Here is a 144,179-nt window from a genome sequence, read left to right as displayed (position 1 = left end):
GCTCTTGTAGTTAAGCCAGAAAATCGACTTTTATGTTTTCACTCAAAAAACCGAAAATGGACTTCTATGTTTTCACTCAAAAAATCGAATTTTACTATGAAATAAAAGTGATCACAGATTTCCATTGTTTTTGCTCTAGCTCTTATAGTTTAGCCAGAATATGGACTTCTATGTTTTCACTCAAAAAATCGAATTTTACTATGAAATAAAAGTGATCACATATTTTCATTGTTTTTGCTCTAGCTCTTATAGTTTAGCCAGAAAATGGACTTTTATGTTTTCACTCAAAAAATCGAATTTTACTATGAAATAAAAGTGATCACAGATTTCCTTTGTTTTTGCTCTAGCTCTTATAGTTAAGCCAGAAAATCGACTTTTATGTTTTCACTCAAAAAACCGAATTTTAGTAGGAAGTAAAAGTGATCACAGATTTCCATTGTTTTTCCTCTAGCTCTTATAGTTTAGCCAGAAAATGGACTTTTATGTTTTCACTCAAAAAATTGAATTTTACTATGAAATAAAAGTGATCACAGATTTCCATTGTTTTTGCTCTAGCTCTTATAGTTTAGCCAGAAAATGGACTTTTATGTTTTCACTAAAAAACCGAATTTTAGTAGGAAATAAAAGTGATCACAGATATCCATTTTTTTTGCTCTAGCTCTTATAGTTTAGCCAGAAAATGGACTTTTATGTTTTCACTAAAAAAATCGAGTTTTGGTAGGGAATAAAAGTGATCACAGATTTCCATTGTTTTTGCTCTAGCTCTTATAGTTTAGCCAGAAAATGGACTTCTATGTTTTCACTCAAAAAATCGAATTTTACTATGAAATAAAAGTGATCACAGATTTTCATTGTTTTTGCTCTAGCTCTTATAGTTTAGCCAGAAAATGGACTTTTATGTTTTCACTCAAAAATTCGAATTTTACTATGAAATAAAAGTGATCACAGATTTTCATTGTATTTGCTCTAGCTCTTATAGTTTAGCCAGAAAATGGACTTTTATGTTTTCACGCAAAAAACCGAATTTTGGTAAGAAATAAAAGTGATTACAGTTTTTCATTTCCATTTTCAGAAAATGGACTTTTATGTTTTCATTAAAAAAATCGAATTTTAGTATGAAATAAAAGTGATCATAGATTTTCCTTGTTATTGCTCTAGCTCTTATAATTCAGCCAGAAAATGGACTTTTATGTTTTCACTCAAAAAATCGGGTTTTAATATGAAATAAAATTGATTGCAGATTTTCATTGTTTTTGCTCTAGCTCTTATAGTTTCTCCAGAAAATGGACTTTTATGTTTTCACTCAAAAAATTGAATTTTTGGTAGAAAAGTGATCACAGATTTTCATTATTTTTGCTCTAGCTCTTATAGTTTAGCCAGAAAATGGACTTTTGTGTTTTCACACAAAAAATCGAATTTTGGTAGGAAGTAAAAGTGATCACAGATTTTCATTGTTTTTGATCTAGCTCTTGTAGTTATGGCAGAAAATGGACTTTTATGTTTTCACTCAAAAAATCGATTTTGGTAGGGAATAAAAGTGATCACAGATTTTCATTGTTTTTGCTCTAGCTCTTATAGTTAAGCCAGAAAATGGACTTTTATGTTTTCACTCAAAAACCCGAATTTTAGTAGGAAATAAAAGTGATCACAGATTTCCATTGTTTTTGCTCTAGCTCTTATAGTTTAGCCAGAAAATGTACTTTTATGTTTTCACTAATTATTTCGTAGGAAATAAAAGTGATCACAGATTTTCATTGTTTTTGCTCTAGCTCTTATAGTTAAGCCAGAAAATGGACTTTTATGTTTTCACTCAAAAAATTGAATTTTAGTAGGAAATAAAAGTGATCACAGATTTTCATTGTTTTTGCTCTAGCTCTTATAGTTAAGCCAGAAATGGACTTTTATGTTTTCACTCAAATACCCGAATTTTAGTGGGAAATCAAATTTATTACAGATTTTTATTGTTTTTGCTCTAGCTCTTATAGTTTAGCCAGAAAATGGACTTTTATGTTTTCACTAGAGACTGATAATAACGTGTCCACTTTATTGCTGTAATCACCATTTATAATTGTGTTTTTGCTCTTTATCACTGAGAGAAACCTTTATGTCAGATTTTTTTGATAAGTGGTTGAGGGAATCATTTTTGGAAAGGTCTGCTTATGATTTTTATTTTTAAAAGCAAGACTTTTAATAACTGTTATTCTGAGTGATTTATTTAAAAAAAAAACAAAAATAAATCACAATTCATTCACTTTGGTTATGTGGCCCAGTTATTTTCAGTCTCTGGTATACACACATAAATATGTATGAATTCCTACAACTATTTTGCTATTTCAAACTTCATCTGTCTGTCTGTCTGCTCTCCATATTAGTATGAACAATTATCTAACATAATTTTTGTAACAAATAAAGTAAAATAAAATTTAAATATGTAACATTTTTTGTTCTTACTGTTTACATTTCGCTAAGCTACAAATGTATATATACATATGTCATTAAGGTGGTCCCAAAATTGAAAATGTTGATTTTCCCGCTGAAGATGAAAATCTAGTGTTTGTTATTTCTCATAATTGATTCCAGTTCAAAAACATTGAGATACGGTATCTTAGAATTAACCAAGCTTATATAATCAATGAGAATACCTTATTTTTCCCCCTACAAACGGGTCCACTCTAATGTTCATACATATTATTATGCAGTCAAATTCCCAACAGCGGTGTTTGTACATGTATGTATGTGTATATGTACTAAAGCTTTGCTGCATATGTATTTAGTACTTTTGTACCCTTTTCAAATTCATTGTTGTATGAAAATGTAAATTAATTTAAAACCACATGAAAAGTTATTATATTTTTAGAATAATATTTAACAGCTGCAAATTTGCATTTTTTTTTTTTTTTTTTTTTTTTGTTCACATCTTTTTATTTGCGTTTCAATACTAACAAAAAAAAGTAAAGTTCATAGACAAACATAAATTTTTAAATATGATGTTTAGGGTATTTTTTGAGTTTTGTTTAAAGGTTAATTAGCAATGTTTTCAACTATTTATTTTAAACTCAAGAAAGACCTTTTTTAATTTGAAAAAATATGTATACTTTTCTGAATTGATTATAGGTTGCTGTGAAATTCTATCTTATTTATAACACGAACCATATTAAAATGTTTTATCAAACAATTTTCTTTCTTAATTAAGATATAAAATAATAAGTTATTCTCTTTACTTTTTTTTAGGTAAGATCACAAAAAATTGACAAACTGAATCTACTTAAAGAAGGTAAATTAAACTGCATATCAAAGACCATAATATACCCTATATCAATCAGATTCATTAAAATCGGACGAAGTTTAGAGATATTACATACTAATACACCCTCACAGTCTGCTGGATAATGTGGAATATGTACATAACTATCTATACATATATTTAGTATGTATTTAATACTCTATATTAACAGAGTGTTCCAAGGAACAGCCTTTTTAAGAATTTCATGTAGTAATACCTCTCAATCACACAAGAAAAGTAAAAAAAAAATTCGAAACATTCCTCAGTTCCCTAACATAATTTATGAAAAAAATATTTCCAATTGTTTTGAAATGAGTCTCAAAAATATCTTAACTTTTAACTTATTATGGAAAAAATAATTATAAAATTTTTTAGAGTAGTTTTGGACCACAAAATGAATTTTAATGGGTTTGAAAGGCATATTATTTTTCCTTTAATCGAATTAGATTTTTATTCAATTTTTAATTATTTTTCTCGCAATAAACTTAAAATCACGGAATTTTTTAAACCTATTTTAAAATAATTGCAGAAAAGTTTTTTTTAAATATTGTACTGAGATCAGGATTTTCAAGGGCCTCTGTTTGAACTGAGGGCCTATTAAATTCTAAGTCGATCTAGCAATGTATGTTCGTCTGCCCGTCCGTCTGTCTGTCTGTCTGTCAAAAGCACGATAGAGGCCGAACGGAACGGTAAAGGGTTGAAATTTTCCACACATATTATAAAAATAGGAATATAGCGATGAAATTCGACATATAAGGTTCCCTTTTCGAAAATGATTTTAACGCTCATATTGGTTCATAATTGACTCTACCCCCCTAAGGGCCTCTTTAGAAAATGATTTTAACGCTCATTACCAGCATAAAAATTCCAGTAGATCTATGAAATTCAACTAAACAAGTTTTATGGGAAATGAAATCTTCCTACCAACTTTGATGAAGATAAATCTATAACTGATCCTAATCCCCATATTTTTACTCTCATTAGTTACTTAAAAATACGACTTAGGTGATGAAATTCTAAATAAACAACTTCTTTACGAAACATAATTTATGTACAAAAGTTTATGAAGATCGGTCTAATAAGGTCCATTTCAGAAATTGACTTTAACGCTCAATAATGGCTCAAAAGTTCGTACAAATTACAAATGTTTTGTAGAAACTATAAATTTTTTAACTGAATTTGATGAGGATCGGTCGATAACTGATCCAACCCTCCATTTTCGGTTTCCTAAGAAAATTACTTTAAACCTCTTAACTGAATTAAAGATACGAGTACCGCGATGAAATTCTAAACATATAATTATGTCTAAACCGATGACTGCCCTCCATATAATCCCTTTAACAGTTTATGGTTATAAAAATTTGACAAAAACTATTTGTTTTTAGAAAATAATATTTTTAATTCGGCCCTCTTCCAAATATTACTCTGATGTTCATATTATCGATGTTCATATATTGACATATGATGACAAAATTCAACATAGATCTAATAAATTAGAAAATGTTTCGATAATAACAAAAGTATTGTTTCGTAAATATCGAAGTTTATTTATATGGAAGCATTCCCTTTCGGCAATGATTTGATGGGGGGTATACAAGATTCGGCATGCCCGAATGTAACACTCTTACTTGTTTAATCTTAATACCTTCTAGTTTTGTATTTTAAGTACACTTTTTAAAACCCATACATATGGTACATATTAAAGAATATGCACAAAAATTTATTTAAGTCCGATCACTGCGGTCAATGGCTGTTTGTTTATCTATTGTATTTGGTGTGTACGTTCATTACGGTTGCATGGCTTTTCAAAGAGAACAGCATTTATGTTCTCAAATGTAATACACTGTACATATATGTATCTGTATGGTATCACAAACCTGTTTATAACCCATGAATCTAACTACAATATGACTCTGTATAAATTTTTCATGTAAAATTTAATAAAACAATAACAGCGTCAAAACAGCTAGATAAAATTGCAGACAAAATCATGAATACGAAAACACTTGACTGTTTAAAAACACATTTTTATATATGTACATTAGGGTGGCCCCGTTTGTATGGAGTAAAAATATGGCATCCTGGCGTCAATATTTTTTCATATTTCTTCCGAAGGAAGGGTGTGAAATATTGGTATCATTAGAAAGGTCCTTGGGAGACGCTTTAAATTCAATTTGCGTAACAGCAAAAGTAGTCTAAATTTTCAAATTTTTCGGGAAATTTTCAGACTGTTTGCATTTTAACACAAATGAATTTAATATAATTTGTTGAAATTAATACATAATAATCCTCAATAAAATCTATGGAAACGGTTAGAAAACTTACAAATTTTCTAAAAAAAAACGACCATTTGTAATAATTTTCATATGATACCAAATTTGCATATGGTTTATTTGTACAAAAATATGAAAAAATCAGAAAAACCTTAAAAAAGGACCTTTTTATTCTTTGATCCAGCTCACCAAATATTGACGTCAGGATAGAAATTTTGAGAATTGGTATCTTAGAATAAACTAAATTTTAATTTTCTCTAGGAATATCAGCAACTTTAATTATTGGGCAAACCTAATGTACATAAATAAATACAAAAGTAGAAAATTTTTAAACACCTGACTGTTAGTAAAATCTATATAAAAATCACACAATTATAATTTTATTACTAAAACAAATAATCGAAAGGATAGAGAAAGACAGACTAAGTTCCCAACAGTTTCATAAAAGTATAGGAAAAAGTATATAGAGAGAGTGAATAGACAAGTTAACAAATTCTGCCACTTTTTTTACATTAATTTTTCTGTTATATATACAATTTTTTTTATTTTGCAATCATGTCAAATTGTCATATCGTATTTCCACGCTAACAAGGTGTTCAATATGTTGCTTCTTCAATTGCTTACAGTTGTAGTTCAAAAAAAGTTATAAAAGAAGACATAAATGTGGCAATTATCAGTAACTTTGTAAATATTTGTTGTAAGTGTTTCTAGATATAGTTTTCAGTTTTTTTTTTTAACTGCAGTAAAACTGAAAAAATCATTTTGAATCGTTTAAAATCGTTATTTTCCAACAATTACATATAAAATGGAATTGCATTTAATAAGGCAGGTAGTTAATGGCATGAGTAGAACGACAAGTGTTTTTAATAGAAATTTTATTTAAAAGAAATGCTATTTTTATAGTTTTTTGGCATTTTTGTTATTATACTTTTTATGTGAATATAATATTAAGATTTTATTCTGTTTTATAAATGTTTGCTATAGTTGCTTTAAACTATCAAAATAATAAAATTTTGATATCTAATATAGTGGAATGTTTGTGTAAGTATTACTTCAGCCATTTTGACTTTAAATAACTAAAGCAATTTAAAAATTTTAAGAATCTTATGTAGGAAAATCTCTCAAGTGATGTGTATTAATATACTGAACACGAGAAAAGTAAACAATTACTATACCCTACACCACTATAGTGGGGAGGGTATTATACGTTTGTGCTGATGTTTGTAACACACAAAAATATTGATCCTACACCCACCTTAAATTATACCGATCGATTCAGAATCACTTTTTGAGTAGATTAAGACATGTCCATCCGTCCGTCTGTCCGGCTGGCTGGCTGGCTGTCCATGTAAACCTTGTGCGCAAGGTACAGGCCGCAATTTTCAAGATAATTTGATGAAATTTGGACCAAACATGTTTTTTGGACGAAGCCTATTGAAAATGGTTGAAATCGGTCCATTATTTCACCTTACCCCCATACAACCGTACCTCTCGATTTGAGCTTTTAATGCCATTATTACGTCAAATATATTATTATCTCTCTAAAAATTGGCACAAATATGTTTTATATAAATATAAATGACACTACATATTTTCGTAATGATCGGCCCTTATTTGACCCTAGCCCCCATACAAACCCCCCTTCAAAAAATGTCTTAAACGTCTAAAATTGACTTGTAACCATTTGTATCGCAATGAAACTCAACATAACTAACTGTTATTTAAAAATATATCCTTTTCCCAAATTGAATGAGTATCGGCCCATGTTTGACCTATACTCCTATATAATTATTTATTTATATTTAGAAAATTAGTTTTTTTTTATCAATAAATTGCTTAAATACCTTGGAATTAAGGTAAATTCAACATAAAAGTTTCTTTATGAAAAATAAAATTTTTTAAAATATACTCATGGTGTAGGGTATTATATGGTCGGCCATGACCGACTATACTTTGCTACTTGTTTTTTTTTTTTTGTTTTTGGAACTGAGGACCAGTTTATCTGCCAGCGATTGAAAATTTAGACTTCAGTAAAATTTGTAAATAATAAATCGCATAAATTACATAATTTTGAGCTGATAACAAGAAAAATAATTTACAATTTTTTGAATTTTTTCCACTAAATAATTTTTAGTGTGTTCGTGTGTCGATTCTTATTATTTCCTCTCCTGCTGAAAGAAACGCTTTATATTTTGTACATGTAGTTTAGATTTAAAAATTAAAAAATCTCCAAAATTTCATTTAGATTTCCAGCATATTTTCACTAATTTGTGGGAAAACAATTTACGGCATAACATTTTTATTTTAAACATAAAAACTCATTGACACGTTAATAAGAAATTGAAATGCATAATGTATAAAAAAATAACGTATAATGATTACTAAACAAGTGCCATACAGGATCATACATATTTTATATTCTCCAAAAAGGAACAAAAATCTATTTAAAAAAACACTTAATGGTAAATATGAACCAAAAGCATGTACTTAGTTTTGCAATTAAAAATGTAACTAAATTAAAAAATATTTATTTTTTCAGCAAGTTAAGTTATAAAACTGTTTAGTCTATATACTACATGTATAGATGAAATTGTTATTGCTATTGCTACATAATATGATTTTTTTTTAATTTTAAGTGAAGGTTTTAGCAGTAGAACCTTCTGAAAAAATGGCATATTGAATATGTAATGAAATACTTAATTTTCTCAGTATGACTGTGTATTCATTATATGACTTACATACATACATAATGAAGAAAAAAATATAGGAAACGACAACAAGAAATCATTTTACTTAATGCTAAGTAACAAATGTCTATCCAAGTAAATAATATTTCCTTTGCACACAGACAGATTAAAATGTATGTATATTACGAAGAAACATTTAATAGTTGTTGCACAAAAAAAAAATAGGATACACTAAAGGTTGTTTATGGAGACGTTATGTATACACTGTAATTCCTAACTAAGAAGTTTTATTTAAGAACTTTGAGGCTTTAAGATTCTTCAAAAATGATTTAGCTTTTCTTTGAATATAATCAAATTTCTGGAAAACTAATTAATTATGTAAGTAATTTAGGAACCAGATATAGAAATTATATTGGTTAGTTATATGAAAATAATTTCTTTTATATTTTTTTCTAAATTTATCTGCAGGGTGCTTCTTACACTCAAAATACCTACCTTCAAGAGAAAAATTTATTTCACTTTTTATCCAGCAAGATGTAGAAATTTATGCAAGCATATGAGCATAATAAGAGTATGAACAATTTTAATAGTTACAAGTAATTTAAGTGTTTGTTTTCGCATGCATTGGTTTTTATTTTTTTCCAAGGATTCATATTTTTATATTTTCACGTGCATGTGAGCAATCTTGTCATGATTTCAAAATAATTCGTAAATTCAAACATACAACGTACATAGTTAAGATAAGATTTAAGGAAATTTATAAATTTAAGTTACACTTTAATAAAAACAAGTTAGTCGATGGAGGCCAAAGAAGTAAAGTTAGAGGACTGAACATTTTCCTAAATATTATTTATTGTGAAGGTTTGTTTGGTACTGAAAATGAACAATATTGATTCACGATTTCACCCAGCCCCCTAACAGGTGACCCATGGAAATCAACTTAAAAGAGTCAACAATAAATAATTTGGCATCAATCGCGATATAATTTGCCACAAGTTAGTTTTATGCATCCAGAAGTTATACTATTATATATGGCGGACATCGGACCATAATTGACCATATCTTCTATATATGACTCCTTCAGACCTATAGAAGCAAAACTCTCTCTCTCTCTTTTAAGGATCGGTCCGTACTTGAATCTGAAAGACCCATTAAAAAATTAATTTAACCTTATAATTCATAACTGACCCTACACCCCATAAAAGGTCCCTCTCAGAAAACGACTTTTCGGATCAAAACTGACTTTAAAATCAAATAAAAGCATTTCTAATAGAATTATTGAAGATTTGGACACCGACGATATGTGGTATTTTCAGAAAACACCGTCCGACACTCAAAATAAGACACGAACTAGAGATTAAATGAAGCAAAAACTGCTTCCACAGTTTTTTTATTTCGGGATCCTGTTGTTGATCCTTAAAAATTTCTGTCAAAATCAAAAAAAAAAAAACAATATTGAAAACCAAATTGATATTTAAAAATAGAAATTTTAAAAGTCATCTTTTTATCCTGACAGCATAAAAAATAATACAAAATATTTCCAAACTCTTCTTGTTCTCTCGACATAAAATTTGGCATTGTTTGTTTAGTAGAATTTTTTAAAATATTTTTGAAAAATGTACCTTTTAATATTTTGAAGTCCTTTAAAAAGGACACACGAAATAAAAAACTAAAAACGCATTTTTTCTTCATTAAATTTATAGTTTCATACGGTTGGTGTCTAAGAAATTTTTTCTCTTTTTGTCGGACGGTGAAATACATTTCAGCAAACATACAGACAGACATCAATTAAAAGATTTGTATGTTTTGAGCTCAATTACCTATCACTGCGTAAATTTAACCATATACGGACACCACTATGTGATAAAAGACCAAAATATAAAGTCCCGAGTCTCTCAGTTGTCCCAAATCACGCACTTTTTTATGAAGATTTTAATCGAAATCTCAAAAAACTTAAAAAAAAAAATTAACCTTTTTTCGCCAGTTTAGATCCATAGATAGCAAATCGTTCAGAATTCAAGGAAACCATCCTACCCAGCAGTCCGCAGATTATTACAAATTAAAACGCATCTGATTGTATACTAATATGTCAATAGGAAAATTTTGTGAAGAGCATACAACTAGCATCCGATTCAGATCAGCATTATTCTATTGTAAAATTATTGTAACATTTATTTCATCTCGTTTTTTTACTACTTTTTTTTCATTTATTTTACCCATCTGAACTTCGCTTACAATGTCGGTAAGATTGGACTAATCTGAAAAAGGTGTTAGTAGCATAAAATTAACATTCGACTCAATTATTATTAAATGTGATGTGGCTTAAGTGGTTAGCGCTTTGATCACGAAACATGAAATATGAGTGTCCCTTGGTTCGATCCCCAGCCGCTGCTTGGAAAATTTTTGTTTTTTCGTTATTGTTTTTTCGTTTCATGTGTACTCATCCGACCTTCGCTTACAATGTCGGTAGAATTGGACCCATCGCACGGCCTCGGCCATCGCTGTGTAAATGTAAGTTGGAATTGAATACAGACTTTGGATTAGTCGCATCTACATTGTCTTTGGTCTCGGATAGTAGATGTATGTGGAAAGAATTCCGCTGGGTACATAAATGCACCTAAGATCTCAATAAACAACTCACGCCATTACTCACCGACCGCAGCAAAGAACAGACAAAGCGGTAAGCTCAGCACACAATATAAAAGCTAGGGTTTACGTGTTAAAAAAACTATTTCAAATGCTTCTCTAAATTAGGCGTATACTTAATATTTGTAATATCAATAAATATTTAACACGTATACGCGCAGGTGTCGTTAACATAACCAGTGCAATTTCATAATGTAAAACTCTCCACTTGGAATGAAAATGACTTTTTTTAAATTTAAGGAAATGTAAAACTTTACCTCAGAAAGTTTATTTTACTCTCTCTCTCTCTGCAGGATATGAGCCTGAGAAAATGATCACTTTTTGTAATAATGACACTAAAGCGCCAAATCTTTGGGGCCTATAAAAAAGTACATGACTTTGGACAAAACTGAGAGATACGGCTCTTTTTTGACTTTCATCACGTATTGGGTCCGTTTATGACTTTATCATTACACACAGTGTATTTTGACTACCGGTAATAAACGCTTGACTTTAGTTTTCCAATATAAACCAAAATTAAAAATAAAAATATAATATAAAAATATTTTTCATAAGAAAAAAAAATCCAAAAAAATACTTCACCAACTAAATACCCACAAACATCTGTAATACAAAATAATGTTTAAAGTGTTTTAATAAAATATGCTAAACTCTCTTTGGAAAAAACTTAAATAAAAAAGTTTTTTCTTTAACAATAATAAGAAGGAATCATTTCAAATCGTTTATGAGCCATCATAACAATTGCAATCCAACAGTATGAAAAAAAAATGTTTCAATGTTTGTATTTAATACATTCAATGATGACAAAAAAAGTAACAACGACAACAAAACAATTTATGAATGAATGTCCTTAAGAAAAAATTTGTTTAGTTTTTTTCATTGTTGTTGCTCTACTACAGATAAGTAACTAAAATTGTTTCTCATACTTTTGTTTGTTGGTGTAAGCGTAAATATAATCAAATATACTAAAGCATACAGGCAAGGGCAAAAAAATTACATATTAGAAAGCATAAATACGTATAGACAATGGTGTGGAAAAAATGATTCGAAATAACAACATTTTAAAATCATTTAAATAATTTAAAAAATTCGAAATATATTTGTCTAAAAGAAAAATCAAGTTAAAAATATATTTTCATAAATGATATTAAAAACTTCTTAAATATATCTAGGTTGCTATATTAACCATCACATCTGTATATTAATAAAAGTTAGTAACAATTCTTATTCTCTTTTTGTTGTATGAGTGCTGTAACCTTATCAGTTTGGGTCACGTGATTTTGGTATATTTTGTGGTTTTTTTTTTAACACAAATACAAAAAATGAAGAGAACGTAAAGCAAAAACTTATTTTTGACCAGAATTCTGTTATTGTGTCATTGTTGTTCTGAAGTTAAGAAATGAGAGGGATAAAATCTGAACAATACAGAGCATTTACTAAATAGTTAGTATATATATTTTTTCCTTCATATACATACATATAGAAAAATTATATCCCAGGATAACGAAAAACTTATTATTTTTATTATTGTTGTTTTGTGTATTCGAGTATTTACGAGTATTTGTACTTTTTAAAGCCAAACACACAAGACAAGAAAAAAAGTTTCTTAAATATTTTCAATTTTTTTTTTTTCATTTTAGGTTATTACGGTTATTTAGTTAAGTTAGAATGGCTGGCAAACAAAGTAAAAGAACTACAACAATTTACATTTAAAATATTTAACTTAAATGATTTTCTAACATTTACAGGGATTTTTGTTGTAAATCAGTTATGGACATTTTACACCCAAAACGTAAGTTGGGAAAAAAAGAAATTTTAAATATTTTCAAAAAGTTTTATTGTTGTAAGTTTGATAAAAGTTTCTTTTATTTTTGTACTTTTTGCATAAATAATATTTAAAGTATTTTCAAAGAAATAGCATAAGAACTATTTTCCATTATTATATTACTAAAATGTTTAAGTTTTTTTTTTTCAATTTAAAAATCAATATTCCTAAAGTGGTAAGGGCAGAAATGGAAATTAAATTTGTTTTATTCACTTAACTTACTTGAGAGATCTAAAATTTCAAATGTTACGAAAATTGCTTTTAAAGAATCGCATTTATCACATATGTTTTTATATAAATGGAGGCTGTCGAAATAAAACTTTTCGGCAAATCATCCCTAACGGAAAGAATCTATGGTTGTGCAGGTTTCCCGAAACATTTGCCATTACAACATCCTGCTTTAAAATATTAGAACAAATCGTCCTGACATCAAATAATTTAAAAAAATAATAATTAAAATGTTTATAAGAACTGCTGTGAATTTCAGTTTTGCTTGTAAAGTGTATTATTTTTCACTTTTCATTCAACTTACAAATATCCTCTAATCCCTTGTATAAATATATTTTTTTTAAAGAGATTATCCAAAATTTTGGAAAAGTTTTAGGTTCACGAATTGCCTAATTTTCCTCGAAAATTCTTGTCTTGACTGAAAATATTCAAAATAAATGTATGTGTACTAATAGTACTTCGGATTATACTTATATATGAAGGTTAAGTTTTAGTTAGTTATTAGTTAGTTATGTTAAGTTAGTTAGTTATTAGTTAGTTAGTTAGTTAGTTAGTTAGTGAGTTTAGTTAGTTAGTTAGTGTATTTAGTTAGTTAGTTAGTTAGTGTAGTTGTTAGTTAGTTAGTTAGTTTGTTAGTTAGTTAGTTAGTTAGTTCGTTAGTGTAGTTTAGTTTCTTCTTCGTTCGTTCGTTAGTTCGTTCGTTCGTTAGTTAGTTCGTTCGTTCGTTTTTGTTCGTTAGTTAGTTCGTTAGTTCGTTCGTTGTTCGTTCGTTCGTTCGTTCGTTCGTTCGTTCGTTCGTTCGTTTTTTCGTTCGTTCGTTCGTTGTTCGTTCGTTCGTTAGTTCGTTCTTTCGTTCGTTCGTTCGTTCTTCGTTCGTTCGTTCTTCGTTCGTTCGTTCGTTCTTCGTTCGTTCGTTGTTAGTTCGTTCGTTCGTTCGTTTCGTTTCGTTCGTTCGTTCGTTCGTTCGTTCGTTCGTTCGTTCGTTTTCGTTCGTTCGTTAGTTCGTTCGTTCGTTCGTTTCGTTCGTTGTTCGTTCGTTCTTCGTTCGTTCGTTCGTTCGTTCGTTCGTTGTTCGTTTTCGTTCGTTCGTTCGTTGTTCGTCTCGTTGTTCGTTTTTCGTTCGTTCGTTCGTTCGTTCGTTAGTTCGTTCGTTTCGTTCGTTCGTTCGTTTCGTTTTCGTTCGTTCTTCGTCGTTCGTTCGTTCGTTCGTTCGTTCGTTTCGTTCGTTCGTTTCGTTTCGTTCGTTCGTTCGTTCGTTCGTTCGTTCGTTCGTTCGTTCGTTCTTTCGTTCGTTCGTTCCGTTCGTTCGTTCGTTCGTTTCGTTCGTTCGTTCGTTCGTTCGTTCGTTCGTTGTTCGTTCGTTTCGTTCGTTCGTTCGTTCGTTCGTTCGTTTCGTTCGTTCTTCGTTCTTTCGTTCGTTCGTTCGTTCGTTCGTTCGTTCGTTCGTTCGTTGTTTCGTTCGGTCGTTCGTTCGTTCGTTCGTTCGTTCGTTCGTTCGGTCGTTCGTTCGTTCGTTCGTTCGTTTCGTTCGTTCGTTGTTCGTTCGTTCGTTCGTTCTTTCGTTCGTTCTTCGTTCGTTCGTTCGTTCGTATTCGTTCGTTCGTTCGTTCGTTCTTCGTTCGTTCGTTCGTTCGTTCGTTCGTTCGTTCGTTCGTTTTCGTTTCTTTCGGTCGTTCGTTCGTTTCGTTCGTTCCGTCTTCGTTCGTTCTTCGTTCGTTCAGTTTCTTCGTTCGTTCGTTCGTTCGTTCGTTCGTTCGTTCGTTTTCGTTCGTTCGTTCGTTCGTTCGTTCGTTAGTTCGTTCGTTTCGTTTCGTTCGTTTCGTTCGTTCGTTTCGTTCTTCGTTCGTTCGTTCGTTCGTTCGTTCTTCGTTCGTTAGTTCGTTCGTTCGTTCGTTTCGTCGTTCGTTCGTTCGTTCGTTCGTTAGTTCGTTTCGTTCGTTCGTTCGTTCGTTCGTTCGTTCGTTCGTTCGTTCGTTAGTTCGTTCGTTCGTTCGTTCGTTCGTTTCGTTCGTTCGTTCGTTCGTTCGTTCGTTTCGTTAGTTCGTTTCGTTCGTTCGTTCGTTAGTTCGTTCGTTCGTTCGTTCTTAGTTCGTTCTTCCGTCGCTTCGTTCGTTCATTCATCGACTCTCCGATGTGATGGCGTGCATCGGTTTCAGCACAGCTCTTTCTTTTAGAAAAGTATATGATCTGCGTTAAAAATTGTTCGGTCTGTGTTATACATGTTAGATTTAAACACAGAAGCTATTCTGTGAAGTATGCCTTGATTTAAACTAGAGTTTACCAATAATACCCTTACAGGAAACAAAAAATAGTTTTGTGGGAATCTTCCTACTGACTTGCATAAGCATCTGGCCATACTTGAACCTACCTCATATATCAGGTCTTCTTCTTAAAACATAATACATACTGTCAAAATACCAGTATATGTATAGCATTCAAAAGTCATTTGTCAATCCTGTACTTTCTAAAAATAACACTTCTTTTTGAAAATAAGATTATTCTCAATAAATCATTGAAACATTTTGGTATTGTGATACAATTGGACCAAAATTGTTTGTTTTAGTCTTCCTTTTAAATTACTTATGGCTCGGATCATGATCCAAACTCCCATCAAAGGCCATATTCCCAAAATCACAGCAATGTGAATATTACTACCGATACACGATTACAAAATCCAACATATTATTAACTATGTATCTATAAATAAGTAAATCATGTTAACACAAGCTTTGATGGTGGGTATATATCACTCTAACTTGTTCTGATATTTTTGTATACTACAGCAAGGACAAATTGCTGAAAAATACAACAAAAAAAAAACAACTACATTGCTAATGATAATATAAAATCTGAGAATCAAAAACCATATTATTAATGATGATATTGTTATGCAAAATTGATATGCGACATTAATACATATAGACCAACTACATACAAACTTATAAAATCTATAAAAGACAACAGGCGTAGCATTCACGCACATACTTGTACATTATATGAAATGGGTGCACTGATGGTGTTGACAGTCGTGATGATGACAAACAGGAGACATTAATTGACAAGAAATGACGCCATGTCGGGAACATTGTCAACATGGAGTATTTAGTGCGTGTGAGGTATGTGTGTGCTAACGTAGCTGCATAATAAAATCATTAAATATTACAAATTATCTATTCGATTTTTATTTCAATCACAATGTTTTCTTTGTCTTGTACAAGTAATATTTATTTCTAGATAGCATAACTTAAAAAAAAACATCTTACATAACTATTTAAACTGTCAAATATGATATATAATTTCATGTTATTAAAGACATTTACTTTCTCCATATATAACTTCGTCATTCCGTGTGTAACACCAAGAAATATTCATCTGAGACCCAACAAAGTATGTATATTCTGGGTCCTTATCGAATTCTGAGTCGATTTAGCTATGTCCGTCTGTCTGTGTAAAACACGCTCACGATAAAACGAAGCAATAGAGTTTAACCAAATTCACCCAAAATGTTCTTCATTTTCCTAAGTTGTTTGGTATTGAAAATGGTTCACACCGGGAAAAGTTATGAATCAAAATTTAAAACAACCTCGAAAAAAATAAGTATTTTTTACACATTCTGATGTAATTTTCTCGAAAACTATGCAAGATAATTCCATGAAAATCACCATACATTCGTTTCTACACAAGAGCTTGATCCTTGCTGATAATTTTCGGAATCGCTCCACAATTTCATATACCTCCCACACAAAAGTACATATTCCCGGAAAATGGGTTTTTTGTTAATAACTTCTATCGCAATGTCGATATCTTCACAAAATTTTATAAATTAAAATCTTATGTCAATAGAATTCATTCAGAGAAAAAATTTTCTGGGTCGGTCCATAATTGAACATAGCTCCCATACAAGGTCCCCTCCCGAAAATCACTTAAACGCGCATAACTCATTACTAAATTAAGATATCCATATAAAATTTGGTACAAGTATTACCCATATGCACAGAAATATTACTGTGAATGTTTTTCCTGATCGGTCCTTAATGGGACATAGCTCCCACACAAGGTCCCCTTCCGAAAATCACTTAAACGCGTATAACTCATTACTTAAATAAGATATCCATATCAAATTTGGTACAAGTATTGCCCATATGCATAGAAATATTACTGTGAAAGTTTTTTCCGATCGGTTCATAATTGGTCATAGCTCCCATACAGGGCCCCTTCCCGAAAATCACATAAACGCGCATAATTCATTACCAAATTAATATATCCATATAAAATTTGGTACAAGTATTACCCATATGCACAGAAATGTTAATGTGAAAGTCTTTTCCGATCGGTCCATAATTGGTCATAGCTCCCATACAAGGTCCCCTCCCGAAAATCACTTAAACGCACATAACTCATTACAAAATTAAAATATCCTTATAAAATTTGGTACAAGTATTGCTCATATGCACAAAAATATTACTGTGAAAGTTTTTTTTGGATCAGTCCATATTACTGAGCAATTTTTTTCCGATCGGTCCATAGCTGGTCATAGCTCCCATGCAAGGTCCCCTCCCGAAAATCACTTAAACGCATATAACTCATTACTAAATTAAGATATCCATATAAAGTTTGGCAGAAGTATTGCTCATATACAGATAAATATTACTGTGAAATTGTTTTCCTATCGGTCCATAATTTATCATAGCTGCTATACAAGGTCCCTTTCAGAAAAACACTTAAAGGCACATAACTCATTTTACGATCGGTCCATGTTTGGTCAAAGCTCTTATACTAGGTCCCCTTCAGAAAAGAAAATGGCGTTTGTAATGTTCAATAAATCTTGGAATTGTAATAGATTTAAGTTGTTTAAATATTTTTCTATTTAAGACATGAGAAAACTTATTTCTACAAATATTTGATCAATTAGAAAAGTATTAACATAAAAGTAGCTGGTGGAGGGTATTTAAGATTCTGCTCAGCCGAATATAGCACTCTAACTTGTTATATATTGAGTTAGCTTAATGAAATCTGTCTGTCCAGAATGTGAATTGAACATATATAAATATATATGTTGCTACTTTTTTGTTCAGTACTGTACTATATATCTGTTTGTTGTTTATGAGCAAGTGTTTTGAAAATGATTGGAGGGTAATAAAACTATTTATAATGTATCAATAAAAACGATTTATTAAATGAAATATTTTATCATAAACCATGTTTTATATTTCACTTCACTTTATGGTTGAGACAAATTATTGATTTTGTGTGTGTGTTTATTTTTTTTACTATGTAATTTTTTACGCTTTTTCCATTTTTGTTCCATGAAAGGACATTTTCATTTTTATAATAAATTTTTTCCATAATGTTTTACAATTTGTTTAATGGTCATTTAAAAGTTTAGTAGTGAGCTTCTATTTTTCTCTATTATATTTTATTTTTTTTTTCAATTCATTTAAAACAGAAAAAAATAAAAAAACTTTTAAATGAGTTTTTATTAAATTTTATGCGGGAAAAAAGCTGTGCATAAAAAAATGCATTCATTTTATATGTGCCAGTGGAAAAAAACTATTAACCCAATAAATTTATTTTAGATTATCATGGGTTTATAGATAAAAAGGCTGAAAAAAATAGATACGTAAACTCTGATTAAATTGTAGTGAAATTAAATTTAAATGTATTAGTTTGCAGATTAAGTTCATTTTTTAAATAATTTTATTGTTGAAATACCGTGCATGCGATAAGTTAACTTTCATGAAAATAATTATATATACAAATATACATATTTACATATGTACTTACATACATATCCATACAAAAATATTTAGTTACTCGAAGTTGAACAACTAGAGAAAGTCACACTTCTAAAAAAATCGTAATAGAAATATGTATGTATGTATTTACAACACACTGTACACTTTAGTATTCCATATAATTTTTTCCTGCCACAAACACAAACATGGTTTAGTCTCAATATAAAATTTATTTGAAAGCACTTGTCAATTTATTTAATTCTTTCCCTTTTTTGGAGTACATGACATTTTACATATACATATGTATATGTTTTATTGTCTAACATCATTTAATAATAATAATACTCAGCGGGAAGGCTTTTTTAAACTAAAATAAAAAAAAATTAATCAAATTTTTATATCATATTGGGATTAAGTAATTTTTTCCTAAAATTTTTTATGAATAATGTTTTTCTTTTTTAATTTTAATTATATTGATCTTTTTGCCTAAAATTAAACAATTTGTCAAAAAACTATTTATTTGAAGAATACATTAATTTTATTAAAATCACCTGTTAGGCTTAACCTACATTATAATAAGCTCTTTTATTTTGCAAAATGTTATCTGGTTATTATTTTTAAATATGTATATTAAAATAATATATATAAATACTTTAAATAGGAAGCTATCACAAAAGAAATATTACAGAATTGATACGTCACTTTACTGAAACAATCAAGTTTGGCTTAACCCTTTTTTGGCTAACTAACTGAACGAAACTGAACTAGAACTGAACTAGAACTGAACTAGAACTGAACTAGAACTGAACTAGAACTGAACTAGAACTGAACTAGAACTGAACTAGAACTGAACTAGACTGAACTGAACTGAACTAGAACTGAAACTGAACTAGAACTGAACTAGAACTGAACTAGAACTGAACTAGAACTGAACTAGAACTGAACTAGAACTGAACTAGAACTGAACTAGAACTGAACTAGAACTGAACTAGAACTGAACTAGAACTGAACTAGAACTGAACTAGAACTGAACTAGAACTGAACTAAACTGAACTAGAACTGAACTAGAACTGAACTAGAACTGAACTAGAACTGAACTAGAACTGAACTAGAACTGAACTAGAACTGAACTAGAACTGAACTAGAACTGAACTAGAACTGAACTAGAACTGAACTAGAACTGAACTAGAACTGAACTAGAACTGAACTAGAACTGAACTAGAACTGAACTAGAACTGAACTAGAACTGAACTAGAACTGAACTAGAACTGAACTAGAACTGAACTAGAACTGAACTAGAACTGAACTAGAACTGAACTAGAACTGAACTAAACTGAACTAGAACTGAACTAGAACTGAACTAGAACTGAACTAGAACTGAACTAGAACTGAACTAGAACTGAACTAGAACTGAACTAGAACTGAACTAGAACTGAACTAGAACTGAACTAGAACTGAACTAGAACTGAACTAGAACTGAACTAGAACTGAACTAGAACTGAACTAGAACTGAACTAGAACTGAACTAGAACTGAACTAGAACTGAACTAGAACTGAACTAGAACTGAACTAGAACTGAACTAGAACTGAACTAGAACTGAACTAGAACTGAACTAGAACTGAACTAGAACTGAACTAGAACTGAACTAGAACTGAACTAGAACTGAACTAGAACTGAACTAGAACTGAACGAACTGAACTAGAACTGAACTAAAACTGAACTAGAACTGAACTAGAACTGAACTAGAACTGAACTAGAACTGAACTAGAACTGAACTAGAACTGAACTAGAACTGAACTAGAACTGAACTAGAACTGAACTAGAACTGAACTAGAACTGAACTAGAACTGAACTAGAACTGAACTAGAACTGAACTAGAACTGAACTGAACTAGAACTGAATAGAACTGTGAACTAGAAACTGAACTAGAACTGAACTGAACTGAACTAGACTGAAACTAGGAACTGAAATGAACTAGAACGAAGAACTGAAACTAGAACTGAACTAGAACTGAAACTAGAACTGACTAGAACTGAACTAGAACTGAACTAGAAACTGAACATAGAACCTGAACTAGAACTGAACTAGAACTGAACTAGAACTGAACTAGAACTGAACTAGAAACTGAACTAGAACTGCACTAGAACGACCTAGAACTAGAACTAACTGAACTAGAACGGAACAGATACCTGAACCTAGACATGAACTAGAACTGAACTAGAACTGAACTAGAATGAACTAGAAACTGAACTAGAAACTGAACCTAGAACTGAACTAGAACTGAAATAGGAACTGAAATAGACTGAAACTAGAAACTAGAACTTGTTCATTGTATTGTTCTTTTTTAAACTGGAACAATTCACTGATACGGAATTAAAAACAAACCCATATGGTAATAATAATAACAAAAATTCAAACAAACTTATAGAAAAGCCATCATTTAAAAGTTACGATGTCTAGCTGGGATCATAAAACAAATAAATCTAAAATAAATAAACAGGCCAACATAAATTTTAAATTAGAAAAAGACAAATTTTAATGGTCTCCTGTTCAAATAATAAAAAGTAAGGCAAGCATAAATACTTTTCAGTAGGGAAAACATAAAATGAAATGAAACCAAGTTAAATACAAAATAATACAAATTTAACCTTTAGAAAAAGCAACTACGTCAATAACAACAACCACCATGCCGGCAATGGAAAATTGCTTAATAAAGTATGTGTCCATTGTTGATTTACAATATAATTTAGATACAAATACTTATTTTCGTTGTTAAATTTTTTTTATGACTTTATAGCTTTACCGTTAGTTGCATTGTTATTTTATTACATAATCGTGATAAGTACATCCAAAGTCCTGGGGTCTACGCGCATTTATTATTACAGTTTATACAGACATTTACAACCACCACTCTTATTCGCACATTCACTCACGACTGACCTTTTGAAACCTACTTTTGTCAATGTCCATTTTCAACTTGAAAATGCCATTACGTCTGTATACTAGTATTCTGTTTAAGCGTCTGCGGGTGTAATTTTATTAGAAGGAGGAGGTGTTGGAATGTAATATACATTTCTATTAATGCAAGTAACAATTGTATGCGTGCTGTAAATTATTGTAAGTTTGTATGTCTATAGCTCTGTAAGCATTGTATCCCACACTTTGCCGGTCTTTGACCAGGTTTTATCACTTTAAATTGAGGTCATTTAAATTTGTCAATTTACTTGAAGTCTTAATGAACAAGGCTATGTAGCAAAAATGTTTATATTAAAGGATGTGACTGAAAATTATAAAAATGTTAGGTTGGGCGATAAATATTTTTAAATTGTAGAATAAGTATATTTGCGACTATCAACCGATATTAATAACTGTTTGTGTAGGAATTTAAACATGACCTTAACAGATTTATTAATATAACAAACCACTAACAAAGCGTGTTGCTAACAAGTTGTGTAACAAACTTTAAAATAATCTTCATACAATACGTAAAGTATTATTTTACATACTTTAGTCCTACTCAAAAGTAAATTTTAAATCAAAAACAAAACACATATCAAATTCATTTATGTATTCATTTACTTATTGAATTTTCCTTAAATTTATCAAATAATGTTATTTTATTTTGATTGTTAGTCTTAAATAAAATCATGTTTATTATTTCCCTCTCAACTTTAGTGGCCTTTTAAGCTTCAAGAAAAAGGATTTAACTTTACAAGAACAAAATATGACCCTTAAATAACACAAGAAGCATAAATGTTAAACTACTCCCATGTCTTCAACTTAGACACTACAAAATCCTTTAGCTTTAAATGCCATGTTTTGTAACATAATGCGGTTTTTGGGGGAATAAAAAAAAACAATAAAACAACAGGTAATCACTACAAGGCTTAATGTCCATTTAAAGAATAAAAAGGTCCAACCGAAAGAAACATAATAAAAAGCCTTGGAAAATAAATGATGATATGATGGAATAAATTTGTTTCACAAGTGTTTACATACACGTTACATATTTTTCTTTAGTTTAAATAAAAATTATTTAGAGTAAAAGGAAAAATTAAATAAAAAATATGCTAAAAAACAAAAGAAAGAAAGGTTTTACAGGAAGAGGAAACAAAACAAGAGGGATGTCCAACTTGCATATGTATTTTTGTATATATGTGTGTATAGTACACCACTGATATGTACGTATGAATGTGTATTTTTTAAATATATAAATAGATGTGTATTTAAGAGCAGTAGATGAATGATGGTTGATATTTGTAATAATATTTTTTCTGCCTTTGGTTTTTGGACTTTGGCCAAAATGTTAAAATTGTACACGTACGTGGCAAACCGCAAAAGTAGTTAAACAAATACAAATAAATTTAAACATATACACAAACAATTTAAATATATATATAGAATAACAATAAACAACTGCATCATATACATACATACGATGCACACTTTCACATCAACATATCAAAACAATATGGTTACCGACATATAAATATACAGACTTACAACTAATATAGTAAAAGATATGATATATAAATAACTTTCAGGTACAGTGGGTATAAAAATATATAAAACTAACTCTAAAGGATACTGTTTTTGGTTCTATTTAATTTACAATTTTGTTAAGCTTTTTAAAATATTTTATAATGTGTCCTAACTTTGTCACAGCAAATAAATAACGTATGAGCATTACGTTATTTATAATAAATATTAATCATACACCAACTATTAAACATTTTATTATACTTATTCCACATACACTTTTGACTTACTATATTGCACGATACCCGTTTTACACAATACCCTACACCACCATAGAGGGGCGGGTATTATGCATTTGTGCTGGTATTTGTAACACTTTAAGTATACGAATCGACTCAGAAATAATCTGAGTCCTTCTATTGATAATAAGTTAATTCGATCCAAAAATAAGGGAGATATGATACACTACGATGAATGGTATATAAGATACGGTCCAGCAGAATGAATGTCGAAGTGCTTTACGTGAGTACCTGCCGTGTTGGCCTATCTGGCCACCAACCAACCACTGGGTAGCCTTGAGAACGGTCCACCATTCAATCTTCAATGAAGAAATCAGGTGCAGGCCCATGTACAAGCACTTTGCTGAAGTACTCGAACTATCTAATGTCTGGCCATTGCTGCCTCGTTGCTTAACTTCCGAGATGTAAAACATCACTTACTCTTACAACCACGTAGATGGGATGGCCTCTGTTGAGTCGGTTACGTCAGAGACGTAACCGGTAGACCAAGGTACAAATCCATCAAATAACTTTGTTCTTACTCACAGTGACACTCTGTAGTAATTCTGATATGAACAGAGTTTACTCTGAACATATCTGGACAAGGAAGGAAAATTCAACCAAATTCAAATTCATTCAACCCAGCACACTTCTCATTCATCCGACACATTCATAAGAGAAACACATACCACACACTTAATCTATATAAACGTACCATATACAATTAACACCAACTCATTTCCAACGCTTAGTCCTACAGTCACTCCTCTGTGGGGTATGTGTTGTAACGGCAACAGCACCGAACTTATCCCGAAATATTGACTTTACCTTACATCAGTCCTTTAACCGCCACTTACTCTCCCCGCGAATTTGGGTTTAAACCACAGCCATTACGTGGATCCCGAAGGAATCTCAACGAACTGACCGGCCAGGACATAGTCCTGCGGGCAATTGGCCACCCGTAGTACCAGATTATGTGGTTATCTGGTTAGACCCCATGTCAAATCATACCAAGGACTAGCCGAGGAGTGAAGTGACATCACTAGTTTATAGTCCCTGCAGACTAGAGGTAGTGGTAGCACCTCTTTACCCCGGGATTGCAATACACCATGATGGGACATTTCATCATAGAAACAAGCCCCGGGGGGAGGTCCAGCAGAATATAGTCCTCTTTCCGTATTTATTGTAAACTTAATAAAAAAATTTTAATAAGTAAAAATGTATAGTCGGTCCTTGCCGACCATATGATACCCTATACCAGTGAATAGTATGTAAACAAATTTGGATTATTTTTAATAACAAAATATTTTAACAGTTTGTTGGCAAAAAAGTAATTTTCTAAAAGAGGCGCTATATGGAGGCAAGGGTCATTATGCGACTTTACTTAAAAATTTTGGCAGCGGTATTTACGTTCACATTTAAGTTTAAAGCACAATTTTATCGTGATACTTGTGTTTATTGATTTTTGAATTATTTCTGAAGGGACTTTGTATGGGGGCTAGGGTCAAATTACGAAAATCACCGGTAACATTCAAACTTACATGAAACTAAGTTGTGCCGATTTTGGTAGAGATACTAAAACATTTAACATAATTGTGCCCTCAAAAGCCCTTGAGGGGGTACGGTTGTATGGGGGCTAGCTGAAATAATGAACCGATTTTAATCTTTTTAAATTTGTCCCTGGGTCATACGAAAGGTTTCTTTGAAGTTTCATCAAATTATCATCAAATCGATTCAGAAAATTATTCTGAGCCGATTGGTATATATTTAGGTGGGTATAGAGCCAATATTTCAATATGTTACATATATCAGCACAAACCCAATATATCATCTACACTAAAGTGGTGTAGGGTATAAAAACAAATTATAAAAATAGAAAATAGTAGAAAAAATTCTGTACGAACTATCGAAACAAACAGTTTTCTATCTGTTCTTTTAAAAACTTGTTGTATATAGTTCCACGATATTTATAAACATATATCCATACGAGTGTTTCTGTTGATATATATTTTCTTATATGCACCTGAATTTAAATGGTTATTTGCATAAAACTTATACATTTGATGTATTTTGGCGGAAATTATGCTTTCATACTATTAGCTTATTATGTGTAGGTGTTTGTTTTGCTGGTAAGTATCTGTGTACGTTTACGTACACAGAAGCATACACAACGTACATACATATGTAAATCAGTGTATGATAGTGTGACTGGTAGTTTTAAGTATTAAATGTACTCCATGTAAAATTTCATGTTTTTATGCCAACAAAATTATGTAGAACGACAACATAAGCGGTTTCAAGTATTGCTCAAGTGTTTTATATATTAACTGGTGGTTTTTCGGTTGCGTGGGTTTATTCAAAACGTTTTAACTGATAAGATGAAAGTTGTTAATATAGAATTGTATGAAACATTTCTTACGTTTGTTTAAGCTATATTTTCAATTTATATTGCCAAATATGTTGAGATTTCAAATCATATTACAATAAATTCTCGATTATACCATGTATAATTTAAAAATGCACCAACACTTATATAGATTGCACACTTTTATTTATATTTGTATGTATGAATGCACATTCATAAATATGAACGTAGTACTTTTACAAGTTTTACTACATGTTAGAGTCCTCCTGTAATTGATGTGTCTGTTTGTCCGTCTATCTTTTGATGGTGGAGCAAGAGTCCTGAAATTTTCCACAAATATAGAATATAGGTAATATAGAATCACCATTTCACATATCCCTCCAAAATACCTCCTGGAATACAGAATATATTAATCTGTACTTGTATTAACCCACCATGAGCCATTTGCTTTCTAGAATGGCCTACGCTAGAGCACTACAAATCGACTATCAAACAGTAGATAATTTGGGTTTTAACAAAGTCAATAAATATTGTAAGAAAAGAGTCGAAATAATTGATTTTGTAAATAAAAGTAAAAACTTTTTGAAAATTTCGATATAAAATTTGATGTTTTCCAAACTGTAAACAAGGCGGAAATAAATTTTCACCGAATTCATTACTATACCAGGACTTATGGAAGGACTATGAAAAACATATACACTTACAACAATTTATATATGTATGGATATGTGCAAATACATAAGTGGCTCTTATTTTTGTGGTTATGACTCTAAATAATATACTTCTATTCAGTTGAAATAGTTCTTTAAATAAATCAAGAAAACTAAAACAAATACAGGCGTAATATTTCTCAAAACCCGTCAGGGAGTACAACCTGTGGTTAGTTTTGTTGAAGAAAAACATTTGAGTGTTATATTCCTTGGCTCTGTTTCTGTGTTTTGTAGTTTACTATTGTTGTTCTTATAAATTTTCTGGCTAACACCCACATATTTTTTGTATTTAACTTTTTTCTTTTTTTTCCACTTTGTTATATCAATGTCTAGTGTTCGTCTTTTTGTTTTTCTTTTTTTTTAACATTTTGGTCTGATTATATTTTCACTTGTCTAACTAAGGTGCAGAAGCAACATTCAACAGGCTGATTGTGAAGTCATCATATTGTATTCTATCACTAGTTCTACTGCCTGCCATCATCAAAAGGTCGGCTTTGCTTCAATTTTCATTTTATTTTATTATTTTCACTTTTGGCCAAAAAATGAAAAATAAAAACCAATGATGATGACGATGATGATGATGTTTTTTGTTACCGGAAATATACCGTTTGCTTGTTTTCCGTTTAGTTTAACTTGTGTATGCTTCAGTTCAAAAATATATTCACACACACACACACATACATATATCTAGTAGGTTAGTATGTATGTGTGTGAGTTTATACTCATACATACTTGTATAAATATTAATTTTGCTTATTTTTCAAACAATTACTCTAAAAATTTCCTGTAAGTACTTTCAACCATGTTTAGAGATGGATTATTTTTTTGAAAATTTATTAAATGATGGGATCACTTGTGTAATGCAGAACGTGAGTTGTTTGTCAAATTTATTATTTTAAAATATTTTCAAGCATTTATTTTTTTCCCTGTTATAGGTAATTTGTCGTTAAATAGGTGATAAAAATCAATGTGAAATTTTTGTTAATATTTGTCATGCTTATTTATTTAATGTTAGTATAATGGGGCAAAGTAAATTGATAAAAAAAAGTTGTCAATATAGAGGAAGATGGCCGTTTTTTATAAGTTTATGTGAATAGGTATTTTGCGAGTGATAAAAATTTGTAATTTTCTATGAAGAGTAATTCCACAAATGTCTTAATTTGGGACAGGTGTCACTTTTGCAACACTTTGTGTTTATGAAACTTGTGGCGATTTTCCAGGAATAAGTTGAATTTTTCACCTTTGTATTTAAAGGTTAAATCGGCTTGTTTTCTTTAAGAATTTCATTTTAATACTTTCACCTAACCAGACAAAATGTTAATGAACGGTTGTCTATTAAGGCAAGAATAAAAAAATATCAATTTACAATTATAAGCAAAAAAAAGTCGCCCATGTCCGAACATATTATACCCTATGAACTCAACTTTATGAACATATTTAAAATAGTTTTTGTTGCAATAATATGTTGAATTTTAAATTCGATCTAAGAAGTAATTCTGAGTCGATTCGGGGCGTATGAGCAATATTTTAACACAAACGCTATACACCCCTTTTAATGGTGTAGTGTAAAAAATACACATTTCTTACTAAATATAATGACAACTAATTTTTCTAATTTTGTTTTCTAACTTTATTTACAGAACAGTTTCACATTTTTGTGGGCGACTTGAGTGCAGAAATTGAAACTCAACAATTAAAAGATGCCTTTGCACCCTTCGGAGAAATATCGTAAGTACTAAGTAAATACCGAAATTAGAAAAGTAAAATCCCTTAAAATAAATCAAATAAACAAATTGTGTGTGCCGACTGAATGGTTTATATAATTTGATGAAAACAACAACAATAACTCAAAAACCATTAATAAATCAAAAAAAAATAAATGTCAACAAGATAAAAATATAATCACAAGAACTTTTATTTTTCTATTTATTTATTTAAGCAAGCAATGACCTATCATGGTCATTCATCGAAATAGTGCCTCCCACAACATTTCGAAGTGAAATAATTTGTTTTGTAAATAAATTTCATAATTTAATTATACTAATAGTATTTATGGTGATATTTTTGGCGATATATTTATGTTTATATGTAAAACTAGGTAATCAATTCTATATAAATTTTATAGGCAAATAATTAGAATAATTGGTAACAATATATTAAAAGAAAATCGAGGGTGAAAGGTTAACACTAACTAACTAATTTGTTTTGTTGAATATCAAATTTTAATGTCAATTATCGTTAACAATATAAATAGAAAAAATAATCAATATTTTCTGGAAATAGATAAGGTCTTTGAACGGCTGATGCGATCGACATAACGTTTTACATGGGAGCACTCAAGGAGTATTAGGTTTTATGTTTTGATAGGAAAGTATGAAAGTATTTAAAAACAAGTAGGAATGTATAGTCGGACTTGACCGACTATATGATACCCTACACCATGGGTATATTTTAAAAATGATTTATTTTTCATAAAGAAACATTTATGTTGAATTGTACCTTAATAAAAATAAAAGAGGCTTTATATGGGAGTTAGGGTTAAATATGGGCCGATCCTCAGCAAATTGGGAAGAGGGATGAAATTTTATATAAAGATTAGGTTAGGTTGATAGGAGGATGTATACTACATCAAATCCGAAGAAATGCACCAAGGCCACTATCGGGCCTGTTGTGCGCTCCTTTATATAAAGGTTAGTTATGCTTAATTTCATCGGGATACTAATGGTTATAAGTAAATTTTTGGACGTTTAAGTTATTTTTTAAAGGGGGGTTTGTATGGGGGCTACGGTCAAACGACGGGCGATCATTATAAAAATTGGAAGTTAAGGTTGTATGGGGGCTAATTGAAATAATGGACCGATTTCAACCATTTTCAATAGGTATCCTTGTGGCAAAAAACTCGTATGGTCCAAATTTGATCAAAATATCTTGAAAATTGTGGCATGTAGCTTGCGCACAAGGTTTACATGGGCAGCCAGCCAGCCGGACAGACGGACGGACAGACTCAGAAAATGATTCTGAGTCGATTTGTATACTTTAAGGTGGTTGTAAGACCAATATTTTATGTGTTACAAACTTCAGCACAAACGTATAGTACCCTACCCACTATAGAGGTGTAGGGTATAAACATGATTATGTTTAAATAATATTTATTTATTTAATAATACTTAAAGTGTAAAAAAATAAAATTCCCTTTAACTAATTTTTCAACTCTTACATAAATTAACAAATATCACATGGTTTCTAAGTTAAACATCTAATATCGCAGTAGTTGAAGCAACTCAAATAAGCCAAAATACAAACAAATTTCGGTTAAATGAAATCCATCAAAGTCACACACGCACACCAACCAAACCAGAAATCATCAACATAAAAGACGCAGCAAGTCGTCAGTCAGTCCGTCTATGTATATGCCAGTCAACAATATGGCCCATTAAATCGTACAAATATGTTTGTGGATTGTAGAAAGTCGTTAGTTGTAAGCTTTAGGCTAACAATTATACCTCTACATACTGTTCAGTAAACATTCGTTTGAGAAATATGCTTTGTATTTGAAAGGCTCGCTATCTTTTATATGTGCGAACGTAAGTAAATAAAAGACATTTTCTCTTTTTCGCTGTTAATTAATGAACCTCAAATCGTTTCTGATGCTTTAAAAAGATTTTCTAAACATTATGTAGATTGTCTTGTTGGTTTGACTTTTTGGTTTGTACAACTTTTATTAAAGAAAAAAGTGCTGTTTCTAAAGAATTTCGAAATTATCAGTCATATCGCTATATTATCTTAGAATACGAATCAATAGAGAATAGCGATAAAAATGTAATAATATATATATGGGAAATTTCGTGTCAAGTGACTCAACTCAAAATCGCTATAGCTGAAATTTTGTGTCTGGCCTACTATCCTCGGTGCAAATTTTATCCAAATCGGAAGACATCGATTTTAAATTTGGATCACTTGAAACGATATCGCCCATAGGTACATATATATATTCTTTTGTAGATCTAAATAAATTTAAACAAGTGAGAATGTTCGGCTGTGCATAATCTCATATACCCACCCTCAAACCTCAAAGGAATGCTCCCATATAAACATCAGGGTGATATTTGGAATGTGGCTTAAGTCAATTATGGATCGAAGTCTTTTGAACTAACAAAATATTAATTTTTAAAACAAAATATTTTTATTCAATTTTTAATCCTTGAGCGCAGGAGTAATTTTCTGAAGAGGACCTTATATGCGTCAATTATGAACCGATTCTTAAAAAAATTTTGTACATACATAGATTTTGTTTTGTATAGATCTTGTTTATGTCAAATTTCATCGCTATACTTGTATTTTTAAATAAGGAAAACTCGTATTTTAATAAGCAAAACCCTTTCCTGACGGAATGAAGAATTATGTTCCTTAATATAAAGTTTCTTATATCGATTTTCAACGCTGTACGCGTAGTTTTCTGAATTCTCCTCATCAAATTTTCTGAAGAGGTAGTTATATGAGGGATAAGGTCAATTACTGATCTATCCTCATAACTTTTTGTAGACCGATTTTTGTTTATATAAAACTTGTTTATATGTTTTACAAGTTTTATATATGTTTATATAAAACTTGTTTAAGTAATTTTCTGAAGGGGACCTTATATGAGGGGTAGAGTCAATTATGGACCGATCCACATACAATTTGGTAGAGAGATTTTGGCTCGCGAGAAACTTAGTGTGACAAATTTTATCGCTTTACTCGTATTTTTTTAGTCAGTAATGAGCGTTTAAGCAATTTTCTGAAGGGGGCCTTGAATGAGCGGTAGGGTCAATTATGGACCGGTCCTCACTTAATTTGGTGGAAAGATTTTGTCTCGTATAATTCTTACGTGTGTCGAATTTGATTGATATATACGTACTTTTAAGCCAGTAATAAGCTTTAAAATAATTTTCTGAAGATGACCCCTTATGGGGATAGGGTCAATTATGGGCCTATCCACATAAAAGTTGGTAGAGATTTTGGCTCGCGAGGAACTTACTTGTGTCAAATTTTATCGCTATACTCGTATCTTTTAGTCAGTAATGGGCGTTAAAGTCATTTTCTAAAGAGGACCTTTTCTGGGCGGTAGGGTCAATTATAGACCTTCTCACTAACTTTGGTAGAGAGATTTTGCCTCGCATAAAACGTATGTGTGTCGAATTTCGTCACTATATTCATATTTTTAAGCCAGTAATGAGCGTTATAGTCATTTTCTGAAGGGGGCCTTATATGGGGGGTATGGGGTACAGGCCGATCCTCAAAAAAATTGCTAGAGAGATTTTGGCTCATATAAAACATATTTATGTCGAATTTCATCGCTATACTCGTTACTTCTAAAACAGTTATGCCCGTTAAAGCTGTTTTTTGGGGGTCCACTTGTATGGGGGCTATCCAAAAACGTAGATCGTTATTGCTCATTTTCAATACCAGAAAATATTTTTATACCCCCATCTTTTTTGATGGTGGCTTTAAAAATTCGTTGAGATTAAGACTATAGTTTTTGATGGTTTTGTTAAGTATTAACATAAAATAATTGTGTATTATATACTATACTACAATTACAATTACACTTTATTTAATCAATTCATATCATATTTCTAAGTGTTACATTGAAACGATTTATTTTAAAAGACATCTTCCCTTCTAAACCACAATTACATTTTTTATACCCACGTCCATCATGAGTGTTAAAAGAGGGTAATATAAGTATGTTATTCGATTTGAAATATATTATTGTGTAATATATATTATAATATATACAATTATCGGTTCTTATCGTCCATCCTTCCATCTCTCTGTGAAACATACTCACGTTTCGATTGTTTTAATTGAAATAAAACTGGAAATTAACAATTTTAATAAAATTAGAAATTCGTTTCTATTGTTTTGGTTATTCCCGATTGTCGGGATATATAAAAAATTCTAAATATAGTAGGGTGAAACAAAAACACACTCGACCACAAATTGAGAATTTTTTTTTAGTTGGTTTGTTTTTGGTAAATTTTCCAATTAATTTATTATTTAAGATGGAGAGTACTTAAAATTCGACATAGCCGAATATAACACTCTAACCTGTTTTACATAAGTAATAAAATTCCTGCGAAATACTTCCTACTGTTATATTTACATAAACTGTTTCTTTAAATAAAAAAAAACGACCCCGCTAAGTTTGAAAATTTCATTATAATGTCATTTTAATATGAAAATTAAATAGCTGGACACCAGGTGTTTTGTCAGTTATGAAATAAACAGTTCAACTTTGAACACATACCAACACTCAAATTTTATATAATTTTTAAATAATATTCTTTAAATTTCATACAAAAAATATATTTTTTATATAAATACAGAGGGAAGATATTGAAGAGTAAGTAGTATAAAATTTTTATACAGACCTAATTAATCATCAAAATTTTACTATAACGTTGGAGTACCAAAATTTAAATTTACGCGTCAATTATCAATGTTTCTAATATTTCTCATATAATCCCTACTTAATATCATTCATAAAAAAGCTGTAATAAACTAAATTGGACACTTCCTTATTTAATATCCTATTTATGTATATTTTATATTTAATTGTTCAATGAAGGGACAAAAATAAAAAATAAAAGATTTTCAAACGAAATAAATTATGAAAGTATGAAAAGAAAAACACAACATTAAATTTATGATAAAAATGTTGTAAAAATAGACACCAAATAAATTTGTCTGAACGATTTACTTTAGCGGATTATACTTGATTAGATTTTTCTGCTTGTTATTTTCCCTTTCAGCCACTACCTCCCCCCCCCCTCCCCAGTTCAGTTGGTAAATAAATATTTAAGGATTATTTGGAAAGTTGTTTACAAAACATTCCCGCTTAATCTTTTTCAACTTTTTTGGCATAAAGAAAGAAACTTAATGGATTTTTAAATAACTGCCTTAAAGGTGGCTGACTGGTGGGCAGACGATTAAAGTTTTGTTTTAAAACGTTTGTTTTTAGTAATTTTTTTTTTAATAAATAACTTGAATATTTTCTTAAAAGTTGTTCTTTTTTACAACCTAGCTTAATGACAGTTGTGGGCCGTTAATGGGTAGTTTTTGGTATTTATTCACAGATTTTGAACGGAAACAGCTGGACATGATTTTAACTATTAGAGTAAATGGCTAATAATCTAATAGGAAATTGTTGATTATGACACAATAATTATTATTAAGTTAAATTTTTGTTGGAAAATTTCTATTTATAACATTGTTCAGAAAATTTTGTTTTTTTTCACATATAGCAAAATTTTTTTTGAATTCACACATTTGCGACCGCATTTGACTTTAGTTCATTGTAATTTATTATATATGTATATTACCCTAAAATCAATAATGTTTATATTTATATTTGAATTTTATTTTTAAAAGTTCATATTACAAATTGCTTGTTTTGAATTGTAAATTAATTATAATGTTTTTTAATGCCCAAACATTTCATATGTTGCAAATAAATAAAAATATTTAAAGTAATTTAAAAACAAAAATTATTTTGTTTTTAGATTTTCAAAATAACCAGAAATATAATTAAGTGATAGTTCATGGTTAGATAGACGAACACTTTCTATACGTTGATATTTAGAAAAGGACTTTTATGGTGGCTTTTTTTCCACTACTCATGTAGTGCATCTTGTTGTGGACATTCGATTTAAACCTACCCACATTGCAAGTGAAAGGAAAGACTTCTGGGGAAGTTTAATCTACATTCGGACAGTACAACTAAAGAACGAATTCTCTCTGTAGTGCTTTGTGCGATTCATTGGCCAATCGACCACAACAAAGTGTATTTTTGCTGAATGACGTGTGTGACGTGTCAATATGCGGGGTTCATAGGAACACATTCCATTATAGTATTGATAGAACAGTGTAAAGAACCCCAAATTGCGACGATCCTACAGTGAATCAATAGAGTTGGATACCAAACTGTCACCGTTAAGTACCTTCTCCCTTTCTAGTAGCCCCAAAATAGACTTCGAAGCGCAGCGGCGCGCAGGTCCATACATGAGAGTTGTATTCCATTTTACGTCAGATGCAGGTAGTTTAGATAGTAAGGAGATCAGAGGGAGTGATGTGTGTTTGTCTTACACCTTTTAAGAAAACCGAGGCACTTGAATGCTTCTTTCTATACTTGAAATAGGTATTTAGTCCAGCGAACATCACACTGTATTATCATGCCCAGAATATCAAGAGCTTCTGACTCCTTAATATTTACACCACCCATAAATATAGATGAAGCAACATGATTTGTCGTCCGTTAGTGCGTAATAAAACACAATATTGAGTTTTACGTGCATTGAAATCAACTCTATTAGTACGACTCCATTCTGAGATTGCCACTAGATCTTGGTTGAGTGAGTCGTTCATGTTTTGCCTCATTGCCCCAATATCCAAAGTACTTGGACTATAATTGAATGAATAAGAATGGCTAGTGTTGCTATTATCTGCAAAAGAGTATATAAGGTTGGAAATTTGGCATACATAGGAGGTCATTTAGAGAGACAAGAAATAGAGTAAGAGAAAGAACGGAGTCTTGCGGAACCCATGAAGCAATACCGATACCTAAAGCAGTTAGTTTTGATAAAATTATCAAATCGAGTTGCTTGCAAACAATTCAGGTAAAAGGTTATCTTTATCAACCGGGTCAGTGAATGTTTGGTCATTCCTTATAAGAGTTGAAATTGAAGAACTAGCATTATTCTTAACTCCTTTAACGAATGACCAGAAGGTTTTTCTGCCCCGGGGAGCAGTAAGAACTTTAGCACGAAGACGCTGCTCGTATAGGGCATTTTCGTACCTTAGTGCGTTGGCACACGAAGATCTGGCCTTTTTGCACAGCGTATCATTTTCGACGTATTTATTATTACACCTAATTCTGAGTGCTTCCTCTCTGAATCTGATTGCAGTTTTGCACTTCTGATTAAACCAAGACTTTTGTCTGGGTCTAGTAGACGATTTTTTATCGGAATAAAAGTTTTCATTTCCAGGAATTCACATTGTTGTCTAGAAAACATAGTTTCCAATTAAAATGCCGAAAGAAATCGTTAAGCTCAGCCTTACGAGCCTTTTCGTAAGATTGACCGTTTCGTAGTTGGTGGTGAAACGTTACGAAGTTTGGAGAGCGAAAAGGAGCGGATATGGTGCATTGATCCGAATTACCGAGAGGTGCAACTACATCTATTTCATACTTGTCAGGGTGTGAAGTGCGACATAGGTCAAGCGTATTATGTTGGTGCCCTTCAACACATGGAATATGTGTTGGGTCATTCACTAATTGCGCTAGGTGGTTATGCGCGGTCAACATATTGGCCTTCTGTAGTTGTATGGCTAGAATGGCAAAGTCAAGAAGAGTTGTGAACATTAAAATCACTAGCAACAACAATTTCACTGTTCGGGCAACTCTCAAGAATCTTCGATATTGAATCAATTATGAGTTTTTTCTTAAACATACATTTGGGAGAAGTGTCAAATTTAAAAAAAAAAAAAAAATTGGTTGACAGATTTTGATTCATAAAAAACTTCTTTATGTTAAATTTCATCAAACCATATATAAACGTTAAAACCATTTGTGTAGGATATGGGAGATAGGTTTAAAGGAGATCAATTTAGCCCATTTCCGATATCTATCAATCCTCAGCAAATATTCAGAACTTCAGAATATTTGAAACTCCTTCCCTATGAACTACTTATCTTTAACAGACTTTAAAATACCAGTAGAGAGAATCTGTGATTTCAGCTCTCTAGCTTTTTCCCCTTAGATCCTTTCTTCAATATGCAGATGGATTGATAAATTCAGTAGAGTCCCGTCTTTCTAAAACATTTACCTTTTTTTATTGCTTTCATTAAACTTTTAAAATTAATTATTTTTCCTCGCCATTAAAATATTTATCTAATTAGATAGCAGTTTATACAAGTTAAATAATTATGCCAAACAAAATAAATTCAAATAAGGTCACTTGTCAAAGTAAATTTTTAACGTCTGCCTATAACATTCATGTTAAATTAAGTCATACTTTTAATAGCCTAAAGGTAAAAGTTTAAAAATTTATTAAGAATAATAAAGTTAGGAAGTAAAATGCAACTATATAATCAACAACAGTCGCGTAACCTCGACATTCATGTTAATGAACATTTAGACAGATTTTCTCTTTTATATAAGTACACATACATACATAAGTTCCATACTTCTATGCGCACATACACATGCATGTATGTTATTAGTCTACGGTAATTTAAGACATAATGACTCCATTGAGCATATTTAAAATACACTTTAATTCAATTTTAAATGTAAAAACAAAATTGGAACATCAACCATTTTCTTTACCACCACAATTTTATTCTTTTTAATTTCCAACAAATTTCCTCCTGAAGAGTAAAAAAAAAACAGCAGCAACAAAAAACAAACGTCCTTATTTTTTGTTGTTCCACTTTTTGGGTACAACCAAAGTACCAATTTAGTTTAAATTGTCTACAAATGCTTAAGCCTGTTGGGCTGGACAACTGCCTTTATGCCAGCCTTTATATATGTATTTACCCTGCAGTCAAACACTTAACTTTGAAATGGTAAAATGAAAAAAAAATAAAAAAAATACAAAACGCCACAGACGTAGATTTTATGCGTTCTGTTTGACGGTAAAACCAACGGCAGAAAATGGAAAAAATTAAAAAAGTAAACGGTAAAAAAATCGTTTTCCTACTTTTTTAATGTTGTTTTTTTTTCGAGTATTTTATAGAAACATTCTGTCGCTGTAAATGTCCTTTATTTCTGTTGATTTAATTTTTAAAGGCGGTAATGCCTTTACAAACGACCCTCTTTTTTCGTATTTTTTATATTATTTTAATGTCAGTTGTTTTTTATAGCTTTGTTAATATGTATAGGAGTTTTTTTACTTGATTTTTCTTTGTAGTTTAATTTTTATAGAACAGAGATAATTTTTAGCTGAAATAACAAGCTTGTATATGGGGTAAGTCAGCTTTAAAATCTTAAAACAAAAGGTAAACGTTTATTTTATTTCTTCAAAAGAGAAAATTTTTAAATTTGTTCAAAAAACCACACAATAGAAAATATCTTTCCAAGTTCTATTAAATTCAGTAGTATTTTGTAACTAAAACAAGTTTTACAAAAATATATTAGTTTTTGTTCATATGGTATTTTGCGGTATTATCTAAAAGTCTTCCTTTCTTATAAATCCTAGCAAATATTTCCAAGAAAATCTTATTGCACAAAAATTTCACCACAGTAACAGAACATATCGAAGCAGATCAATGACTGTCGAATTGATTTCAGCTTTCAACGTTTCAAAGACAGAATTGTTTCTTACCGCCTTTCTATTGTATTCTTACCAAGAAAAAAACATCAAACCCAAAAATCCCTGTAAATGTTTGACAAAACAAAAATAATCTAAGAAAAAGTTACTCGTATTATAAGAAGCTTTACCTAAATTCAAAATGTCAAACTTCTCGACAAATATGTTACAATTGAATGAATAACCAAACAAACGATTGACCGAAGGAATGAATGAGTACACAACAAACGAAAGGATACAAGTTGGTATGTATAGAGATAAATCTACATAGCTCTGTATGTATCTATTATATGTTCATATACATACATATAAAGGTGTACAATTAGCCAACCTTATTTCATAATAATTACTTTATTTTATAAAAGATTAATAAAGTAAAATTCCATACAAAATTTAATTTTATAAACCTGTAATAAAATAAAAATGTTTATTAATTAAATAAATTTTATTATAGCTCGAGTTAAAAATACTTTTTGTTTTAAATATTCCAATAACTAGATGTCTGTCTTCTATCTATGTCAAACATAGATCTAGTGTTCCTAATTTAAATAGAAGATTTAAAGTTCAAAACATTAACCATAATTGTGATAAAAAAGTGAAGATCCTTCTAATAATTAATGCTTTTGTTGGAAAAAATTTTAAAGTTTCGAGATCAGAAAATTTTGTCTTAATTTTCATATCCTAAAACCTTAAAAATATTAAAAAAAAATTTTTAGCATTTTAGTAAAAAAGGCTTAATTTTTGCCCCAATAATGCTAAGCTGGCAATATTGGTGGCTACCTATAAGTTTCAGCTTATTAGTACGTATGAGTGTTATGTAATTCTAAGAATTTGTATATTAAGTATACGTAACATTAATTTCATTATTATGAATCTTTATAAATACGATTATATGGAAATAAAATGTTTTCTAATAACACAGGCCAACGAAATGAGGGTTTGTGAAAACTTTTTCTCTATCACCCACCATTTTCTGGCAAAATTGCATAGAATATTTTGATCATATATTGCGGACATTTTATATAATAATAAAAATATATTTAATTTAAATTGTTTCGATGCCATCAGATTTACGGGTCTTCATTATATGTTTTTTCTAAGATCTAAGTAAATCGGTTAAAAACAAAACAATATTTCACTATGGTTACAAGAGAATTTCCCAATATTGCATACCTTGAGTTTGACCTTTACAGTTTATGGTTGAACATTTTACTAAAATTTCAGATATATATTTCCTATTATCTTGAATTAAATTTTCTTTAAAGTTATATATAAAATTCATAACAGTAAAGAATAAAGCCTGTTTTTCCAAAAAAAAAAAAAACCAGAATGCTTTTCTATAACATTAAGTATAATTCTGGAGGCAGAGACGGCCACTATTTCAACTTCTATAAAATAGCATAATTTTATATTTGGGACCCAAGTATACAGTCAAAAGGACTAAAAGAAGAAAATGTGGATGATTGGTGGGTGATACCACTTTTTTTATTTGCATATTTGGAATCAGCACACCATATAGTACAAGGATTAGTGAAAATTATTCAAAAAGTTTTTTCATCGTTGGCCTGTATAATAGGCTTTAATATTAAGAATATTTACTAATATATAGAGTACTCCACTATAGTGATGAGGATAGTATACGGTTAGGCTTGAAAAGCAAAAATGTATGTATGTATTTGAAGAAACTCAGTTTATCTTCTTGTGTTCACCTGTGTGAACACAAAATGTTTTTCGCAATTTTGAAGATAATTTGATGAAATTCGAAATAAATAGTTATTTTTCGACCAAGCCTATCACATTGACTGTATTTCTAGCCCACATGCAACATACCTAGTTCTTTACTACTAGGACAATGCTTCAAAATATTTCAGTTAAATCTGTGACGCCAAATTAAGCACATCTTCAGTTTATAAACCGGTTACCCGGTTAACCTAAAAACAGTTTTTATTACTTATTTCGGTATTTTGAAAACCGGGTTTATCAAAACATTGATTTTCGGTTAACAGGGTTATCCGGTCTTGGAGTCTCGGTTAACCAGTTTCAAAAAATTCTGTATAAATTTGTTTCCTTATAATATATTAATGTACATATCCATACTAAAAAGTGGAAATATCTTATTAAGTAATTCATAATATTTCGCAAAATGACTTCTTTTAACTAAATATTAGAATGTTTTAAAAATTTTCAAACAGTTCTGTTAACCGGTTTTTATACTCGGTTAAATGGTAAAACGGTTTTCTAGAAATGGTAAATTTTCGGTTAACCGAAAACCCGGGTTTTCCAAAAGTCGGTTTTTTATAAACACTAACCACATCTTTGAACTTGTCTCCTTGCTGAATAAAACTACATAAAATCTTATTGAAATGTCCACCATGTCAAATTTTATGATAATGGTGATCAATATCGAAGGGAACAAAAATACTTTCAAATATTATTAAAAACAGTTTTTTAAATTTAACAGAAACCAATTCATTATTTTCTGTTAATAATGATTCTGTTGTATATCATTATATAATCGATTTTATATAAAAACTAGCTTTACCCAGTGTACTTTGCTACCCTGAAATCAAAAAGAAACACTTACACAGGGGGATGCCACTCAAATTATTGCAAGTTCAAATTCTAATAAGGATTTTAATGTAAGCTATGAAAAATGTAAATAATATTGTATGGTATTTAATTCATATGGGAGGCGCCAATCCCCCATTGAAAGCCCGCACATTTTTCTCTAAATGTTCACATGAATGTATTAGTTTCTCAGATACAAAATTTTGTTGTATTTAATTCATATGGGAGGAGCCGCTCCCCCCATTGGTAATCAGCCAATTTATTACCCAAAATATTTACATGGATGCTAAAGTTCTTCGTGAAAAATTTTAAGCTTTTAACTCTAATAGCTTCCAAGATAAAGGAATTTGTGTATTTAATTAATATGGGAAGTGCCACGCCCCCTGTTACTAGTCCGCCCAATTTTTACCCTAACTAATCAAATTGAGACTTATGTGGCTCCGACCAAATTTGAGGTCTCTAACTGTTACATTTTCCGAGATATACTGATTTAATATTTTCTTAATATGAAAGGTACCACGCCCACTATAATCATTCCGCCCATTTTGTCCAAAAATATTGTTATGGATGTCAAAGTTGTCCGTGCAAAATTTGTACCAGTTTCCAAGATATATGACATTTAATAGTTATTTAATAAATAGGCGTGGCACCTCGCCTACTTGAAATTTTTACCTTGTAATAGCATTCCCATGACTAAGGCTTAGCCCAGAGTTCACAGATATAGCTAAAATTTTCGGTATGTTTATTTTAAATCAAGTCAAAGTGGTACAATAATCCACAAAAATACATACAAATGTATGTTAAACAAAGTCGAAGTTATTTTTTTTTCGTTTTAAAACTAATACTTACACATACGAAAGTAAACCTTCAACATAAAAGCTTTAAAAAGGATCATATAGTTGAATTGCTATGTCAATGGAAGCACAGAAAAATGTTAACATTAAATGATTTTCTTAAAAAAAAATTTGATTATAAAAAATTTATTAACATTGAATAAAGAAACAACTAAAACAATAATAAAAAATTTTTTAAACAAAAAGTTTAAAAAGAAAAACAAAACCCAAGACTTAAAGAAATTTCTTTTTGTATGTAAGTATATGTATGCGTAGGTGTACAGTAAGCGTTCTTCTAAGCTTTTGGTAATTAAAAACATTTTTGTTGGTTTTATTTATTTTAAAAACTTTGACATCATTTTGAACATGAAAAGTTGAAAAGACTGATTAACCCAAAAAAATATTATGGCCAAAGAAATAAAAAAGAACTTGGCAATATGTTTTAGAAGTTACTCTGATTTCTTGGAGCTATAGGATGACCATTTGATAAAAGTATTTATAGTTTTAAGATTAAAGCTGAGGGAAATTTTTCAACCATAGTTACGTTTTTACAATTTTTTATCTTTTTGCAAATTAACTAATTGATTTTGGGAGCCATCGAGAGACTGCAAAGTCTGTGCTTAAGTAAAACATACATAATTTGTTACAGCTTAAAGTTCCATTTTCCTAAGCGAGCTAAACAATACAATACATTTAGTAGAATTTTGTAATTCTCTTATCTTTTCTATTGAATTCTTTATGTTTCCTATACAGTTTAAATCACTACTTAATATTTCAATTGTGTAGAGTTTATTTACAAAATTTAAATCTGGTTACCTTATTTCACCACAAACAAATGAATCAAAATTTCATATTTTTAAGCATAAAAAAACACCTTTTCATTATTATTAACTCATGTACCTTTGTACAAATAATAATGTAGAAAAAGGAAAAGTACACACCAACAAATTCGCCCACTCACAGACAAACTACCACTCAGCAAGGAAGAGAAAGTTCGAGAATATACTTAGCTTTATGCTCGACTACACTTTTAAAAAGTTTTTTTTTTCGTCCGGAGATCTTAACAAAGAAAATAACTGAAAATAAGAAAAACCCACAAAAAATCTGCGAGTTCATGTTTTGATAAAGAATCTACATTTATCCATTATAATGGGTATAAACAGCAGCAACAACAACTAACCAAAAAAATATATATAGAAGAGAAAAAAACAGCAACAAGAAGGATAATGATGCCACTGATACGGAGGAGTAAACAAAAGTAAAACGACCTCTGTAATACCGTGTCAATGCACGAAAGTATCTTGTATCTACATAACTAACTAAGCGTATATCAGTGGAAGTGGTAGTTGTTGTTGTTGTTATTCTTCTTTATATGTTGCTGTATAAGTACGTGTGTATTTATGTGTATACCTGAGTACTGTTGTATGTTGATAAGTTGTGAGTAGTAAACTCTCTACTTATTATGTCCACAGCTTTTTTACGTTTTTCATATTTTGTCTAAAAGAAAAGTAGAACTGTTTGAACACAATTTTGGTTGTACGTTTTTTGGTTTTCTTTATGTTCGAAAAAAAGTTTTTAGACATCATTTTTATATCAGTTTACCACACTATACCTCAACACATATTTACACATTTATTTAGCTTAAAGAAAGGGATAAGACTTGGAAGTTATAAATGGAAATAGAAATTGTATTTGAGTTTAATGTTAAAAAGGTACAATTTTATAACTTTTTGATTTATTGATTATGGTGGTGTCGTTGGTCCATGACGGTATAGAAGGCTTATGTTTTTGTACGTTACAAACATGAAAAATTTTACAACTTGTTCTAAAACGAGCGTAAACAGAACCCCAGAACAGAATTAGTGATATCGCCATTACTTTTGGAACCTGTTCCTCGGAAGATTGTTATCTAAAATACTCCTAAAGGGATTTCAAGGAACTAGTTCTTTGTTACTAGTTATACATTTGTTTAATGGACCGCATTTCTTGGAATCAGTTTAAAAATTAATCATGTTCTCAATAGGACTTTGAGAAACTAAACAGATCCCTAATTCAATTATTCCGAGAGAATGGAATATTAACCGCTAGTTTCTTAAATCCATTACAAATGAATATCCCAACATGTACGTAAGTTCTCTTAGTAAATCTGAACCAATAATAATAATTTTTCAAAAAGTTCCCAAAACTGGTCGCAATCCTAATAATTTCGAATAAAAATCTTCGAAAAAGAACTCTTCTTATGGAGGATGAAAATGTTATTTAGAGCTTCCCTAGAATTAGTTCCGATGTTGACAAACTCCATGATAATGGAACTGGTTCCAGAACTATTTCAAACTAATTATGTCAACTCCTTAACGCTTTCTCGGAACCAGTTCCGAAAGTAAAAATTCGAACAAAAATAGTTGGTCTCAACAACAAACAAGAATCTTTACAGATGGTTCTAAAATGAACTGTGGTGTTGGTTCTAGTGTCTTCTGTCTTTCAGGCTGCAATATTCACGATAATGTCAACTTGTAGGGTACTACAATATTCGAGGCTAAATAGGCATTTTTGTCGATAGTCAAGCGGCACTTCTCTCACTAAATTCTTATACTATCACTTCTCTATCAGTTAGACAATGTAATAAAGATCTGTTAAGGCTGGGTCGCCTGTCTGACATTACCCTTGTTGGGTCCCTGCGAATAGGGACTATTATGGAAATGAACAGGCAGATGATGAGCTTGCCAAAACGGGATCTGCTCTTGATATCTCCAACGCCGTTCCAGTAGCAAGCCCGTTAGGTTTTATCAAGAGTAGTATCCTCAGATTCTATCTTCAAGAGGCTGAAAATAGGTGGAATAACCTAGACACATATAAAGGGGCCAAGATATTGTGGTACTCCTTCAATAAGAAATGCACAAGACTCCTTATAAACCGAAGTAGATGGTATATATCGAGATTGATATATGTATATCAGTAATAACAGGACTCTGGGTGCTAGGCAGACATGCAAGTCAGCTTGGGCTGCCCTTCAATAAACACTGTCGCAGTTGCAAAGACGGCGCAAAGGAAGAAACAGTCTTCCATCTTCACTGCGTATGCCCTGCTCTATCCATTAAAAGAAACCGTTTTCTTGGCAGTTACTTCATATCTAACCTTAGTGAGATATCTGGATCTAGTCAAAATGATATCCTGCGATTTCTCACTGCTAAAGGCTGGATCTAATATTATACAATACTACATCTAACGAGTCAAAACGGAGTCTCTTCGACTCTACTTGACTGTTGATGCTTGGTGAACTACCTCGTTAACTAACCAACAGGCTAAAATAAGGTGCTCAAGAACTAGTTGTGGAGCTAATACAATTAAGAAATTTTCGTAAAATTATATTTAAAAAAATATATTTCTTTTTTACATTTTCAGTAAAACCTCCATCTTTAGAAAAATTTAAATTATTAACATTTTCTATAAATTTTCTATTTTTAAACCGGTCAACAGCAATTTTTATGATATATACTCATATATTTCTGTGCAGCATTTGCAAACACGACAACTAGTTAATATTATTTATGGAAATGGCATATCATATCACAAGATATGATCCGTTTTAGCAGGTAGTACCATCCAACTCTTCAAAGGAAATTTAGTTTCTTTAAAAATTACCAAAAATTCATGAAAAGTCCAGTGTCCCATATACGTGAACGAGTTAAGCCTCAATTGTATAAGAAAGTACTATTTAGTAATGAAAAAGTACCAAATTTTTTCACAACCTTAAAATCAAACCAAGTTTTTTCTTTTGGTTGGCTGACTGCCTGGTTTGTTATTCGGTGTGCATTACAGATTTTGCTTGATTATATGCTCTTTTATGCCTTTTTATCTAGCTTAACTATGATTGTGTCCGGGAGTAAGTGTGTCGGTGTACAAGCTTTCATAAATAGTTGGTAGTGAAACAAACTTTAGTGAAAAGTTTGTTTATTACAACATGTTGAAGAAAAACTAAAACCAACATAATTTTCCTGCACGAGTTTACTTTTTCAAACATTTAAATTTTCTTAAAAGATTTATTTTTTGCTAATAATTTTCAATTTAAAAATTTTGGAAAGTAATTACAAGTTTTTTATATAGATTTTTAAATACCGTACATAAAGAAATATAGTTCAACTAATATTTCGTGAAAAATAACTTTAAAGGTTTCATGGTATTTTACTATTTATTAAATATAATTTAAAACTATTTAGGATGTGTTACTGAAATGATAAGTTTAAGTTGAAAATTTAGAAATTTTTTTAAATAATGTATTGTTTTAAGTGTAAATTTTGTTTTTACAAATTTTCTTGTTTTATTACAATTTTACACTTTATTAAAAATACAAGTAAAAATAAAATACAAAACTTTTGATGATAAAACCCAACAAAATTATATTTATGTAGGGTGCACATAAAGTAAAAATATAAACAAAATATGAATAGATTGTTTTTATAGACACTTTATTTGTACTTTTCTTTTCTTTTCATATTCATCATCTTTTTCGCTGCCTATGTGAAGATTGAAGTTTTTACTATTTTTTTACAGCTTTATTATAAATTTTTATATTTTGTTATTATTGTTGTTTTAGTACTTGTATTACCATAGACTTTACTAACAGCTGAAGCTGGCTGGTTGGCTGGCCAAGCAACTTCTCTAGCAAATTTCTGTAAACTGGCAGTTAGTCAAAAGTTAGAGCAAGTTTATGTTTTTCTTCCTTTCAACTAAATATTTTTCTATCGTCTAGTTTTTCTTCGTCATGCTGGTTTTAGTTTTTGTGTTTTGCTTTTGAGGTTTTTTTTTCATAAAAAATGTTCTTCTATTTTGCAGTAGGAGTATGCTGTTTTTTAATATTCTTATGGTCTATTAAAAAGTTGTAAACTGCCTAAGTTTTTTTTTTCATATCCCAATCCCCTGTTACTTTCTTTTGGCCAAAGTGTGTGTGTGTAAGTGTTTGTATAATAGCTGTTGTTGGGGCTATTACTTATTTTATTTTTGGGACTCGTTTGTTTAGCTACAAAAAAGGCCAAAATTAAATTTGCACAATAAGTGATGGAAAATGAAAAGAAACACTAGAAAAAAAAATAGTAAACGAGTTCGTCAGTAGCCAACTTTTCACTTTCGTCAACAATTTTTTTTGTTCTTTTTATTTATGTATTTTCTTTGTATTGGTGTTAAAGCCGGAGTATAAAGCAACAAACAGCATGTAAAACCTGCTGATGTATTGATTAAAATTTAAATATTTGATTGAAATTTAATTGATGTCTGTATTTTTTGGGGGTAAAATAATAGAAATATGGAAAATATTTATGAGTTTTTAAATAACCTTGAAATGTATTTAGATGTGTGTGCTTCAAGAATAGGAGAAAAATGCGAAAGCTAAGTTAGTTAGTTAGTTAGTTAGTTAGTTAGTTAGTTAGTTAGTTAGTTAGTTAGTTAGTTAGTTAGTTAGTTAGTTAGTTAGTTAGTTAGTTAGTTAGTTAGTTAGTTAGTTAGTTAGTTAGTTAGTTAGTTAGTTAGTTAGTAGTAGTTAGTTAGTTAGTAGTTAGTTAGTTAGTTAGTAGTAGTTAGTTAGTTAGTTAGTTAGTTAGTTAGTTAGTTAGTTAGTTAGTTAGTTAGTTAGTTAGTTAGTTAGTTAGTTAGTTAGTTAGTTAGTTAGTTAGTTAGTTAGTTAGTTAGTTAGTTAGTTAGTTAGTAGTTAGTTAGTAGTTAGTTAGTAGTTAGTTAGTTAGTTAGTAGTTAGTTAGTTAGTTAGTTAGTAGTTAGTTAGTTAGTTAGTTAGTTAGTTAGTTAGTTAGTTAGTAGTTAGTTAGTTAGTTAGTTAGTTAGTTAGTTAGTTAGTTAGTTAGTTAGTTAGTTAGTTAGTTAGTTAGTTAGTTAGTTAGTTAGTTAGTTAGTTAGTTAGTTAGTTAGTTAGTTAGTTAGTTAGTTAGTTAGTTAGTTAGTTAGTTAGTAGTTAGTTAGTTAGTTAGTTAGTTAGTTAGTTAGTTAGTAGTAGTTAGTTAGTTAGTTAGTTAGTTAGTTAGTAGTTAGTTAGTTAGTTAGTTAGTTAGTTAGTTAGTTAGTTAGTTAGTTAGTTAGTTAGTTAGTTAGTTAGTTAGTTAGTTAGTTAGTTAGTTAGTTAGTAGTTAGTTAGTTAGTTAGTTAGTTAGTTAGTTAGTTAGTTAGTTAGTTAGTTAGTTAGTTAGTTAGTTAGTAGTTAGTTAGTTAGTTAGTTAGTTAGTTAGTTAGTTAGTTAGTTAGTTAGTTAGTTAGTAGTTAGTTAGTTAGTTAGTTAGTTAGTTAGTTAGTTAGTTAGTTAGTTAGTTAGTTAGTTAGTTAGTTAGTTAGTTAGTTAGTTAGTTAGTTAGTTAGTTAGTTAGTTAGTTAGTTAGTTAGTTAGTTAGTTAGTTAGTTAGTTAGTTAGTTAGTTAGTTAGTAAGTTAGTTTGAAAGGAGGGTGTATTTATATCAAATGCGAAGAAATACACCTAGGCCTCTATCGGGCCTGTTGTGTGCTCCTTATCCAATGCTCTGGTTCGAATCAAACCCACCACCTCCGGTCTACCTGTCTAGAATGCTAACCTACCAGAGGCCAATAAGTTTCGGTCGGTTTTAAAATCAAACGATTTTTAATTTGGTTCAGGTTTTTTAAGTCATGGAAATATAACCATATACAGACCATTACTTGATAAAAGACCAATAAAAAGACCGGTATCTTCCTTTCACACTTTTTTCTAACAAAAAATAATCATTTTCTAAGGGGGCAAACTCGTAGCTCTCATCGTGAAGAACAAAAATTGTGAACATATGAAATCGAAAAAACTTCATCTTAATTTTTTTCATTTTAAGTGAAAAATTGTACATTGTTGCATTAACGACATCTGGACGTATACGCGTTAATGATTTATTGATATTACAAATATTATGTATACGCCTAATTTAGAGATGCACTTGAAAAATTGTCTTTATACGTAAAAAATTTAATTTTTTTATTTTTTTTTTTTTTCGATTTCGATCTTGAAGATGAAATTTTTTTTTATTTAATATGTTTCAATTTTTGTCCTTTTTTTAAAATTAAAATTCCGAACGAATGGCAAGATCGGAGCCTTAGATAATTTATTTTTTTTATGACACCTAGACCCCAAATCTTAGGGAGTCCATATAAAAAAGTGCATGACTTTGGGAAAAACTAAGAAACACTAGTCCTTTTTGATCTTTTATAACATAGTGTTGCCCCGTATATGGCCATATTTTTTCGTGTTGCACTGTCTTATTTAAGTAGTCCATAGTATTGAAAACTATTTTTGTTTAAAACCTTAAAATTACTAATTCTACCGTTTATAAATTTGTTCTGACAAAAAATACTTTATCATACATATGATAATACAAAAATAAATTTAAAATAATACAATACATTATATTAACAATTCTTGATAAAAACTTTTTGACTTTTATTTCTTTTAAAACACTTAATTGTTTTATTTTTTTTTTCACAAATATTTCCTTCGAAATCGAAAAGTAAGACTAACATACAAAAAAAAATACTTAAATACACATTTTAAATATTATTTACATGGAAATATTTATATGTTTACAAATTAAGTAAATATTTTATTATATTAATATTTAGATGTGTGTATGTATATTCATGTGTATGTATGTAATAGTTAGCTTTAGAATAAAATTTTATTAGAAAATAAATGTTAGTTGAAAGAACATTTGTAAGTTATAGTATTATTAGAAGACCTTCTTCTGAGCAATAGAAACAAATTTAACCCCCTTATTCACGAACAAAATTTTTATTTTATAAACAGTTTATAAATTAGATTTTGTATGGAAATTTTGTTTTATAAACCTTTTATAAAATAAAAATGTTCTTTGTGAATAAGGGGGTTAGTCTTTATACAAATTAAGTTAGTATTTTTGATTTTATGAAATATAATTTTTTTTAATGTGAAAATTTTGGTTAATTAGGAAAAACTATCTTTTCTACTTGTTTGCCATACGGCTGGAATTTTTTTATTTTTATTAGACTCTACGTACGATAAGTAATAACGTGTGAAAGTGGACTTAACAATGACCATCTGAATGTTAAAAGCAGTCAACTTGCGCTTAAAGTTATAATAATATCTTAAGAAAAGATTCTCCAAGGACCAGTTTTATAGTCCATATTAAGGGAAGAAGTTTTATATTTCTTATATTTCATATAATTTAGAGAGAACAGTAAAACTAAAAAAATATATTTGTTGTTGATTGAGGAAAAATTAATGTTTTTTCGTCAGCTAATATTTGTACAAAATTTTTGTAACCCTCTTAAATATCTGTTACCAACTGAATGTCTAAATTAATATATCCCCCATTTTATTTTGTTGGATATATTTATGTACATAAAAATTTACAAATTTTCAAAAATGTCTAAAACAACTCTGTAGTTGTTATTTATATATTGATAAATGGAAAAAATAAGAAAAATTTTGTTATTTCAATTTTAAATTTATACAAATAAAATATTTGTTTTAGTAAAGAAATTTTATGACAAATTTATACAACTACCTTAGAAATGGAATACTTTATTCCTGCAAGCATACTCTATACATATGAACATAGTGAGCAATCAGTTACCCCAAATACTATATAGAAAAAAAAACGAAATAGAAGAAACCTAAATGATAAGTTATCTTAACAAAATAACTAAAACCTTGTTATGTGTAAAAATGGAAACAGTAGTGTTAAAATTTCTACAGACTTCAAGAGCATTTTTCACTTGAATGATGAAAGATAAATATATAAAAATCTGAACAGTTTTCAAAGTTTAATATTAAGCAAACTGATATAGAACATATCATATCCCCATATATTTTTCCAATACTGTATTTCTCCATACATTGAATCTTATTTGAAACTTGTTCTAGTAGTTGCACAAGTAGTATCACACTTGAGTGTCTGTATATTGGAAAAATATTTATATTTTATTTGAGATATCTTATGGCAAACAGCTGGTAAATATTTTACAATAATAACTACAAAATATTATACACATATAGAAAAGAAAATATGTACATAAACAACAATAACGGCAGCAGGAGTAGGAAGACAAAAATTTTAAATCTTATGTTTAACGCTGCATTGCAATTCATGTCTGTATTTATGTTTGGGAATTTTATATTCCATTCCATTGTTTACGTTACATACAATGGCATCATTCAAAGAAAGATCCCTTACCAAGTACAGACAAACGACTACAATAATTTACCTTAAAGGCTTTTTTATTCATACCCCAAATCTAAAAAAAAGGAAACTTATAAGAAGCATGTGTACGGGTGAGTTTGCAAAATATGTTGCAAATATAAAATCAAGCAAGTAAGAAACAAACACATATACATATCTTTCTATCCTGAATGATATCAGTCATCATCAGTAAAAAAGAAAAATAAGCAGCAGCATCATCATCGTTTTTACCACCATCAAACACATAAAATGAACACATTCAAACTTACTTAAAATAATACATAAATATAGTCTTATGAGAAATCAGTTTGTATGTGTTACATATTTGTTCATTGTATAGAAACATATGATGTTGCTTTTAAATAATATATACACTCACACAAATGTTTATACATTCTTATACAACTATATGTATGTCTGTATACATAGTACATGTATCTCTGATTTTGTGTGTGTGTACATAAATAAAAATTAAAATATGAAAAAATATTTTATTAAAATACTACAATATTTGTATTTGTTCATGTATATCAGGAGTAATAAAAACAATAAAAAGAAAACACAAAAATATTTAGTACAAGTATTTAGACTCGCCTAAAGCACGCCTTTAAGAAATTATATTTCTCATGTAGTACAAGACTGATATAACTCAAAATTTGTGCTTTTTGCGCCTTTTAAACAAAACCTCACTCAACTACTAAGCGGGCTAGTAATATTGGAGAAAAGTTTAACTATAATTCAAATCTCGAGACCACCATTTAGGAGTTATGCTAGTTCTACAGTAAATCGCCTGCGCGTGTTAATATATCAAATTATTTTTAACAAGTAAGAAAGTAGAGTCGGGCATGGTCGGCCATATAATACCTATGAAATAATAAAAAACCTAAATACCTAAAAACCTAAAAAAATCGTTTCTTAAAAAATGGCTTTAAATATTTAATGACATTTTACTATTTTTTAAATAACTTTTAAACATATCAAGAGTTTTGAAATATTTTATCAGATTTAGACAGTAGAGTTTAATATGTTTCTCATTTAAATTTAAATTTTATTTATTCGTTTTAACGAACTATTGAATTATACTAGTCTTATAGTAAATGTGCGATATTAGTATTTAATTAAGCAGACTTATTAATGAAAAACTGATTTTCTGAAGAAGAATTTATATGGGGGCTAGAGTCAAGAAGTTAAAGTACTTAACGTGAACTACTGTGGTAATTTTTCAACCACAGGTTGAGTTTATTAGACGACTTAACACCTCCACTTTGTGTTTCTTACACGACGCTGACAATTTTTGTAGCAGGTTCTGCCGGTCCATGAACAAGCACAGACCATTGCTGCTCCATAGCGTAACTTCCGAGTTGTAAAAACATCACTTCCATTTAGAATCACACAGATGGGACTTCCATTATTGAGTCAGCAACAGGACTGAAACATGGATCCATCAAATAAGCCGAGTACATGTTCTTACTCACAGAGAAAATATCTGGTATGAACAGAGTAAACCCTGAACATATCCAGACAAGGATGGAAAATTCAATGGTATCACTTGTTTATTCACAATCCATCCATCACAATTCAACCCAGTGCACACTCATAGCGATAAACATTCGACACACTCACTCTAAGTATACTACGATATATTTGGTCATCACAAGTGTAGAGGCAGAACAGAAGTACAGGTGCTACCAGTTTCCCAGTGACAATAAGATGAGGGTCTATCATCAAGGTAACATGAAAACCTCAAAAAAGGACCCTTTTATCCTTTGGTATAGCTTACCAAATATTGACAGACAGGAATGTCGAGTACTTAACGTGAACACCTGCCTTGACAGCCTTATTTCACGGCGCCCCTGAATCCTTCTATGAAGAACTCAGGTGGCTATTTTTGTATATGGCTGAGCCACTCCATGTACAAGCACTTTCCTGAAGAACTTAAGCTATCTAATCTCTTGTCATAGTAGCCCCGTTGCGGCATGACAGATAGCATGAGATCAATCCCAATGCAAACCCCGACAAGAAAAAAGCAATCTCTGGTCTAAAGTCAATTGAAGGGGCGACAAACCCCAACATCAGGCGAAATCAATCTTTCGGTATACCGGAAGGTGACCACCTTTATGATGTCATGCAAGATTTCATTATTTAAAATGCAATACCCATCAACTAATGACCCATTCCTGTGCATTCCTTAACCTCTTAAAGCCCGCGCAACCATACTACTGAGATGACACGGTTGATTCGGCAACAGCACCTAGAGACGTATTTGGTAGCCCGAAATATCCAGCCAATAAATCAGGATCCCTCTGTATGTTAGATAATGTGACAAAGGATGTAGAAATTTCCAAAGTCAATTCAAACCCAATAATTGCCCCGAGGAGTTGAGGGAACGGACCTCAACCATATGTCGCGTAGCATGAAACAATATTAATCACCAATTACATCAGTTCCATTCTTAGACCATAAAGAACGATCTACGGAATGACAGGCACTTACCAAGTGTCAACCTGAAAACGCGAAGAGTAAGAGATACTTAACAGGTTCAGGAATCCGGCATAAGTTGCTCTGTCACATCATCCAATGACATCTGTTGAGATGGCAATAGCACCGGAGAGAGAATCCAGACATAATTGGCATTTGGATATATCAGTCCTTAAAGCAACATTCTCTCCCCGCGAATTTGGGTATAAACCACAGCGACTACGTGGATTCCGAAGGAACCTCAACCAATTGACTGGTCAGGACTAGGTCCTGTGGGCAACCGGCCACCCTTAGTGCCAGATTATATGATACTCTGGTTAGACCCCATATCAAATCATTCCAAGGAAAGGAATGATCATCACCAGTTTATAGTCCCGGCAGACAAGAGGTATTGAAAACATGCCCCGGGAGGGACTGACAGACAGACTGATGAGCAGACAGACGGACTTATGGACAGACAAACGGTTTGGTGGACAGACAAACGGACTGATGGACTGACAGACGGGCTGATGGACAGACAGAGGTAACTAAATCGGCTCAGAATAATATTAGGACCAAGAATATATATATGTATATACATAATTGGCTTTCAGGTAAGATTAGATTACTTCTCAATGTTATTCAGGTTATTTCAAAATTATATTTACCCTCTAACTCCACTGATGGTGGAAAGTATAAATTATATAACACGGAATTGTGTTCAAAAATTAATATACTTTAAAATAAGATATGACTTTCATATTTGAAATTGTGACAAATGCTACCTTTTTACATTTTACACTTCTTTAAAATACACACACACACACAAATACATACTTTATTTAAAAAATATTTCAATATGTCATAATAAGTATATAAAAAAAAACGTAATATTTCCTTATCAACTTAAAAGTGGGGTTATTACATATCCTGCATATATTGAAATGAGTATATGTATGTGTCTGTAACAAAGAAAAATTGCAAAAATTCATTCATATATTCTTTCATTCTTTCTTTCTTTTTTCTTTATACTGTAAATATCACTATAAGACACAAAACGAAACTTTTAGCACATGTTCATTTCAACGTTTCCAGGTATATTGCTAACAGTCTGTTCAGAATTTTACATACCATCATGTTGGAATATTGTATGTAAAATGCGTTGATTTACATAAAACAATTGGTGTTACGACATTGTCGTACCATGGTTAAATTATATATAATTTTTTACATTTTCACTTTTTTTTGCTTGTACATTTAGTTTGAATTTTGAATTTTAAATGAAATTTAAAATTATTATGATATTTATTATTTAATACTCAAGGGCAGGTGTTGGTGTAAAGTTTTATATGATTTCCATCAAATGAATTTACTTTGCATTCAGTGTCATTATACTAATGAACTAAAAATTTGGAAATGCAGCCATAAAGTCCAATGACACCTGTTCATAATGTGTTTTGTTAAAAAATTTAAAGTAGATTTTGAATTTGAAATACTATTTATTTTATATGTAATCAAAACCATTTAAATATTTTATTTATTATTCAAATTAATAATATTATTTCTCTTTTTTTTTTTTTTTTTTTTTTTGTTTCTAAAAGGAAATATTTAAAACAACTTCAAAGTAAATCGTAAATCAAAATGCAACAGCAATAACCTGTTGACCAATCAAACAAAAGAGAAACTGAACTACTTTAGTGTGTGAATAAATTAGTATAGTAAAATTACCTTCATGAATATTGCAAATGTTTAACAAAAACACCAACAAGAAAAAAAGAAAAAATATGGAAAAAAGAACTAGTAATCGTGTAATGGAATTTCTCGGTAATTGTTTAGGGAAAAAACAATAGAACTTAATACCACACAAATTGCTCTTGAATAAATTTTAAAGTAATACAAAACAACAACAACAAAGTTACTAAATAAATATACAAACGAAATGCAATACGAACATACATACAATTACACATTTACACTTGCAGTTGTAGAGCAATCGCGTGCAAATGCAATCCAACAATTGCAGTAATTTTTTTCACTTCTTTATTTTTCTTTTGTAGTTTTTTTTCTGGTTAACAAAACAACAAATACAATTCTAACGAGGATTGTTAAATAATCACCCACATACATAGACCCAATAAAATGAATACACACACATATACATGTGGGGGAGTTCTATAAGATAAAAGTAAATTATAAAAAATATAATATAAAAAATTTAAATATGAAACCCAAAAAATACGACTTTCCTTTATTCCGTGTGTAAGACACATATTCTAGCAGGTAATAAGTCCGTCTGTTCATTCAACTATTAAAAATCGCGGCAAGGCTTTAAGAGTACCTTGACATTTGCCAGCATTGGGGCACTAAATTCTATTACCACAAAGTATCAGATTTCTAAGAAATATTGAGCTAGCATGTCTAATGGTCGTGATCGTTCCTAAAGAACTAAGCTCCAGCGATGATGTTACCCAAAATTATACTATTATTTATGTTAAAAGTCTCTACTGCAATTATGATGCAAAACAAAGTTTTCAAATGTTGTTTAAGTTGCAGTTCCTGAATTCTACCTCTAAAGAACATGTTTACAATGGAATCGAAACTATCAAATGTTCAACAAAGTTAGTTTATTATTTACAAATCACTTAAACTGTTAAAATGAAAAGCAATATGTATAAACAATTTGCTTAAGATTTGCAAAAAATCATTACAATGCAAACACATTAATCAATAGAATTATAGGAGCTCTTTCTCATAGCTGGAGCAGACAGTTTCATGTCACCTTACCATTAAACAACTAAAACGTTCATTACACAGTGCATCATGAAAAAATATAACCATATGCGGACACGACTACGTAATAAAAGAACAAAAAAATATACAGTTTAGTCTAAAGTCATGCATTTTTTTATGGGCCCCCAAATATTTGGGGCCTCGCACTGTGGTACCAATTCAAAATATAGATGGACAAATTATTTGAAGCTATTTTTTATAGAATTGAGGTCTCTGAATCCAGAGCAAATGGTTAAAAGGATCTGTGTTAGCAATTTTTAAAGTTACAGTGGGGTATCTATGAAATTATATGATTAAAAATAATCGGTTTAAATAACTTTTCCATCGTATTTGTATGGATTTGGTATCTGTGAAATTATATGATTAAAAATAATTGGTTTAAATATTTTTTCCATCGTATTTGTATGGATTTGGTTTCTCTGAATCCAACTACGCAGTTTAAAATTATCTACCATGAATTTGTTCCTGTTACAATGCGTATTAGTAACAAATTTCCCAGATTACACTTTTATACCCTACACCACTATAGTGGGGGGGGTTATTATGCGTTTGTGCTGATGTTTGTTGCACCCAAAAATATTGGTCCTACATACACCGTAAAGTATACCAATCGGCTCAGATACATAATACTTTTTTCTGACCTAAGGACAATGCCTGTTGAAAATGTTTTAAATCGGTCTATTATTTCGTATAGCCTCCATACAACGGTCCCCTTCGAATAGTGCTTTAGAGCACATAAATACGTTACATTGTCTTGTATCATCTAAAAAATCGGCATAACTTAGCATTATGTAAGTCTCACCCCCATTTTCTCAATGTCTGATTATGTTTTATCCTAACGATAAATTGACAGTTTACATACAAAAAAAATTTAACCGGCAGTATATCTACCTGTTAAACGATAACCGGAGGTTGAGATATTGGGCCTTAAAGATACCCCATACAAATTCCCCTTCAGGAATTGACTTGATGGTCAAAATTCACGTATAAACAATAATAACACGATGATATAAAATACTAATGTAGACATAAATTCCTCTACCAAAAATTTATAAGAAGAGGAACATATTAACCCATTTAACACCAGTTTTTGAAAATCGCTCTTTTGTCAACAAATTGTTAAAATATTTCTGAATTAAGATAAAAATGAAATTAAATATTATTAAAAAAATAATCAACATTTTTAACATAATCACTGGTATAGGGTATCATATAGTCGGCCATGCCAGACAATAAAATCTTACTTGTCTTAAATTGAAAATACTCTTTTTCGGCGGTTATAATTTTATTGCAGAGCCATTGCTTAGAAGTTGCTCTAAGAGGTAAATATTGTCATATATTTGAGACCGAAGTTTAGAGGACTAATACAGGACAAAGGCAAGTCCCATGAATATAAAATTTACATTAAGTAAAATCTTATTCCAATGTTTATAATTTATATATATGTAATTTAATCCAGTAATAACATCATCGAACATTTGTTCAATTTCTCGCACTTCCTTCATGTATTTCAAGTGCTTCTCTAAATTATGCGTATACGCAATATTTCTCATATCAATAAATCATTAACACGTATACGTACAGGTATCATTATAAAAAACCCTGTAGATGAAGTTTTCATTTCTCTTCACAATTTACTCACACAATAGCATTTTAGGCAAGTAGGTACTTATCACTCTCTATATAGGGTAAAGTAAGTCGTTTCCTTTCTGAATAAAATATAGCCGACAAGGATACGTCCACTGAATCTTCTAAATGTTTTTACACAAAAATACAACTTTTTCCCGTTTGGGGAAAAACATCTATTGTCAGCAGAATTTTCTTAATATTTAAAAAAGGCCTATGGAACTCCCCTTACTAAAACTCAACTACAGACCCACAATGCAAATTTAAAAAAAAAAGAAATAATATTTGTTACGAAAACTTCAAATTAGAATGAATTGTCAAGTTGCCTTTATTGTGAAATGCACAACACATGCATTTTCAGCAACAACAAAAAAGACTAAAAAATAAAACAAAAAAAGAAGAAAAACTAAGGGGAAAAACAAAATTGGTATAAAATTTGTATAGCATTATTAAAGCAACAAGGTGGCCACATTCTGTGGTAAATAGTGTTTATTGGCTCAAATGTTTGCAACTTGTTAACATGTAAAATTCTATAGGAAATTTTAAAGAAAGGATTCGACTTTCTATTAAAATGCCTGAAAATTTTATTTTGTTTCGTTTTATTGCAAGACATTTTTTTTCTTAAAAACATTTCTTTTTTCAGGGAAAAATAAATACAAGCTACTTAGGTATTTCCGTTAGCCCAAAACTAACTTGCAACTGCAATTCACAAATGTACATAAGTAGCATGTGTGTAATTTAAATCGAACATTCTGGGAAAAAACCTAACAAAATGCCAAAATTACCCAACAACATGAAAAAGAAATTTGCTCAAAAGTATCAAAAAAATTAAAAAAAAAAAAACGAAAATGAACATAAGAAATGACAACATTTTCCTGTAAATTTTATGATAGTCTAATTTTAACTTTCGAGTGGAAATTAAAACATACTTGTGTACATGAATAGTCAAAGTCCTTTTTTTTTTGTTGTTGATTACTTTACTATTTGTTAACATTTCTTCCTGTTTTTACTTTATATTTTTTTTTGTAGTTTTTCCTTGTAGCCTTTTGTTATGTGGACAAAAATTTTGAAATTTGTGCAACAAATAGTTGTCCCAAAAGGTCTACACTTAAAATACGTACATACTACAAACGAGCTCAGACAGTACAAAAGGTTTCATCAGATTGTCCAAAAACGTAACATCAGTCTATAAGTTGGAATGTGTGTGCAATATGTAATAATAAATAGTTTCTGAGGTTCAGAAAGACTAACGAAAAGGACATACACTTTAAACTTTTACCGGATATCCGCAGTGACACTTGGAGTGCAGCCTCTCTTCCTGTTCGGGTTTTTTTTATTTTGGTTTGTTTGCAAACTCTTTTTAGTTTTTTATGTTTTTCAAAATACAATGTATGTATTTTTGGTATTTTTATTCTTTCTTATACATATATTTTATTTGTATTCGAGTTTGTTAAGAAAAGAAATTCTAGAGGCAGACAATTGCTTGTATATGGTATGTAAGTATATATCCATTTATAATGCCAAACACCAATGACCACTGAGCACGTTCACAATATTGGCCTTTCGAAATAAGAAGAAAAAAAAAGCATATACAGAAACAAGCTTACAAAGTTTATTTAAAATTTTTTCTGTTTTTTTTGGGTCTTACAATACTGCATTTTGTAGCAACTAGGACAATAAAAAAAGGTAAAATGTAGTAGACATTACTTGACAAGAAATACATTTTAGATGAAAGAAGAACCGTACAAAGATTTGTCATACTAGTTACATTTTTCTATGCTTTTAGGGGATTTCCGTTTCCGATAAATCATTGTATGTTAAGATTGCAAATGGTTTTTAAACATTTTCTATTCATCACTTTACATAACTAGGAAAACAATAGTAAAATCGATATTTTCATATAGTAGCTGATTGTCTCTTAAGATTTTAATGGTAAAGAAAGTGGTCCAGAGTTTCACTGTCTTCTCTACATGCTCCACATTCGTGCGAATACAAACGTCTAATTTTGTATAGCAGTGTCGGCAATCATGTGTGTTCACTTAGAATACTAACCTCAGACTTGTTCACTTTGAGGAGACCTCCCTTTCTGCTCTCGTTAAGGTCACCTTATAGGAAGTTTGTGGTTCTACCTACCGTTTCATTATTAAAAAAGGACCTATTGGATTCTTAAATCCATATTTTTTATTCATTCCTCCTGGCGTCGGATGGTTTTTCGTCCATCAGGTTAACTAGTTTGAGCTCTTTTCCCCTTAAGATTTCGCTCTTTCTTAGCCTACTACTCCCGAGTGGCCTGGTACCCATATGATGTAAACTAGGGTTCTAGAGTTGAAACTTTTTGACTTTTTTCATTTAGTTAAAAGTCGACTTTTCGACTTTTTTCATTTAATTATAAGTCGACTTTTAGACTTTTCGACTATAAGTATTTTATAAATAGTCGACTTTTCGATTTTTTCCGACTTATCGATTTTTTTCGACTTTTTGACTATTTTCGACTTCTTTCGACTTTCTTCTACTATTTTTTTACCTTTTTCGAGTTTTTCCGACTATTTCAGAGTTTTTGGTTTTTTTCCACTTTTTAAAAATTTTCGACTATTTTTTACTTTTTTCTACAATTTTCGAGTTTTCGACTTTTTCCGACTTTTTGACTTTTTCCGACTTTTTTCGACTTTCTTCGACTTATCCACTTTTTTCGACTTTTCGACTTTCAGACTTTTCGACTTTTATTAACAAAGTCGACTTTTCGACTTTTTTCGACTTTTTTCGACAAAAAGTCGATTGTTTGATTATTCGAAAGTCGATTTATAGAACCCTAATATAAACCTTACCTCTGGGAGAGTATTCGGATGAAGTTTTCTAACAATTCCATTTTAAAGAATGACTAGAAAACATCTTCCAAGTTATATGGTATTTTGAACCAAAATAATTTATTCTATTAAATTAATCACTCTCTAAAAATCTAAAAAGTTAGAACCATAATTGACCCAAGTCTCCATAAAAGTATCTTTTCAGAAAATCACCCTGGTTTAATACCAAAGCTTTCTTCTTCCTTTATTTCATTTAATTTATTTTTAAATTTTTCCAAAATTTGTTACTCTGCTAAAATATAAAGGGTTTTTGTTGCTTTGGCAATATAGTACCAAGTTTTATTTATTGTTTGAACTTCAATGAAAGTGCCCAAATAAATTTTATTCCTACTTGCGTACTACTACATACAAAAAAACACACATAACTTAAGTTGCCAAAGCAAACGAAAAGTTTGTTGCACACACTAAAGAAATATTAAAATGATGAAAAAAAAAAATCAAAAACATTTATAACAACGTTACAGCGGAAGAGGAAATGGAAATGAAGAAAACGTAAGTTTTTTAACGTTTTAAAGGTGCTAAATGGCATCATTAAACTCGCAACCCGTTTTCTTTATGATTTCAGAAAACCAAAATGCTAAAACTTTATATTGAATTGTTTAACACGAGACTTTGCAGTTGGAAAACAACAAAAAGAAATGTTTCTTATTTCTGTTTTTCACTTCTTTTTACATTCAACTTCCCAAACAACAACAATAACATCAAGAAGTAAAAAAAAAACAACAAAAATAGGTACTTTCAAAAGCAAACAAAAAGCTTCAAAATATAAAAAAAACTTTCTTCTTTTTGTTTGCTGTTTTTGTTGTTGTTTTCTTTTACAACTTAAAACTAACAATTCATGTTTTCGGCAAGTTTATCGTACTTTTATGTTTGGTCGTTAAAGAAAAGAAGAAAATATAGAAACGTTGAAGTTCATATATAAAAAAATTCGGTCATTTCGAGCAGTTTTTAATGAGAAAAAAATAGATTTTAAGTTTTCATTTTTGAGAAGAGAGTATTGGATAATATCTATAAATTTACAAACATATATTTAATATTGATTTATGTATATGTTTTCCGTGATAAAATCATGAACAATTTGCAAGGTGGCCATTAATTGAAAGTTTAATGTTTAGCTTTAATAGAAAAAAATTGGTACCAATAAAAAATAGACAAAATAACACAGTGAGACAAAATAAACGAAAATTAAAATACCTGGGAATTGATACTATTTTTCTGAAAGGTGGATCCGAGTAGAACAAGAATATGTTTTTGAAATTTGCCAAACACCTCCAAAATCTTGATTTACGGGTAAAAAAGTACTTATAAGTCAGTAACTTAGAAGATGAGGCCTTTATAATGGCATATATAACGTTTAAGTAACCTGGAGACCTATATGTGTGAATTTCATCAGCAAACATATTTTTTAAGTTTTGAACCGTTGTCCAAATTTGAAGATGTTTTTTGAAAGTATTTTATATAGGAACCGTACTATTTATTAACTGATTAGAAACCCATGTCTATTCAGGAGAAAAACGCAACTTTGTTTTTAAAAATCCGTTAGCAATTGACGACGTTATTGATCTTTTTCTTAATACAAAATTTTTCCAAAAGATGCTTTATATGGGGGATAGGACTAAATATGGCCCGATCTTCATACAATTTGGTGGAAATATTTAGATTTATATAAAAGTGATATTGATGTAATTAAGAGAATTGTAGAATTCAAGTCATTTTCTGAAGGAGGATTTGCATGGGTACTAGAGTCAAATAAGGTCCAAACAATACACCAGTCCCCATACAAACAAATAACTTCCCATTTATTTATTTTTGTCGCATAGTGTAATATACTATAGGGTGTTTCATTATTTTCGCTTTTTAACAAAATAGATGTCAAAATTGTCGTAAACTTTAGTTTATATAGAAACATTTTTAAAAAATAGTTTGGCATTTGTTTATAGTCGTTTTGCGGACGAGAAACACACTAATAAAAATCTTAATTATTTTTTCTGTTATAAAAATTTCGGAATTTTTGAGACCCATTTCGAAAAGATTGCAGAAGATTTTGTTCAACATATTGTACTAAGATTATCACAGGTAGGGAACTACCTGCGATTGAAAATCAAACAAGTGCTATATTTGGCTATGCCGAATCTTAAATACACTCCACAGCAGCAAGCTACTTTATATTAAAACCCATTTAACTATCTAATTTTTAGATAACTTGAAAAAAATTTTGTTTCCGTTGTAAGGGTACTAATATTTATGCATATGTGGAACTAATTTGGATTAGGTCCAGAAAAATGTATACTAATAGGCCAGTTTGACAACATTTTAATAGAATGATACACAGAATTTTATCTGGATATAATAATTTAGTAATGAATTAAGTGGTATGAAGTGATTTTCAGAAGTAAAATTCCGTTAACTTTGATTGTCAATGTGCGTTTAAGTAATTTTCGGAAATGGTCCTTTTATGGGAGTTGTGATCAATTATGAACCGATCAGGAAAAAAAATTCGTATAATGATTTATATGCAAAAAAAAATCAAGTATAATTTTACTACAATAGATTTTTTAATTAATGAAATAAGTGCGTTTAAGCGATTTTCGGAAGTAGACTTTATATAGGAGCTATGATCAATTACAGGCCTCTACGGAAAAATTTCGTAGAGTGGTTCATATGTATGTACTCAAAACATATTTGTGTCGAATTTTATCAAGAGAGCATTATTTGATAACGAAATATGTGCGTTTAAGTGATTTTTTTTTTTTTCAAAGAATTTTTTATTCAAAGAAATATATGCGTTTAAGTAAGCAATGACCAATAACGGGCCTATCTGACAAAAATTTCGTACTGTGATTCATATATAAACAAAATATATTTGTGTCGAATTTTATTAAGATAGCTTTATTTGACAATCAAATATGTGAGTTTTAATGATTTTTGGAAGTGGGCTTTATATGGGAGCTATGACCGGTAAAAAAATTGGTATAATGATTTATATGTACACAAAACATAATAAAGTTAAATTTTATACCGATACCTTTAGAATTCAATGAAATATATGCGTTTGAAATATGTGAGTTTAAATGATTTGCGGAAGTGGATCTTATATAGGAGCTATGACCAATCATGGTCCTATCCGGAAAAAATTTTCGTAGAGTGATTATGGACCGATCCATAAAAAGTTTGGTAAAATAATTTGTATGTATACAAAACATATTCAGCTCGAATTTTATCATAAAAGCTTTGTTTATTGATGAAATATATACATTTAGGTGATTTTCGGAAGTGGACCTTATATGGGAGCTATGACCAATTGTGGACCGAATGAGATCTACGTTGGTAGTACGATTTCCGGGAATATACACCTTTGTATGTGGGCTATGGGAAATCAATTGTTATGACTTTAAACATCCCTGGTACAAAAAAATAATGTGTGACAAAATTCATCGAAATATTTTTAGTAGTTTCTGAGAAAATTACTTAAGAATTGGGAAAAAAACGTAATTTTTTTCAAGGTAGTCTGAAATTTTTACTCATAACTTTTTACGTCGCGTAACGATTTTGCTGATTTTTAATACGATACTGTACCGGATAATAAAGAATGTATTAACGTGAGCGTGTTTTACACAGACAGACAGACAAACGGACATAGCTCAGAATTTCATAAGGATCAAAAATATATATACCTCGTTGGGTCTCAGATGAATATTTCTTGGTGTTACACACGGAATGACAAAGTTATATATACCCTCTATCTATTTATATTTTCTCGTCTTGAGTACGCCAACGCATTTGATAGATATTCCTCCAAAAAAGCGGTCCACGGGACACCCTTAAGTACATACTTATATGTTAAACTTATTAAATGTCACAAACATTTTCACAGGCGTAAAATTCCTTTCCAACTTTGATAGAGACTATAAAAAAATACCTTTCTTGTTTTTGAAATCAACTTACCACATAGTGCAAACTTTTGACATACATATGTACAATCGAAAATTGAATTAACAGTATTTTTTTACAACATTTTATATATAATATTGCTATCAATATTATACATATGGATGTCTGTAAACATTTCCGCTTCTAGGTATTTAAATAGTTGATACTTTATTAGAGAGTAAATTAAAATCCCTTTGACTGCAACAATTTTACACACAAATAGCATTAATTTTTATTTATTTAAACAGTTTAAATTTTTTTTATATATTAAATTGTGTCTATTAAAAATAAAGTCGTATAAATAATTTTAATAACAATTAAACTTTATACTTGTTTTTCACGTTCACTTGCACAAACCTTTCTGAGCTTTTATTGTTTGTATTTTTTCAGTTTTTTTTTTTTTTTTTTTTTGATATCATTTCATTTTTATTTTTATACCGCATTTAATTAACTTTTCTGTTGAATACATCATTAAAAAGTTTGTAGAAAATGAAATTAAAAAATGTTTAATTATAGCAATTGAATAACGCGGTCATAAAATTGTTGTAAACAATTTTATTAAATTAAAATAATATTAAAAAAAAAAACAATACAATGCAAATACAAATACAAATAAATGACAATATTTACACATAAATAAAACTACATATTGATGGAGAACTAAATTATGTAAATAAATACTGGAAAATTTATCGAACAAATTAGTAAACTGGCGAATTTTAGATAGCTAAATAAAGCTTACTAAGTGCTTCGTCCCAATTATTGAAACATTGACAAATATTTCGCATTAACGTTTCTTTCATTCATTAGCTGAGAACATATCGCTTATTTACTACAAGCCTGGCATTATCCAAATAAATGGGACTTCTTTTTTGGATTATGCCAGTCTTGTAAATGAGCGCTTTGCTAACAGGTTTTAATATGTTTTTCTCTGAGCCATAAAGTGATGTCTATGTTTCCAAAGGTCTAACAAGTGATTATCAATGTAATTTAATAAAAATATGGACATAATCTACATAAATTTTATTAAATCACATTATAGTTTTAAAAAGCTTGTAGACTACTTATTGTTATTTTGTCAAAAAATTTTTTATGGTTGAATATGTGGTCTTAGTTTAATGAAATTTGCTTGGAATAATCATGTAGATAATGTTCAGTAATAAAATGGATGTACTTCGCTATTCAAAATAAGAAAAACATAGTTATACATTTTGGATCCTAATATATGTACATCGATGCGTATTTTTACCCTACACTACCTCAGTGGGAAGAGTATATTGGTTTTGTGCCGATGTTTTTAACATATAGAATTAATGGTTCTATACCCACCTTGAGGTATACCAATCGGCTCAGATTTTTCTTAGTATATTAAACCATGTCCGTCCGTCTGTCTTTTCATGTAAACTTTGTAATCAAACTACAGGTCACTTTTGAAGATAATTGGATTACTAATCGCATTACTTTTGACCCAGGGATAAACCCTGTTGATTTTAGTTGAAATCGGTCCATTATTTCACCTAGCCCCCATATAACCGGATCCCCTAAATTTGGTATTTGGAGCACATAATTATGCCAATTATACTAATATTCCTACATTAATAGGCATAACTACCTTTGACACAAGCATAAATTATACTGCAACATTTCGTAATGAGCCCCCTTGCAAATTTCCCCTCTGAAAATGCTTGAACGTCATTTTCCCTTATAATCAAGTGTATTTCAATGAAATTCGGCATAATTAACTTTAATGTTAACAAACATCCCTCCACCAAATTTGTTTAGGATCAGTTCATATTTGACCATAGCCCCCATATATAGCCTCTATCTGAAAATAATTTGTTCATCAAAAATATGGGCAATTCCATACGATTGTATGTGACGTTCGTATACCTTCAGAGTGGTATAGATTTGGTAAAAATGGAAGTACTTGGAAACCAATATTGACATTCTGCTCCATTTTGGGAACACTATATTTGCAAAAGGAATCATCCCATTCGGAATCTTGTTTTCCAAAATATGCATTAAAATATGGTGATATCATACGTGACGAAATACAGAAGTCTTTTTAAAGTACATGTAAATATTTACGAAAATCTGCGAATTCTGTAGGTGTATCTTTTTTGTTTTAATTTCTTAAACTATGGGACATATTTTTCATTCGTAATCCATAATTTTTAAATAAGAAAAAAAATCATATAATTTTATAATGAACATTTTTGAATATCTTACGTGACACATCGTATGTGACAGATTTTTCTCCTGAATTTTTTTAAGGTTATAAAATATATATTTTGCAAATGTATGCATACACACACCTCAACAAATAAAAAGGAGTAGGAAAGTGCAGTCGGACAATGCCGACCTATATACATGTTTAAGCAATTTATAGATAAAATTAAAAAACAGAAGTTATATGGCGACTAGGGTCAAATATGGACCGATCCTCATAAAATTTTGGGGTTAGATTTTTATTCATATAAAACTTATTTGTGGCAAATTTTATTATAATACTAGTGTTTATAAATTAGTTACGGACGTTTAAGTGTTTTTTCTGAAATTAAACTTTGAATGGAACTAGAGTCAAATGATATCCAATCGTTATGAAAATCGCCATAACGATTTAGGCTTATATACATTATAGATCTGCCGATTTTATATGGAATAGTATTATAATTAACAGAATTATGAACTAAAAAGTAATATTTGCGGGTCCGTTTGTATGGGGGCGAGGTGTAAAAATAGAGCGATTTCAAAAATTTTCAATAGACTTCGTCTTTGGTGCTACAAAAGATCATTTACCAACTTTTGTTGAATTATCTGCAAAAATGCAAAAGTTCTAGAGGTTTTATTTTTTCAGTAGTGGTTTACCTTTTCATGGAATTGCCCATATGTCGAAATTAGGGATGCCAATCGGGACTGATTTTTAAAAATCCCGGGATTCGGGATAAAAACTTACTTCTGAGCAAAAGCTTCTTATATGTTATAAATATAAAATAATACCCATGTGTAATGAAGATCCATACAAGGCTACATAGTGCACCTTACTGCACCTATGTACTCATGAGACCAGCCGTCTTGATCTGAATATCGGATATATGGTTTTTAATGGTCAGTGGGGAAATACTACAGAACTGGTTTCTATCAATTATAGCCATAGTAATTCCATCTTCTGCCAAGGTAATATTTCATTTTTTAAAATCCCGGTTTTCGGTACTTAAAATCCCGGGATTTTCGGGATTTGAAAGTATCGGGAAAAATTCAATATAAATGCTTAATTATTAAAAATAATATACATTTTAGATAATTTCATAACTAGTGTAGGGTATCATATGGTCGGCCACGTCAGATAATACTGTTTTACTTGTTATGTACTGAACATGAGGAGAATATTTTTTGTCTCTCGTATTTAGTACATTAATACGCAACGTTTGAGAGGTATTCCTACAAAAACGTGGTTCACGAGACACCTTAATATACTTATATATGTATGTGTGACATTCTATTTTAAAATTTTACGGAAAATATTTAAAATATGAGTTTAAAATGAACAAAACCATTGGAAACATCTGCTATATACTTTGTCTTTCACAAGCACATAAGTACAAACAGTTAAAAGAAAATGTAAAATACTACAAGAAAGTATTAAAAGAAATAAACATATAAACAAGATAGAAGTAAAATGAAATATAAATAAATAAAATGTTTGAAAATAAACACAATCAATTTTGTTTCAAATCGAATCACAAAACATTTTCGCACATACTACTATGTACACCCTTACAAAAATAGAATCACAAGTCCTTATTTATCTCTTTTTGTTACACTTTTCTCCCGTAGCTATGGCAGCAAACTGTAGAAGATGTTATTGACGCCATAGATTTTGAAAGCAAATAAATAATGGCATTAGAATGAATGGTTTCATATTATTAATATAGTCTACAAAAATGTTCATATCAAAAAAAAAAAGAACAACAATTTATTTATTTAAATATCTCGAAACATATTTACATACATAACACACTTAGGAATATAAAACAAGTTTTTATATTGGGTTCATAAATCTGTAGACAGATTTTGTTATATCTTGTTGTTATTTTGTAGACAATTTTTTATTTATATACCATTTAGTTAAATATTTATTATGTGTTGCAAGTGATACTTTTATATATTATATGGCAGTCCTTTATATTTTGTTTATAGATTTTGTGATTCTGTGATTTTTGTTTGTAATATATGGAAATAATTATTGATAATAAGTAAGATGAGAAGATAAACCACAGTAACATATAAAGAGAAGTATCCTGTAACCGATTAAAAAAGTATCATTCGGTTTAGAATTACAACCTTTAGTTTGCCTACATTAACAAAACTGATAGTCTATGGTATCGACTGAGTTTTGAAAATGTCCGAAATATATTTTTAATTAGAAAAAAAGAAAAAGAAAAGAACAATTAAGAATGATGTAGAAGAATATAGACTTAGAACATTATTTCTTCACAGAACTTCATTTGACTTCACTGGAGTTTTTACGATTTCAATAAGAAGACTGATAACATAGTTGTACACTCTTGTATAGAGGGGCAGAATCAAAAATTTTTGGAAATAACTCTAATATTCAGCTGTACAGAAATACCCAATCTGGTGGATCTTTTTTTATATCTAAATAACTTGTTATCTTATCTATTAGAAATGTTCAGTGAAATTATAGCCAAGGACATGATATTTTGGATATGCAGCTTTTCTACAGGGTGCGCCTCGATAGTTAATATGTTAACAGTACCAGATTTACTTACAAAAACTTGAATTCTGTCCTAATGTGTATTGTAAGGCTACTAAGTAGTTGTAGCCGGTATATACATACTCATTCTTAATGCTCATTTGAGGCCACTGAAAGTATTAAAAGGTTATTTTGAATTATCAACAAGTATGTGTTTTTCCAGCATCTGGTTAAAAGGTATAATAGACCAACACTGCTTAAAATTTTTGAATTTCACCTGCAATTTTACCAACCTCAAATGAATTATTGATTTCCCTTTAAAATAGCCTTCTTTATCAGCGTTTCTTATTTCGTAAATCCATCGTAAAAGCCCTCAAACATACAAATGCATCATATACTTACCCCAAATACTTGCATGCAACATTATTAGTCTCGCAAAACATCAAATAGCAATAATCTTCAAATAACCTTTGGAATTCCGAACACATGGCAATGCCTTTTTTCGTATTCATCTGCATTAATCTGTATGTGTGCATGTGTTTATCTGAAGTAATAAAAAGAGTATTGCACCAGACAAAGGAATACGAGTGGAAATCAACAATATTCACATCAGCAAAAAAGAACTAAATTCGCATCAACATTTGTAGTGATGCATGATGAATTGCTGATTTATATTCAACATCTACAGACAACATTGCAGCATCGTACAAAGGAAAAAAAACACACACATAACAGGGAAATAAAAAATAAATATCAATTTCATATAACGCGTTAAAGGATAAAAAAAATAAAATACTGCTTACAATCCTTAACTAACTAAATTCGCTGAAGATATGGATAGAAAATATATGTATGTGTATTAGACAGACTCAAAGAAAATTATGCTTGAGTTAAAATTTGTGTGGAGAAAAAATACGGTGCTTATGTTGCCACCGGAAATAAAAGCTTGATTCATTCTAAAATGTAACTTTTCAAAATTTTTGAGAATATTGTGTAAAATTGAATGGGGCGATTTGAAATTTTAAAAAATTGATTCAAGATCACTTTCTAATTCAATTTAACGATATGTATGTCGATCCGTCATCTGAGTTTGTGATCTAATCTAATACGGTGGCGTGTCATAATGTTCAGTGACATAATGCATGGAGGCTATGACACACCAAAAAGTATCATAGTGTTCATGGACGTTATAACAATTCTTAAAAGTGTCATAATGTCCATGGACATTGTGGCACTTTAAAAACAGAAATGTATTGGAAAATTTGTTTAGAACTTAGGAAAAGGACACGCTTATCTCGAAATGAATTGCTCCTAAAAGTGATATATGTAACGTTTTGGATTCCCTAATGAATAGCCAACTTTCGGCCGCGCGCAGGGGTTTTAAATTCTGTGGTATTTTGAATACCGGCTTTGCTAAATGAACTCTTTATGTCATTATGCTGATAGACATTGTGACACTTTTGAAATTGTCATAACGTTCACTACATATGACTCAATTTAGTGGTCATAACGTCCATGGACATTATGTCACTGGATATTATGACACGTCACCATCTATTACATACATATGGCCTATTCCATATGATTGTATGTGACGTTCGTACGCCTTCAGAGTGGTATAGATCTTGTAAAAATAGGATTACTTGGAAAACAATTTTATCATTCACTTCAATTTAGAGAATACTATATTTGCAAAAGGAATCAGGAAAGTGTTGCCAGACATGGCCGACCTATATACATAAGTTGCTTAAATATAACTTATAGAAAAAAAATAAAAAAAACAGGAGTTATATAGCGACTAGAGTCAAATATGGACCGATACTTATAAAATTTTGAGGTAGGATTTCTATTCATATAAAATTTATTTGTGCCAAATTTTATCATAATACTGAAATGAAACTTTGAATGGAACTAGGGTCAAATGAGGTCCAATTTTTGAAGGGGTAGTATTATAATTAACAGAATTATGAGCTTAGAAGTAATATTTGCGGGTCCGTTTGCATAGCGGCGAGGTGTAAAAATAGACCGATTTCAAAAATGTTCAAAAGTCTTCGTCTTTGGTTTTTTGAATTATCTTCAAAAATGCAAAAGATATAAAGGTTTTATTTTTTCAGTCGTGGTTTACCTTTTCATGGAATTGCCCATATTTTTATTGAATTTCATCGTGTTTAAGTTATTTTCTAAAGGGAACTTCGCATGACAACTAAACTCAAATAGTAATAATCGTTCAACTTAGTTGTTCTGATTATTAAAGATTTTATTTAACGTAAATATGAGCTTCAAGGACCAATTCAATAATTTTCAGTAAGATCAAGTACAAAATTTTATACAATTATTTTCAAAAGTTCGAATTTTAGTTTAAAAACAAGGCTTATATATACATATATACAGACGGACGGACATACATCATCTACTCAGAAAATGATTCTGAACCGATTGGTGTACTTCAAGGTGCGAACATTTCATTGCCTTACATACATCATCATTAGCTCATTATACTCTCATCAGTATAGAAGTGCAGAGTAGGGAATAGTAAATAATATTTTAAATATATGTTTATCTAAGTAATGTAGCGTATGATGTTGTCGATCATGTCTGACTATAATTTATAACTTGTTATGTACTTATAAGAACATACAAATGTATACTACTTATAAACAGATGAGCTATTAAATTCTGTAACTTGTTATTGTGAAAATATACATATGTATATAAATCGTTAATTTTAAAAGTGGTATAAGTCCACTTACCAAAAAAATAGTCTATAGTCTATTTAAAATTGTATGTTAAAAGAAAAAAATAAGAATACATTTTACGACAAATACATGTAAATTTAGTTTTTCACACAGAACAAATAATATGAAAAACCTTTTCTATTTCATTAAAATAATGGACTAATACCACTTTCAAAATTAGAGATTCAATATTAAAGTACATATAATATACATATATCGATTACATACATACACACATATGTATGTTAGTATATATCAGCAGTATCAGACGAAGGTCGTACATATAGTATATTTGACTTACTGCTAGAGAAAAATAAAACAAAATTCAAACGTGGATTTTTTTATTCGAAAATAAAAATTATATTTGCTGGTAATAAATCTACTTGCAATTAGGGAAAAAAACAGCAGATCATTGTTATCATTATTTGTATGTGGGTGAATATTTAACACAAGTGATTTAAAAATAGCATTAAGTATTTAATGGATTTCAATGAGATATTTCTTGAAATTAAATTGAATTTATATTGATTTGAGAACATACCTAAATAAAAGGATAATTTTAATTTTTTCTATTTTGTTTGTTAGCAAATGATAAAATTCTTGTTATTATTTGGTAAACGAGGAATCCTTCCCGCTTATAATGAAGTAGACTATACACATATTATGTTATTTTATTTAAATTTTATGGTAAAACACTTATCCTGAATTTCGCCTTAAGAATGAATATTAGGAAGGACCCAAAATGGTATTTGCTGATATATCCGCTGAAATTTAAAATGTAGTTCATTCTACGGTACTATTTCTCAAATTGTTCGTCCATCTATCTATCTGGATCAAATGATAAAAAGATTCATATTAGGATAACAGGAACACAAGCCAGAAATCAAAAATCTTTTGATAAAGGCTATACATATAAATAGTTTCTACACCAAAAACTTTGTACTCTATAAAATATTGACTCATAACTTTGCAAGGTATTGTACAGTATCATATCTGTTTTTTTTGTGTGTTTTAGTTAGGTCACTATAGGGCCCAGGTATCAAGTGGGTTGAAGTTACACAATAAATGTAATCTCTAGTTCCACTTTTTGGATATAACCTTGAATTTTGAAAATTGTTAATTTACTTATTTGTATATGGGCAATTCCATGAAAAGGTAAACCACGACTGAAAAAATAAAACCTCTATAACTTTTGCATTTTTGAAGATCTTTTGTAGCACCAAAGACGAAGTCTGTTGAAAATTTTTGAAATCGCTCTATTTTTACACCTCGCCCCCAAACAAACGGACCCGCAAATATCACTTTTTAGCTCATAATTCTGTTAATTATAATACTATTCCATACAAAATCGGCAGATCTATAATTTATATAAGCCTAAACCATTATGGCGATTTTCATAACGGTTGGATATCATTTGACTCTAGTTCCATTCAAAGTTTAATTTCAGAAAAACACTTAAACGTCCGTAACTCACTTATAAGCACTAGTATTATAATAAAATTTGTCACAAATAAGTTTTATATGAATAAAAATCCAACCCCAAAATTTTATGAGGATCGGTCCATATTTGACCCTAGTCGCCATATAACTTCTGTTTTTTAATTTTATCTCTAAATTGCTTATATATATAAATGTATATAGGTCAGCATTGTCCGACTGCACTTTCCTACTCCTTTTTATTTGTTGAGGTGTGTGTATTCATATATTTGCAAAATATATATTTTATAACCTAAAAAAAAAATTCAGGAGAAAAATCTGTCGCATACGATGTGTCACGTACGATATTCAAAAAAGTTCATTATAAAATTATATGCATTTTTTTTTCTTATTTAAAAATTATGGATTACGAATGAATAATATGTCCCATAGTTTAAGAAATTAAAACAAAAAAGATACACCTACAGAATTCGCAGATTTTCGTAAATATTTACATGTACTTTAAAAACACTTCCGTTTTTCGTCACGTATGATATCGCCATATTTTAATCCATATTTTGGAAAACAAGATTCCGAATGTGATGATTCCTTTTGCAAACATATTATGCCCAAAATGGAGCAGAATGTCAATATTGTTTTCCAAGTACTCCCACTTTTAATAAATCTATACCACTCTGAAGGCATACGAACGTCACATACAATCGTTTTGAATTGCCCATATGTCAAGTGTAAATTTATCGGAAAACCAAAAGCTATATAAAATTCTTTTACTTTTAATGACATTTGAAAAGTTAAATTTATGGTATTTGTACTCTACAGTAATAAACCTATTTAACACGATCATACAATCGTACGAAATATAATTCATTATTTTAAATCAATCAATTTATCAAACGAAGAAGAAATTTCAGTTTGCTTCTATTAAATCTTAAATTTGCCAATATAATTTGCTATTTAAATTCCACAAAACTTAAGAGACATTTTTCATTTAAATAAACTATAGGGTACAATAACTATAGTCCATCTACTGAACCCACACAAAAACTACTTTAACTTGTTTTATTTTTATTTATATTTAACGCAATAAAATCCATATACCGCATTGATTGTCGTGGCTTAACTTTGCCTTTTAGCTGATTTTGATGGTGAGGCCAATGATGGCGATATTACTACAATTGCTGTTGTGGCACCAACATCATCGAGTTGCAATAAAAGAAAAACTCAAACAATAAAGAAAATACATTGGCAAAAGGGAAGGAGTGAACGAATGAACAAAAAAAAAACTTTGCACTTAATCTATTCAAAAGTTTGCTTGTTTCACAAACTTCAATTCGGTAGTTGTGCACGTAACTTTAACTTTGAACAAAAGCGTAAAAAAGAAAATGCATAAAAATTGGCAAAAAAAAAAACAAGAGAAATACCCAATGATTATCATCATCATCATTTCTACAGAAAAAAGAGAAAAACTTTGAAAACACCAAATAAAAAAATCGTATAAAAGATGACAGCCATTCTCATAAACTTTAAACATTTGGTTTCTGTTATTTGTTGTACTTGTGTGCAGGCATGTGCATGTTTAACACTTCCGCTAAATACACACACACACATAGCCGCGACTAACAACAAATCAAAAACACATTCAAATGCCATGCAACCTAGTCAGCTTCATTTTGACTACGGTTGCCATGACTGGTGACATCAGTGGCATTAAATAACATAATACATATTGGCAAAAATAGTAAGACAACTTTTTTCAAGTATTAAAAATCACGTAAAAGTTTTTCTTAATAGTTTTGAATTCGTTTTTAAGTTTTTATACTTTTGTATGTATGTAAGTCTGTAAAGTGCAGCACACTAAATGATCTATAATGATTTTTGATGAGCTGCAATTATTGTTTTTTACATTTTTGTAACTTATGATTTTGTATTTTACATTAAAAAATTATTTGGGAAAACTTTTAGAAATTTGTAGTTATAAAATGGCTAGTGTTGGAAATAATGTCAATAATTATTAAAACCATTTATTAAATAATTTAAACTGTACATTTTTTGCCAACAATATTAATATTAAAAATACTTAGTAAGCTTTATAAAATAATAATATTAAAATAAATTTTTTATTGGAATTCCCTAAAATTTTCTTTGTTTTATTTCAACTTCCCTTAATAAATTAAACTTAAAATATTTTCTCTATATACTCAAATCAACTGCGATAACAAACGATGTGTTAAAACCACAATTGGCTTTTTTAACAGTATTACTTTATTCAGTCTTTCTTTTTGCATTTTTTTCGATTTTCATTTCCTTAATTTTTATTGCAGTCAAATTCTAAATTAAAAATAAAACGAAAAAAAAAAATTAACACATCTCAAGAGTTTTGGGTTGCGGTGTAACAAAAAACAGAGAAAGCGAAAGAAATTGGATAAAAAAACAGCAACATGGCTCACCATGTTCTGTTCACCAGGCACCACTTCCGTTGTTACACTGGAGTGGCCAGTAATTGGCGTTTGTACTATTGCTTTACAAAAACATACAGACAAACATGCATATGAGTAGATTGCCTTCACTTACATGTTAGTGGTTCTAACGTTTTACAATTGCACAGTGTTTAACAAGCGAGATAATTTAAAACAAATTAATATTTTAGCAGCTACATACACACAAATGTATTTATTTTATAAAAATTTAGAATAAAAAATTTTACTTTAAACATTTTCAATTCTCTGCAAAGGCTCGATGTGTATGAGATATATTTAATTAAATGAGGATTAAGTATACGCCATGATATACTTAAGAAGAAACTGATATATAGCCCTATAAAGCATTGTTTATTTTAATAATTCTTAATGATTTTTATTTATAGTTTTCGTTTAAACAAAACAAAATTTTTCGCCAGTAGTATATATAGTTTCTTATTAAATTCTAAGACGATCAAGCCATGTCCGTCCGTCCGTCTGTCTGTTGAAATCACGATAGGGACCACACGGGAGGAGCTAGGCAGTTAAAATATACTCTATTGATATTTGGTGTTAGAAATGGGCAATATCGATCCACGTTTTCGGATAGCCCCCATACAAGTGGATCCCCAAAAAACATCTTTAACGGGCATAACTGGTTTAGAAGTACGAGTACAGCTATGAAATTCGACATAAATAAGTTTCATATGAGCCAACATCTCCATACCAAATTTTTTGAGGATCGGTCTATAATTGACCCTACCCCCAATATAAGGTCCCCTTCAGAAAATGACTGGCCTAAAAATTCGAGTATATCGGCATAAGTGTCTAATAAGAGCCTCTCTACCAAATGTGGTGAGGATCGGTCCATAATTGACCCTACCGCCCACACAAAGTCTCCTTCAGAACATGACTTTAACGCTCATTACTGGCTAAAAAATACGAGTATAGCGATAAAATTTCACACAATTAAGATACATGGATCGGTGCATAATTGACCCTAACCCCCATATGAGGTCCCTTTCTTAAAATTATTCACATGTAAGTTTATACGAGCCAAAATCTCTCTACAATTTTTTTTAGTAAAATTCTGTTTTTTTGTAAAAATCAGATTTTAAAACACACATTTTTTGGTAAAATAATTATGATAATAAATTAAAACTGAAAAATCTCTAGTTTTAGGGAACAATGTGGTTGTATTCTAAGACGATCTTGTTATGTCCGTCCATATTTCCCTCTATTCGTCGGTCAGAAACATGATAGATCATAAAAAGTAATGCTTGACATTGAAAATACAATAATTAGATCCCCTTCTTAATATGTCTTTAAAGTTTATTTATAACATTAATTTTTGGGAATAAAATCTCTTTTACTTAACCAATGTTCAGCGTAAAATTTTACTCTAGGAAGAAAAAATCTCATGCCATGTTTAATTTTTTTGTTATTTTTTTATTTTTTTGTAGCACTGATTGTGTGTTTGGCTTAATTGCTCTGATTTTTTATTCAGCAAAATTCGCTTTTTTTTTGCTCTTCATTTCTTTCATCCTAAATCAATAACATTTTTTTTTCTATTTTCGCAATCCCTATAAAATTTGGTTTAATAGAGAACTTTTTTTATTTTTGATTTTTTTCTCACTCTTTTGCTTTAGTGACTGTAACTCAGCTAGTGGTTTATGCAAGAGAATTGAGTTACATGTGGAGAAGTAAATACATACATACATATGTTTAAAATACATATGTACTTACATACATATATACTAGATGTATTTATTGATATTCTTCTATACTCTTAGTATTTTTCTAAAAATATTTGTAGGTGTATTTTTCATGCATGTGGTTTATGTTGAATTATTGTCGTTGTTGTTTTTATTTTTATTATTTTTTCTTCAATTTTCTTTTATTTTATTTTTTTGCAATTTTAAAAATGTATTAATACCAGTGTTGACGATATATAGTATGTATTTATATATATATGTGTATGAGTTTATATTGTACCACCTTTTTCATGTTTGACTGTTTATTTTCTAAAATATTTGCACGAAACATGCAAATTATTATTATTATATTTTTTTTTAATTCGCCTTCGTCTCTCTTTGTGGCTTTTAAGAAATTTTAATTAGGTTTTAAACGAAAAATCAATATTGTGTTAGTTAAAGGGAATTTTGTTAAATATCTGCATAATATTAAAGATAATTGTATGGTTTAAAAATGTTTATTGTATATGTTTAAAATAATTGGTATATTGAAATTTTTAGCTTATAAAAGTTAAATAAATATAAGTTATTTTATAGTATATTACTACAGCAGGATTTATGCATACACACATCAAGATTTATGTATTAAGATGTTGCAGTTTTAAAGTGAATATTACAAAAAAATTTAATACATAACTAAAACCTTCGCTAGAATATTGGTTTAATGGGGTTTTTAAGTTTTTTTTATCAATAAAAATATTAAGTACTATCTTGATTTTTAGTGGAATCAAAAATTTAATCTATTCTAAAAAACTAGTTCTGGAACGAGTTCAAATAAAATTTCACAAATGATTTCATCACTCTTTCTAGAATTTGAGGCCTTGAACATTGTTGTGATTCCGAGGTACCTTGTTAAAGCAACCATTCTTGGCACTAGTTATACATTGGTATTACACTGGTTCAATGGAATGTATACATGCTTTAGTTTTTGCCTTACATTAGATTTATGTTGCATTTTATAATCGATATTAATATGAACTTTTGGGTGATATTTGGAATAAGGCTTTATATGAGGGATTAAATCAATTATGAACCGAGCTCTTCCGAGCTTTAAGAAAGTCTACACTTTTAAAAATAATAATGTTTGTCCAATTTTTATAACCAAAAAACTGGTTTTTAGTAACAGGGGTATGGTCAACTATGAACCGATTTTTACAAAATTTAGAAAACAGGTTTCTTTAACATAGATTTCGGTCGAATTTCAACGCGATATTCGTATTTTTAAGCCAGTGATGAGAGTTAGTCATTATCTGAAAGAAGCCTTATATAGGGAGTAGGGATAGTTACGAACCAATACTCATACAATTTGTCATGAAGATTTCGGTTAGTATATAACACGTTTATATCGATTTTCATCACTGTACTCTTTTTTAAACCAGTAATTAATGCTAACTAAGTCATTTTCTGAAGATGATCTTTTATGGGGGTAGGGTCAATTATGGATTGATCCTCATAAAATTTGGTAGATAGATCTCCATTTGTTGGAAATTTGTTTATGTCGAATTGCATCGCTATACTCAAATTTTTAAGGACCGATCCTCATAAAATTTGGTCGAGAGATTTTGATTCATATGAAATACGTCTGAGTCGAATTTCATCGATGAACTTGTATTTTTAAGCCAGTAATGAATTTAGTAATTTTCTTAAGAGTTCGTTATACTTATGGGGGTAGGGCAATCATGGGCCGAACCTCATAAAATTTTGTAAAGAGATTTTGGTAAATATTAAAATGTCGAATTTCATCGCTGTACTTATTGTTTTAAGCGTGAAATGAGCGTTAACGTCATTTTATAAAGGGTATCTTATACGGGAGGCAGGGGCAATTATGGACCGATCATCATCAATTTTGGTAGAAAGATTTCCATTCATATAATATAGGTCTGTGTAGGATTTCACTGCTCTACTCTTTCCTATTTTTAAGAGGTCCTTATATGGAGGGTAGGGAAATTATAGACTGATACTCATTAAAATAGATTTTGTTTCGTATAAAACTTGTCTGTGTCGAATTTCATCGCTATACTTGAATTTTTAAAACAATTTTGACTGTTAAAACTTTTTATGACTGCGAAAACATGAACCGATATTACACATTTTCAATACCAAAGAAATCTTACATATTGGGAATATTATTAACCTGCCTCTTTCCGTTCCAATCCTATCGTGCTTTCAACAGACAGACTGACAGACGGACATGGCTATGTCGTCTAAAAATTTAATAAGGACCCAGAATATATACTTTTGTGGGTCTATGATCAATAACTCGATGTGTGACAAAATGATGCAATGACAAAATCAATATACCCCCATCTTTTTTAAAGTAATTTTTTATGATTGACTTCCGATAAAACTAATAATCAAAAAAACTTCTTTCTAAACCTCTCCAGAACAAATTTCGAGGCTGAATAAAACTACTTACAGAACCTTTTCATAAAAGTATCGATTCCATAGTGCTTTCACAGAAACAGTTTCAAAGGTTACAGTTTCGAACAAAAATAATTGATCTTAATGCCAATATAGAATAAGTACAGCTTATAGTTATGAGTTCAAGAACTAGTTACAACTAATACAATTTTCATTGGACTATATATTCATTAATATTATTGTTTAATTACATAATTTATTTTAAATGGGTTTTCCGTCAGAAATTTTAAATAAATTTATACAATTCTGTGGCAACAATGAAAAAGTACATATCTCAAGATATGCAAAAATCATGTTTTCGCATTTTTGAAATCTCTGTGTTCAAATATATATTTTGTTAATTTTTCATAATTATCGGATCAGATCTTTTGAAAATAATAAAATTTTTAAATGTAAAACTATAGTAAAATAGTTTTGTATTGGATTTTAAAACTTTTAAACGTTCTTCTGAAAAATACAAAAAACAACTTATGTACTTTTACACAGAATTTAAATTGCTAATTGAAAATCACTTAGTTAAGTTTTCCTAATATTGAACTCGAAAGAAAGTATCTAATTGACATTTTTATTCGTGTAATACAGTGCTTATATACTAATGGAATTTACTCATAAAGAAATCTATTGTACGTGTATTAAAAGAATCCGCCACAAGCTAAATTGTTGGCCACATAATTTAACGCTGCAAGAAACACAATTTTTTTACTTTCTTAGTTTTTTTTTCTTTACAGCGAAAAAAAATTAAACTAAATTTTCGAATGTAACAAAATTGATGAAAATTTCCCATAAGCAAATTTTTGTATGCAGCACAATATGGTCGGGAAACTTTTAATTTAATGCAGTTTCGAGCATTATTAGTGGCATTTAGTCTAGCATACTATGCTCTATGAAATTGAAGAATGCAAGTACAAAAATTATATGAATTTGAATAGTCATGTTGTAAAACACTTCTCTTTTATTCACTACAGTTCGTTTTTTTATTAACGTTGCATTCATACAATCATTTTCTTTTTTTTGAACTTTCAGCTAAAACTACTTATTTAACATTTGTATTTGTGTCAGTGCACATTGTGGTAGTATTCACATTTGGGTGGCAGACGACAACTAAAATTGCTAAAGATTTTTACGTTGTCTATTGTTGCTGCTAACAATTCCCCCATTGATAATACGAAATTTGTATTCTAATCTTCAAATTGTCTCAAAATGGAATTGATTTTATGCAGATGAGCATGAAATTGTCTCGATGAGAAATTCTTTTGGGTTTTTTTTGTCCACATATAGTGACTGTTCTATGATGCAATTTCTAAAGGGGCATTAGCAGCAGCTTCATGACGGCAGAGTAAAATTAAAGTGAAAACATTTTGCTATTGTAAATAAATGTTTCTTCATTTATTTTTTATTTTGGACTCACTTAGTCATTTACCAGTTACACAAATACCACACTCCTTCTATCTCTGTCCCTTTCTGCCACTAGTTTCAACAATTGACCGACCATGTAACCAAATAATCTAGCATAGTTTAGTTTATTTTAGTTTACTTTACTTTAGTTTAGTTTCGTTTATTTTATTTTACTACTGTTAGGTATACATTGAGCTTTTCATTTATTTTTAGCTTAAGTTGAAAATCATTTATTTAGCTTGCAATTTGTATGACCACACTTTTCCACAACTACCAAAGGCACACAGCAGCAGCAGCACATTTCATATGTAGTACAACGATATACACGTTTATTTCACTATCCACAAACCATCGACATCGCCAGCTTTGTAGCTTCACAAATAGAGCTTGCAACAACGAAAGCAGCAGCAGGCGGTCCAGCCGGAAGTGTTAGACAGACAGATTGTAATTTACAACATTTTCTACTTCCTGTGCTTGTGAATATAAAGCGCGGTTTGCTTTGTATTTCTTGCATGGATGATTCCAAATCGACTTGTGTTCTTTTTGTATCCCCCCTCCCTACGTTTCTCATTTTCTCATCATCATCAAGTCTTCGCCACCTACTTATTTCAAACGTCTTTGTGTGTTCTACTTAAACAGGGAGAGACAGTGTGTGGCAAATGTTTAAGTCCAAATGATTTACTTGGGGTACTTTATTTTCTTGGTTAGAGAAGAGTGCATTCCATTGAGGTGAAAAATATCTGAGGGAAATCGAAATCTATCAAGAATTCATTCAGTGCAAAACAATTATTTGTTCAAAAATCAATAATATTTTGAAAATCATTTCTCTTTTAAACTAAAACATAAGTTACATAAATTACATCTAAACAATATAACCTTAAAAAGGACACCGCATTTAAACAAATTTCTCCTACTGCTTAAATTTCCTTTCATTCACATTATCACACACACACACATTCACCATTCCTCTCAATGCCATATAATAATGTTAAATTATTGTTTTTCATTTACTGCAAAACCCTTAGATTTTCGTTTATTTTTCCTTTATTTTCCTTCTATTTCTCCAATTTATTCGTATGCTATAATGGCAAATGTTAAAAGAGCACAAAAATAAATGTTGAAGAAGAAAAAAAAACGAAATAATAAAAATGTTCCAAATTTATTACTTAAATTTAATAACTATTTGCCAAAAATTGACCTCTATCATTTAATATCATTCGTAGCTGCACTGCACTATGCCACTTGCTACGGTTGCATAAACAAATAAAAAAATCAAGATAAAATATACATTTTTTTCTATGGTTCTTGTCGACGAAAAATATGCTTCATTTTGATAAAATATTTACAATCATTTAAAATAAATTCAACATATTTAGATCAATTTTATTGATGGTTGATGAAGAAAAGGGGATAATATTAAGAGCTCTCTTTTTCTCAATTTCATTAAAGTCAATATTATATCATCAAACTGGTGGTGTAATATTGACTTGATTATCCAGTTTCTAATTCATCGAAATATTGGTCTTTGACCCACAAAAATTTCATCTCTATTTGTCAAATTTTTATGTCATTCCTATGTTTCGATGTTAGAATAAAGGTTTAACATTTAACCTAAAGCTTTAAACAAACTAAGTTAAAATATTTCGAAGAAGGAAAAAGATATAACAGATATTAAACTGCTATTTAGAAATCGCCAGATTGAACTTAATTGATTTTTTAAATCAGAGCATCTCAATCCTTAAGAAAAGTATACTTTGAGTTTGACTTCTTTAATTTTGTTGGCCTGTGTAATTATTAATATCTGTAAACGACATTGCCTAATCTTCATATATATGTCTCCAGGAAATATAAGTTAAACTGCAATCGTGATAAATTTTACTCGTAAGAATAGACTAAATCGGAATCGGTAATTAACCCTAAAAAAATCGATAAAAAGATTTATTACAATAAATTACTTATTTCAATTATGTAGATTTTGATCCATTATAGACTAAGGTCCCTCTAAAAAATTTCCTTCCGAAAATCACTATAATGACGAATACTTAATATAAGTTAAGTTTTCTTAAGTACATTTTTAGAAAAACGTCTTCTTTTTAGAAAAGCTTAAAAGCTTAGAAAAGGATCTAAAGAACTCACTATATTAGTTATAGCTTAACTGAACTATAGAAAAGCTTTTCCTAATACATAAACCTACACTTTACTTAAGCAAAATATCTAGTTGTATCTTAATTCATTTCGATTAGCTTTTAGAAAATTATATTTTAAGATGAAGAAAATCCTAACTTACTGATCTAGTAAGGGATCTAAAGAACTCACGATATAAGTTATAGCTTAACTAAGCTATAGAAAAGCTTTTCCTAATACACAAAAACCTACACTTATTGTCCAGCTTTACTTAAGCAAAATATCTAGTTGTACCTTAATTCATGGAGATTAGCTTTTAGAAAATTATATTTTAAGATGAAGAAAAGCTTAACTTACTGATCTAGTAAGGGATCTAAAGAACTCACGATAAAAGTTATAGCTTAACTGAGCTATAGAAAAGCTTTTCCTAATACATGAACCTACACTTTACTTAAGCAAAATATCTAGTTGTATCTTAATTCATTTCGATTAGCTTTTAGAAAATTATATTTTAAGATGAAGAAAAGCTTTACTTACTGATCTAGTAAGGGATCTAAAGAACTCACGGTATAAGTTATAGCTTAACTGAGCTATAGAAAAGCTTTTCATAATACACGAAAACCTACATTTATTGTCCAGCTTTACTTAACCAAAATATCTCGTTGTACCTTAATTCATTTCGATTAGCTTTTAGAAAATTATATTTTAAGATGAAGAAAAGCTTAACTTACTGATCTAGTAAGGGATTTAAAGAACTCACGATATAAGTTATAGCTTAACTAAGCTATAGAAAAGCTTTTCCTAATACACAAAAACCTACACTTATTGTCCAGCTTTACTTAAGCAAAATATCTCGTTGTACCATAATTCATTTCGATTAACTTCAGTTTTTACCTTCTCTGACACTAATAACTTAGCTTAGTAAAGCTTTTTAATCTGTATCTCATTAATTTAAGCTTTTTTATTGTATGAATAAATGTGTTTTAATTACCACATTGAAATTATTTTCAAAATCATAGTCAACCCAGCTCGCCTTATTTTTTAATCAAAAAAATTATACCTCTCTTCGAAAAGCTTTTCAACAAAAATCAACATCTCTCTGTTAAACAATGAAACTCGTAAAACACATTTGATTTAATCTCATTTATGATTGATATTTATAATTTCCACAGCTATGTACAAACAAGTATACATAATACCAACGTTCACAAGCTATCTCGAAAATTGTAGCGAAAGTTCAAATAATCTCCAGCAATATTCTTAATCAAATAATAGATTTGAATACACTTATTTTCTAGTACTGAAAAATTTAACTGTATATATTTTTCAACAATTTCTATCCATTTACATTTTTTCCATATTTAATTTTTGTGAAAATATTCTATTCTATTGGAATACCTAATAAGTATGTATCTAATGTTTGTCTGTGGCCGTTATCGGTTTTCATTTGTTTGTTTAAAATTTGTTCTTCGTTTCGTTTACTTTTACATTTGCTTGTTTTTTTTTTTCGAATAACTTTTTTTCTTTTTGTTGATTTTTTTTTTTTTTGTAGTAATTTATTCAAAGTAAATTTTTATTTGCAGACTTTTTAGCATTTTTCTCCACAAGTAGTTGACTGCATACATTAAAAATAAAAAAGAACGAACAATTCTATTAAATAATATGACTTCTTGATAAAGTTTAACAAATGTTTCTTTTCTACTTTCTATTTTTTTGTTCGTCTATTGTTAGTAAATGGAGATTTTTCTTTAAAGTTTTAGGGTCCTGTTCGATTTTTGTTTGCATAAAAATTAAGTGAAAATTTTATATGTTTAACATATTTTAAAGTATTCTCAAAAGGCGTTTTATTTAAGGAAATATTAAATTTTTAAGTAGATATAAAGGTGAGCAAGATTTAACATAATACATTTTTAAAAGTTTATTAAAATCAATAGAACTAAGTTATACTTTGAGGTTTAAAATATAATAAATAACGAAAGTTTAAAGTAAATTTTTACTCATAAGTGATTATAAGAAGAGGCGATAAATACTTATGGGTAATTTCGTGTCAAGTGACCCAACTTTCAAAATCGTAGTCTTTCGATTTGGAAGTATCCCACTAAGTAACCACAAAGCTCTTAAAGGCAATGGTCTAAGCTTACTTTTGAGCAAAAAAAAAATACAACAAAAACGTTTATTTTGAAAAAATAATTGAAAATTAAGTGACAAATATAGAAAAAAATATTTTTCATAAGTTAAAAAATATTACGTTTTGATAGATATCCCACTCGCATCCCATAATGGGACTATAAAGCCCTTAAAGAAATTTGTCTAAGCTTTCTTTTAAACAACAAAAAAGAGTTTTTTTGAAAAAAAAACAAATTATTTTTTTTTTTTTTTTGGAAACAATGAAACAGCTCTCTGAACTCCTTTGGACAATATTTGTTAGGACCAATAAGTGAAAAGTTGCATTCATTTAAATAAAACCCTGTATGACCAAAATGTCCAACTTTGACACACTCTGGACCGATAGAGCTGGCCTTTTATCCAATAGTACTAGCCTTCGATTTCGTTTTCATCAAAATCGATTTTTTGAGTTGGGTCACTTGACATGAAATTGCCCTTATATTAAATGCCTCTAATTGATTTAATGTAAATGCGAAACTTATCGCTTATTTAAATATGTTTAATTTACATATATGCTTTAAGATAGTTTCATCTATATAAAATAGGATAAATAGTTGTATATAGAAGAACCTTTTATTCTATTTCATCATACCTATGATGCTAACTTGTAGTCAAGACTGATTGTAGAACACCCTGTATATATATATGGGTAATTTCATGTCAAGTGACCCAACTCAAAAATAGATTTTGACGAAATTTGCTCTAATGTTAGTACTATTTGATAGTAGGTCAGACACAAATTTCCAGCTCTATCGGTCAAGAACTGCCGAACTTAGAGATGATCAAAGTTGGACATTTTGGTCATACAGGGTTTTATTCAAATGAGTGTAACTTTTCTCCTATTGGTCATAGCAAAAATTGTCCAAAGGAGTTCAGGAGTGTCTGTCCTACTATGTAATAGTACTAACCTTGGTGCAAATTCGATCGAAATCGCATTTTTGAGTTGGGTCTCTAGACATGAAATTGCCCCTGTATATATTTATATAAAGAGGCCCCTATGTACATTTTCACAATAATGTGAATATACTTTATTTAAAATATTTACTTAACTTTAACATTCTTGTGGTTTTTGTACGTCTGTCTTTGTAAAAACAAGAGTATGTATATATGACATTGTATGTATATATGTATATATTGGAAATAAAATAAGAAACCGTTATAGATTGAGTTAAGGAAATATCCATTGTGAATCAAGTGACAAATATTATTAAATACAAATCAAGATAATATGTATTCATAACGCGCTTGGTGGAAGCTCATTTATAATTAACACAGATGAGCACAGGGCCTTTACTGCCTTGACTCGTTTTTGTCTCAAGAAAAATGTTTTCCAAAGAAGTTTAAAAGTTTTAATATTCTTGAAATGGCTTATCGCCATTGAAGGTGTATCTCAAAGGCATTTCATACGATATACAAATTTCATAACATTCCAATGGGTGAAATAAGAAAGAATTTAAAAAAGCCTTAAAAGGGACTAAAGTTATATTTTCGATGGGAACATCAGTATCTTATTTCTTCTACATACAAATGGCTCCACTCTTAGTATAAGTTTAAAAGAGAGATGGGAGCAGCTAATGGATACTTTTACTTATTTTTATTGTCTACATTTATTACCTTTTACTTACTTTAACACTAAATAGATTAAAAATAATTTACAAATATTGTATTCCATCATATTTGTCACACTGTTGTCAAACGATACGATATATTACTTTAGATTTTATTCTTTTTTTTACATTTTCTTACCAAACTAAAGCCATAGGTTATGTTTGTTTTATGTTAAAAATCTTCAAATATATTTTTGCATAGTGTACAACGTGCATACATCACTAAAGTATGTGAAAAATCCCAAAAAAAAAACATAAGATTGGATGCAGGTCTATTGCATGTTTGAACATACAACATTTTAACACATCTATACAACGCACACGAGAAAAAATTAAATGTATTTGCTCAATAACCGGCAGTTTTATATATAAGTGTATCCCAGTAATCTAGAAAGAAGTTAGTTTATACAGTTTTTGAAAATATTATAGAAAATTGAGCCAATAAATTTGTATTCCACGTATTAGAATACTCTGTGTAGTTTTTCCTAAGAAAGCCTAGTAAAATCCCTTACTGGAAACAGCCACTACGAACTGCAGGTTGTAAACAAAGGCATATAAGTATGTACTTCTACACAAACACTTACTACTTTACATGCATTGTATACATATGAGTAGATGTAAGTAAGTGTGTATGTATGCAAAGTGTTTGTAATACATTCACTTTTAGACACTTTTGTATTCTAAAAATAAAATAAAACGTTTGCACATAGTCACAGATACAAAAACTATTGGGAATGCTTTTAATGTAAGTTAATGTTTGAGGGCAGTGCAAAAAGTTGATTTCTCTTATAAAATACATGTATATTAATGCCATATGATCAGGCCTGGGACGGAATTCCATTCAGATCGAAAGTGGAATTATTTTCGTTTATATACCGTTGTAACGCATAGAAACATCTTAAAGTATACCAATCGTCTCAGAATCATTTTTTGAATTGATTCAGTGATGTGCCTGTCTGTCTGTCCGTTTGTCTGTCCATCTGTCCGTCTATGTAAACCTTGTAATCAAACTACAGGTCGCAATTTTTTAAGTAATTTGAAGAAATTTGGCACAATAAGATCAGACCTATTAAATAAGGTTATATTATTTCACCTAGCCCCCACACAACCGTACCCCCAAATAGAGTTTTGGAACTCATATTTATATTCAATGTTCTAGTATGTATCTCTATAAAATTCAGAAACATTTTGTTTTATATAATTTAGTATAATTGATAATGCTGATTTTCGTAATAATTGGGCCTCATTTGACCCTATCCCCTATACAAAGTCTTCTTCAGAAAATGTTTTGAAATCAATAACACACGCCGACAAAATTTGAAAAAAGTTGAGGGTTTCGACTAACTTATACCGGCACGAGATATCGTTTCCTGAAGTTTGAAACGCAAATTTTGGCAATTTTTGAGACGTTATAACAGCGCCATGACAACTTGGCACTCTTTCGAATTCAGCGTAGCTCAAGAAAACTTTACTTTGGTATATGGGTTAAAAATTTGTCGACCTGTGTAATTTATGTATTGAAGATCAAAGGTCAGCCATACCCGACATTTTCACTTGTTTAACGTAGAATTAAAATTTGTTATCGTTATTTTAATTATTAATCAATAGTTTTAATAAAAGTAATTTCACTTTCGATCAGAATAGATTTTCTTTGACAGGACTTAATACTCAACATATGTCTAATAAATTAATTACCACCGTTAATAAAATGATAAAAGGGTATATTCATATATGGAACTCTCATTCGAAATTCTCTTTGAATTTACATTACATGTTTAAATTAATTTGAAAAACTTCTCTTAAGAGACACTCAAGACACATTTTCATTTTTTATTTATTATATTAATTTATATTGTTCTTTAATATTTTAAAATTTAAAAAAAGAATTTTGAGATCACCCTCGAATTTATATAAATTTTGTCGATATGCATGTATGTTGATGTTAAAAAATATTAAGTGATGCTTATCGATAGTGAAATATGATATTGGATATGATGTTGCAAACAATACTTGAACGGAGCCAAAAGATCAATATACCCAGATAGTAGTCATAATTTGTTATGACAACAGAAAATTCCATTTCAATAAATTACAAAAACTAAATGAAAACTATAGACATTTCTACAAAAAAAAAAAAAACACATACACACAATTGTTGTATATAGGCATGTATGTATATAATACATATGTATGTATGTGAAGGAAAAAGTGCATATTTCAAGTTATGCAATAATAACAAAGGCTAACAAATGTTTAACCCAGAGACTAAAGTATACTTTTATGAAGTATTAAACTGCACTAAATCCGGCCTTAGAATTAATCTAACACATCAGCTATTTAAGATATCGTGTCCTGAAGTTTGAATAAACAATTTTGCCCCTTTTTGTGAGGTTATAACAGCACTTAGACAACTTTATTTATAAAATGATGTATGTCATCTAAAAGTCCATTCTGTCAGCTTTAAAATAAAGGCTTAACATTTGCCATATTTTCTTTCTTCTTTGATATATCTTCGATATATTTTTCACATTTGAAATATCTAATGGAATATAGAACTTCGTAAAAACAACTTATGTGCTTTTGCTTTATTACAACAGTATTTATAAATACATACATACATACATATATTACTCTAATTATAATTTATATAAAAATATATATTTTAAATTGTCTGTTGCACAATATGTATATCAGTAGTACACAAATTATAAATAAAATTAATTATAAAATAAAAGCGCATTTTAATGAAATTATATATGTTACAATACGAATGATTTAAATAATAATCTAATAAAGAAAAATGCAATAGAATTTTTACAAAAAATAATAGAAACCGATAACAATCGATTTAAGTAACATAACTGTAGTATCGATTTCAAATTTTTGTTTAGTGTTAATAATAAACTTAAGCGTGGTGGGAATGAAACATATATTAACAGACAATCTCGCAATTGAAGACAATTTGATATTACCGTCCTCTTAAGCAAATGACCGCCACACTCATTATACCCTACACCATTATAGTGGGGGGGCACAAAAATATAGGTCTTATATCCACCTTAGAGTATACCACTAGACTCAGAATTACTTTCTGAGTCGATTAAGATATGTCCGTCTGTCCGGCTGGCTGGCTGTCCATGTAAACCTTGTATTTTGATAAAATTTGGACCATACGAGTTTTTTGGTACAAGAACGATGTCTACTGAAAATAGTTCAAATCGGTCCATTATTTCACCTAGCCCCCATACAACCTGACCTTCCGATTTGGGAGTTTTAACTCAAATATACTACTATATCTCCAAAAATTGGCACAACTAAGTCTTATATAGGCATAAATGACTAAGCCGATATTCGACCATGCCCGACTATACTTTCCTGCTTGTTTTATTTGGCAGGTCCGGTGCATCCGGACCTGCTGCATGTTAGTTTATAACCTTCAAATTAAAGTTGAAATTCAGAAACAGTTTCATTGTAGGCATGTGCAACTTTTTTATAATCAGACCAACCGTTTGAAATTACAGATTTATTTCCCTATTTTAACTACTTATATATTGATTTATTAGTTAGTTGTAGTAGCTCTGAATGCTCTTAAGCAATCAGTTCCTACATAGCTCACAAACTCAACTGAGGGAACTTTGCATATAATTCAATTTTCTTACTTACTCAACATAATAACCATTTTTAAGTTAACACTTTTCGCAAACAGTTTTTTCAAAGAAATCAAAAAATAAATAAATATTTTTTTATGTCCCTTTATTTGCTTATACCTCAAAGCCTTTTTAACGTTATATCCTACAACTGGTTTATACATAGTTATTTAATTTTTTTTTTATCTACAAGTGCGCGTATTTTTATATTACACTTCCTTGCACACATTGGTTTGTGGCCATGTTTTCTTCAACTGAATTACTCAAGCCAATGCCATTGCAATGTTGAAAATATATTTGTAAATACTATTTCTTTCATCCGACACTCACAGCACTCTAAGGATTTAAATTGAAAACCATTTAATGTGTTTGAGAAGGATAAGCTCCATATTGCAAGTTGAGGAGCTAAAAGTGCAAGAATATGGAGTAACAGATTTCTTACCAAGATTTCTTGGGTTAAAATTCTGGTTATTGGTTTAGGTTAACTGTGGTAAACAGTGATTTTTTATGGTTTTCATAGAGGCTTTATGTGTTAACATACATATATATTTTTTTATTGTTAAGAGTATTTTTATTTCATAGTTAAACGTAATAAGTTTAATATGTAGTATGTATTAAATAAGAAATATATTTTTAAATATTTTTATTTATTAACAATTATTTTTCTTTTACTTTTAGAGACTGCAGAGTTGTTCGTGATCCTCAGACATTAAAATCTAAAGGTTATGGTTTTGTGTCGTTTATTAAAAAATCGGTAAGTTTTTTCTGCAAACCTATAATTTAATTCTTTATATAAAAAGCAAACATTTAATTTAGTTAAATTTATATATCAAGTGATTTCCTTGCGTAATCTTGCTAAACAAATAACTTTTTATGTGTAAACTAATCCGCAATAATGTCGAGATTTCAATATGCTTTTATTTCGGACAAATTAACACAAATATAAATATTTTGCAGAAAATAAAATGAGTAAGAAAATATATTGGAATATGTCCGACTATATGACACTCTATAATATATATGAGTAAACTTAATAGAGTAACTTTATATTAAAACAATTTCCCAACATTAAGTCAGAATTCAAAAAGTAGGTCTAATATGGTAGCGAGCTCTCTAGATATATAAAGATACTTTTCAAATCTCACCACTAACGGATAATACCCTCCATACTCTAGGGGAGTATGGTTTAAAACTAACGGAAACAAACAATAATTGCCAAATATACATACACATATTACATATGTATGTATGTATGTATGTATGTATGTATATGTATGTATGTATGTATGTATGTATGTATGTATGTATGTATGTATGTATGTATGTATGTATGTATGTATGTATGTATGTATGTATGTATGTATGTATGTATGTATGTATGTATGTATGTATGTATGTATGTATGTATGTATGTATGTATGTATGTATGTATGTATGTATGTATGTATGTATGTATGTATGTATGTATGTATGTATGTATGTATGTATGTATGTATGTATGTATGTATGTATGTATGTATGTATGTATGTATGTATGTATGTATGTATGTATGTATGTATGTATGTATGTATGTATGTATGTATGTATGTATGTATGTATGTATGTATGTATGTATGTATGTATGTATGTATGTATGTATGTATGTATGTATGTATGTATGTATGTATGTATATTAGATCTGTTCTCAAAATTTAGATATCACTTAGAAGATTTTTTCACCATATCAGACTTATTTTGTCGGTTATTTAAAATCATTAGATTGCTCTTCATGTTAAAATCTGTTCGAAAATGATAAACACCAAACGTTATTCATAATCAAATTTTGTGTTATAAACTTTTAATAAATTTAAAACTTCATTATGAATATGGAGCTAATTCCAAAGAAATAATAAATCCTTTTTTAAGGACTAATCTAATGTGCATATAGGGGCATTAAAAACACAAGAAAAAAAATTACAAAATACATAAAAGCTTTAAGTGAAAATTCGGAAAGCCACATGTGTCATGAAGCGTAAATAAGCTGAAAAGTAAACAAAATAACGGTATATGACATCGAAAAAAGATGTACATTGGAATAAAATATACTTAAACGTTCACAAACAAATGAACAAACAAACAAACACACACATATACACAAGTACAAACATAAACATAAATTGACATGGATGTACATAAGTATGTGTGCATAAAATATTTTGGTATTTGTATAAATATACATACAACAAACACTAAGATGAATGTAATGATGATAATGATTTTATATACTTAAATATAGAAAATTCCTTTATATAATTTACATAAATATATGTATTTACAAAACCTTATGAATGACATAAGTGTCAAGGATTAAGTTGTATTTACACACTGTTGGTTAACACATTACTGATTAAGATTTCAAAATCAAAAATCGTATTCTGTTTGTACTTTTAAACATAAATACATTTATTTTATTAAATGTACGTACTTGTGGATAGCTGTATTTTTGTCTACAAAACATAATGTTAAAGCTAAACCAATATAATCTTTAATACTTAAAGTGTTAAATAACATTTTGGTGTGATTAAGCAGATGATATAAATTTACATTTTATAGCGTTATTAAATATTGTGCATACATATGTATATATATTTCAAAATTTGATCTAAAAGGCAAATTGGAAACTTAAAAAACTATTTAATTATGCAAGTTTTAAAAATTGTATAAATCAAACTATTGAATATAATATACTTAGCCCCGTTAACTCCAACTTCGGTTATCGTTTAAACTGTAGATAGATTTTTAAAAGGCAGCTAGTAATAAAACTGGTATTAGAAATTGATAAAATTAAAAAATATGTTACCTCCTCTCCATCAATTTTTCTTAATAGTAGATTTCTCCAAAATTTTTTGCAAAATAAATTTCACATCTTAGCGCATACGTATTATGAGAATAAAACAATAATCATACGCCCTAGAGATATTTGTGCAGGTGGTGGCCTACATAGATAGTCGAACTACGCAATTAATTATTTATGAAGTAGATGTATTATAGACAGTATTAAGAGACATAAGTATATACTTTTGAATATAAATACAAACATACCTACTTAATATAAGTTTGTAATTTTAAAAATATTCGATGAAATTCGGTGCACATATTATTTGCTAAATCTAAAATTTAAAGTTCGTCACAATTTTCAAATTTTCTACGGTTTAGATTTTATCAGTGTTTTTAAATTTTGTAGGTATTTATGCAAACAATGTGTGAATTTCATCAAAATCGGAGAGGGTAATGCTGTTTAGTTATATAAGTAATTAATTTTCAAACCTTCCTTCCTAATACTTATTGTCATACATAATTCCTAAATTATATTACACAAAAAGAAATTAAGCACCTTTATTTTACAACAAAATATAAAAACTAAACTAAAGACTCTTTAAATAGTTTCAGAAAACTAAAAGCCAATTAACTACTCATGACCAGTGGTTGGGAAAATACAACACGAACATAAAACTGTTATTTTTATTGGTTTGGCAACAAAATATTTTCTATTCCTATTTTATAAACTTAATATTTCTTTATCAAATAATAACCACAACACAAAAGAAGTAATGAATTGCTAATTCTATAAGACAGTTCTAGTTCAGTTCTAGTTCAGTTCTAATTCAGTTCTAGTTCAGTTCTAGTTCAGTTCTAGTTCAGTTCTAGTTCAGTTCTAGTTCAGTTCTAGTTCAGTTCTAGTTCAGTTCTAGTTCAGTTCTAGTTCAGTTCTAGTTCAGTTCTAGTTCAGTTCTAGTTCAGTTCTAGTTCAGTTCTAGTTCAGTTCTAGTTCAGTTCTAGTTCAGTTCTAGTTCAGTTCTAGTTCAGTTCTAGTTCAGTTCTAGTTCAGTTCTAGTTCAGTTCTAGTTCAGTTCTAGTTCAGTTCTAGTTCAGTTCTAGTTCAGTTCTAGTTCAGTTCTAGTTCAGTTCTAGTTCAGTTCTAGTTCAGTTCTAGTTCAGTTCTAGTTCAGTTCTAGTTCAGTTCTAGTTCAGTTCTAGTTCAGTTCTAGTTCAGTTCTAGTTCAGTTCTAGTTCAGTTCTAGTTCAGTTCTAGTTCAGTTCTAGTTCAGTTCTAGTTCAGTTCTAGTTCAGTTCTAGTTCAGTTCTAGTACTAGCAATTACATACATGGATGCAAACATGTATTATTTTCTAATTATTTAGTTTTAATAAAATATACGCTGCCTATTACCTAAATAAAGATTTTGAACGAATATTTGGAGTTTTAAAACTGTGGTTTGCTGTCTAGCTGAGGATTGTTAGGGACGCGTTCGTACAAATGATTATTTAAAAGGTGGAACAACATGTTTTGGAGCTATCACTAGATTAATATAATTTTTATAATTTCTATGAAACTTTTCGAGTCCTATTTTTCTGAAGTTCAAAATACTTTCCTTTGGCATTATAACAATAATCTGCCAGTTTTCTAATTTTTAATATAATACCTTTCAAGTTATTTATAAAAAGCCCTAATTCAATTATAGATATAGAAAAAAAATGTTCTTTAGAAGAACGAAGAAAATCTGTTCATTATTTCGACCGAATTAGTAGTAAGAATATGGTCTTTTATACGGCAAAATCAAATCAACTCAGATATCTACTTTACAAGATATATTCATTCAAAACTGATGAAATTAAATTCCTTATTTAAGTGATTCGCAGTGTATGGGATTCGTATTTTTTTATATTGTTTGTTTAGCAAATAAGAATTAAATAAATTTTCCTAATTTAGAAAAAAACAACAAATTTTTATGAGCTTTTTTGTGTTTATGTAAGTTTTTCTTATCAGTTTCCTTTCATCTCGAAATTTTAATAGAAATAGTCTCGCCATTCAACTCAGTTTTAGTTATTTTTTCAGCATGAATATGATTTTTGTAGTTTTGTGATTTTTCGTTCATTTTGTTTCATTAATTGTTGTTACTGTTGTTATAAAAAGGTCTAACGGCAGAATATAAAAAGCTAATAATAATAAATAATCACTAAAGTAGAGGAAATGTCTACAGTTGAATATTTGCGTTTTTAGCTTTAACAATGTTATGACTAAAAATTGGAAATAACGAAAAATATAATTATTAAGGTAGTTTTTTAAATACCAGTAGGAAATATAAGAAAATTAACAATTGATCTAAATTCTCCGTTGATTGAATGGTATATTGGCTTTGTTGCGATTTTTATTACGAATAAAAATATTGTTCCTAAAATTAAACAAGTTGGATCTTGTAAATCTTGTAATTATTAAATAAGTTTCATAACTTGTGTAGGTTGTCATATGATTGACCTTGACCGGCTAAACTTAATTGGTTATTTTTATTAAATATTGGTATATTCTAGTTCAGTTCTAAATTAAAAATGTATGTGTGGTTAGGAAACTTTGAAATTTCCTATTGGTAGCTCAAACTTTTTCCACTCATTCGTTGCAATATACATACATAAAATACAATAGCAATCCGCTTTTATTTCTAGAAAAGTAAAAATATTCATGTTTTTATTGTTATTTATGGTTTTAGTTGTTAAATGGAATCATTCATTTCATGATTATTGAATATGAAAATTAACATACAAAAAGCTTAAAAAAAATTAATTAATTTACAATAAGGCGAGTTAACAGAAAAACCAAGTAAGAGTAGAAATATAATCACATTAATGGATATATAAAATGATTTTTATCCTAGATAGTCAGCACCATTTATTCTTTATAATGACCGTAAAAATTTTAATAAGGTGTGAAAATTTAGTAAACATTTTATTGGTTTCATTTATCTGTGTGAATGTGTTGGATAATAGTATAAAAACCCATAGGTGGAGTAGTATGGCTATTAATACTTTGAATCAATATCTCATAAAATACTTTTACTAACTTTTATAACTATGTCTCAAATTGGTTTATTAGCGATTGGATTTTTTTTTTTTGAAAAATTAAGTGTTTGAACACCTGTTAAATATCACACTTTTGCTTTTAGTTAGGTGTGATAGTAGATTCAACTGAACTAGAACTGAACTGAACTAGAACTGAACTAGAACTGAACTAGAACTGAACTAGAACTGAACTAGAACTGAACTAGAACTGAACTAGAACTGAACTAGAACTGAACTAGAACTGAACTAGAACTGAACTAGAACTGAACTAGAACTGAACTAGAACTGAACTAGAACTGAACTAGAACTGAACTAGAACTGAACTAGAACTGAACTAGAACTGAACTAGAACTGAACTAGAACTGAACTAGAACTGAACTAGAACTGAACTAGAACTGAACTAGAACTGAACTAGAACTGAACTAGAACTGAACTAGAACTGAACTAGAACTGAACTAGAACTGAACTAGAACTGAACTAGAACTGAACTAGAACTGAACTAGAACTGAACTAGAACTGAACTAGAACTGAACTAGAACTGAACTAGAACTGAACTAGAACTGAACTAGAACTGAACTAGAACTGAACTAGAACTGAACTAGAACTGAAGAACTGAACTAGAACTGAACAACTAGAACTGAACTAGAACTGAACTAGAACTGAACTAGAACTGAACTAGAACTGAACTAGAATTGAACTAGAACTGAACTAGAACTGAACTAGAACTGAACTAGAACTGAACTAGAACTGAACTAGAACTGAACTAGAACTGAACTAGAACTGAACTAGAACTGAACTAGAACTGAACTAGAACTGAACTAGAACTGAACTAGAACTGAACTAGAACTGAACTAGAACTAAACTGAACTAGAACTGAACTAGAACTGAACTAGAAACTGAACTAGAACTGAACTAGAACTGAACTAGACTGAACTAGACGAACTAGAACTTGAACTAGAACTGAACTAGAACTGAACTAGAACTGAACTAGAACGAACTAGAACTGAACTAGAACTGAACTAGAACTGAACTAGAACTGAACTAGAACTGAACTAGAACTGACTAGAACTGAACTAGAACTGAACTAGAACTGAACTAGAACTGACCTAGAACTGAACTAGACTGACTAGAACTGAACTAGAACTGAACTAGACTGAACTAGAACTGAACTAGAACTGAACTAGAACTGAACTAGAACTGAACTAGACTGAACTAGAACTGAACTAGAACTGAACTAGAACTGAACTAGAACTGAACTAGAACTGAAACTAAACTGAACTAGAAACTGAACTAGAACGAACTAGAACTGAACTAGAACTGAACTAGAACTGAACTAGAACTGAACTAGAACTGAACTAGAACTGAACTAGAACTGAACTAGAACTGAACTAGAACTGAACTAGAACTGAACTAGAATGAACTAGAACATGAACTAGAAATACTGAATGAACTTAGAACTGAACTAGAACTGAACTAGAACTGAACTAGAACTGAACTAGAACTAGAACTGAACTAGAACTGAACTAGAACTGAACTAGAACTGAACTAGAACTGAACTAGAACTGAACTAGAACTGAAGTTTACAATACATGTATACAATTTTTAAAATTGTTTAACTAAATTAATTAAAAACAGCTTAAAATTTTGTTTAATAAATTTTCAGAAAAAAAACTATGTAACTGTTTTCCCATAAGTTATAGCTCGTTTCCTAATATATTTACTCTATAACTAGAAATTTCTTACAGATTTATTTTTGTTTCCGTTCCATATTTCTAAGAAAACGCATTAAATGTTAAAGTTTAAATGCTTTATTATTCTGCTATAAAACATTTAATAAGAATAAAATCGTTATCATTGTTAAATAAGAAAAGCCATCATAAGGAGAACAACTTTTGTTTCCCTTTGATTTTTTATTTTTTTTCTTTTAGTTGTGATTCTTTAAATACATTCTGTTAGTGTAGTTGTTGTAGTTATATTCATCTACCCTCAGTTTTATGTCTAACCATTACGTGCAACACATTTATTTATTTCTTACAAAAGAAGAGTATGTTTGTCTGATTCTACTCGTATGTTTGTTGTTGTTTTTGTTGTAGTATATGATTTTTTGATTTTTATCAAATAATTCAAGTGGCAAATCGGTTACACACTTCAAATGTTGCCCTCTTTTAATATCAAACAACATTTTGCTCACACTCACTTACCCAATGTGAAGAGGTTTTGGGAAAGAATGACAGAATGGTTGAATGATGTTAAGATATCTATCAATAATATAGAAGTACTATGTATATATATACATATGTATTTTTATTTATGTTTAGTTATATGTATGTTGTTGTATGTATTCTATATCATAAATAACAACAGTATGAGAATATGTATAGATGTGTATATACCCTACACCACTATAGTATGGGAAATTACATTAATCGGTTACATTTTGTGAAGAACATAATTTCATATCAGAAAAATTCGGGGAAACCAAAGTAATTAGTCCATTTTTTTTTTTTTTTGGAAAATCAATAAATAATTTGCTGGAGCTTCCACGTTTCTAAAATCAAATCTTAAATGTTTTTCATATAGAAAGATAAAAATAATACGAACTATGTAAATTATAATTATACCTCTATATTTTGTGGAGATTACGTCATTATATGAGAGTCAATTGAAAAATACACTTGTTGTAAATCATACATATTTGAATGCAAAATATTTCTATTCACACGTACTGTGTAGAGTGTTATGTGATGGATCATAGCCAACTATGTAATCCAATGTCGACTTGATTTCACTAAGAAAAGTAGAGACGAAGTAAATACACAAGTAAGAAAATACCATTGGAAAAAGTCTAAAGAGCCTCAAGGCATTTAGTTGAAAATCATAATAAATATAAACTTAACTTTGTTGTTGTTTTATTTTCTTAATATTTTCATGTCCTCGTCTTGTAAACTAAATTTGAGAATATTGTAAATATTTAGCATAATATACGTATTTGTTGGTAAATTAAAGTTAGTTAAGAATATTTTGTTCACAGAAATTTTGATTTATTATTTAAATTATGAAACGAGATTTATTTTTTGTTTAGAATTTCATTGACTTAAACAAATGTGTAAAAAGAGACTGAGATTTATTTTTTTTTCTGCACCCTGGCAAATTATTTTTTTTTTAATATTTAAACATTTGTAGAATTTATAGGGGAGGAAATATGACAAATAGTAATCATTATTATAAAAGGTTCAAAATCCAGCAGGATAGCATAAGATTTCCTGTAAATTTGGCATACTTACATAAGATTTAACAATTATGTTGAATTTATAAATATTTGTCTATTTCTCAACATTTGTGTGTTTGCTTTTATGAGGATATATTTTTATTATTCCTGAATATATTACAGTCTTCTAGATTTTAAGGGTCACTCTTGTATAAAAATAAATCAAGCTAAATATATATTCCAGATCTTTATAGACAGCGCAATCGACTAAATAGCTTTCATCTCTCCGCCCAACTGTCTGTAATTCTGTCTAGAACATTTAACATAAATAAGTATGTATGTTTGTGGAAAAAAGTTTTCTGAAAACCACAAATATATTGGGGATCCAAATCTTCAATAATTCTATCATGAAATCAAATAAAAAATTGAAAAAAATTTAATTTGGCGTATACTTAATATTTGTAAAATCATTAAATCATTCACACGTATACGTACAGGTGTACTTAATAAAAGCACTGCGATTTCATAATGTAAAACTTTCTACTTGACATGAAAAAAAAACAAGTAAAATGTATAGTCGGGCATGGCCGACCTTATGATACCCTACACCAGTGAGTATATTAAAATCTGTATTATTTTTAATAATACACCATTTAAGTTGTTTTTTACCTTAATTCCGAAGTATTTTATTGATAATTGAGAAAAGAAGTGATTTGATTAAGTTATATGGGGGTACTTCAAAATTTTATAAGAGGGATTTACGCTGGCATTATAGCGATTTATGAAGAATTTCGCCGTGATATTAGTGCTAATACATGAATTATTGACATTCATTTTCTTAAGGGAATTTTGTACGGGTGCTAGGGTCAAACAAGGCCCGATCGTTACCAAAATCGGCAGCATACATTTTATTTATATAAAAAGTTATACAGATTGTTTTAGAGATATCAGAACATTTAAAATAATTATGAGCCATAATACCCAAATGCAGGGGAAACGGTTGTACCCATGACATCGTTCTTGAGTTAAGGGAAGAGCATATCGAGAGACTATATTCAATAGTCTCTATCTGTCGTTTTCATGAAAATAAGATTTTGATGGCATAATATCCAGCAAATTATCCCGCATCAGTGACATAAATTTCAAAAGAAAAAAATATTTTTTGGCAATTTTATAGCAATTTTCAAATTTCTCTATCTTATAATAAGAAAAATCCAAAAATTGTTTTGTTGCAAAACAAGTGTTTTTACTAATTTAGACATGCTGAACACAAATCCGCAAAACTATTTGAAATCGGTTTAATGGTTTTCGAGATATTGCTCATTATGACACTAACTTGATTAATTTTATTGCCGTGTTTAATCATATAACATTGATTTTGAACCAAAACCTTATAATCTGTTGCTTTTTCAACAATTTTGTTTATATTACTTCATCAATTGCATAAAATATAATATTTATTGATATTAAATTAAATAAAAAATTTATATTTCTATGAAAAACTCTCTATCTAAGGGTTGTAAAAAAATTTTCATAAAACAAAAGCTCTATTTGATATAATTTTGTGAATAATTCTGCAAATAATGCAAAATTTTAAATTCTTTTTATATAAGAAAAAATTCTTCACAAACTAGCTAAATAAACAGTTCTTTTGCTCTTCTGAAAACTTGTGTTATTTTAGATAGAGACTATTGAATATAGTCCCTCAATATGCTAAATTTTACCTTATTAACATAAAAATTACGAGCTGTGCTTTGATAACAAGATTACATGGACACACAGACGGACGGACGGATGGCTTAATTAACTCAGAAAATGATTCCAAGCCGATTGCTATACTTTAAGGTAGGTATATAACCAATAATTTTATGCGTTACAAACATCAGCACAAACTCAATATACCCTCCTCACTATACCTTCCCCATCTTCATTATACTCTACACTATATTGAAGATGAAGTTATTTTTATATTATATGTTTACAATTTTTGTTTTTTATGACAAGAGCTACAACTTTGCCTCAGAGTGTAAATCAAAATTGAGAAACAGTTTGCAATGTATGAGCTTGAAAAAATGATCATATTTTTTCAAAAATGACAGCGAGGCCTCCAATCTTTGCGGGCACATAAAAAAGTGCATGACTTTGGACAAAACTGGGTATTTGGTCTTGTATCACGTGGTGTCCGTATATATCCATGACTTCACAAACTACACACAGTGTAATTTTAATAATTTTTACTGATTTTTTATGATTTGGAAACATATCTATACCAACATTTTTTAGTTTTTAGGAACAATTTTAACCAAAAAACTGAGGAAATAAATGCTCAGCAGTAAAGTATTTTTATCTATACTATAGAAGAAGACATCAACATAATAAAAGGTTTCTCACACCTACATATTTCTGGAACTATTTAAACTAGTTGATAGTTAAGAAAATGTTTCCTTATCAAACGGAAATTAAAATGTAACCTCACCAAATCAAGCTAGTAACCTTTGGGCAATGTTTTATAAACAAACATTAAATTGAAGTAAGCACAGATCCATTGAAAATTACATTAAATTTATTTATAAGCGAGAATAAAAAAAATTAGTTCATGTTTTGTAGAAATTAATTAATTTATTTCGACTATTGAAATTACATTTTACACAGAATTCTCACAATTCTGTGTATTAATCTAATTAAATTATTAGATTTTTTTTTTTTTTTAAAGTTGTTAAATTTTCATCCAACCCTCGCAAAGTAAAATATTTAAGGAATGTGTTAACCACTAAGGTTTTTTCTTTAAGGGAATGTTTCGCTAGTGGCATACGTTTAAAAGTGTGTGGGTTTTGGAATGTATAGATTTTTTTAATAACAACATACTTTCTTAGCAAACACATAGCAATTTTGAAAGGTTTTCAGTTTGTACTTGCAGTTTTCGTTTTTTTTTTATAACATTTTGTTGCTTAAAATTCTTTAGTAACTTTATGTATGGTCTGTTTATCTTTGCTATAAAAAGGGAAAACCATTCCTAACCCACAAAACATAAAAATGGATTATCCCTTTTTGCTTTTTTGTTTGACTTTGCAATTTTACTCTTTTTTTTTTTTTTTTGCTTTAGTCTTTGTAACATCTTAAGTATACAATAAGAAAAATATGTACATAAAAACATTTCAGCTTTCAGCCCATTCCTTTGACTTTTTCATACATACTAGGTACACCTTTACCCATACATTATTGGTGGTGAATATAAACATAAACTCAGAAAAAAGTACAAAATAAAATACATCTTAAGATATTTTGGACCCTTTTTCTTTTAGATATATTTGTTTGCTTGTATTTAAAACAAAAACCAAAAAACCCATATTCTTTTTGTTTTAATAAACATGCTAAATGTCCTTTTAATACAATTTTTTTTCTTTTTATTATAATGTTGTTGTTGCCATTGGTTAAGTTGTTGTTTGTATTTAAAGTATATAAAATCAAAATCTGAAATAAAGAATAAAAAACTTAGAAAGTATAATTGACAAAGTCCGACTATATGATACCCTATACCAGGGATAGGCAATCGAATAAAGTTGTACTTTTACAAGCATTTTAGCTAATGATTAATGATAAGGACAACTAAGTACTTTTGCAATCTTTTGCTAAGTCGGTCACAGATCTTAAAAACCTTTCTTTTGAAATTGAAAAAAAATTTTGAACATATGATCGCCCATATCTAGCTATATATCCTTAAATACCGCTTCAATTCAGAAAATTGTAAAATTCTGGGATCACTAGAGATTTTATTCATTATTTTTAATAATTCGCTGATTTGTGATCGTGATTTAAATTATCAAATAACAAATATTTGTAAAGTCGTTTAGTGAAAACATTGATTTCATTCAGTGTTTTGCTTTACAAATCACTTTTACTTAGAATGATTTTTCTTTAGAAATGAGTGGATCTGTCACCGAAACTGGTTAATAGACATAATATGAGTTAGACTAGACAATAATCAAATCCACAGACTCGACAAAATACTAATCCATAACACTTCCGTAGACTAATCTATAGATTAACATTTGCAATAAAGTTTAAGAATAGCATCATCATCTCTCATGTAGGGTACACAAAATACAAAACACAAGAAAAACCTTTTAAACCACTTAAAAGTTGTTCGACTTCGTTTGTTCTTATATTCACTCTACTAACGAAGGCATTTTGTTTTCCATTTATTTTTTTTTTTCTCCATCAGCATTTTTTAGTATTTAAGCATCCAAAAACCATAGAAAATATTATTTGTTCGTCAATCTGTCAGAATAAAACACCTAGAAATACTAAAAAAATAAAATCTTTATATAAAATGATTGCATGTGTAAAGATTTTAAATTCATTCAATCTTTTATGTTAAACTTATCACTTTGTGATTGAGGACATGGGTTTAACATAAAAAGAACACAAATAAATCAAAATGATTTCATAAAAAAAAGAAAATATCATTATGTACGTATATGTATACTTTTTGTTTTTGTTTAGTGGTTTTTGAGGATTTCTTTCAATACATTATTGAAAGGTACAAAAGAAAATCATTTGATTTAGAAAATGTAAAAATTTTAAATTTGACCATGATCACAGAAAGTATTTTCTTTGATTGAAAAACATATTATCCTAACATAACTTAATATATACATATGTATGTACTTACATACATATATATACATACATATATATGTATGTATAACATTCTGGGAAATTATTATCTTTATTAAAACTCAGTTTAGTATTTCATTTTACCAACTACTGAAGCTTAAAATTAGTGTGTATTAATTCCTTTTGCAATGGTATTTACAGTAAGAAATTCTCTTGATAATATAAAAATGTAAATTTGTTATTTTTTGATTTGTGGCCGAGTTGTTTAATAACAAAACAGATGATGATACTATGTATAAGAATAATCTTTAGTATCTTGAGACAGGAAATAGTTATTATTTTGGCAAAAGAAATTAAATATTTTCAAATGTACATTTTAACTGCATGTTGCATTTAAAATTTGTTCAGTGTATAATGCTATAGTTATACATATGTATGAAAATTAGAGTGTCCCGAGGAACAATCTTTTTAAGAATCTCATGTAGGAATACCGCTCAAACGATATTAATGTACTAAATGCGAGAAAAATAAAAACATTTTTTTGAAATAAAAATTTTTGGGACCCATTTCAAAAAAAAAATTGAGTTATTATACCCACCATCAAAAAAGATGGGGAGTATATTGTTTTTGTCATTCCGTTTGTAACATATCGAAATATTCATCTAAAACCCATAAAAGTATATATATTCTGGGTCTTTATTAGATTCTAAGACGATCTAGCCATGTCCGTCCGTCCGTCTGTCCGTCCGTCCGTCCGTCTGTCCGTCTGTCTGTCTGTCTGTCTGTTGAAAACACGATGTAGATATCAAGAAATTTTGCACATATACTTTTAGTTGATGCAGTTTGTTTGGTATTGAAAATGGGCAATATCCGTCCACGATTTCGCATAGCCCCCATATAAGGTCCCCTTCAGAAAATGACTTTATCGCTCACAAATGGCTAAAACAAACATCTATAGTGACTAAAATCGGCACAAACATGTTTTATAGGAACCTCAATCTCTCTGTAAATTTGTATAAGGATAGGTTCATAATTGACCCTACCCCCCATACAAAGTCCCCTTCAGAAAATGACTTAAACGCTTTTAACTGTCTGAAAGAAGCGGTGAAATTCGACAGAAACATATTTTATAGGAACTTAAATCTCTTCACAAAATTTTATAAGGATCGGTCCATAATTGACTCTACCCCCTCTATAAAGGTCCCCTTCAGAAAATGACTTTAATGCTCATATCTGACCTTAAGAAGCATATACAGAAATAAAATTGGACATAAGAAAGTTTTATAGGAATTAAAATAATTTTCTTAAATTTCATGAGAATGGGTCCATAATTGACCCTATCCCCCATATAAGGTCCCCATCAGAAAATGACTTTAACGCTCTTTACTCAAAAATGTGAGTACAGCGGTAAAATTCTACATAAACAAGTTTTGTGCGAGCCAAAAGCTCTCTATCTAATTTTATAAGGATCGGTCCTTAATTGACCCTATCGCCCATATAAACTCCCCTTCAGAAAATTACATTAACGCTCATTACTAGCTTAAAACTGCGAGTACAGCGATGAAATTAGACATAAGCAAGTTTCGTATAAAACAAAACCTCTCTGCTAAATTTTATGAGAATCAGTCCATAATTGACCCTATCCCCTATAAAATCCCCTTCAGAAAATGACTTTAACGCTCATTACTGACTCAAAAATGCGATTACAATAACGAAAATCTACATAAACAAGTTTTGTGCTATCCAAATACTCTTTTTCAAATTTTATGGGGATCGATCTATAACTGACCTCACACTCCATATAAGGTCCCTCTCAGAAAGTGACTGTAATGATCGTTACTAACTGTAACGCTAAGTGATGAAATTTCACGCTCAGCGATAAAATTTCACATTGGAGTTTTGTTATTAAGGCTCCTATTAAGGCTCAAAAGTGCGACATAAACAATATTTGTATGAACAAAAATCGTTCAAAATTTTCGAAGCATTGTTCATAATTGACCCCACCCCCGTATAAGGGCGCCTTCAACGCTCATTACTGGCATTAAAATAAGGAGTAGATATATAAAATTTAATATAAACAAGTTTTATGGGAACTGAAATCTTCCTACCGACTTTGATGAAGATGAATCGATAAATTACCACTTCAGTAAAATTGCTTTAACTCTTATTAGTTGCTTAAAATTACGACTTAGACAATGAAATTCGAATAAACAAAATCTTTAGGAAACACATTTTTTATTATATATTTTTATGCAATTGACCCGTATATAATATTCACTCCAGAAAATGACTTTAACGATCAAATATGGCTCAAAAGTTCTTCCAAATTACGGTAGTTTTATAGGAACTGAAATTTTTAAACTGAATTTGATGAGGATCGGTCGATAACTGATCAAACATCCATTATCGATTTCCTTCAGAAAATTACTTTAAACCTCATTACTGAATTAAAGATACGAGTACAGCGACATTCGATACAAATAATTATTGTATAATCCGACCGTTTATGGTTATAAATATTGGATCAAAAAAAAAAATTATAATAATATTTTTAATTCGGAAGAGCACGGTCCATACTTAAACCCTTATCAAAGGCCCCTTCCAAATATTTCCCTGATGTCCATATTAATATCGACATATTCAACATAGATTTAATAAATGAGAAAATTGCTTCGATAATATCAAAGTTTATTAATTAGGATGATTTGATGTTAGTTATATAAGATTCGACATGGCCGAATGTAATACTCTTACTTGTTTTTTTTTTCCAATTTAAACTGAGATCAAGATTTTCAACTGCTAGTAGGGAACTGAGACCATTTTCAAAAAAAAAAATATTTTTAATTTTTGTCGTATTTAGTACATTAGTACGCATACTTAGTTTGAGAGGTATTCCTCCAAAAAAGTGATCCTCAGGCCACCCTAATGTACATACATATGTACATGAAATGCAGCAAAACATTCCTATACATACATATTTACATATGAATATAGACAATATAATTTATAATTTCAAATATGACAGATACACATACACTTTCCGAAAGAATAAAAGATCTTACAGAAAACCAATTTTTGTTATTTCTACATACAATCAGAATTTTAGACATACATATGTATGTTTGTATATTAGTAATATTATTTATATGTATGAGCAATTTATATGTATACTAGATATAAACACGAGGTTGTTTCGAAAATTTCCTATGAAAAAATTATTTTGTTCGAAATCGAAAATTTTTAAAGTTTTCGAGACAAAAATAAATAATTTTCATTCTGAAAGCTAAACAACACATTTTTAGTTACAAAACTAAAAGCAGTTTGAAAAAGCTTGTTGTTTGTACCTAGACTTGTTTCAAAGAAACCGGAAGTTTTATGAGGATCGCATCACAATTGCCCCTAACCGAAAAAAACTTTTCATCCAGCCACCCTTTAATGTAAAATTCTCTGTATTACTACTGAGAAGAAATTAATTTTTTTTTGGTAAAATGCATTGTATACACTTGATTTAAAACAAATTTTATTTATATGAAAAGTTTTATTATATGTATTTCTGAACTAACACACACACAATACAGACGCACACTATATATCTCAAAAAAATTCAAGCAAGAGTTCATACAAACAATGTTCCCACAAAAAAAAAAAACAAAATCACAAACTGACAGAAAAAAATGTTTTCCAAAAATTTATGAGAGTTAAGGACAAACATTTAAAAGTTGGTTACAGGAAATTAAAATATTATAAATGAATTGGCAACAATGCCAAGCCAAACTCTATATTATTGACTAGTTTCAAAAGACCGGGGTGTTGTGGTGTAGAAAAATATAATACATATGTATGTCTGTGTGTGTGTATGTATATGGAAATGATAGAAATTTGTAATTTTGATTTTTGCCCTTACAACTGCAATGAAATCCTTTATCCTCTAATACTTTAATATTTATTGCTGTTTTCGTTTTGTTTGCTTGATATGAAAAATAATTCACAAAAAAAAAATGAATTTTTGTTTGCTTTAGATTTTAATGAAGTTTTCTGAAATAATTTTACATTGATGCTGCAAATTTACAAAATAGAAATCTAATAAAGTTAATAAATTTTTTTAGAAATTTTGCATGCGTAATTGTATTAATATTTATTAAATCTTGGAATATTTGGAAATGAGTAAATTTTGGGAATTTAAAAATTCATAATTAAAATTGGATTTTTTTAACTTTTTTAGTAATCAATGCAATTAACATACTCAAAAGCTGCATATTTCAAAAAGTAGCATGAAAGAGTATTATATTCGGCTTCACCGAATCTTATATAATCACAATAAAAACATGTCTTTTGTGAAATACATTGTGAAATACAATGTGGAATACATACTTTCTGGGGCTAAAAGAAATCATTTACCGAAATTGTAAATTTTTAATAGAAAACAATGCGTATAATTGTATATTACACTTATGCTTAGTTTTGCACATTAGATACAAAATACATTACAGAACAAGTGAGAGCGTTATATTCGGCTGTGCCGAATCTCATATACCCAACATCAAACCGTATGCCGTAAAAGGAATGCTTCCCTATAAACATCAGGGTGATATTTCTCATAAAATTGACTGAAGAGGACTTTATATGAGAGATAGGGTTTATTATTGAACGTTTTTATAACATTTTTCATAAGTTTTTTTTAGCCCGATTTTGGTTCCGATCCACATAAAACTTGGTAGAGATGTTTTGGATTATAAGGGACTTACATATGCCAAATTTCATTGTTATACTATTATTTTTAAGCCAGTAATGATCGTTAAAGTAATTATTTGAAGGGGACCTTCATATGGACCGATCCACATAAAACTTGATAGAGAGATTTTGGCTCCATTGCAACTTATGTGTGTCGAATTTTATCACTATACACGTATTTTAAGCCAGTAATGAGCGTTAAAGTAATTTTCTGAAGGGACCTTATATGGAGGGTAAGGTCAATTATGCACCGATACTCATACAATTTAGTAGGGAGATTTTGGATCATATTTGTGTCGAGTTTCATCGCCATACTCGTACTTTTAAGACAATTATGCCCGTTAAAGCTGTTTTTCGGGGGTCCACTTGTATGGGGCCTATCCGAAAACGTGAACCGATATTACCCATTTTCAACACCAAATAAACCTTACCGATAGAGAATATTTGTGGAAAATTTGAATCCTCTTGCTTATTCCGTTCGGAGTCTATCGTGTTTTCAACAGACAGACGGACGGACGGATGGACATACATAGCTTGTCGTCTTAGAATTTAATAAGGACCCAGAATATATTTATATACTTTTGTGGGTCTATAACCCATATTTTGATGTGTTACAAACGGAATGACAAAATCAATATACCCCCCATCTTTTTTGGTGGTGGGTATAAAAAGATGTGTAAAAAAATCGAATAATTTAGTATTGTATAAAACGAAAAAGGAGCAAATAAAAATATACTGAATAAATTTTAGCAAAAAAATCTAGGTATAAGTGTATTTGTGAAAAATTTCAGACTTATACTTCACTTACATCCTATCGTGTTTCCTATAGACAAATGAACATGGCTATATCGTCTTGGAATTTAAAAGGGATCATGACCAAAATTTGAATGTGTTACACATGGTATATCAAAATCAGAATAACATCATCTTTTTTTTGATTATAAGAAAAAATTATTTATTTTTGCCCGAGATTTTGCATAAATTTAAATTTTACATATATTTTGTTTGTATTGTTATATTTATTTTTGTGTGATTTTTTGTTGTACAAATTGCCATAATTTAATAAAAACAATGTCTAAACTTATACTGCTTTGGTAATGGTCTGGTTTTACTTTATTTTAGCGGGCTACGAGTGTCATTAGCATCATAAATCACATATGAAACTCATTTGCATACACACACTTACTTGCACATAAATATAAATACATAAGTATATACACATACATACATGTTGCCAAAAAGGGTATTTTATTATATAATGTTAAATATTTTGCAAGCTTAAAATAATAATTTCACATATTTGAATATCCTGAGAAAATAAGTAGATTTTAGACTAGTCTGGGTCAAAGTAAAATTTCATAGATAACCTGAGTACTTAAGCGATTAGCAAAGGTGCAACGGCTAGTAAAATTCTGTGTTGAGGATGTTGCAAATGTTTATCGTAACAACACAATAGCAGCTCCCTTACTGACCTTTATATACTATGATCTGGATCTTGCAAATGAGCATTGAGTATGATAATTTTACACATTACCTTGACGGAAAGGAAAAAAGTCATGGGAAATTCAGAATTAGAAAAAAATCTAAAACACTGTAAAATGAAATACACCCTTTATAAACAAAAAACCTTATAAACGAATGACAGAACAAACGAACGAATAAAATAATGTTAGTAGAACATGTATTTCCGTTGAAAATTCGCTGCCATTATACATTGTAATAAACAAATTCGCTTGATGTTGTTTTAGAAATACTTACACCTATACCTCGATTTACATAATAACCGTTTTACACGATTTGTATAACTTCTAGTCGAAATTAAAATATATTTTGAAAGCAGAAAGCTTGTTTATGTGTACATTTGTTACTTTTTGGCGATCCATTCATATACTGAGATCAAGATTTTCAATCGCTGGTAGGGAACTGAGGCCCCATCCAAAAAAAAATTTTTTATTTCAATCATAATTATTACATTAATACTCATCGTTTGTGAGGTATTCCTAGAAAGAAGTGATCCCCTAGATCCCCTAATATGCATATACATTTTCTATTTCCTGTCAACATTTTTTGAACGTATCTATTGTGTAAATCGAGGGATAGATTTACCTACATATAGATATACATATGTATGTACATTTACTTTTTGTTGCTGGTAATTTCACAAACGCTTTGTATATATGTATGTATGTAAAAATACTCGCCAAGTTACGCTAATGTGTTTGTTGATATTGTTGCTGTTAATGTTTCAGTGGTTGGCTGCTGTTAGCAATTTTAGTTGTTTTTACCTAATGTTGTTGTTGTTATTCTTGCAGCTTATGTAAATTCCGGATGTTTATGTTACCGCTTTAGCTTTAACTACAATTGTTGTTACTACATATAACGGTTACACTTATACACACACGTCTCCATAAAAGCATAAACACTTGCATAAATGCCTTCATTTCAGAATGACTATGTTGGTGTAAGTGATGAGTAAGTGATAAGTGCGAATGTTATGTACATAAATACATATGTATGTATTTATGTATGTAGGTGTCTCTGTTCAGAGTCATCATTGTGTGACAGCTTTTACTTTTGAATTCTATATATTTTTTTTTATCATACACATGATGTTATTATTCTTGATGTGGTTGTTGTTGTTGTTATTATTGCAGCTGGTGTTGTTACTATTTGTAACGCTGACAGTGTTTGTAAGTATTTTGTATAGGTGTTAGTTGTTATTGTATTATTATTATTGTCTCATGACGGATATTAACATATTATTGTTGCTACTTTTCGCGCGCTCACTTACATTCACACATACTGAACATCTATTAAAACATACACATGTACGCATACAATCATACATTTTAGCCACATAAACACATGAACATAAATAAATCGTACACCTTGTTATATGAGTTATGACAACAATAACGTATGTGTATATGTATGTATGTGTATGATACATCAGCACAAGAAGACACATAAAGTACTGCTCGTAACATATTGCATTGCTTACATCCGCACTAACCTTGACTTCCTTCCTTTCTTACTCTTTTTGCTGACGATCATTATTATGTATTACTCTATGTAGGGGTTTTCATATGTAGATTTTTTTAACTATTTTATCTATGATGACAGGTGAGACAATTGAAAATTTATTTATTTTCTAACTTGATAATATCTTTAACTTTTGGTATAGACTATTTCATGATTAATCAGTAGACTAGTAGTTAGACTAGTCTTTAGAGTCATAGCCAGTAAATAGACTAAGTACTGCAGAGAATTGTCAAAGAAGATTCCATTAGCTCTTCTTTTTCGCTCCTGGATATCTCTCAAACATAAGCAGACGTTCTTTAAAATTTATTTCTATCTTCTAATTTTTACAGTTAATACTGTACTAAAAACTATTACTTTTTATTAAAACTGACCCCTTTACGCAGAACACTTAACACGTTGATGAGCAGTCCGAGATACTAGACAATAGATCAGGTCTTAGATTAGCTGGTAGAGCAACGTATAAAATAATCGAAAACTAGTCAATGGATTGGACTAATTTATAAAAGACTAGATGACTGTCTGATCGTTTTTTACTGAGTGAGAGGAAGAAATTGTTATTAATTTCCTTTGACGATATTCGTTTCTAATACTTGGAATATTCCATTCTATGATCTGGTGGATCTATATGAAATGGTTGTCAGAAAAATAATTTCATAAACTAAATTTTAGAACCATTTTGTTAATATTATTATAAACAAAATAAGTTCTTAAGATATATATCATAGTGTAATTTTTGGTGTATTTATTTTCTATTTCCTCTTTTATTTCTTTAAATTTTACAGCAAGCCACGTATATGTATGTGTGTTGGTGTAAAAAACAACATTAGTGAAAGCTTGTTGATGTTATTGTTTAAACTTTTCTGTTTTCATTCACCGTCTTATATTTATAAACACACATTCATCACCATCAAATGCAGCACATGCTTTATTTAACCCTCCATACCGAATACATTACAATCTTCAGCTCATATTTATTTTTTGGCATATAAAGTGTCTACTGCTCGTTTACAGTTTCTTTCATTTTTTTTTTATCAAAGTTATTCGTTGCTCTTTTTTTTACCATACACACATTAAATTTTTTCATTTTTCCTTCCGTTAAAAATATTTTCTTGCAACGTATGGATGCTTTATGGCTGCTTCATTCCTTGACTCCTCTACTCATTTTAATAACCTAAATTCAACGCTATTGTCAGTTTTTTAATGTCTGAGTTTAGGTTAGTCCCAACAAATAATGAAGATTCTTATCCTATAGGTAAGAAGTGGACACACGACTAGTCTGCTAAATCGTGATTAAAAACGGAACTATTACTTGAACATGACCTTGACCTTGAATGTGTGAAACTTATACATATGTTCTAGCTGACATGATATGCATAATTCTTTTCGCGGGACTACCCTACTAAAACATTGTCGATTTGTTTGTCGCATAATGTTGTTAAAATTTATTTAAAAGTTGCTTTTAAACTTTTCTCTTCGTTAGCTGGTGTTTATGTTGCTGTTCAACTGTATAGTAGTGCATCAATGATAATTTGTTGCTGCTATACTCACACCAACATACATACTTACAAGTGTGTTAATGTGTAGTTGTGTTAAAATTTCTCTAGTATATTTCAAAAATATGTATGTATTATAAAAAATATGTATTTACGTTCATACTATATTTCATATTTTTTAATATTATTTTTCATAATGTATTTTTTTGTCGTTGTTGTTACTATAGTTATTGTTGTTGTTTTCAGCATATTTTTCTTTTGCTGTTGTTGCTATTGTAGGTATTTCTCTTATTATAATAAAATGCTGTTGTCATTTTCCTTAGTTGCATATATTTACCATATTTATATTTATTATGCCCAACTACATATGGGAACAAAAACAGAAACACACATTCATGATATTAATTTAAACAGTGAAAGGGGAAAATCGACAGGTTTTTTAACACGTTGTAGGAAATTTACCAATTCTCAATATATTTTGAACTATACCATTCAGTTAAGTAGGGGTAACGTGGGCCAATTGTTGACACCCAAAGTTAGTCGATTCGGCTGTAATTTTAAATTTATTTATGATCCTTATGAAACAAAATATGGTTATAGCCATTGGAAATTTCTGCTTTACTTAGAACAAGTATTTTGCTCTAGACTTCGTGTACTTGAGCTAACTAAACTCTGATCATCGGTGTCTCATTGCAAAACTTCCGAGATACTGTAAAAGCATCATTACCACGTTCTCTTTATAAAATGCAATTTTACTAAAATATTACATATTTGTATATGGGTCGGAAAGAAAGGGATAAAAAATATTGGGTTAAGCAAATTTATCGGTATTTATTAATGAACTAAATAAAGAACATGGACACTAGGGTTACAACCAAAATTAGTCCCTGTCACTGCATGGTAGCCAGTAATATTCTAGCCTTTTTATAGCCACCATCAAAAAAGATGGGGGGTATATTGATTTTGTCATTCCGTTTGTAACACATCGAAATATTGATCAAAGACCCACAGAAGTAAATATATTCTGGGTGCTTATTAAATTCTAAAACGATCTAGCGATGTCCCTCCGTCTGTCTGTATGTCTGTCTGTCTGTCTGTCTGTCTGTCTGTCTGTCTGTCTGTCTGTCTGTCCATCTGTTTGTCTGTCCGTCTGCATGTTTATCTGTTAAATGCACAATGGAGTCCAAACGAAAAGGGGTACAGAGTTTAAATTCTCTACAAATATTTCTTATAGGTAAGGTTTGTTTGGTATTGAAAATGGACAATATGGGTCCACAAGTGCCCCCCAAAAAACAGCTTTAATTGTTTTAAAAATACCGATGAAATTCGACACAAATAACTATCATATGAGCCAAATTCTCTGTACCAAATTTTATGAGGTTCAATCCATAAATAACCCTTCCTCTCGTATATGGTACTCTCCAAAAATGACATTGAGGCCCATTACTGGATTAAAAATACGAGACTAGAATTAAAATTCGATATTAATAAGTTTCTCACGATCAAAAATCTATCTACCCAATTTTATGAGGATCGGTTCATAATTTACCCTTCCCCTCTTAAAAGGTCCCCTTCGGAAAATTACTTTAACGCTCATTACTGCCTTAATGATAAGAGTATAGCGATGAAATTCGATGAGTTAAAAACTCTCTACCAATTTTATGAGGATCGGTCCACAATTGTCGTTTCTTACGAGCACAAATCTCTCTACCGAAATTTATGAGAATCGGTCCATAATTGTCCCTACCCCCATATAAGGCCCCTTCAGAAAATTACTTTAACGCATATTACTGGCTTAAAAGTGCGAGTATAGCTACGAAATTCGATATACAGAAGTAAGTTTTTTAGAAGCCAAAATCTTTCTAATGAATTTTATAATTTACCCCGATTGACTGCCCATATGTATATGTTCATGGTTTAGAATTTGAACAAAAATATTTTGTTTTTAAAAATTAATATTTTGTTAATCCGAAAAGGATGTGTTCATAATTGACTTAAGCGCTTTTTCAAATATCAACCTAATGTTTATAGGGGAGCATTCCATTTACAGCATACGGTTTGATGGTGGGTATATAAGATTCGAAATAGTCGAATTTAAAACTCTTACTTGTTCTCCTATAATTTTGGTGTAAAAACCTTCTGCGGAAAATTGATTTTTTAGAACAGATTTACATGAATTTTTAATAGTATAGTCTACATGTTTGGGTACTAACTATGGAACTGCAGCCCCAAGCCTTGCTTTTTCTCCATGTTAATGTAATTAGTCAAACACTGAAACTTGAAATCGAAAATTTTCCCTTTGTATTAAAAAATTTTGTTAAATCGTAAATAAATATCGTATTTGCCACGGATACTTTTTTAATGCTCGGTAAAATGTGTATATTTTTCAATGTATTTTTTGTGGAATGCATAGTGTCGATTTAAAATATTAAATTGTATAAAAGTTATAAACCTAATAGGCACTTTAATTTTTTCTGTCACTGTAACTGTTGTTACTAAGATATAATTGTGTATAGTTTTGCATATTGTAAATTTATAGTTTATTTTTTCTTTGGCTGCCAATATTGCTGATGTTTGGTAATGTCATTTGTATTATCTAAAGCGTTTATGGGGTGTATATGACTTTTAACTGTTTTCTTTCCTTATACTTCTTTTTGCAACTATTACTTTTTCTATATATTTATGGTAAATTTTAGTTTGTAAACTTAAGTAAATATTTTTTAAAAAAAAAACTTAATTTTTTTAAAATTAAACTTTCTTATAAGTTTAAACTATGTAATTATAATTATATGAAAATTAGTCCAAAATATTCGAGAAATTTGCCATAATTCATACTCAATTTTGATTTCAACTGAGCCATATCCCTTTATCTAACTTTTAACAACAATTACTATTTATCAAATTTACGTTATAAAGAGAATGAAAGAAAAAATCATTTAATACAGTAACATTTGTTTATGTTTATTACATTTTTAAAATTGTTTTCAAAAACCCTTCATATTTTATCGGAATTTTAAACACATTTGTGTTTATAGGACCAATTTCCAGTATTACTATCACCACTACTGATCAGGTTATTGATGATGATGTCGGCGCTGTTGGTAATGGAACAAGCACGAATCATATTCATACTTAAACATAGATACAAAGACTCCCTTCCTTCTCTTTTACACATGTGTTTACGGAAAATAGTTAAGGAGGCAAAAGAAAAACTACTGCAGCAGAGGGACCCAGAACCATAACAAAGTCAAACAAAGTGTTTACCAACACTTTTTCCATTATACTCATACTCGTACGCAACATAGTACTAGTGTACAAGTTGTGTTGAAAAGTTGTCATGTTTATTGTGGTTGCAATGTGTTTTTGTACTCGTTCGTATTCTTTTCTACTTTACTCTGAACACATAAATAAGGCAAATGTTTGATTATTTGTGATTTCAAAAATTTGTGTGTTTGTACATTTTACCGTTATGATTACAAATGTGCACCATAAACAATCATACAAAATTGTGAATCTTTATTGCAGTACAAATACTCATGGAAACCAGCTCACGTTCACCATTTACAATTAAGAGCTTAAAAGCATCAACAAACTATTAATTGAAAATGTAGCTTTCGAAATCATTACAAATAGCATGAATAAAATATTTTAGATTACAAACATATAATATGTGAGTAGAACTAAAATATTCGCCAATCCCAACATTATATTATCTGATATGGAATATATCCATAGTTTGTTTTTTTCGAACAATTTTGCTTCTCACTGTAGATAGTATGACAGAAATGATAAGGCCAACCACAATACCAACTACAATAACAAGAGTAAAAATATAATGTTACCAGTATCCTTGTTATTCAAACTGTCATACAACTTTGGTAATAATTTTTCGTTTGGTTATGAGTTAAAAAAAAATAAAATGAAAAAACTACAAATTCTGTGTATCTGTACGCAGTATTAGAGTTAAGCAAAATTTTATGAACGATAATTTTATACTAAATTCTGAAATAAATTTTTATTTTAAAAATCTTACGATAAATCTGGCAAAGATCAACCTTACTGCACCCTTAGCTAAACTTAAGCAAATAATTTTAGAATAAAATTTATCCACTGGAGTAATAGTCAGAAATAGGAAATGCATTTTCTGTATGACCCTAATATAATATGCATATTTTAAAATACATTAAAAATTTTTCTTGTTTTTCCCATGTATGTGTTTTTCATATATTTTTCATGTTACACTTTATGCATCATAACTCATAGAGTTTTCAATAAAATCGTTGAATGTCCTTAAAATAAAATAAAAACAGAAATATATAGACAAAAAATTAAATCGATTTATTTATTTTTTCTTAAATTTAAAGTTATCCATGGTATATGTGGTGTTACAGACAGAAAAAAACCAACACATACATATTTGTTCTTCAATTTCAATTCAATTTTTAAACATTTACTTAAAAATTTAGTCTTATTGATATTGACAGAAAAAGTTACATTGTATTAACTTTAACAGAAAAAAAAATATGAAAAGTTTATACCTTCACTTTAAACCAAGACACAAAATCAAACTATTGCCGCTGAATGGTATATGTGTGTGTATTAGAGTGTTTAAAAGTTGTGTTAGAGTTTTTTGTATTCTCTCTCTAGTTTTCGATTTTATTTGTATTGAATGTGTCAAACAATCAGCAACAATGTTAGTGAAAGCGACACATCACATAAACTCATCGTCATCATTGTTGCACAAACTTCTATTGAAAATGAATATGTTCACACATGCACACACTATTACGAGGGCCAATTGAGAAGCTAAAGCATTAACCATATCGATATTAATATCAGCAATTATGGTAGTAACATAAAATTTAACAAAAGTGATTTAGTCTAAAATTTAGTTTTCAGTCCAAAGTTGAGCGAATATCCAACAAAAGGCCGTTTTCTGAAATTTACATAACATGATTATAATAATGAAGATCAAGTGGTAGTTAATTAACTTAACTATATTTTAAACTTGTTAAACTACTTATTAACTGTCCTACCTTATTCCCTTTAACTGTATGTGTGAGATCATACATTTGAGTTAACACATACATAAGAACATACATTGAATATTATACAAGTTCATATATACAATATACATAATAGAAAAGTCTGGTCTAACGTTTTATCTATACCTTAACAGCAGTCAAAATCCTATAAAACTTGTAGTTTAGATTGAACATACCACATATACATACAAATGAATTGACAAGCGCACACACAAACACAAACATTTACAAAACTATGCACATACAAATGTATAAATGTGTATGTCTAAATGCTTGTTCATACAAACTTACACAAACAAAGTGCATGTTTATACACATACATATGTTGACAATATGGTTTGTGATATTGCAACTGACTGTTCTATTGCAAAATCCCGAAACAACATCAACAACAATAACCAGATAGATACAACACCAATAAAAACACAAACAATTGCAACTAAATGCATACTAACATACAAATCTTATCGCACACACATACATAGATACAAACAAACAACATTGCCATATCAACAACATCATTCTCTTTAAAGTTGAGTACACACTTGTATTTGACACGACGATGAAGGAGACTGCAACAACTAAATACTGAGACCAAGCAGGTCAATTTATTTTAGATTTCTTTCTTCCTGCTTTTCAATACATACATCACTGTAAATATTCAAGTGAGTATGAATTTGTACAAATACTTTTTTCTTAAAATGGTTTCTCCTTTTGTGAACAAACTCTGCAAAGAAAAAATATATATTTTAACTGCAGTAAAAGTTTATCAATCATTTAAAAAGTAAATTGCTTAGAAAACATGTTTAAGACATGTTGCACACTCTGAAACATGCATACATAAGAATGGATATGAAATTAAGAATACGTTCAAAGTAGGGTAGTTTTATAAAAAAGATTTTTGTAACTTTAAAGTAAAATTGTTAATTTTTTGATAATAAAGTAAATGTTAGTTTGTACACAGTTTTGCCTAATAGATTGCAATATCTAAAAAACGAAAGGCTTTGCTGGATCCACAGGCAATAAAACATGCAATCATTTTGTAATCCAACAATGGAAATTTTGTTAGATAACGTATGATGAATTATTAACCCTAATCATATTTAAAACTAACTAACTAACTAACTAACTAACTAACTAACTACTAACTAACTAACTAACTAACTAACTAACTAACTAACTAACTAACTAACTAACTAACTAACTAACTAACTAACTAACTAACTAACTAACTAACTAACTAACTAACTAACTAACTAACTAACTAACTAACTAACTAACTAACTAACTAACTACTAACTAACTAACTAACTAACTAACTAACTAACTAACTAACTAACTAACTACTAACTAACTAACTAACTAACTAACTAACTAACTAACTAACTAACTAACTAACTACTACTAACTAACTAACTAACTAACTAACTAACTAACTACTAACTAACTAACTAACTAACTAACTAACTAACTAACTAACTAACTACTAACTAACTAACTAACTAACTACTAACTAACTAACTAACTAACTACTAACTAACTAACTAACTAACTAACTAACTAACTAACTACTAACTAACTAACTAACTAACTAACTAACTAACTACTAACTAACTAACTAACTACTACTAACTAACTAACTAACTAACTAACCTAACTAACTAACTACTAACTACTAACTAACTAACTAACTAACTACTAACTACTAACTAACTAACTAACTACTAACTAACTAACTAACTAACTAACTACTAACTAACTAACTAACTAACTAACTACTACTAACTAACTAACTAACTAACTAACTAACTAACTAACTAACTAACTACTAACTACTAACTACTAACTAACTAACTAACTAACTACTAACTAACTACTAACTAACTAACTAACTAACTAACTAACTAACTAACTAACTACTAACTAACTACTAAATTGTAAAAATAGCCACATATAAGGATTTTTTTTATTGCGAAAGAAATTTTTTGATTATTTTTGTATTTAAATTGCTTATTGTCAAATAAAATTAAATTGACAATTAAATCCAAAAGAAAACTGCAAGAAAATTATGTATTTTGTAAAAAGCTCAATACGTTCCAAACTACAAAACAATTCAGGTTTTAGATTATAATACGTTTTCAAATAATACTTTGTATTAATTAAAAATCACATAATGTAAATAAAGTACTTTTAATGATATTGCTATTACTAAGTGTCCATCAATTAATCTTAAAAATTATTTTTTCCAGAATTATTTAATTCACTTTAGGCTTTAAAATAACTTATTTACCAACAATACTTTTTAATTTTGTCTCAGTGTTTTTCCCTGTTCATACAATTAAATGGGATTTTAACAAGTTAAAGTTGTTACTCTCACATTTCTCGAACATACATACATACGTAAAAAAAAATTTTAGCCACTTATTTATAATGCCATTTTTAGAAGACAAAAAAATAGCACTTCATTTTTATTTCATTTATTCTTCTCTTCTTTATAATTTCATAGAAATTTTCACTTATTTCTTAGTATATTTGTTTTCTTTTATATTTGTATGAGTTCGTTGATTTTTTATTTTTATCACAAAATTACTAAATATGAAAACTATTTTATATTATAGAACATGCTCACGTAGATTACTTCCGCCGACGATTTTGAACAAATTTTCTACTGTAAAAAGAATGAGAGAAAATAATATTGTTAAGTCTAGAAAAAAGTATACATGCATATATATGTATGTATATCGTCACCTTCATTTAGAAATGGTGTATCTAAGATTGTTTTTGTTTTGTAACGTCATTAATAAAAAAAATTATGAAAATATTGTTGTGGGGAAGCATTTGTATGAGGTCTGTGTAAATCATAGACTGATTTCAACCTGTAGTTTTATAACAGTGTCTAGATTGATGGACACATGGATTAGACTATTTTAAGATGAGTGTAGGATCAATATTTATGTACTTTTTCAAACATCAGCAAAAAAGTTATGGAGGTAGATGGTGTTGGGTATAAAAAAATAAATAATTTAAACTGTATTTAATCTTTTATTCGGCTTATATTTCATCACATACAAATTTGTTTTAAAAGTTAAAAACATTTTTTCTAAATTAAGGTGACGATATGTATTAGAAAAAAGTATGTAAGAGAGTATAGTCCGGTATGACCGATCGTAATATACCCTACAACAGTTATGATAATATTTTAAATCTTATTTATTGTAAATGGACCAATTTCAAACAAAATCCATAGAGTTGATGCTTGCCATCTATACTTTGAGGACAAGTTTTACATGAATGGACAAAGGAAAGACGAACAGGTGGATAGATGCATAGAAATCGAAAAATTATTATTTCTTTTAAGCTGTGGACAGGACCAATTTTTCTATACGTTCTAAACTTCCGCAAAAACCCATCACACTAATGATTAGTGGGGTATAAAGAAAAACAAGGAAATAAGTTAAAGTTGTAACACACATACACACATTCGGCGTATACCACAAGTAAATTTTGATGCCTTGTTGTCGTTTTTACACTCAAAGAAATTATTTGAAAACTTCATTTTTGTAAATTTTTATCAATATTTCTTTTGATTTTCAGTGCAAGTAATTTAAAGAATCATAATTCTGAAAAATCGAAGAAATTTTGGATGAGAACACGGAAAATATAATGTGTAATATTTATTCTTTAAGTGTATACCCTTAAATATTTTTATACAAATACAATCACATTCATACTCTCATCAGCATTATCAACAAAGCATCGTTGCAATGTTGTTATTACCTTAAATGTAATACCTATTTCTGTTCGTTTACTTCTACCATAAAAATATACATACATATTGACATTAGTAGGGCTCAAAAATATTTAAAAAATTTAAATTAGGTACATGCATCTGTTCTTATAGATCAAAAGTTTCGCGAGTTGTTTTAAAAGTATATTTATATTAGTATGTACTTGACTACCAATAAAAAAATAGTTATTTCAAGTTATAATTTCTCAAGTTATGAGGATTTAAGTTATTTTTATGACATTTTTGGTTATTTTTAATACCAAATACATAAATGTATCGAATAGAAAGTAAGCCAATCAAAATTTTAAAGAGGCACCTTCCTAGTAATAAAAAGTGTATACATACTTACATATGTATGTATGTATATGGTAGGATACAATACAATTTTCTATGGTTGTGGCACTTGCAATCATTTTAACATGAATCACGTTTGATTCGCACGAATTACCTTTTATGTGAAATTGAAATTATAATTTTCGATGCCCTTGTATGAAATGGCAAATGTATGAAAACGTTTCGTTGTGCTCTTTAATATGTATTGAAACCACATACTAACACACACACACACACACACACAAAAACACACCTACCATATACAAATACACAATTGAACAAACTTACACGTACAAAATAATGCACAAACAACGATTACATCGTTGTTGCAGTTGCAACTGTACTGCCTGCAATATCATCATATGGGATATTAAAGATTCAATTTTGTGGTAATTTGTAAATGAAAACATTTCTTTTTTCGCACACATACTCAATATAAATTTATGTAATTTGCATTCGACTTTATTTTTATTTCTTATTGGTTTAATTTGTCACTCTATTTATTTGTTGATTTAAGAAGTTTAAAGACCTTAAAAAGTTTAATGTGTTTTTAAAAAATGGCAAACCCAGCAAAGTTTTTAAGACTTTTAAACAATAACAAGTAAGAGTGTTTTTTACGGTAATGCTGAATCTAAAAAGTTAATTTATATCAATTTGTGCTCTCTCTTCTCACACGTTTAGTTTCAGAAATATTAAAATTTTTGCATCCTATTTTCACCAACCTCACTTCACAAAATTTTTTTCCGAAATATAATTCTTCGATGTCATTATATTAAAAACAATTAGGGTTGCAAACCTACAAAAATTTAAAACCCAGTGTGGTTCTATCTAGAAGTTATGTCCAGTCAAAATTAAAAATTTTGGAAAAAAAATTCTTAAATTTATATATAAAACAACTTGATTGCAAAAAATATCTATATAATTCAAAAAATATATATCGTGTCAAGTGACCCAACTTTTAAAATCGATGTCTTCCGATTTGTATGAAATTTGCATACTATGGGATAGTAGGCCAGACACAAATTTTCAGCTCAATCGGTCAGTTCAGATAGTTATTTCTTCATTCTTTCAAAAAAAAATATTTTTTTTTATATTTTTTTCAAAATGGGCCCTTTTACTTTTTTTGTTTAAAAGAAAGATTGTACAATTTCCTTGAAGGTCTTTATAGTCCCATAATATGATCCTAGTAGGATATCTAACAAAAAAAAAAATATTTTTTAACTTGAAAATAAGATTTTTTTCAATATTTGGCACTTAATTGTACCCTATTTTTACAAAATGGACGTTTTTGTTGTATTTTTTTTACTCAAAAGAAAGCTTAGACCATTTTCTTTAAGAGCTCTGTGGTCACTTAGTGGGATGCTAGGGGCATATGTAAGAAAATAAATAATATTTTAATATATCGGAGGCGTCGAAGTCTAAAGAAATTGAAGCAAAGTTTCACCAAGCACCTTTGTAGTGTTAGTATAAACTTCCTGTATAAACATCTAAGATGTACGAAAATGTTGCTGGGTTTCTCAATAAACACTTAAAAACACGAAAGAAAAGTTGTCAGTCTATTACCATTAATTTAAAAGTTTTGTTATTTTCAACCCTCTTTTCACTCTTTACACATTTTGTTTTAAGTTTTTTTCCCTTGAATATTCACTCATTCACAACTTCTGCTACTACTATCCATAATCTTATTTTGAAACATTTTATTTTAAATATTGAATTTACTAAAATAGAGGAAAAATGAGCAAAAGAGAAACTTTACTTTGTATAATTCATATACTTATGTATATGTATGTGCTAAAGATAGATTTGCCATACAACCAAACAATCGTAATCTGCTTTTATGAAAATAATCCCATGATGCTCATTAAAATCAACATCAAAGACAATGGATCCCTTAAGGTTTCCTATTATGTATAACATTTTATTTATGTGTAAAGATACTACTATATGTATGTATCTATATGTGTGTTAGTAAGTAGTTCTATTATTTTTGCAAATATTTATTTATACAATGAGACATACATGTACATTTGTCTCAACAATCGCACACACATACATACATATGTTAGAATGTTTTTGTGTTAAACACTCTTTTTCAGTATGACCTTCAAAACAATAACCTTAACTATTACATTAGGGTAATGGATCTACTATATACATATGTATTTACACATACATATGTGTGTTTATCGCCAAGTGTGTAGGAGAATGGAAGTATGTTTAATATTGGCATTACAACATTGTTTGTATTAATAGATTTGCTAAAAGAAAAGGAGTGACCAGATACTATTTCAATGTTAATGACTTTTAGAAATGTTTATATTTGCAACGATTTATAGTGTTGTTTTTAAAGAAATTTCCAGGCTTTCAATATATGTTGGAAAATTAAATTTAAGCAAAATCAAATTATATAATTTTTTGTGAAACAAATTATAATTATTTAATTTTTTGTGAAAATTTGTATTTGTTTTGAAAATAACAAATTAAAACAAAATATATTTTTATATCACGAAATTTCGAACCTGTTTAATTATTGTTATTATATTATTCAGCCATTAAATATCTGGCCATCTTTTCCACACATATATACATAACATATTGACAACAATTACCACTACCATAAATAAATAAGACGACATATTTAACTTTAATAGATACGCACAAGAATTCCATTTAGTGAAGTAACTTTTATCCAAATACAATTGTTCAATTTATCGATTAGATATTTAACTGAAATCTTTAACGGATGTTGTCACTTCTGGGAAAATGGAGGTTATGTGTGTATAGCCATACGCATGCATGTACTTAAGTGATTGTCTTTTGAAGACAATAGACTGTAGAAAATTTGTAATCTTAAGAAAGCTTAACATGAAATTAAAATGACTGAAAGAAGAAGATATTTAATATTTTACATCAATAAGTTAGAATATTATTACTTGAAATATAAAAGGATTTAAATGCTATATTATAATTAAATAGCAGTTTTTTAAAGCTGGTATAAAAAGTAATTTTATTTAATATATTGTGTTAACGTAAAAGAAAATAAAAAATTAGCCTAATTGGATTATTTAACAACAAAAAATTATAAAAAAATAAATAAACCTTAAATTTTATACTTAAAAAAAGATTAATATATTTTAAATTAATTATACCTCCAATAAACTCTTTTATAGTCTAGTTGTGAACAGATCACATTTATCACTTAATTCCCTTCAAGACTTTCTAGATTAAGAAAGGATACAACTTTAACTTGTAAAAGCACAACCTCTGTGCTTTTGCCAAATTGTACTGGCTATACTAGCTGTGTGCTTTGCTATCCTAAAGTTAATATAAATAAAAATCCCACTTTACGATTTTTTAAAAATTTTAGCTCCTACAGTTTCCCAGATATACGATTTTTTCCCTAATAAAAGTACACGCCCCGTTTAAGTTGATACCAAAATTCCTCCGATATATTTTCTCAGATATATGTGGGAGGTTCTACGCCCACTTTAGCTAGGTTGCCAATTTTATTCCCATGTATACATATAGATATCAAAGTTATATACAAAATTTGAGGACTCTAGCTCTTGCAGTTTATGAGATAAGCGACTTTTAATACTTATTTTGTAAGTGGGCGTGGCACGTCTCCCACTTGAAGTGCGAAAGTAAAAAGTAGCATATAGTTTCGTTCAGACATCGGGGAAGACACAATGAAAATTTCAGAAAAATCGGTTTGGCCGTTTAGTTGTCTATAAAGTCCAAACAAACAAACATACTAACACACAGTTTTATATATCGTCATATTAAATCCAAAAGGCCCTAAATTACAAAAAAAATCAAAATCGACTTTTTGATTGATTATGATGCACTGTATTAAAATACACGTTCCTGCTAAATTTTACACTTCTACAATTAAAATCAACGTCGCTATCTTCGAAATTCTAAAAGATTATGTTCTAAAAATACCTTAAAATTCATGAAAATTTTAAAATTCTTTTGAGTTTTTAACTTCGAAATTGTAAATGTAAAACAAAAATGCCACTTTTAGCGAAACCTTGCGATTTATAGATTTTTTTAACAGCTTTAGAATTTTTTTAAAAAAACTTCAATTTCCGAAAATCTTTATGAAAACATATGCTTTCCATGTTTCGGCCTATTTGACCAACAAAAACCTATTTTAATTTAGTTAAAAATGTTGAAATTTACTGTTTTTATACCCTCCACCACCATCAGAGGGTATATATAACTTTGTCATTCCGTGTGTAACACCAAGAAATATACATCTGACACCTAACAAAGTATATATATTCTTGAGCTTTATGAAATTCTGAGTAGATTTCCGTCCGTCTGTCCGTCCGTCTGTCTGTTTGTGTAAAACACGCTCACGTTAAAACGAAGCAGTAGAAATTCACGAAATTCACACAAAAAATTTCAGACTACCTCGAAAAAAAATAACGGTTTTTCTCCCAATTCTTAAGTAGTTTTCTCAGAAACTACCAAAGATATTTCGTCACACAATTTACCGTTAGTTTACCGTTAATAACTCCCTAAAATATATCGGTATCAACACAAAAATTTTGCACATACAAATATAATATGAATAGAAATCATACTACCAACGTAGATCTCAGTCAGTCCACAATTGGTCATAGCTCCCATATAAGGTCCACCTCCAAAAATCACCTAAACGGACATATTTCATTGATAAATAAAGCTTTTGTGATAAAATTCGAGCTGAATATGTTCTGTGCACATACAAATCATTCTACCAAATTTCTTTTCGGGTCGGTCCATTATTAGTCGTAGCTCCCATATAAGGCAGAAAATCACTTAAACGCACATATTTCATTGTCAAATAAAGGTATCTTGATAAAATTCGACACAAATATGTTTCGTATGAATCACTCTCGGATAGTACCATATTTGATCATAGCTCCCATATAAGGTCCACTTCCGAAAATCACTAAAACGCATATGTTTCATTGACAAATAAAGCTATCGGTATAAAGTTTAACCTGAATATGTTTTGTGTATATATAAATCATAATACCAATTTTCCCCGGATCGGTCCATTATTGGTCATAGCTCCCATATAAGGACCTCTTCAGAAAATTATTTAAACTCACATATTTCATTGTCAAATAAAGTTATCTTAAGAAAATTCGACACAAATATGTTTTGTGTACATACATATGAATCACTCTACGAAATATTTCTGGAGAGGCCTGTAATTGGTCATAGCTCCTATATAAGGTCCACTTCTGAAAATCACTTAAACGCACATATTTTATTAATTAATAAATCTATTAGAGTAATATTCGACTTGAATTTTTTTTTGCATATAAATCATTATACGAAATTTTTTCTTGATCGGTCCATAATTGGTCACAACTCCCATATAAGGATCATTTATATTACTTATAATAGCGTTTTAAGTCATTATTTTAACATGGTGATGTCATTGGAAACAACTACTTACCATAACTGCTTACAAGTAATTAGAAAGAGTGGTCAATGTAAATATTACGTAAAAACATATACAGCTTCTATAGCTTCACGGAGAAAATGACTAATGAATTAGAAAGTATTTATATAACACATTATTAATAAGACGTTATAAGACTACTTATATGTAATCAGGACGATATGTAGTAGTCATTGAAAAGTATGTTAATAGCTAAGTAGTTACAACTGAAAATCATTACCGAATTTTTGCTGGGAACTTGTAGGATTTCTTTTCTAACATTAACAAAATATTATCTAAATTAAATTTTTATTTTGTTTATAAATATTTACAATATTCTATTGAAAAATAAAAGGTTAAATACTAAGAGAAAACTTACAATTACAACAACAAGAAACCTAGAATGGAACAATAGAAAACATAAACCCCATGTCTTTTATTTGAAAAAGACCGGATATACGTTTTATACAATTTATACATTTACTTATTTATTGCAATTTTTATTATTATCCTCTATTTTTTTACTTTTATGTTGCTTTGTTCAGTGTTCGCGCTATTATTTTCAATGTTTTCCCTTTTTTTTTTGTGTGTTTTGCAGGAAGCGGAAACCGCCATCACAGCCATGAATGGTCAATGGTTGGGTTCACGTTCAATACGTACGAATTGGGCAACAAGAAAACCGCCAAACGCCAAACCAGATGGTTAGTATTAATGCATTTTAATTAAATTTTATATAAAAAAAATAATACAAATTATTTTATATTAAAAAGGGGTAACAACATAATAGAAATTTCATTCTATATACTTATTTATTACCTTTTTTTTAATTTTCCAATTTAATTTATGAATATCCATAATAAATCATTTCAGCCAATAGCAAACCTTTAACATTCGATGAGGTTTACAATCAGAGCAGCCCCTCAAATTGTACCGTATATTGTGGTGGCATGAATGGCACGTTGGCTGGCTTTCTAAGCGAGGAAATTTTACAAAAAACATTTTCACCATTCGGTACGATACAAGAGATACGTGTGTTCAAGGATAAGGGTTATGCATTTGTAAGGTAAGGTTTTCTGTTTTAAATATTTCTTTATTTTAATTACAATCAGGTAATTTATATGTGGAGAATTGTATAATTTGTTATAGATATTCTGGAAATATGCCAAATTTTGGTTTTGGATTTGCACATTAGTTGGCAATATTTTTATGATTTTTTGATGATTGTTACATCATTATTTTATGTTAAAAAAATAAATTTTACAAAGAACGTTTTAAGCACTTGCTGTAAAAAAGTAATAAAATTCTTATTACTCGAATTATTTGCCTTAACAACATATTGCAATAGGCCCTTTTTTATTAAAGATTGTTAAATATTATTCTATAAAATTTCTTAAAAATTTAAAAATCAATTTAAAATATTTCTTTAAACGTTAAGTCATTTCCAATATAATGTAATTGTTTAATACAAAAGATCATTATTTTAATAAAACAGTTGCAACTGAAACATTCAACATCCATAAAAGCCAGCGAGGCTAATAATCATTAAATCCCACTACCATTTGAATTAATATCGTAAAAACGTCAATGAAAATGAAGTGATGACTTTTTCCTCCTACCGATTAAGGTCATTCTGTGTATTTAACAGAAAAATACTTCCTACACTTGCTTACATACATATGTACTGAAGACATACAAATATTTATATATATTTTTCTGACATTATATGTATAAATGTATGACCATGTGCATTACAACGTACATGATTTCAATGATTTTTAAGTTAAATTGAATGAATAGTTATTTGTTCGTACAATTTGTACCATGTATGTGTATTTATATACAAATGAATAACACTGCTTGCCACAAACTCACATATTCTCTCTCTCATTTGTTGTAGATACTCTACTAAGGAAGCGGCAACACATGCAATTGTTGCTCTACACAATACGGAGATAAATCAACAGTTGGTCAAGTGTGCGTGGGGCAAAGAAAGTGGCGAACCATTACATATGGCTGCCTTAGCAAGTCAAGCACTCGGACACGGATTTCCGTTTGGTACAGCAGCTGCAGCTGCTGCAGCAGCAGCCTATGGACAACACGTAACCGGATATTGGTATCCTTCAGCACCCACTGCATACCAAACAGCTGCTGCTGCTGCTACAGCAGCCCCAACAGCGACAACAGCAGCAAATGCTTTACAGCCGGGTCAATACTTACAAGGAATGCAAGGATTTACAACATTTGGACAGTTTGGCGGTTATCAGCAAGGTTTTATGGGGTAAGCTAATATCATTTTGCAGTCAGTTAACTTTCTGTTTAATCTTTTATTTTATAATACATTAAATAAAATTTATTACTTGCTTATTACTGGTTAATAGCAGTTAATGTTATAAGAAATAAATGTAGAAAGAAATTGTTAAATTTGATAATGTTTAAAATTATATTTTTTTTTAATTTTTTACATTGAAGAATGGGTTCAGTTAGTACTCATTTGTTCCCTGATTTAATAGATTAGTTGACCTATTAAAATTTTTCAGAGGAATAGAATTTGAAATTTGAACACTTGGTTTCTTTTAACTGATTGAAAACGCATTCAATTGAGATCTTAAACTAGTTTGGACTAGAATATGTTCATAATTATGAATTATAGCAAAACTGTTATATTTTATTTTTAAAAACGTTCAAAACTTATTTTAAACGATACATTACTATAGTGGAGACGGTATTATAAATTCCTGTTGATTTTGTATTATACAAAAATGTTGGTCGTGTACCCCATTTAATATACTAATCAACTTAGAGTAACTTCCTGACTCGTTTAAGCCATGTACTTTTATTCGTCATACTGGCTTTTCATATCAAGCATGTGCGCAAAGTTCACCTTGTTGGCCTCCATACAACAGGATAACCATACAATAAACTGAAACTCATAATTACGCTTAAAATTAGAGTTTCTCTACAAAATCCCCATGTTAGCCATTTTGATTTTTATGTATAACAACTTTAAGTCACTTTTGTATCATCTTCTAACCATTGAAATTACGCTAACCAATAAATTTAATTTCTTTAATTTTCTTTTAGAATGGGTGTTCAAGTGCCAGCTACATGGCAAAGTATACCAGCCCAAGCACCTTTACCCGGAACAACAGCACCACAAATTACGCAAACTGTTAGTAATTCCCTACCACAAACTGCTGGAGTTGTAGCATATCCCATGCAACAGTATCAAGTCAATCCTCAGGTAAAATTAAAAATAAAAGAATACTACATTTTAACTCCTCTACTTCTACCCTGTAATATAATATAAAAGTCCTCTAACACAAGCACTTTATAAATCCTACTTATTGATATTCAATTAAACTGATTAAATGATGATGTTACAAATTCTCAATATTTTATAGATTGCAGAAGATGAATGGCTGGCACCGAGTCTACTTGTGTAGCTGCCATGATGACCTCCTATCATAGGAGATGCTTGTTATGCAGCAGCTACCGCAGGAAACTTAAATACGAGTTTAATGCCGTGTGCTTGTCCAAAAGCTTTATTAGCTACTAATAATTCTACAACAACTGCAGCAGCAACAACTACAACTAATAATTCAGCAGCGCCTTTATATGTACAGCAGGCAACATTAAAATGTCTGCCACATCACCATCCTCATCAGCAGCAACAACAACAACAACAGCAGCAATTACAATATGGAAATCATTATCCTTATTACGTTTATCAGCAGCAGGTATTAAACAACGATTTCGCTTCTTCAACGGACATGTACAAAGATCATCATCATAAATATTCCATAATTACAATTTAAAATCTTTACATACATTGTTGGCTTGTTGGTTAAGAAAACCAAAATATAATACATAAGTAAACTTTAATACAAATACACATAATGTCATACATATATAAATTGTTAACAAAAAAAAAAGTATATTTATAAATAAAAAAGAGCAATTATTTAATGTATAAGATATAATCTAAATTATATATAAAATAAATATATAAGTACTGTTTAAGTACAATAAAATTTATGCATGAGTGTATTGTGTGTATGTAGCATTAAGTAGGTGATATTGAAATAAACGTAGACATATTTACACATTAAACTGAAATTTAGCGATTAAAAAAACATAAGAAAACTGGCTTTACATTGATTGCATAAAGATACATTTATTATTCATTTGAGGTTGAGCTTTGTTTCATTTGTAGTTCTTAAAAGTTATTATTTATGATAACTAATATAATTTTATAATGTCGAAAGCTTTCAGTAATTATTTTAAATTCTTTTGTAATTAATTTGAAATTTTCCAATATAATTTGGTATAGTTTTTCATACACCTGGTGCAATTTATAGTAAACAAAAACATAAACAATAAAATCTTTTAAATGAAAAGACTTTTAGTTGAGAAAAAATTTTCTAATAGAGTTGTGCTTAAATATTTAATGGTAGTCTTCAGATCTAAAAAAGTTCTTTTAATGGTATGGAAAATCAAAGAAAGTTATGAGCGTCTCCTAGATCCGATATTGCCCGATTATGAACTTTAACAGAAAGATTTGATTTTCTGTAAAACTTGTTTACCACGAACTCTATTGCTATTTTCAAGATAGTTATATCATTTTCCGAAGGGGACCTTATATGGAAGGTAGAGTCAATTATGGACCAATGATTATAAAACTTAATTAGGGAGTGGTTCCCACAAAACTTCACTGTGAAGACTTTAATTATAATACTGATAATTAAAAGCTAGTTTAGTTAGCATTAAAGTCAATTTATGCTAGAAACCTTATATGAGGAATAGGGTCGTTAATGGACCTCTTCTTATAAAATTAAGTATATATATTACACATTCATATAATTCATATATGTTGAATTGTGTTATAGTGTATCGGTAGTAATATGTGGTGATTTTCGGAATACAGCCACATTGTATCAAATCTCATCACCATTTCAGATTTTTGAAGAAAGTTATCAGCGTTTCCAAGACCCGATATGTGCCGATTCCAATAAACTTTACCAGAGAGATTTGATTTTCTCTAAAACTTGTTTACGACGAACTCTATTGCTATATTGGTATTTTCAAAATAGTTATGTCATTTTCTGAAGGGGACCTTATATGGGAGGTAGGGTCAGTTATGGACCAATGATTGTAAAATTAAGTAGGGAGATTAAGATTCACACAAAACTTAATTCTGATGACTTTCATTGCAATACATACTGATATTTTAAAGCTAGTTTAGTTAGCATTAAAGTCAATTTATACAGGGAACGTTATAGAAGGAGTAAGGTCGTTAATGGACCTCTTCCTATAAAATTAAGTAGCGAAATGTTTGTTTCTATAAAACTTGTTCGTGTTGAATTTAATTGGAATACTATTACTTTTAAGCTAGTTATGAACTTTAAGGTCAATGTTTGAAGGGTATATTTTAAAGTTGTGAGGGTTCTGTCAATTATAGACCGATTTTTATAACATTAAATAGGGAGATTTTAGTTTCTATAAAACTTGTTCATATAGAGTTTCATAGATATACTGTTATTTTAAAGACAGTTATGAGAGTTAAAGTAATTTTCTCAAGGTATTCTTATATGAGGGTTTGATTAAGTAAATATGTTCCGATCCTTTAAATATTAAGTAGGCAGATTTATGTTCCTATAAAACTTACTTGTGTCGAATTTAATTGCTATATTGTTATTTTTAAGCCAGTTATGAGCATTAAAGTAATTTTCTCAAGGGGGGCTTCTATAGGGAGAAGGGTCAATTATAGGTTTAAGTCAGCCATTCTATACATTTCTTATTTTGTGCAAAATTTCATCACATTTAATGCCCAATTAAATATTTTATGACAATTTTAACCATATTCCTTAGGACCACTTGTATGGGAGCTATGTGAAAACATAGACCAATAATGCTCATTTTCAATAACAAATATTTCTGATCAATGTACAAAATTTTAGTAAAAAATTTTAGATCCATTCCTCAGGTCTCTATCATGCCTTCAACTAACAGACAGACGGACGAACATGTCTAGATCATCTTAGAATTTTACAAGGACACAGAATGTATACTTTATGGGCGGTATTTCGATGTGTTACAAAACAGAATAGCAAAATCAATATAACCCCTCTTCTTTGGCACATATTTCAGTCAAAATGGATTTTAGTGAAATAAGCTTATAAAACGTTTCTAATCTATGAAGCTTTTTAATGAAAAATCGTTTTGAGAAGCGAACTTTTCTAAGAGAAAAAAATTATAAAAAAACATTCAGTATAAATTTTTTTTATAAGAATTTTTTCGGAAAATGTTTTTTAGGCAAAAAAGTATAATTTGTTAATAAATCCTTTTGCAATACAACCATTTTAGTAACGGTTTTAATATTTTTTTATAAAAAATATTTTATAATGAAAAAAAGCATTGACTTACATTTACCAAATAATATTTTCTGGAAAAGCTTTCTCAATGCTAAAAGAAAAGCAATTAGCATTTTTGATAAAAAAAAGTTTCTTTATTTTGGGAGAAAAAATTGTTTTCTTAAACAAGATTATCCTTGAAATATTCTTTTTAAAAATGAAATCAGAATCAAACTCTTATTTGTAAGACAGAAAATATATTGTTTATAACTCAAATCAAATTTTGTTTAATAAACCTTTTATAAAATAAAATGTTGTTTATGAATAAGGAGGTTAATATTTAGCCATTTATTTAATTCAAATTATAATAAATTCTCACTGACATTCACATTAGACATAAAAACAAAATCAATTAAACATGGATATTTATCCGTCCTTTAACATACATAAACTTCCTTTTAATTTAACAAAAATATTTTATTTGTCCAAATATAACCATGTGGTCATCTGAATAAGCTTTATTTTTTTTAATTATTTAACAAAAACATGCAAATTTCTAAAAACCAAACTGTTACATTATTAATACACTAACAGCATAACAAATATACATAAAATAAACTAAAATAAATAAAAATAATAATACTAAAAATATTTTAATAAAATTGTTTAGATGTATAGATAACAACCATTAAAATAACCAACCAAAAAAACATAAAACTAAAACAGAAAAATTAGAATGAAAAACTAATATTAAACTAAATTTAATACCAGCATAAAAAAGAATAAAAAATAATATTAGCATAAATTTTTGAAACAAATAGCTAGATATTAAATTGTATTTATAATAGAAATATTAATTGAATAAAAAAAATATTTTTCATAACCATAGCAACATAGAAATCGGCGCCCTTTCCTTTAAAAAAAAAACAGGCTAGGGCTACAGAATTTGTTAAAAAAAAATATTAGTTAAATGTTAGATACTAAATGATGCACCAGAGATATAATCAAAAAATTCATCAGAGAGAAGAAAATAAAAATATAACTAAACAAAATAGTTTGTTTTATAAAACATGTATATTTAAGTGAAAAATGCACAAAACTTAACATACACACAGTTATTTATGTACAATATTTTAAAATATAAAATAAATAAAATATGCAAAAAAAGTACTTAACATGTATGTAGAGAATACAATCCGAAAGGATTTAAGTTTTAGTTATAGTAAATTAAACTTTAGTAAATGAAAATAAAAACCAAAATATAACATAATGTATATATTAAAATAATGCAGTTGAAAATGTTTAAGAACTAAATCTATATATGTATATTAATAATAAATATACATACAGTATATATTTATATACGATATGCATATTGAAAATATATTATTATTTTTAACAAAAATGATATTTAAAAGAATGAATTTTGAAAATCAAACATAATGCAGACGATCTCAACTGTTCCAAGTTTTTTGTGTTATTACTTTTTATTGTACCCTACACCACTTTAGTGGGGAGGGAATATTGGGTTTGTGCTGATGTTTGTAGTGCACAATAATACTGGTCCCATACCCACCTTAAAGTATACCGATCAGTCTGTCTGTTAGTCTGTTTGTCTGTCTGTCCATCCATGTAAACCTTGCAATCAAACTACAGGTCGCAATTTTGAAGATAATTGAATGATCTTCTATAGTACTAGAGACAAAGCCTATTGAAAATGGTTAAAATCGGTCCATCATTTCACCTAGCCCCAATACAACCCCCGAATAGGGCTTTTAAGTTCATAGTTATGTTTAATATACTCTTATCTCGACAAAAAGCTGCAAAACCAAATTCTATACTAGTCTTGATGACCCTCATGAATATTATAATTATAGGGCCTCATTTGATCCTAGCCCCTATACAAAGCCCCCTTCAAAATTTTACTTAAATGTCCACAATTTTATTCAACAATAAAATGGCTTAAGGCAAGGTACAATTCAACTTAAATTCTTTATTATGAACACTAAATCACATTTTTTTATAATTGGTGTAGGGTATTATATGGTCGGCCTCGCCCGACTATAATTTCTTACTTGTTTATTTTACCATACACCACTATAGTAGGAAGGGTATTATGCGTTTATGCTGATGTTTGTAACGCACTAAAATATTAGTACCATACCCACCTTTAAGAATACCATACCCACCTTTAAGAATACCGATACGATGTCCGTCCGTCCGACCGTCCTTGTGTCCATGTAAACATTGTTATCAAAGTACAAGGACGAATCCGATTGAAAATCTTTAAAATCGGTCCATTATTTCACCTAGCCCATATACAACTGAACCCCCCAAAAATGCCTTTTGAGCTCATAATTATGTATAATATGAATTTTTTAACAAAAGTTCGCACAACTAAGTTTTATTCAAGCCTCGATGACCTTGCCGAATTTTGAAATGACCCTAGCCCCCATACAAAGCCCCTTTCGGGAAGTGACTTGAATATCCGGAATTCACTTATTAACACTCTTATTGCAATGACAGACAAAATTTATATAAATATTATATAAATATAAATCTATCAGCCCATTTTATCGGGATCGGTTCACATTTGCTCCTATCCTCCATATAAAGCCTCTTTCAGAAAATTAGTTTTTCGTCAATAAATTGCATAAATTAATCGGAATCAAGGTAATATTCAAGATAAATGCTTTATTATGAAAAGTAAAACACATTTAATATTCATAACTGGTGTAGGGTATCATCTAGTCGGTCACGCCCGACTATAATTTCTTACTTGTTGTTGTACTTGTTTTATACCTACCATTAAAAAGGGAATATTGATTTTGTCATTCCGTTTGCAACACATAAATATTGGTCATAGACCCACTAATGTATATATATTCTGGATCCTTATTAAATTCTAAGATGATCAAGCTGTCTGTCTGTCTTTTAAAAGCACGATAGAGTCCGAACGGAAAGAGCTAGAGGACTGAACAAATGAGCAATATCGGTGTACGTTTAGCATAACTTTTTTATAAATATGAGTATAGCTATGAAATAAGTTTGATTTGACCCAAAATCTCTCTAACAAATTTGAGGAGGATCGGTTCATAATTAACTCTATCTAAGATCCCCTTCAGAAAACGATCTCAAAGCTCATTAATGACTTAAAACTATGAGTACAGCGATGAAATTCGACAGAATGAAGTTTTGTATGAGCGAAAATTGATCTGCAAGATTTTAAGAGGATCGATCGATAACTGACCCTACCTTCCATATAAGCTCTCCTTTCACATGCATTCATCATACGCTTCGGTGACTCATTAGAGGAAATTACTCCATCATAATCTTATATCATATAGTAGAACACCCAAAATTCATTGACTATTTGGTGTGTAACTTTAGTGCTTGAGAACTTGAGAAAAACAACTTAACAAATACCGAAAATCTTTCAAAATCATTCCTTTAAATATCAATAACAATTATATATTTTATATGACATAAATGACTTGTTTTGTTTAATAAAAAACATTTCAATATGTTGACATAACTAAACTATACACATACATACATATATATATATATATATATATATATATATATATATATATATATATATATATATATATATATATATATATATATATATATATATATATATATATATATATATATATATATATATATATATATATATATTTATAAATTGATTCTAGAAAAAATAACTGTTAAATATAATTAATGAAATAAAAATAATTAAGGAATTATAGAACATGTTTTAGAAATAAATGGAAAAATTATATTGTGTTAAACTTCATAGAAGCTTAATTAAAAAAAAAAAAATGTTGTGTATGTCGTCTGTATATAAAATATCAATAGAAATAATCATTACAGAAACATAAAACTAACATAAAAATTAAAACAGACATAAATTTATACCTATACAATACACAAAGCGTAAATACATTCTCATATCCATCTCATTCACACATACCACATACACCTACATATACAATAATAATTAAATCAAAAGCAGAAAACACAAATCTCAAATCAAACATAATGTTAGAAATAAATTAGTATATTTGCAACGTGTTCGTGCATGTGTGTATTTCAATCACAAACACATTTATACATAGCTTTATAATCATTATTATAATTATAATTTAAAATAAACCTAATAACAAAAAAATAATATTAATAAAATCATTGTACGAGTACGTACTAAAAATTTAGAATCGACCAAAAGAGCAGCAATTTAATTTGTATTTTTATATTTGGAATTGATTTTCTATTCCCCACAGTTATAAAACGTAAAACATTTGTATTTGAAGTATTTTTATTTTTTTATGGTTTAATTATTTTATGTTGTTATAGCTTTAGATTTCCAATGGGACAAATCGATAATGTATTTTCATCAAACAAAAATATTACTCATACCACCTGTATTTCCATGTTAAATGGAAAATTTCAAATCGGGCGTTGTTTTAGACCCATTTCTTCTAGTTTCCAAGTTAAATGGGCTTTTAAGTTTTCACTCAAAAAATAGATTTTTAATGGGAGATAAAAGTGATCACAAATTATCGCTGTTTGGCCAATATCTTCTAGTTTTCAAAATAAATGGACTATTATGTTTTCACAAAAGAAAAACTTAAATTGTCAAAAATTTCAAAATCGTAACGGTTTTGATTCTACGAGGTTCAAAGTTCTTATTTTTAAGAGTTTTTCTAAAAAGTATTAAATTTGATATCGCATATTTTCCAACATATTTTATACTCTTATCAATGCATATGTGTTGTAGTTTTAAAATAAGGATAATAACATCACAAAGGAGTCAAGTCAATGAATTCTTAGAAAGTGTAGGTATCTCCCAATTTTATATTTCCTTCATTGAATTTACTTTCATACAAATTTCAAAATTTTCAATTTACTCGCTTTATTTTAAGTCTTTTCTAAGTCTCTATGAGGGATTTCTTGTCAAGTTACCCAAATTTTGGAACCGAAGTCTTCCGATCCAAATGATAATTGAATTGGAAAAATTAAAATAGTGCATATGCTAAAAGTTTAAAAATCTTTGTCTTGAGTTCAACAGCATTAAGTTTGATAGATAAATCGCATTCCACTATGCTTTTAAATGCTCTTAAAGGAAAGTCTCATGCTTTCTTGCTATTTTGGAAAAAATTAAAAAAAAAATAGTTTGGCCAAATAATAGTTCAAAAATCCCGATCAGAAGACATCGGTTTCAAATTACGGGTATGTTTAGTAAGATAAATCAAATTTTTACTTTTTTGATTTTAAGATTTCTAATTAAATTTTTAAATAAAAAAACATTTTATTATTGTTTTATTCTCACATAATTAATCCATAATAAAATAAATCAAAATAGCAAAACCATAAATCAAAAAACTTAACCAATGTAAACTATAAACAACCAAAGAAAATGTCAATGAAATTATTCATAAATTCATAGCAAAAATCATTAAATTATTACATAATGTACTGCAAAATAAAATATGTCATACAAGAAATAAAGTAAAAATAATGTTGAAATAAAAATAATTTTTATATAATGTTGTTTTATTTGCTAGCCTTTTATCATAACTTTATAATAACACAGGCCAACGATGAAAAAACTTTTTAAATAATTTTCACTAATCCCAGTATTATTTGGTGGGCTGATTCCGAATATGGAAATAAAAAAGTGGTTCACCAATTTTCCACATTTTCATCTTTTGGTCCTTCTGACTTTATACTTGAGTTCCAAATACAAAATTCTGTAGTTTTATAGAAGTTGCGAATAGAGGCCTTTTCAGGCTCTAGACTTATACTTAAAGTTATAGAAAGGCATTCTGGAAAAATTTTGCACAATAGAACCACGTTAACTGGTGGCGCTGCGGCTCTGAAGGGCAAAACTGTTTTTACAAAAATGTTGGCACTAAATTTATCTTTCTGGAATTTAGCAGCAAATAATTGGAATATATATTTAACTATAGTTCCATATATAATATATTATAGTTCCATATATAACATATAATATATATAATCTATATATATATATAAATGTATGTGTGTTTGTTTGTATGTTTATATGTTTGAACGTTATAGGCTACTAAACGGCTGAACCGATTTTATTCACAGCGTATTCCTGTATATCTGGAATAGGTAATAGGCTACTTTTTATTTTGAAATTCCTAGTGGGCGAGGAGCCACGCCCATATTAAAAAAATATTAAATCCGTATATTTTAGATTATATAACAGTTAGAGTCCTCAAATTTTATCGGAGCAACTTTAGTGTCAATATAATTATTTAGGACAAAAAGTAGGCGGACTATCATTAGGGGGCGTGGCACCTCCCATATAAATTAAATACAAAAATACGTTTATCTTGGAAACTATTACAGTTAGAATCTTCAAATTTTGCACGAAAAACTAACATCCATCTAAACATTTTGGGTAATAAATTGGCGGACTACCCATGAGGGGAGCGGCACCTCCCATATTAATTAAAGACAAAAATTCGTTTATCTGGAAAACTAATAGAACTAAATTCTTCAAATTTCGCAAGAAGAACTTAAATATTCATCTGAACATTTTGGACGAAAAAAAACGGACTTTCATCTGGTGGGTCTTGAAGCCCCCACATGAATCAAATAGAAAAATTCGTATATCTGAGAAACTATTAGAGCTAGAATCTTCAAATTTTACATGGAGAACTTTGAAATTCATGTGAACATTTAGAGCATAACGGTCTGACTTTCAATGGGTGGCTTGGCACAACATATATAAATTAAATACAAAATTTCGTGTATCTTGGAAACTCTTATATTATTCAAATTTTTTATAGATAGATAGAAATTGGCGATAGATAGAAACTGGTATTTATTTATACATATTCCTTTTAGGGTAACAAAGCACACTGGGTATAGCTAGTAACATATAAAACACAAAAATCGGTCAAAAATGAAATACTTACATAAGAAATATTAAAAATAAATAACAAATTTTGTGAAATATTCTAATAAACCCATGTCCTTATGTAAAATATATTTGTATTAACTGAAATTTGAGTTTTTATTCTCATTATATAGCGTAAACCGTAGTCAGCCTTCAGACGGCAGTTTCAAACTTTTTGCAATTTTATTCAATACATATCAAAATTTTAAGAAAATCTCCATTTAACTTATGAACAATAAGGAAGAGAATATTAGCGGTACCTAATATCGGCCGTCGTTTAACCCTAGCCCCCATACAAACCCCCTCTAAAAAATAACTTAAACTTCCAAAAATTGACTTCCAACCATTAGTATAGCGATGATAATTAGCATAACTAACATTTATATAAAAATACATAGCTCCTCCTAATTTGTTGAAAATCGGCCCATATTTGACCCTTACTCCCAAATAAAGCCTCTATTAGAAACTTTGTTTTTCATCAATAAATTTTAATTAAGGTAAAATTCAACATCAAAATTTCTTTATGAAAAACAAATAATTTTTGAAATATAGGGTATCATATAGTCGACCATGCCCGACTACGCTTTCCTACTTGTTATAATTATATAAAATATCCGTAAAATGTGAACAAAATATTCGATGCAATTTTGCAAGAAAATGGTGGTGATTGAAAAAACAGATATCAGATTCGGTTTCAGCATATTTCTGTAGACGACTTTTATATATCATTAATTGCTTTCGAACTTTAGTGCTTTATATTTTCATTGCAATATAATATTAACAAGTAAGAAGTCTTTATTATCTTTGTAGAATCGTATATATCCTTCACCAGTACATATTTAAAAAATATTAATTTTATAAAATTTCAATTAATTTCATTTTCCCGACTCTATCATTACTTTACCAATAGCAAAACAAAAACACAACAACGCTAAACGAAATAAAACACACAAAAGAAATACACAACGCAATGAAATTAACAGACATACAAACATATGAAACAAAATGCACAACGTAATGAAACCAACATACATCCAAACATAAATCTTTTTCCAATAAGCAGTGTTGTTGTTGCTTATTTAACAAAGCATGCAAAAAATTTTCTTTTATGATGAAATTTTCAGATTTCGGATTTTATCCGTAATTAATGGACGGATTTTGCTGATTTTAAATAGGAAACATCTCGAAAGCATGACTGATAGAACTATTGAAGATTTGGATCCCGAAAATACCTAGGGTCTTCAGAAAACTGATTTCAACAGACACACATACAGACAGACAGACAGACAGACAGACAGACATATCTTAATCGACTATCTATAAGGATTCAGATTATATATACCCTTCTCACGAAGGTAAAGAGTTAAGAAACTTAATATTTTTAACGCCAATACAAATTATGTCACAATTTGTCATTCTATGTAGTCATAGATACAGATACATAATATATTTTTTATAACGTTTATCTCAGCATCACTCTCTAGCTCATATTGAAGTTATCAATAGAATTGTAAAAATCAGCAGATATAATTATGTTTATTCCCATTAAATTTCATTGAAATCACACATGCGGTTATTCAATAGGATCTAATATTATTCTGATGCAAAAGCGAGAATAAAAATAGTACTCACATAGAATGCCGATAACTATAATAATTAATTAAAATACCAACAGAAGCTGCTAAAATTGAAATAGATATCAACAAGCATTTTAAATGAAATATTTCTTCTCTTTCATTGCAGACTTGGTTTGTTTGTTAAATATTCACCTACGTATTCATAAAGATATTAATCGTTTATTTTTGGTTTATTAAGCATATTTTTCATATAAAAATTTATTGACCGTTTATGAGTACGTATGTCACTCTACAGTTTTCTAAGAAATTTTGGCTTATTTTCGAACATAAAAAAATATATCGTTTATTTATTTTATATGTGATGCATTTGTAAATACACTACAGTAAGTAAAAGTTTACCGAAGCTAAAAGATATAATAGAAATGGCAAAAATTCATTTAATTATAATAATTAAAGAACAAAGCTTAATTTTAAATATATGTAACATTAAAAAAAACAAAGTTTTGTGCAGTAGGGTGTTAGCACTATAGCTTCTTACCTTTAGCTTATTTATAACAATTCATTTGATTTTTTCTCAGTTCTTATGAATGAATATTTTTTTATAGTTCGATATTTGCCAAACAGCAGAATATTAAACACACTGTGCAAAGTGCAAAATCCAGTCTACATACAAATCTGCAATTGGACTAAAAATTGTTTCTAGAAAGAAAAAAAACACAACAATACGACGATGCCATGATGATGCTGTGTGAGAAAAAAATTTCAAAAAAAATCTTAAAATAAAACATAAAAGCTTTAAACAATTTAAGTGCACTATGCTCAAATACTACGTGACTTGAATCAACATAAGACAATTGTTTAAAATATTTGTTTCTTCTATTTGAGTTTATTTCTGTAAAACAAATGAAAAAAAATACAAAAATAAAAATGCATATAAACAATTGGCATGTTAAAGGTGTGGAACATGAAAAACCAAACAATTTTGATGTATAAACTAAATGAATCAGTTTAAATAGTTTATCTCAAAATGAATAAGTGAAAATTTGCATTAAGATATGACTAACCTATTTGTAACGATTCCAATTCATCTTAAAGTATGCCAAACGACTCAGAATCACTTTCAGAGTCCATTAAGCCATGCCC

At 29.3% G+C, this 144,179-nt stretch overlaps 1 protein-coding gene across 1 annotated transcript; it reads left to right on the top strand.

Annotated features, from left to right (window-relative positions):
- Positions 1-28,153: 28,153 nt before the first annotated feature.
- On the top strand, positions 28,154-131,853 carry LOC119605962 (nucleolysin TIA-1-like). Its single transcript, XM_037959315.1, has 7 exons — positions 28,154-28,238; positions 91,276-91,351; positions 128,768-128,870; positions 129,040-129,232; positions 130,067-130,447; positions 131,251-131,410; positions 131,571-131,853. Exons 3-7 carry the CDS (start codon positions 128,792-128,794, stop codon positions 131,610-131,612), a joined length of 855 nt encoding a protein of 284 aa, XP_037815243.1. The 5' UTR covers positions 28,154-28,238; positions 91,276-91,351; positions 128,768-128,791; the 3' UTR covers positions 131,613-131,853.
- Positions 131,854-144,179: the final 12,326 nt, after the last annotated feature.

This window comes from Lucilia sericata, unplaced genomic scaffold, assembly GCF_015586225.1.
Source record: "Lucilia sericata isolate MDLA Ls3-8-SP2 unplaced genomic scaffold, ASM1558622v1 Contig000541F_arrow, whole genome shotgun sequence".
Lineage (NCBI taxonomy): Eukaryota > Metazoa > Arthropoda > Insecta > Diptera > Calliphoridae > Lucilia > Lucilia sericata.
Note: the sequence above shows the minus strand (reverse complement) of the source record. Positions and strands in the feature narration are given on the sequence as shown.

Coding starts and splice junctions, on each gene's coding strand:
- LOC119605962 (XM_037959315.1), top strand. CDS start 128,792: ATGAATGGTCAATGGTTGGGTTCACGTTCAATACGTACGAATTGGGCA. Junction 128,871..129,039: donor GCCAAACGCCAAACCAGATG/GTTAGTATTAAT, acceptor AAATCATTTCAG/CCAATAGCAAACCTTTAACA. Junction 130,448..131,250: donor TATCAGCAAGGTTTTATGGG/GTAAGCTAATAT, acceptor ATTTTCTTTTAG/AATGGGTGTTCAAGTGCCAG.